Source organism: Heterobasidion irregulare, assembly GCF_000320585.1.
Source record: "Heterobasidion irregulare TC 32-1 unplaced genomic scaffold scaffold_09, whole genome shotgun sequence".
NCBI lineage: Eukaryota > Fungi > Basidiomycota > Agaricomycetes > Russulales > Bondarzewiaceae > Heterobasidion > Heterobasidion irregulare.
The window spans coordinates 1326425-1466076 of record NW_009258205.1 but is presented as its reverse complement, the minus strand read 5'-3'; the positions used below and the strand labels follow the sequence as shown (position 1 = coordinate 1466076).

Here is a 139652-nt window from a genome sequence, read left to right as displayed (position 1 = left end):
CAGGCTTTAAAATGACAACTCCAAGTTGAATATTCTTCATTGGTGCGCGAATGTGTGTCTGCGATCCCCACGTTGCCTTGGCCTTTGAATAGGATCAGGATGTCAACTTTCTTATGGTTCCTAATCTCTGACGCATCAGCGGAATCAACAGAAGCCCCTCCTTTTCTGTTCCGTCCAGGTGCAGTACCATTTTGGCGCTGAATCGAGCGCTAAGCGCTGAGCAGCCTTGGTAAAGTACATGCCGTAACACGCAGGAGGGGTGCTCTGGATGGCACTACTGAAAAACATCTAACCAGGTTCTATAATGCACGATGTTCGTCTTGATAGTGTCTCAGTGACACAAATATGTCCGTACGGATGTAATGGTGGGAGTCGAAGCCCGAATGTCTGTGAAACCTCTTCCTTGAACGGTATCCGCAGTCATTCGCACGTCAGGCGCGGGTTTCGTTGTCCAATCGATGCTCTGCATCAGAACTGGTCATACCGACAGAGCACAACTGGCAGCCTGAATCGCTGCTTCCATGTTGGCTGACGCGTTTCCGCATGGGAAATGATCGCGCGTGTGTCCATCGTTGTATATAAGCCTGGCAGCTTCAAGACACGTTTCAGCTTTCTTTTCCTGTTCCTTCGAGGTGGTGCTTACAGCCATACCGCCATTCACGTCGATTTACACACATGTCCAACTTTGTCCTGCCGCTCTCGCAAGTCGAGAAGGATGCAAGGAATCATGCACTGCTTTGCTCCATCGGGTTTTTGATTTTGCTTCCCCTCGGCAGCCTTACTGCACGATATTTGCGGACAGTCACGAATGGGTGAGTACGCCTACGATTGGAATTGTAGTATCTTCTAATCCGCCTCCACTCTCTGTGCCGCGTCTGCCCCGAAAGCTGGTGGTTTGGCCACTGGTTGACCAATTTCGTCGTCGCTGGCCCTGTGATCTTCGCGGGTTGGGCTCTAGGGTACAAGACGACGAATGAAGGGTTTACGGGGGGGCATTTCAATGATCCACACAAGGTGCGTCTTCAAGCTACGGTCTATTTGATTATTATATTCTGACTTGGATCGTGTGGTCGCAGAGAATTGGACTCACGCTCCTGATCTTGTATTGTATCCAGCTCCTCCTGGGCATGTTCATTCATTTCTTCCGCGTACCCTTCTTATTCGTGGGGCATCGACCCCCACAGAATTACTTCCACGCCATATTTGGCTTGATCATACTCGCTCTCGCGGCGTACCAGGTATATCCATCAACGTCATAGGGAGATGATGATGACGTATGCCGATTGCTCAGGTCCATTACGGTTTATATACGGAGTGGGTGTTCTCGACTGGGAACCTACATCCCGTTCCTGAATCCGCGAAGCATGCATGGCTAGCGCTCATAATTGTGCGTCACCATGATCTTATCAAAGTGTGGTCAGAACTGACTGTGATGATTTTCGTGTTCCATCTCACAGGTCTTCTGGTCACTTTATGCTCTGGGCTTGGCATTTCTACCGAGGCAGTATCAACAAGAAAGTGATGGACGATTGCTTCAACATGATAAGAGGGTATCAGAAGGAAGGAATTCGAGCGAGTGAGGGAGGCCACCGATCACAGTATCGGGGTGCCATAGAGTGAGCGTAAGAGGTGCGACGTCGGAGGCAGAGAACGGATTGTAATGATACATACACAGACGTGAAGGGACGGTCCTGGCTACACGGATGGCGTTGGTCCTGTATCTAGTATACGGACATGGACTTGTCTAGGTAACGATACAGTGAGATCAGAATAGAACGAAAGGATAGCGGAAACGAAATGCAAACTGCAAATTTAGAGATTGAAGGATATAAGAATGGGTATCAGTGGGTATCGGGGCCGTCCCTGGACGACAGTTTTATCACGCCGTAGTCGATCATCGAGGTCGCGGAGGAGTGTCGAGCGTGGTGGTCGCCCTAGTCGATGCGAATCCTGTGCAAGTAACAAGAACGCATCTGTTTTGTTTATTGTCTAACCGGTATAACCCGCCGCATTGTAGCAGGCCGAATAACCCGAACCATCCGGGTGTTTGGAAGTGGACCATGGCGAAGATGAAGACGAAGACGGAGACGAAGTGGCGTATGGCCATGTGGTCACCTGATCGGCGGGGCCTTGATATGAGTGGAGACGATGGGAAGTGGAAGGAAGGCCTGCGGAGTCTGAGGAGCCATACGTCGACGCCTCACCAGCTGGCTGGCCGTATGGGGATTGTCGATGCTGAGGGTGCTGGGGGTGTGAACGAGTGGGGGGTCCCTGTTGGGAGTAGGTGACAAAATCGGGAAAGTTTCCGGATAAAAAGAGAGCGCCCACAAGGAGCGAGCTTGATGACGGTGTGGGGTATATCATGACGCCCGCACCCGGAAGCCTGTCTGGGGCATTCCAGGGCGCAAAAGCGACCTGCCGAGCGAGGATGAGTAGAGGGTGAGTAGGTAGTCAGCCAACAATGATCGGGATGGGCGGATCTCACCATTTGGTTGTCGTACAAAAGCCGAGAGAATGTTGTGAACCTTGCCGAGTTGGCCAAGTTGGCTGCCGGGTCCGAAAGCCTGTCGGGCATGAAAGCGCAGACGGGTGGATTGTTTCGTCTAACCCAATCAGAGACGTCGTGTAGAGTGGCGCGGCGCTGGCTCAGGTAGACGTATAGGTGTGAGGGCCAAAGATCCATTCGGCTTCAATACGGATGTCAGTATTGACGATCGCAGGGTCTGATGCGTGGACTCACTTGTCGCCGTCAGTTTCGGCAGCAGTCACAAATACATCTTCGAAGGAGTTGCCCCGCGAAGTGGTGAGGTGGGTTAGGGTGAGAGAGCCCGACCACGACCTGGACTGGGGAACTTGTTCTGCCGGCGGGGGAATGAACGCCTCGAGATGTGTGGGTTGGCGGAATACCATCGCTTTGGAGGAGAGAATCGCAGGCATGCTAGGCACCTCTTTAACGGGATGAGGGATGGCTGGTGTACATAATACGTGGGGGTACTTATGCGTGGGCGATTATCTAGGGTATCAGGGATGTGCCGAGTCGATGCTGAAGCATCCAGATGCTCGGGCATGCTGGGGCGACCCATAATGGAGAAGCAAGCTATCAAAGTCAAATTTTGGGTCCGTGGGTAAGGAGGGGGGATCTGAAGATTTCGCTGTCCCATGTACGTCCCGCGCTGCACCGGACCAGGCGTCCATGCAATCTATGAAGAAATTCGAATCGATCAAGGCACTGACGCCTTGTATAAAGCGCCAGAGGGAGTGGCATAGACCAGGACTGGAGCCTGCAGCTTACTGCGGACGATGCGGTGAAGATTTGGATGTGGTAGGTATGAGAGAGTGAGCTGGTCAGAGACGATCTGGGCGTGCCTGACAGATCGAATCCGGTTGAATGTCGGGACGTGGGCGGTTGACCTCGACAACAGAGAAAAGAGAGGCGTGGGCCCCGTCTCCAGGACGCCCTACCCGAGTCTCCGCATAGATGTGCTGATGATTGCGTCAGTGATAGCGTACAGACAAGGAAGATGAATTACGGCAAGCGACCGTGAGCGCCGGCCACATAGAACATCGAAGACGCGCCCCACCGGAGTACTTTCTTATGGCCGCCTGCTACATCGTGGCGTGCAGTCCCCAGCGTAGCTCCCGCAGCGGTCGCTCACGGCTTGGACGAAGGGGTTGTTCACGTGCGCAAAAGCCGGGAAGTCCGTGACGCTCTGAGTCAAGATTGGGCACATCGGGCAGAACAAACGGCACTTTTCTCCCGAGCAGACGCCGATCCTGCTCGACATTGTCAGCGTCGTCACACTGTCCCTTTCAAGGCGAGCGCAGCGAGCATCGTCAAGACGATAGTTCCTATCCATGTGCCAAGCAACTTCAATCCCGCTTCACCCAACGTCCTCCTATTTACTTGTTCTCAAGCTCTCACTCCCTATTCCGTCTGCCTTCACGACCACTCGTCATGCTTGTCTACGCCGGAACTCCCGATCAACACCCCCTCCAGGATTGTACGATGGGGTTATATGTCTGTGTATAATAGAGCCATCTTCATATTTGTGGCCATTCACACGAGATTTCAGCACAAATTTCAATTCGCGGCGTCACTGACATGTTTTCTTTTATCCAAAAAACTTTACCTGACGAGCCCACGGATCAATACCCTTCTATCGGTGCGAGCGTCAATGAGAAGATGACATATCGTATCTGTCTCGACATAACCAGGTACACGCACATTCTTCTGACAGTGCTTTACTCCAAGGATTCGGGAGCCGTTAATTAAATCAATCAGTGGTTGCCGACTCGTAGGGCTGTCGGAGGCTGTCGGACGTCGCGAAGATGCGAGCAAACGCCTAGGGCCCACCGGAGCCGTACTGGCGAATGGGGGTTGCTACTTACGTTTCTCCTCGCAGTACAGGGGTCTCCTCGCCATCCAAAAGCTAGTGGGCAAGATCAGGGAGTTCCCCTTGTTCCTCAACGAGCAATTTGTAAAGCGCCATGAATCATGTGTGCAGACGCTTCTACATTGAATGAGCACATGCCACCCGTCTGCGAGGTAGGTGAAGTTATAAGAGGCGGGCAAGCTCAACACTATTCTAATATCCACTTTTTGGTCTGACCGACGTGGGCTCACTTTGTATAAAGGTGAGCAGTCTTATACAAGTACCCCTTTGACCCTTCGCGAAGGCATACTGTCGGTACCATGGGCGGCGTCACTGGGATGCTCGACTGACAGTGTGAGATCACTTAGGAAGGCATAGTGAAGGGCATCTCGGAACGAATGCTTCACGGCCCGTGCCGTCCCTCCTTGCTTCGGAAAGCACAAGAAGCTGGCTATATTTGCCTCATCTTTGCGACCAACATGGATATTACTGCTCGAAGAAGCTCTCACCCTGAAACCGACTATCTGTAGCTCGCCGTTCGTCCATGTCCAAGATACAGATCTGGAACTTTGCATTTGTAAGGTTCTGAGTATGTTAGCGATAATGATTCTTATTTCCAACACCCCATCTTTCTCAGCGCTGAGTTCGTTTTCGTCACCCGCAAACATGAAACTGCTCGCTTGCATTAATCAATAAGCTGATGGAAATCCTCTCGCTACGGGAAAGCTCAAGTGGTGTCAGTCACTTGTCAGTCCGAATGATATGCCCCAAGGTCTCACTGGACAATATAGCGTCTGGCACAAGTTGATCACCGTCATCAAAGTCGTTCCAGTCACTGTGGTGAATTACTGGGGCCCATAAGATTTTGATATCCGTGGCACAAAGCGGTCGTGTGGCCGTCTTCAGTGATTATGAGGGTGCCACAATTCGTCCAACATGACGATGGCATGTTATCCAGCTCAGATGATTTTCCTCCGGATCCCGACACCTATCCACACACAAGCGGTCCGACTCGGGCCTACGCCTCCCATAAAGAGCACTTGTCCATCTCTTTCGGCCGCCGCTGGTCCGCTAACGACTACCAGTCTGCCAAGATTGCGTTCAACGACTGCGGGCCAGAGGATATTAGAATACGACAAGTCCACACATAATGCCGTATTTACAAGGCATCTCTATTACGAGGGAGTCGAATCTGGGGCTGGCGCCTTCTGATTTGCCGTAAAAATAGTGGTCATACCGGCCTTCTCTCATTCTTGAGCATACGATGAGAGGGAGGCAGTCGTAATATGAAGTCCGAACTCCATATGCTGTTATTCACCTTTCCGGCGGTGACGAAACATCGCACTACGAGATTGGAGCCTCAAGCTTCGGACTTCAGGCGCTTCCGATTCTGGCGATCTATGAGATGTACCTTGCAACACTGGCATCGGGTTTTTCTGGGTAGCACGGAAGGACGGAAGGGGCCGATGAGCCTGAAACGCGGCTTTGATGCTTGAACTGCGGGCATGTGGGCCACCCGGATATTTGCCTGGATTTAGGAACAATGAACTCGAGGATGCGGGAAGCTGTAGAACGGCGAACCAGGTGCTGAGCTAACCGAGAGCGACCCTGTATGTTAGGAAACACTGAGCATACCATCATGGGTAAACAGTTAAAGAGTCTGAGGCACATTTATGAACTATGCGGAGAAGCCGTTGGGTGAACTAGCAGAACACTCGGGCACGCACACCTATTACTAGTCCCAAAACGCAAGAAGTCTTTTAAGATCGCGGCGATCCGTTTCTGTGGCATGGCAACAGTCGAGATAGTTTAACTCATATTGCATTGTGTGCGTCTGGCGGTCTTGGGTATTTGAAGACTTACTGAAGGTATGGGGGGCGCAGCCTTGGGGATGTGATACCGATGGAATGCGACTCGGAATATGAGGTCGTGTGCTCATCAAATTGGGCCACCGTTCTGAGGGTACCCGAGAAAGGCGAATAGGCCGAGAGCATGGTAGTGCTGGATGTATGAGATCAATTAGATCTATAGAGTGGTCAGAGACGGGTGGGCAAGTCGGGGTATCTGTTTGAGGGAAATCTCAACTCGTGCCACCATCAACGGTCTCGAAAGGTCATGAAGACAGCTCGTACGGCATTGGCTAATTAGGCAAGGCTTCAAACTGCTATCACAAGATTTGAGCTTGTGGTTCACGTTTTCACACCGTGATGTGGAATTTCAGGTCGTTAGAAAGACTCGAAGCCCTCTGAGTCTACTATTCGATGTGTCCGCTCGACAGGTCGATTGTTTTACAATATTTGAGATAAGGTCAAAAAGAAAGCAGGATCTTGCGGGTGCAATATGCTGGAAGAATTCCGCAAAAAATTGGGCTTACCAAATTGGGCGCTGTCAAGGTCAAAGAGGAAGCCCGTTCAAGATAGAACAATAAGCCGGGGTTGCACTTGACTACTGCCGATGGCGTACCTCATATATGTGATAGATTTGGTCTGGCTACACGCGTGGTTAGGGACAGAACCGAGAGGTTGTAGGTAAGGCTGCAGGGACTTTTGCAACCGTTGAGCAATGAAGGTCTTCGGGCGTCTGATAAGTTCGCTGGGAGGATGGTCAGTCCTGGATTTGGAAACGATTCGAAAAGGGAGCAGACAAACCAGCCCATGCAGATTGGAGAGGTGTTCAATCGACCCCTACCCGCTCCTACTCCTCAACCTCACAAGTGATTGTTGCATCTGTCCTGATTAGTTCTTGAGGAGAGCTTCCATTCAGGGCATACTTGTTGCATATCCAGACAACTTGTCAAAACGCGTGAACTTCATCGATTATAGGCGACTACAGATACGGTCACTGGAGCAACAAGATTGTCCTGAGAAATATGTTCGCCTTCATAATTTATAAATGTAAGGTACTCGAACGAGAAGGACGTACTCACCGCAAAGTAGAACCGAAGAAATAGCACCTGACAAGTGCGACGCCGAGTTTTGAGTTAAACTGATTCTCGAGCCAAAGGAGAGCCATGTAACAGTAAGTAACAGCAAGAAAATCAAAGCCGAGTTGTTTGGCAAGAGCACCCGAGAATGGCGGCTGCTTGATAGATACTCGCATAATGTCGAATAGCGTGCTGATGCCTCAAGTGCTTCTGGAGGTTGTCATACTAAGTAATACCCCGCAGTTAGCTTTTGTGAGCGCTTCTCCATGAGTTCACGAACATCGGTGGTTCAGTCGAGTTGAAGTAGCCTTATAGAGCATAGGGTCAGTGACGTCTGCATGTTCTGCAACGTACTACGAAGAGTTAGCCTGAGTTTAAACTTCAAACTTCCAAAATCGTCAGAGATGGAATATCCTACCTTGGCTGGATGCTGAGCAGAGCTTAGATGTGGGAGTTGGTCAGTCGATATCGATAGAGCTGACGTTGGTAGTAACACTCGGGCAACCTGGCACAGTGCAAGAAGGCTGCAAGTTTTCTTTCGAAAATATGTTCAACTTGAACGTTCTGAACTTCGAGTAAACCGTACGGATGATGTAATCAAGTTATCGTCTTCACTCTGTAGTCCGTCCTTCCTTTCTATCTCGTCACTGTCACTCTTCGCCCATCATGCGGTACTACGAAAACAAGTATCCTGAGGTCGACGAACTTCTCATGGTTCAAGTCCGTCAAATTGCGGAAATGGGGGCTTATGTCAAGCTAGTCAGTCGTCAATAGATCTGCATCACACACTGTCTGATTTTATTTGGCTGCACATAGTTGGAGTACGATAACATCGAGGGAATGATCCTACTTTCCGAGCTCTCCCGTCGTCGTATAAGGTCGATTCAGAAACTCATCCGCGTTGGCAGGAATGAAGTTGTGGTTGTTTTGCGTGTGGATAAGGAGAAGGGTACGTTCTGTGAATGATGTTTTGGTTTATCGCTCATCAGCGAAAACTCACAACAGGCTACATCGATTTGTCAAAGCGCCGCGTCTCACCAGAAGATATCATTAAATGTGAGGAGCGCTATATGAAGGCGAAGACCGTCGCGTCTATCATGCGGCACGTTGCATCGCGGCTACCATCTGTCGATGCGGACGAGGCCACAGAAGGGGCGGAGATCGCTACAAAAGAAGCACAGGATGCGGGGTCTGAGGTGGCGGTCTCTGCAGTTGGGTCAAGTGAAGAAGAGCGGTTAGAAAAGTTGTACGACCAGATTGCATGGCCGCTGGGACGCAAGTATGGTCATCCATATGAGGCATTCAAATTGGCTTTGACGTGAGTTCCTTTTACCTTTACATTCTCATAGTGCTGACAAGGTTACGATGTAGCGAACCAGAGACGGTGTTTGCGACTCTTGGTCAGACCATTCCTCCGCCCACCTACGCCCTCCTGATGCACACCATCGCCCGCCGATTGACACCCCAGCCTATCAAGCTGCGCGCGGATATCGAATTGACGTGCTACACTCCTGCTGGGATAGATGCAATCAAGAAAGCGCTGAGGGCAGGAGAGAAGGTGAGCACTGAGGCAGTGCCTATCAAAGCGAAGTTAGTCGCTCCGCCACTATATGTCCTGAGCACGAACGCAACGGACAAGGTGTGTCTCTCCCTGTTTGGGATTGTGCATGATCTAAGAGGTTCATAGTTCGGTGCCGTTGAGCGTCTGGAGCGCGCGATCGAGTCCATTCAAAATTCAATTGAAGAGGATGGCGGTGCACTCATTGTGAAGATGAAGGTTCGTGTCAGGGTTCTATGTGTCTATTGTCATTGAGACTTATTTTTTCTGCAGCCAAAAGCTGTCTCCGAAACTGAGGAGCAAGATCTCGCTCAGCTCATGGCCAAAGCCAGTCGCGAAAACGCAGAGGTCTCGGGAGACGAGGACGACGAAGAAGTGTAAGAAGTCACTGTTATTTAGCACAATATGTAGCTTTTTCCCGGTCGTGTTTCCACAGAGTCCATGTTGTATCGATTAATGGATGGGCCTAAGGTGCTTTTGATTGTTGATACAAGCGGTCTACGAGAATGTCCATAGAGATGCTATGGCGTCTGTCGCTGCAGCCGAGTCCAAACTGCCAAACGTATCTCCGCGCAATTCCAAAGCCATGGCTGGCTCTTTCTTTACACGACGTTTGGTTTCTGCTTCGAAAAGCTAAATACCTGGTAAGATTCGAGCACCAGGAATGAGGCGTGGGTGCCTACCGTGCTGTAAGTATGGTCTAGGAAGTCTTCGAGTGGGTAGTTGGGCTTGGTGAATGCTTCTTCGAAAATGCAGGCCAATGTCGACACTCCAGAGTGATAATGACGCTTGTGGGAGTAAAGCTCCCACAGAGACGAATCGAGGGCGTTGGTCAGGTTGGGATTGGATTCATCGGGTAAGAAAGGGTCTATACGAAGGGTCAATTGTTTTCTATGATTTTTTTTTGCAGATACAGCGAACCTTCTGTGGATTCGGAGCCCTCGTCCTCGTCACGGTGGATCATGACCATGAGAGCAGGATGGCGTTTCAGTACGTTGTAAGTGAAAGGGACCATCATGACGATGCTAGATGGTGGGGCGTTCAAGGAAAGGCGGGATAGGCGCTTGACAAACGAGGCTAAAAGTGTAGCAGGAAGATGTCTGAAAGAAATCCTAAGTTTGATTCGAGAGGATTTACATAAGGAGCTTACGATGAACTCAAGAAAAGGTCTGCCAATCGGAAGAAGCGGGCTCTGTGTTTGAGATGGAGGACATCACGATCCAAGAAGGCGTACAAGCGGGTGTAAAACGATGGATAATCCCTACGGAACCACGATGTTAAGTATAAGTCTTCGAAACTGCCCGAGCAGCACTCACAAATTATACTCCTGCATCAGAATGAACAAGGTATTCAAAGCAAGAAGACCGGCAACCCCTCCTGCGAACCGAGGTCTATTTCAGGCATATGGGGATGTTCGGATCACTCACCGTAATCCACACACGCGCCCACCCAGTCCATCAACATGATGGCTCGAGTAAGATGCGGCATGACTCCCCGGTGCATCGTGTTCAACGCTCTTATAGATAGCGTGCTCTCAGAGTCACCATCAGAGAGCTGGGGCAGCAGCGTGAGCCATAGACGGGTGAACACCGCACGATGCGAAGGAAGCGAATGGAGGGATTGGTGAACAGTGAGTTTGCTTAGGCGAACCGAAGGTATGGTCGATTTTGCAGAGGACTTGGAAGACGTGTCGGGCTCGTTGAAAAACGCGCGCCAGTCATCTGCATCAGGTTCTTCGTCAGACTCATCCTCGGCTGCTGTTGCGCCTATGGATTTTTGAGGTTTGGCACCGAGCTCGGTCACCCACCAGGCTTTGAGGTCCGATGGCTGGGTGGGGAAAGATTTAAGGTTTTCGAGGATGGTAAGTACGTTCTCGCGAACATGGGGATGTTTTTGAGGAGGGTTGGCCAAAAGGATAGGACTGAACGCCGAGAGGGAGAAGGTAAAAACAAGAAGAGGGGTAAGACGAGATGATCACATACTGAGCCTCTCGTAAGAAGAACCATCGCACGTCGTCATATACGTTAAACCATGTCCCCATGAGCAGGTCTCTGACTTGCGCGTCTAGGATCTTATTACTCGCATTGCTCGCATTGCTTCCCGTAGCCTTTGGCCGAGAGGATGACGGGCACAAGAGAAGGCCCTGTACGATTTTTTTGAAGAAAGGGACATGGAACTGGAGCTGGGCAGACGACTTGCTTAATGAGCTCGACAAGTGTTTCAGTAAGGCGAATAGGATTTGCAGTGACGATGTCTGTGGACATTATGAGAGGCGGCACAAAGTCTGGTGAAGGGATGAAACACACCCGCAACGTCATCTCCTCGTCCTTCAAAAGGCCGAACAGAAAGTCACTGAATTCCGACAGCTTGTCCGAGATCCACTCGCGCACGACCTTGGCCTCCTCATCGCTATGTGGTCCGAGCCTCCCGCTGTCGATCAGAATGACGAAGACGCGGTACATCGCGTAGATCCCTTTCAGGGTGAGCTGTGGATCCTCATAGCTGACAGTGAGCTCTAGAAGGTCGGCGAGGGGGTTTAAAGACGAGTTGGAGGACGCGGCATCGGTGACCTTGGTTTCCAGCGCGCGGAGAGCGGTCAGTGTGTCATCTTCTGATGTTTTTCGGCGTTTGGAGGGTTGAGAGAGGGAGGAGGGAGGAGGCATGGTTGCGTAGTGGTCGTTCAAGCACCGGCAGAGGACACAACGCCGGAAATTCACAAGTCCAGATCGAGAGCACACTTCAAAAGCTTCAAAGCTTCCGTTCACACGTGATTGCAAAAATAAGTAGATTGTAATTTTTGGAGTATGAAAGAAAATAAAATGAAGTGATGACGGGAGACAAAGCAAAATAGAAACCATAGGCGTAAAGAATCGTTGCTGGCTATGTACTATATACTGATACAGATGATTATACCAACAAAGAACAGCATCGTACGACGCACTACATGTACTCCATGCAAAGGTCGGAGGTAAGTGTGTATGGCAAACAGAACATCCCGCAACAGCGCAAACGGCCGGCTGGGTATTGTGATACAGTGCGATTCCCCGACGCTGACGTGAACGTAGGCGCGGAGGTCCACCCGCCCGACGACCCCATTAACACAACACCTGTCCATCAAACACCCATTTTCCCGGCTACTTACATCGACTGCGCCGGTCGCACCGAAGAAGCTTATGGTTCCCCGTCCATGCTGAACAGATCGTCGTCGTCTCCCGTGAGGACTGGTCTACTAAGCGGACTGAGAGGAGTACCAACGTGGGCCCATCCCCGGCCGCTCGGCGTGCGTGTCGTTGGGCCAGAAGGCGCAGCAGGCGTTGCGGGGGAACCCTGTGATAGCGGCGTCCGCGGCGGCATGGGGTTCGAATAGGGAATCCTCGGAAGCATTCCCTCGAGTCCAGGGGGAGGTCCTTGTTGACCACTGCTACGGAGGTGCTCCGAAATGTTGGAGTTCCCAGGGGACATACCAAGCCAATCGCTGAAGGCATTCCCGGTGCCTGGGATGCTGGTGCCTGGAGCGAAGGCGGCGGCCTGTGGAGAGGCGAAGGTGCCTGAGTTGGACGGGGAGGATATGAGTGGGGGTGGGGGCAAAGCGTGGATGCGCGAGTAGCCTGCAGCGAGGCCCTGTGGAAGACTCTGGCCTGGCGCGTGCGATTGAAGCGCGCGGGCGGACGGGGAGAGAGCCTTGCGCTCCGCGTTCTGCGCGAACTCGCTGCCTCCAGGTATGGGCCTGCCCAGCTGGAAAGGCTGTCCGCCGAACGACTCGGGCTGCGCGCCGTCAAACTGCTGGCGCTGCCCGCCAGTGTGGGACGAGAGGGGTTCGTTCAAACGCGCGAGTAGATTGGCAGCGTTCCCGCCCGCGGGCGCGTTCGTGGGCGTGTACGCGCCCGGGCGCAGGCTGCCCACGGACGGGCGCTGCAGTGAGCTCTTGGAGTTGAGGTAGTGGTGGTGCAGGCCGGGCAGGAACGCGGCAGACGCGTTGGAGGGGGAGAGGAAGCTGGAGATGTGGTCGTCTGCGAGAGAGCGGCCACCGAAGCCAGAGTTGGACTTGAATGAGCTGGGAGTTCCACTGCCCAGTCCGCCCCCGTTCACACTGAGGTCGGCGCCCCGCGGCGACCCGACCGGCACCTGGCCGTTGTCCGCCCAAATTGACTTGATGTCGCCGAGGAGGGAGGGAGCAGGGACAGAGCGCGAGTACCGGTGATGGTGCGTTTCAACGCTCGGACGCGCTCCGGCGCCCCAGCCATCTCTGTTTGGGGTCAAGCCTCCCGAAGCCACGGGGTTCGTCGCGTTCGTTCGGGAATACCTTCTCGACCGTTCCTCCGGCGTCAGCAGATCCGTCAGCGAGCCGGGAATGAAATCCTCCAGATCCTCATCTTCGACCACGATCTCTCCAGCTAGTGATTCTTGCCTATTACGGTTGCTGGGATGCATATGCCCGAGATCTGTCCGCCACGTACGCACGGCACCGAGAGACGCTGCCAAACCCGAGCGAGCTCTGAAGTCCTCAGAAGACTCGCCGCCAAAGAACAAAGTCTGTGTTCCAGGTGCGGAGAACGGAGAAGTGGAAAGATACGTAGGATTCTGTGCGGGAGATGTGCCAGGAGAGAGGCCTTCAAGCGGAGGGTGACTAAGGGACGACACAGAGCGTGAAGGGGAGCCGATGGGACCCAAATCGACGGAGTTGGATGGTCCGTGGTTTCGACGTGGTGCAGAAGGCATGCTGAAGGGCAAGGGCGAAGGTGATGATTTCGACGTGCTGCCAGATTCGTCTTCCAAGCCCTTTTCACCGTGAGGTGAGTCTTCGGCGGCAAGGGGAGGTTGCTTTTCGATGATGGGAGACTGAATAGTGGACTTGCGTGAGGCAGGAGCGGAGGGAAGTTTATTTGTTTCGTCAGGAAGGCCAAAGGAGGCGAAGTCCGTATCCTTGAGGGGAGGGGCGGGTGCAGAAGGGGAGACGGCCGATTTTAATGACATGGGAATGGGTGGACGGGCGGTGGAACCCTGGAGGATACGCGTCGGTGCGGTCGAGCCTGAGAGAAGGGAATTACGTTGGCCGTTAGCGCCGGGGGCGGTGGAAGTGCCGTTCTGGGAGAGTTTCTGAGGCTTTGTAGGTTTTGCACCTCCCTCGCGGGCGGCGGTACCTGACGAGTTAGCAGCCGCCTGGGCAGCCTTCTTGTTCTTACGATCCATGGCCATGCTCTGGCCGGGGAGGATATGAGCGAGAGCACATTTGTGGCCGAACTTGCAATTTCCCTTTACGAACCAGGCACAGACATCCTTCTGCTGCCCTGGCTCGAGGATGGAGTGCGAGAAGGGACAGGAAGAGCCGGCGGTGCAGGAGCCGACTCTGAAAAATTTGCACGGGACATGGGAGAGGTCCTTGGCTGGGAGGGCGGGTGTAGATCAACGACTAGGACGAGGAGAGAGTAGGATGGAAAGGGCGCACGCTTTGAGGAGCCCTTTGACTTGGGGCCCTTTTCGCGCTCTCTATCTCTGTCACGGTCATGTTCCCGTTCGGACAGGTCGTTGTCGGTGCTCTTATCTGCGACGGGCATGGCTGACGGCGAGGAAACAACACGAAAGGAAAAAAAGAGGGGAATTGAGACGGGGAGTGTGCTGGATGTGAGACAAGAAATGCGGCTTTGGGAGCTGTTTTTGAACGGTCGGGGCGGGAAGAGGAAGCCCGAAGAGGAGAGGGCTGGACGAGGTGGCTTGCGTCGCTTGGGCGCTTAGCTCTTCGTCCCGTGGCACACACGTGACCCCCGGCGCGTCCCAGATCGATCGGGCCGACGCCCGTCCGGGCGACGTTGGGGGCCGTCGTCGTCCTGCCCTCCGACGTCGCCATGGATCAACGCACCGCAAGCTTCGTCGTCGGCCACAACTACCAGCTCATCGACACAATTGGCGAGGGCGCGTATGGCGTCGTCTGGTCAGTCGCTCCAGCCTCCTCCTCCTCCTCCTTCTCTTACCCGTGCACATGCTTCCCTCCAGCTCCGCGCTCCACGTCCCCTCCCAGCGCAAGGTCGCCATAAAGCGAATCACCCCCTTCGACCACTCCATGTTCTGTCTCCGCACCCTCCGCGAGATCAAGCTTCTCCGCCACTTCCACCACGAGAACATCATCTCCATCCTCGACATCCTCCAGCCCCCGAGCCTCGCAGAGTTCAGGGAGGTCTATCTCGTCCAGGAGCTCATGGAGACCGACCTCCATCGCGTCATCCGCACACAGACACTCAGCGACGATCATTGTCAGTACTTCATCTATCAGGTTCGTCCCCTTCCCCCCTCGCTCTCCATCCGCTCCGGACGCTCGCTATCAACTGTGCCCTCTCCGATCTGCTCGCCCCCCAGACTCTGCGCGCACTCAAGGCCCTTCACTCGGCCGATGTCCTCCACCGCGATCTCAAACCCTCAAACCTCCTGCTCAACGCAAACTGCGACCTCAAGGTGAGCGTGACTTCGCTTCGTGAGGCTTCTATCTGATCTCTCCCGAGCTATGCGACTTTGGGCTCGCCCGATCGGCGCGTCCGCCCCCAGACGTCGACGACAGCAGCAACTTCCTTACGGAATACGTCGCGACGCGGTGCGTGTGCTGTGGTGCGGCGATGCTTGATCCTCCCCGCCTCATCCGTGATCTAGATGGTACCGTGCCCCAGAGGTCATGCTCACCTTCAAAGAATATACCCGCGCAATCGATATCTGGAGCGTCGGCTGCGTGCTTGCAGAGATGCTCAGCGGAAAGCCGCTCTTTCCGGGTCGAGATTGTGAGTTGCGGCTCGCGCACCACGTCTCTCGCTCGCCGTCTTGACGCGTGTTTTACGACACGAGATCACCATCAGCTGTCCATTATCCTCGATATCCTGGGCACACCCTCGATTGACGACTTCTACGCGATCACCTCGCAGCGATCGAGAGAATACCTCCGCGCCCTGCCCTTCCGCAAGCAGAAACCGTTCAGCCAGCTTTTCCCGGAAGCGAACCCCCTCGTGCGTCCAAGCTCGCTGTTTGTAGACTTGTTCCAAGCTCACGTGAACTCTACAGGCCATCGACTTGATGGAGAAATGCCTCACATTCAGTCCGAAGAAGCGCATCGACGTTTCAGAAGCCCTGAAGCATCCATACCTCGAAGTACGTTCACCGGCCTCTCCTCTACCCCTCACGCGCAACGACTGAACTACCTCCCACGAACGCCCTTGAACGCATTGGTATAGTCATACCATGACCCAGATGATGAGCCTATCGCAGACCCGCTTGACCCTTCCTTCTTCGACTTCGACAGTGCCGAACCTCTAGGGAAAGAAGAACTGAAAGGTAAGCACATGTCATGTTGTGTGAACATGTTGCTGTGTCTAGCAATTGATCCCACTGTTCTGTAGTCTTGATATACAAAGAAATCACACACTCTTGAGGGGAACTGAAACAATGAAAACTGCTAATTAATGTTATTGTCATATATTGTACACTGTTTGATGTATACCTGATCAGTATTTGTTCCTTGTCAGAGGAGCAAGTTTTTGAAAACTACTTGTGCAAGCAATGACAAGAGCCTGGAGTCTGGTATATTATATTAAGAGTGGGCTGTTTAAGAAATTCTGTTTTAATATATTAAAGCATATTAGATATAAGCTTCAACTGAGTTTTCCTGACCTCTTGAAGATACACAATTTTTTTCCTAACTTGTGTATAGCTTGGAAAGTTGGGATATACTAGGGAGCTGTTTAGTAATGAGCTGTTTAAAAGGGAATTTTAGGGGCCTTTCTTAGGACCACTAGGTCTAGGCTAATGTGCTATTAAAAGGCATACCAAACCTTTGCTCTAGTACCTTGTTCTTGCTTTTGTTCACCTTAGCGCGCTACTTCTCTAGTTAAAATATGCAAAGTAAGGCTTTAACCTTTTGGTTTACTTGTACTATCTCTCAGTAAGTAAAAAGTATGTGGTGTATAAAGAATAAGTAAAAGGTAAGTAACAGGATTAAATAGTTCAAATAATTAATAGAGTAAGGGACCAGGAGCCCTGCTTGTAGCCAGCACTTTGCAAGTATTAGCTGTGAAATAGTTGTAGTCTTCAAAGAAGAGTATGTGTTAGTAAAGCATGATACAACTTTAAAAACAGACATTTGACAAATACTGATGTTGCTAGGAGAGCACAAAAGTTATATATTATACAAGAAATAATAGGAAATGCTTTAGGATGATCTTTTCCACAAGCCATATAGAGATTAAAAAGATATAAATATACCTTTTAATATAAAAGAGAATTATCCTCCTTATTCTCACTACCCTTAATTTTTCTACTAATATTCTAACTTAGATATTGAAGGAGCAGGTATAGATATGTTCTTTATAAGTAGTATTGGCTAGGCTACATTTAACAAAAAACCATATACTTTGCCAACTTCTACTAATAGTTTGGGAGAGCTTGCACTTCTTATAGAGAGAGTCTTTTTCTCATGCTACTCATAAACATACTAAAATAATGTTTGGGCTTTGGATTTTCTTCTATGCCAAGATTGTTAAACTATTGTATACAAAGAAAGAAGTGATAGACTAGATTTAAGATCAATAAGTAGTTAGTAGCAGAGGCTCAGTGTTAAGAGCTGGCTTATTCCCTTGCTTGTCATTCCCTTGCTTGTCAAGGGTTATCATACCCTTGTAATTAAGCACCCAAACCAATAGAACAAACACCACATAACAAAGCTTGTCAAACTTGTTAAATTACACACACTTGAAAAAAAAACATTATTACAGCAACTTCTGAAATTATGTGGAATCACAAGTTTTCGCACGCGAGGTTGCCACAGGGTTCGGAATCAGCCGAGCAGGACCTCAGATACTCATCTTGTAGCACAGCTCAACCGAAGCCGAGCCACTTCACTTTAGTTGAGCAAAGTTGTTTTTACAGTAATAAGACTATATATATAAGAAAAATGAACTAAGAATATTTTTGAGTGAGTGGGGATGCAGCCTGAGCCTGGTTATGGTTATGAATAGTTGTTTGTAGGTTATCACGAAGCAGATCAAGGAACATAGGCAGACATAGGCAAGATGAAGGGTAGGCGGTAGGCCAAAGAGGAAGAAAAGTAAGGTACTCATAACAGCTCAAACATATCTGTTTCCTCATCTTCTCTGGCTTCCTCCTCTGCAACAAATCCCGCTGGTATTTTCATCATGCTCTCTGCCGCTTCACAATAGAAATAGTCCTCATAATCACAGGACACTTGCTCATTGAAGTCAGCTGCTTGGATCCAAGGACCATAGAACATTTTGCGACCATCATTCCATACACGCTCAAAGCGCACCTTCCTCTGTGTGTTACATTTAGCAGTGGCCTCTACTTCAACCTTGGGTCATTTGCATCAGGACTATTCCACTAGTCAGCCACACCGCACTTTAATCGAATAACATCACCATCACTGATCCTTAGCTCTCGAAGCTTGTCGTCTGGGATGTATTGTAGGATATCTGGACCATATCCCTTGCTGCTCATCTGTGACTGCAAGAGGACCGCATTTTTGACACCTAGGTTGTTCTCGGCATGGGCAAGGAACCATGGCAGCTTTGTGGGAGTTAAATGGATAAGAGAGCCCAAAGGAAGGGAGATTGTTTGGTGTGGTGGAGTACAAACTGGTGCGTGCTCTATGACATTGCTATTGCTGGACTGTACAAGGGCAGCTGATGGATGAGAGAAAGAGTTTGAAGATGAAGTGCTAGCAACAGGGATGTGAGCAAGGACAAGTGATAGGATATTAGAGATCTGAGCAAGGTCGGTACTTGTTTGTGAAGGTCCAGTATTATTGACAGTGGCCATGATAGCCTTGTGCTCAGGGTGGAGCAAAACCTCTCAAAATGCTGGATTGAATAGACCTGAGTTGTCATTGGGAGGTGCATCAATCGTGCATTTGCCATCGTACTGGTTCAGGTTAGGTACAAATTATTATCCTCATCACAAATTGTACTTACAAGACCATCAATCCATTGTGATATCTGTGCGGTACTCAAGCAATAAGGATTGCCTTGGAGATTGGATTTCGATGGAACAAAAACAAGCCCTCCATTCCCATCTGACCGCTTGCTATCTAGCCTATACAGGAAGAATGGTGCCATGCGCTCACGTTCAGATGCTCTGGCTAGAGCGTCTTCGTTGTCCTTCACAGGGTTTCATAGTCAGTAAGTAACCAATTTAACTATGGCTTGTACGAGAAGCACATACTGAGCATGCCTGGTCTACTTCTTGACCATCTGACCTACTCGCTTCATCTCCATCTTCTGTACGAGCCCACCCACCATGATGCTTTACTAGCTTGCAGACTTTCTTCACCACTTTCATGTCAACAAACACAATTATTTCACTGGGCTGATGCTCCTCAAGCCGCTTTACTACTTTATTCCATTCTTCTTCACTATCCACGTCCAAGGCATTTTTTGCACTAGCAAAATCATGCTGCCATCAACTGCAAGGCCAGACTTGACTAGAAATTGTAAGCATACCTTTAACTCTTTTCCGGTGGAGCCAGTATCTTCATGCTAAAAGGCTTTCTAGATGGAACCTCATACCTTGTTTTGCCATGGCATGCAAGAACTTGCTTTGCAAATTCAACCTAACTATCATGTCTTTGAGTCACCTCCAACTCAAAGTACTTCCTCTTCTGCCTATCCTTTACCTCTCTGCCTTTGCCCTTTCCAGAAGCAGAAGGAACATGCTTCCAGTATGTCATTTCAACAACAGCGGTGACATTGATGGGTTCTGGAGCAGAGGAATGAGCAGGGCTACTTGAATTTGATGTAGGATTGTCGACCATAATAAAGTGATAAATATAGGGGTTGTTTGGATAAAATTATCAAGGCAGTATGCACGAAGATGGTGGGGTGGTCTGATAAGCAATATCGGGAAGGAATAGATGCATCATCCAATAATTCAAAAGCTTATTAGCTGCATCACTCATCCACTCATACATATGAAAATCTTTGTATGATACCACACAATATCTAGCTATAATAACCACATATTCTAAACCACTCTAGTGCCTTCCACGGTCCGATGCTATCACATGCATCATGGATTGTCATTAGACAGCTATCCTCATAATGGCAGCAGAGATAGGCTTTGATAGCAGAGAAGGCGAGTTTGATAGGATTATAGTCGGGGGAATAGGATGGGAGGAAGATCATTTTGCACTCTGTAAGATATACAGTACATCAATAGGTGCGGCATATATTACTAGAGAGGAACATACCTGCTTCATCTTCAATAATTTTCCGAACCTCTTCTGAGTGGTGAATTGAACAATTATCAAGTACGATACAGCTGCGAGGACCAGGGTATGGATTTGTAAGTGGAATCTATAAGAAACAAGACCAGAATGGTTAGCAAAGGAAAACTGGATTAGAAAATGGAAGGTACATACAACATAATAGCGCAAAAAATCACAGAACTGCTTAGTGGTAACTAAACCATCAACAATCTCTCGAGCCACGATTCCATTGAGAGTGATGGCAGGCAGGATAGAGTACCACTTTCCATGGATAAAGCACCACCTCTGATAGACCCTTGTACCTCTCAACAACCACCCCTTCAACTGTCCAGGTGTTTTCTCATTCTTTGAGGCCTCATCGAGAAAGACCAACATATTTGGATCAGGTGCAATTTTCCCAATCACATACCAAAATACAGCACACTGAGAGTCATCACGCTCGAGAGCACACTTTGAAACATGTTTGTTGGTGTAATCAAGGGCTCGCACAACAGCAAGAAGAGTAGTAGTGGAGGTCTCAAGACCAAACTCCTTTTGGAGTGCATCCTGCATCTCATCAAGATAAGCACATGGGTTCTGCTAAAGAAAGGTATGGAGGAAGTTGAGATGCATATAGGACATGACACGATTGTAACTATGTCGACAGGCATAAGGATTCCATGGTACTCCATATTTTTGCTCCAACTTCAGTGGCTAATACACACAGCTCTTTTTGATGCCAAGGTGGTCACATATGTGCTGAACTGGCAGCTTGTATAGATGAAATAGGATTAGAATATGAGCTTTAAGAGAGTATGGTACGGAGTGTGGAGGCATAAGAGTAGTAGGACACCGTCGTAACAACTGGCGCAGAGCAGGTATCTAAGGTCCTGCTTGGCTGATTCCAAACCCTGTGGCAACCTTGTGCACGAAAACTTGCAATTCCGCATAATTTTGGAAGTCGCTATAAGTTGTCAATTGTCAAGTTGCATCATCACATGCAAGTCACTGTATTTCTCTTCCTCTATATGACTATAGTAGAAAATTCAAATGTTTGTATGTACTTAACTGTCTACAAATGTCCAACAATCTTGTTTCACAGCACTACATTATCCTTGTCAAGTTTGGCAAGCCTGTCATCCTCATTAATCAATGGGGCACTATAAGAGGCAAAAAAGGTCTTATCATCAAAATCATAAAGAAGGCGTATTGTCTTATGGCCAGAGCTCCTTGACAAGGCAACATATAAGTTGAAGAGGCTCAACTTCCCCAATGGTAGTAATACTATATCTACGATAATATACCAGATTGTCTAGCCTTGCAACTGGTAATCTGTAAAGGCATATGTAGCTGCCATTGGAAACTGATGGTGCCACATACAATGGGTAATGACCTTGCTACTAGCTGGCATTGATATCTTGATCTGAAATATTTGAGCAATAGGTTCAATAGGAATAACCAACTTGCCCAATCCTTTGGGTTGGGTTATCTGGGTCCTTTGCATTTTGACCAAGATGCAAGTTGGTAAGTGCTTAAGATAGACAGCATGATCAGATAATAAAAAGTCTAACAGCTTATTAGAGTACAGAATAATTCCAACTATCTCTCCCCTAGCCCCATTTGCTAGATTAGGGTCAGTCATGATATGTGTCATCACCATGACCTTCATTCCAATAGCTAACTCAACTTGTTCAGGCAGATCACTGCACTGCTCATGACATCTTCCCTAGCCATTGACATGATGGCTAGCAATGCCGTACTTTTTAGCAAGCATGAGTGGCTAATACAGTTGGTCCTTCAGTGTATCCTCTGCATAGCAGATAAATAACCTGCCCTTTGTTTTGGGGCAGTGTTTGTGAATTGCAGCATCATTCCACTACCTATAAATGGCATGCTGAGGGGCCACAAGTGCTATACCTTTCCAAGGGTCGGATAAGAAATTAGTTGGAGGGCATAATAGGTTTGAAATAATGAGTTGACATAGCATGTCAAGGTCCATCAGCTTGACACATCTATGCCAAAGGTTCCATAAAAACTGCCTCAAAACAGGACCAGTAACTTGCATCTGCTCTTTCAAGATCACAACATTCTGAAATTCATTATGGATTGTGCAGCCTACTTGTGCATCAATAGTGTCATAAGTAGGATTAGTGGGCTAGTACAGCACTTATGAAGGGCCTATAGCAATGGGTAGAAACTGATAGAAGTCACCACATAAGATCATGTTGATCCTTCTGAATGAATGAGTAGAATTTGACTAGCCAGGTTTATGCTTTCCAATGCTAATATGATAAGACAGTTGTGCTAAGAAACTTTTTGCCAGCATGGAACACTCATTGAGGATAAGATACTTATATGGTGCCCAAAACTGGCTGAGTTTTCCTTTTGTCTTATTACTGAGATCTGCATGACTAGATTGTGAGATTGTGTTTATGATGTGGGTTGTTTTATCATCAATCAAGGATGCTGCAACACCGGTAGAGGCTGCTTTCAATAGTTTTTGTCATACTCCATACTGGGCAAAGAACTCTGTTACTATTTGGATTACTTTTAACTTGCCCATTCCACCCTCATTATGAATCAGCAAATGTAAGGGCAGTACATTGTTCCTGGCTAGTGTTTATTCAAGGTGCCAGGTGATGATGCCATATGCTTGTTTCTAATCAGTTTTGAGTTTGAATGGAGCAATTAGCATAAGGACAATCTCTGAATGCTCTGAATCAAGAAGGACAGCTGGCAGTTGACTGACACTGATTATTAACTGAGAAATGCCAGGCTCAAGAGAATTTCCATTGATATTGTTGATCTGGGCTATTGGAGTGACAGTGAATGTATTTTGATAGCTAATATTGGCATCTATAAAGGACTTTCACAATAGAAGCTAACATATATTGTCTCCAGTCACAGGACAGATATTGTCTGGCTGCACAGTCCACAACTCTGAGTTGCTAAGCTCAAAGATACCTATTAGCCTTGCATGCTTAATTCCTATGTTTGTGTAATTTTCTTCTTATAGTGTGCCCTAAATTAACTACAGAGCTGCAAGACCTTCCTCAGTGAATAGCAAAGCCTCTGGCACAAGACAATCTTCTGGAAGTCTGAAGTTATCTTCATTGGCAGTATACTCATGTTGTGCTTGTGACAGAACAGCTTGCTGATGATTGCGAGCAGACATGCACTCATGACAATACTAAACACCATCAATGATTCACAGGGTCTTGTTTATTGCATTTGAGCATAGCTGGTCAAATACAGCCTCCCATATTTCATAAGAATCTTTGAGATTTATTTGCAGATTCCACCAAGGCTTCAAAAGCATCACCATGCAAGCACAATAGAGCATAGAGATTTCTAGATCATTGTTTCAAGGAAAGGGACATCTGAGAAAATTTAGCAGATTATTATATCCTATGCTGCATACAATACAAAAAACCTGCTCATGTTTAGGATGCTGATGTCAATAGTGTACATGCTGGTTAAGTAGTCAACCTAGATGCCACAGATCATTTGAAACTGGAGAGGCTTCAGCTCTCTTATGCAGAGTTACTGGACTATCATAGGTATTGACAAAAAATCAAATAAGATAAAAGTCTCCCAAATTGTCTCCACAGCACTAATAATCAACTACTTGACACTTTGTGTAGAGATGCCCAGTTAAATTGGTATCCAAGGTAATCACATTATTTCTATTTTGCATAAAAGAAAATTATCAGCTGAGAATGTTTGTATTAACATATCAAAAGACTTACCTCTGCATTATGTGATTTCTATATCTCCTTCTCTTTTAGAGGCCTCTCTGATTTTTCCAAGTCTTTATCTACACTGGATGTCACATCATAATATCTACAGTTATAATTATAAGATTTATATGGAAGGATTTGGTAGAATATATGTACTTATTATTTGATTCATTTATAATGCTATTGAATTGCCTAGAAGAGTCTGTCATTCTATCAAAGCAATGAGAACAATTAGACTAAGATGTTTGATATATACTCACCCCTGTATATCCTTGAGCTCTAGGAAAGCCTTAAACAATGCTCTGACAAATGATGACCAGAAAATATTGGTATAGAAATAAGCGTGGTAAATGTCACCCTAGCCCATGGGATACAATATTACCATTGGCTTAGCTGGCTTTTGTTTCCAGTTTACTAATGAGAAGATGCAAATTAGGAGCTTTTGGTGGTTATCTTGAAGACTATCTAGATAGCTTGACCACTCTAGATAAAAGGCATGGCCCTTTGCCATGAGTGCTAACATGTTGTGATTCTTGCTTTGCTTTTTTGTAGTATAGCCAGTTATATGGAATATGATATTCTTGGTGTCACTGCCATTTGTTAAGAGCTTTACATTGTTATTTCACCAAACACTTATGGCAACTGCTGGATTCCACACATTTATAAAGGCATAGAGATATTTTGGACCCCAGTTCCCTCCTCCATCAATGAATTCTTCTTTTGCCACCTAGAATGGTACTCCTTGCTTGCACCAGAAGCCACCCTTTCTATTAGGGATAAGGCAATAATGAACCTTGCAGGTATGTGCCTGCTTTGCTTGAGCAACACAGAGCTCAAATGTGGAGAGACGTTTGTTGTAGTTAGAAGATTTAGGCTGGAGAGGACGAGAGTAGCTGACTTTAATGTCATTTAGAGTATTCTTCACCTCAGTTGCCAACCCAAGGCCTTGTTATGATCGTGTTCAATCAGGCCTTAATGGCGGTCTATTCCGATATGATCATCATAAGCATCACGTGGCCTCACAGGTTGAGGCGTACAATAAGGTACAGATAATAACCTTGGTCATCCACTCCCAATGGATCACCTATTGTTGGTTGAGTAACACGAGCCATATTGCAGTGGGTATGGAATGCCGCCTTACAAACTACTTACACACCAGGCATAGAGCTCTTAGTCTTTCCTGGCTGGAAGGAGACAAACGGAGAAGCACAAGAGTAGTCGTTATTGAGAGAGACAACTTAGAGAATACCTATGGATACATATATGGTATTCTCACGCCCTATTTCCTAAAGTAGTATAAAGGCCCATAGAATAGGCTAAGGATCTTCAGTCTATTCTCCTTGTTCTAGTACTGTCTTCCTACAGTACTCCTTCGTTCTTAGACAGTCCTCACACTGTCTACCCTCGCTTCAATACTGGCTTCCTACAGTATCCTCACTTACTATACCACAATACATCTCTGGCTCTTATGCTACGCGTACAGTCGAGACTATTGTTCTACCCTTCTTCCACGAGTAACCTAGGGAAGAACCTCCTACTCTTGGGGTTACCAAACGAGCAGTTTGTAACACTAGAATAGACTCTTCTGCCCCTACCTTGCTCGCACTAGCTTGCTACCACACTCTCTCTCATAACCTTCCTTAGTGGGGATAATAGACCCTCATTAAGAAAGCATTACTACACACACTCTAGAGCAAGACCTAGGCCGAGACTATCCTCCCAGCACTAGACACATCGACAACCAACTCCATCATAACAATCGCCCTATCCGGCACAAGGGGATCCATTGGCTCTATAATGATACCAATCACATCACCCCACTGAACTACGATAACTGCTCATTCTGAAATAGGCATTACTTTTTCACATTTGACGACGGAACTAAGGAAGAAAGACTTTGGAACAAAGTAGAGAATTGTTGGGACCTACTGCCCCAATATAGGGAACCAGCACCGGTAATCCCCAAAGACTTGGAGCAAGAGGAATCAGCCTCACAGTCAGACTCCAACTCATCACTAGACCAAACACTGATCAACACCCAAAATGAACCACTCACCAAAATGTCGGGACAAGCTTCAACTTTCACAGACACCCCTCCCACGACAGTACAGTCTGGAAGAGGGAAGGTCAAACTCCCAGACAACTACACAGGCGACCATATTGAATCCCAGAAATTCATGCTTCAATGCCTCCTTCTTTTCACAGCAGAATCCGACCGGTACAAGACCGATCAGGACAAGATATCCCTTGTGCTTTCATGCATGAGATATGGCACGGCAGGAGCTTGGGTGGAGAACTTTCTCCTCAAATCGGTGGGAGTGGACCCTCCCACTGACCTAGGCACCTGGATGAACTTTTTAGCCAAGTTCAGACTACAGTTCAGGGAGACAGGCAAGACCAACAAAGCATGAAGCGCACTCATGGCCTTCTCCCAAGGAAGAATAATGGTTGATGAATACTCCAACCAGTTCATCCTCATCACCACCGATGCCAACATCTCTGACAAGGAACAGGTCCCCTACTTCCAACGTGGGTTCGACCCGCATATCATGGATAAAATATATGACAAGGAAGTCCAACCGAAGGACACTATTTAGGACTGGATTAATACAGCCTGCAAAATAGATGGATGGCTTAGAGCCAGAACGGCTCAAAAGGCCATCCTCGCCAACTCCACCTCCTTCCGCAGTGATTATCTGAATCGCTTTCACACCCAACCTGCTATTCGCTATAACTCCATAAGCACCCCTCACCGAATGAATAACCAAGTGGTCGATATGGACATCGACGCTACCAGGAAGTGTAACACCAAAAGTCAAAAAAGGAAATTTGGCGGCAAGCGACCCAAGTGTTATAACTGTGGACGATTAGGGCATTATAGCGCTGACTGCCGATCCCCACGCAGAGGCATTCTACCAGTTCGAGGAAACTCAAAGGGACACATGGGTACGACAGGGAGAAGAAACTGCACAGTTGATTTGGAAGGAGAAGATGACGCACCTGCTATGGGAGACCAAGCGGGAATATATCGAGGGGTGGGGACGGAGAACATTCTTCGCAATGACCAGCGGGTACCACAACCTGGTCCTTTGGTGGAACGTCCACACTCTGCCCCATCCGTATAACCCCAGACAAACCATCAGCGACACGTCATGTCGCCTGATGGACGACAGGGAAATGGAGGCGTCAGTCTTTCTGCTCGAATAAGAGCAGTGCTAGGAGAGTTAGGAGAGGATGAAGCAAGAGAAGTAATCTTGGGACACGCGGAGCGTTTTTCCTGACCTCTCCCTCACCAGCAAAGAAGAGAGGTTAAGGAAGACCCAAGTTTGACACCAACAAATGTATTCGTATTGAAGCAATGAATGACTGCATCATCACCCCCATATGCCTAGATGTAAAGGTATCAAACCGGGATCATTATGCTGGAGCAAAGGCAACCATTGACTCAGCCTATAAAGGGGTCATAATAAACAAGACTTGGGTCAGGAAACATCGCTTCCCCACCTACACGCTCAACAACCCCATTTGTGTCCGGAATATTGATAATACCATTAATAAAGCAGGTCTCATCCGATTTGCCTTGGATGTGAACCTCACAATTTGGGACATCCATGGACGAACACACATCGAGCGCGTCCAAATGTTTATCTCCAATCTAGGGAAGGACGACCTTATCCTAGAAACAGATTGGCTGAAATACCATGATCCCTCCATCAAGTGGAGGCAACGTGAAGTGCACTTTGATTGGTGCCCCCAAAAATGCCACCAACCACACAGGTTTACTAAGGAAAGGGAAGAACCACAAAACGATAGGCGGTTACGGAATGTGGAGCCATGGCATAAACCACGGATCAGTGAGTGCAAAAAACAGTGCCTAGAACATCTCCGAAGGATATTGGAAGATGTTGGACTCCGCGATCACAGCGGGACGTTTGGTGTCCAATTACGGGCCTACCTCAAGAGGAAATGGCTTTTATAGGACATAAATAAATATGCAGAAGAGAAATGAAGGGCTCAGATCAAGCCATCTCTTTCACCAAATGGGGGAGAACCTGACCTCCCAAATAAACCCTTAGGAAAACAGGCTACAGGGGAACCGGTCATTCGGAAACTGGCCCCTGAACCATCAGGATTTGCCAGCTTCGACCAAGACTTGGAAGACGAAATTATCATCACCAACCTAAAGGAAAGAGTCCCCAAGGCATACCACGAATTTTTGGACATCTTCAGCAAACGAAAGTCGCAGCGACTCCCGGAATATACGTATTGGGACCACGCCATTGATTTGAAACCGACCTTCAAACCTCAAGTACCTAAAATCTACGCCTTAAGTCCAGAAAAACACAATAAATTAGGAAAATTCATCAAGGAACATCTTACCAAAGGGACCATCCATCGATCCACTTTGCAGACAGCAGCCCCATTTTCTTCATAAGAAAGAAAGATGGAAAACTGCGCCCGGTACAGGACTACCACCATCTGAATTCGCACACCATTCCAAATGTGTGCCCTCTTCCACTAATCCAAGAACTATTGGACGTGATCAAAGGGGCCACCATCTTTAGCAAACTAGACATGTGATGGGGATATAACAATGTACTTATCAAAGAGGGAGATGAGTGGAAAGCAGCTTTCATCACCCCGTTGGGCTCCTATGAACCCACGGTGATGTTTTTTGGTTTAACAAACTCACCGGCCACTTTCCAAGCCATGATGAACATGATCTTTAGAGAACTTATCACGGCCCAGAAGATAACCGTATATATGGACAACATCCTCATCTTTTCCAAGTCCATGGCAGAACACATTCAAGTCCTAAACCAAGTTTTCCAAATCTTATGCGACAACGACCTCTACTTGAAACCAGAAAAATGTGAGTTTTACAAGGAAAAACTCCAGTACCTGGGATACACAATTTCAAAGGACCATGTCATTATGGAAGACTCTAAGGTGGATGCGATAAAAGATTGGCCAGTTCCACGCACAGTCCGAGACATCCATTCCTTCTTAGGTTTAGGAAATTTTTATAGGCGCTTCATCAACAAATTCTCACTAATCGCGTGCCTTTTATATGACCTCACCAAAAAGGACGAAAAATGGAACTGGACTCCAAAATGCCAAGAAGCTTTTGAATGATTAAAGAAAGCTTTTATCAGCAAACCCGTCCTGAATTACCCAGATCCCATGCATCCATACCGATTAGTGATAGACGCATCACTGATTGCTTATGGAGCCACCCTTCTGCAAGAAGGAAAAGATGGTGACTGGCACTTAGTTGCTTTCCTTTCTGGGTTATTCTCACCAGCAGAGTGGAATTACAACGTCCACGACTGGGAACTCTTGGCTATCATAAAAGCATTGGAACACTGGAACCACTACCTTGAAGGTGCACAACATCCCTTCGAGATCTGGACAGATCACAAGAACCTGGAACAGTTCCAAACAGCGCGAGATCTGTCCCGACAATATGCCCATTGGAGCCTTTATTTGAGCAGATTTAACTTTATGCTCAGCTATAAAGCAGGATCAACAAACCATTCTGATGCTCTGTCCAGGTGTTCAGACCTAAGTGAGGGGGTAGAATCTGACAACAAGGCTCAAATTTTGCTCCCGGCCAACCTTTTTAACAAATCTGACGAAACATTAGTGGAACCACCCCCAACAAGGCATATAAAGTCCATGGAAATTGCATCTTCAGACCTTATCTCCCTCATCCAACATTCAAAATTGGAACATGACGCCCTGACAAGGGTTGCCCTTGCCAAACTCTTGCGAGTAGGGCCACAAGGGATGAGAGGACTACTGGGACATTGGACACACAAAGACGGAATCACCAGGCATAACGGCCACATATGCATTCCAAAAGACAATGTCATCCGAAGGCTCATTGTCAAAACGCATCATGACACACCTGTGGTAGGACACCTGGGTAGAGCCAAAACTTTGGAAATGGTACAACGACACTACTGGTGGCAAAACATGACCAAATTTGTCCATGAATATGTGGACGGATGTGCCGTATGTCAATCCACAAAGAACTTAATGCACAGGACACACCCTCCTATATACCCTTTGGAAACCACCAACATCCCTTGGCAATTCATCTCAACAGACTTCATCATGGACCTACCCAAAAGCAAAGGCTTTGACTCAATCAACGTGGTAATGTACCAAGGGCTGTCCAAAGGCATAGTCATCACCCCATGCAAGAAAACGATCATGGCAGAAGAAACAACTATGCTGTTCCAGAATAATGTTTTCAATCGACATGGGCTGCCGACCAAAATAGTGTCCAATCACGGTCCTCAATTTGTGGCCAAATTTACCCGAGAACTCTGGAAATGGCTAGGAATCACCACCGCCCTCAGCATGGCTTATCATCCCCAAACAGATGGAGAAACGGAATGGGTAAACCAAGAAATCGAACAATTCCTGAGAACGTTCTGCAACTACCACCAAGATAACTGGGTAGACCTTCTGCCGTTTGCCAAGTTCTCGTATAACACTCAGAAGCACTTGACCATGGGAAAATCCCCTTTCGAAGTGCTATATAGGTTCAACCCCCCTTATTCAGCCGATACTGCACTAGAGACAAAGGTACCCACAGTAGCTAAATGCATTAAGATGATCACAGAAGTCCAATAAGAAGCCGCGGCCAGCCTATAAATAGCCAGCAATTATGCCAAAGACCGGGATCTTCACAGGAAACTTTCTCAATGGAAGGAAGGAGACCAAGTATGGCTAGAAGGAACCCATATCCGGACAACCCATCCTAAATTCAAACTTGCCCCTAGGAGATATGGCCCCTTCAAAATACTGGCAAAAATAGGAACCCTGGCATATAAAATTCAAATTCCCCAACACTGGAAAATCCACCCAGTATTCTATGCCACAATACTCACTAAATATAGGGAAACAGAGGCATATGGGGAAAACTTTGCGAGACCATTACTGGAGGTATTAAACGACGAAGAGCATTACAAAGTGGAGATCATGGACTCAAAAAGATAGGGACAGGGAACCAAGTATTTGGTCAAGTGGGTGGGATATCCCAAGGCAGACAACACCTGGGAACCCTACACTCTCCTAAAAGGAGCAGCAGAAGAAGCCATGAAAGAGTTTCATGACCAATACCCCAACAAACCCCATCTGGGAGTACCCTGAAAAGTGGAGGGAAAGTTATAAAAGAGCAACAAGAAGGGCTCTAACAAATCATATCCCCCACTTTCTCAAGTTCACTCCTCCACCCAAATGCTCCTCCACAACGACCACGATGCCTCATTTCCATCTAGAAACTCCTCCCCCGATATCGTCCTTATGGTCTTTAATCCAGATGTCGGACGAGTAGAGAGAAGAACAAGCCCTCACTGATCTGATGCTGGACGAGTTGACAGAGGAACCAGTCCTCACCGTCCAGAACCCACCATTGCCGTTCTTACCCCAAATCTCAACAACTTCTCGGATGACGATGCTGAGGATTATGCAAAGTTCAAGGAAAGAGAAAGAACCCGCCGACCGTTGCAAGGGGGAGCTCCTGGGATGCACCATGGCATGAGGACCCTGATGACAGAAACTCACCGGGCACTGACAAACTACCAGTGGGAGTTCCACTTCCTACTGGAGTCACAACAAATGTTGGAGCTGCGGGTCCCTTGGGATTATGAGCAAGAACTGCAACTCAACTTCCAAGCCATGAAGAAGTTGAACCAATATCGATTCTACCAGGAACTACACATCTGCCAGTACCAATTAGTGGACAGGTTCCCAGCTCCATGGGAGGACCTACCCCTTGTACAAATCCTCACTCCAGAAAATTGGAACAACACACAGACGCGCTTCTCCAGCGCAACACTATCTCCGTGGTAATACAAATGGCCACAGCCATGGCCCTCCAACGACTCACTAACTTTTTGGCAGGGCAACCTGGAAATAAAAATAGCGACGTACCTCGATGACTGGCTAGCGCCAGTCTCCAGATCAGAATGCTCGCCCTCCAGACCAACCCTGACACAGCCTCCTGGTACAAACATAATGACGGATGACCACAAGCTCTCCTCATCCACCCTGATGAGTTCTCTCAGTATGTCAACAGAGAGCTCCTTCCAGCTCTCCTCTTCATTGGAGAACTGGGGAATGTCCAACCAAGCAGAACCGACCCTTTCCGTATTGTCACTTGGAACGTACCATGTCCCGGAGAACATCCCGTTGATGAGCATGCACCCGCGCTAGGGTCAGAGGGAGGTATTCGGGAAGCTTTGGGGAGATACCGAACAGCGCTCGACAAGTACCGAAGACGCTGACTTTACCGAACACGGTCGGCCCCTACCCGACCGACGACAAGCCACCGAAGGACGTTCGGCAGCACTGGGGTCAGTTCGCCCACACTTCACGTACTCACCATGACCACATAGGAGTGTTACGATAAGTGTTTACGAGATCAAAGCCAGTAGTCTGAATCGGCCGATGTCCTCCGTGAGTCGGTCGGTCGTTATCGCTTATCTTCCCGACTTCCACATGGTCGGTCAAACGCGATCTTGCACCATTACTTGGCCACCCTGGTCGTACGATACCTCTCCTTTATTTTTCATTGGTTCTCCAATGCCTGTTCCGTCTACCTACGCTCGGGCGATGGATCCCGAACGTTCGGGATTTCGCCATCGCTGATTAACTTTTACCTTGTCACCTTCGGAGCCCATATGGACATCTCACCTACCTTCTTATCTTCTCTGATCGCTAAGGCTTGGCGCCCATTCGACATCTACTCTCATTTCTTGTTTAATATTTTACTTAGAGGCTCTGTTTACTATAAAAACCTACATACACCTCTGGAATAAACCAGCTTTCGCACCCCACAGTTCAGAGCTCATTCGCACTCGTCTCAACCATCGAAATCGTCTTCGTCGACTTCCGAAAACTTGTCATCCTTGTCGTTCGGCCTCATTCGCGTTCGTACTCGTCTCTTCGCTCGTACCCCCCGTCCTCCCTCGTATATTGTCAGAGTCCCGTGTGGCTCTTGAAGCACGTAGTTGTCGGTCGCGACACTACCTTCTCATTACCGACCGCATCGCCGACACGACCGACCAAACGTTCGGTCGGTGTTCGGCGCAGTCCCGAAACCGTTCGGGCGCTATAATCTCACACTCCCCGATTGCTTCTCAGTATGCCTTCAATTTCTAAAGTCATCACTTACAATTCCTTGTGTATCAGATACTAGCTCCAGCACCCCTGCATTAGAGGTTGTTTTAGTGTTGTGCTCGGCACTTAGAGCCACCTCTAGCGTATCATTTTGGAGCCCACCGCGAGGGGTTAGTATTCAAAATTACCTCAAGGAATCTACGTCGCTCGTCCCGACCAACAGCGGAGCGCGAAGAACGACAAACAGTTATCGACAGCTTCAATACGCAGGAAACCTCTGCCGACCGAAGTTTGTTCGGAGACGCCGATATAGTCCCAGACCATTTATCCCACCATCACTACCTTGATCTCGAATCCTCACCATCGCTCTCGCCGCCACCCGACTCCACTTTCTTCTTAACCCCACCTTCGTCGCCGAACCGATCGTTACTCCCACCAATTTCCCCCATCCTCGACCTTGCACTCTTAGAACAATCACCCCCGTCTCCTATACCATCTCTCCACGACTCCATCTCTCCGTTAATCCCACGCAGCCCCGTCTTCTGGACGCCGACCATACGACCGACTTCACTAGAACGCTCCTTCGAACCAGCGACTCCATCCCCAATCACCTTAGCAAACAATACCTTCTCCCCCACCTTTGACTTTATCACTATGGCAACCCCATCCATGCCCGCTCGTGGAGATCGAACGGCCCTGACCTTTGACCCCCATCAACCCCGCGAATTGAGATGATATTTTGCCAACCTAGACTTCCACTTCGGTCGGTCAGCGATAGAAGACGACCAGGAAAAGAAGAAACACACTTGCCGATTCCTGGACGTCGACACCTGCGAGCTTTGGGAATCGCTCACCACTTTCACCGACGCCACGAAGACATTCAAGGAGTTCTGCGAAGAAGTCTACAGACTGTACCCCGGATCGGAGGAAGAGCGCAAATGGTCGGTATCAGATATGGACAAGCTAGTCGGCGAAACGAGCAGGGTCGGTATCTTGTCTCTCAGCGAACTCGGCGACTATCATCGGCGATTCCTGGCGATCACGGTATTCCTCCTCAGCAAAGCACGAATCTCTGTCGCCGAACAAGGACGCGCCTTCGCTAGAGGATTCCAACCGGAGCTATGGGCAAGAATCTCTCAACGTCTACAACTCAAGTTCCCCGATCATTTCCCAGACGACCCATACAACCTCCAGGACATCCACGACGCGGCCCGATTCGTCTTGCACGGCACCACGTCCGCCTACAGCACGACCTCTACCGACATCTCTCGAGCAGCCCCCGCCGCACCGCCCACCAACGCAATCAAAGCCAAAGACCTGGCAACCATGTTCGAAAGACTCACCGACACCTTTGTCAAGGCCATCGCAGCTCAAGGGACGTCCAGGCCAGCCGATCGACCATCCCGACAACCAGGACAAGGCGGCGACAACTGCATGTTCTGCGGCAGTCCCGAACACTTCATGCGCGCCTGTCCCGAGGTCACCGAATACATTCGGATTGGCAAATGCAAGCGGAATATCGAGGGGAAGGTTGTATTGTCAAGTGGGGCATTCGTACCCAGAGAAATCACAGGTAGTAACCTGAAGGACCGAGTTGACGAATGGCATCGCAGGAATCCAGGACAGTTGGCGACTGGACAGATGATGTTCACGGTAAATGCGACGCCGACTCACCCGATGACGATAGCCTCCCGTCACAATTCACCCTCGCTGCTGGATGTCACCCCGACTTACCAACTCACCGACGTCCAGCGAATCGCAAGCCTCGAACGCGAACTATTCGCACTCCGAACGCGGGGCGCGAGGGCACGCGAAATGGCCCAGACAGGACGTTCGACACTTTCTCCTTCACCGGCTCCCGAACGAGCGAGGACTGAAACCCCCGAACCCGAACCCCGACCGACCACCCCGACTCAGCGACCGCCCCCGGTACCAGCCAAGGACGATGCTCCGATCCACCCATACGCCAAAGCCCAGGATGCCACCTATGCACCACCACACGAACGCAACATGGGGGCCCCGGCGAAGATACCATCGGCAAAGAAGGATGCTCCGGCCTACAAAACCACGGCGCCGATCTACGACGAGAAGGTAGCAGCTGAGGTCTACAACAGGGCAATGGCCACTCAGGTGACGCTTACCCAGCGCGAACTACTCTCCCTCTCTGCCGAAGTCCGTTCGCAGGTCAGAGAAGCCACGTCGGCACGCCGATCGCCTGCCAAAGACGCCAGCAATGTTAGGACCTTCTACCAAGATGCCGAGCTACCCTACGCCATCGACGATCTCGAACCACCGGCTCGACCAACCGTCTCCTCCTTCGTCAATGTCCTGCACCAACCGGAAACACCCCCGCCGGGCGCGATCATCATCCCCGACATGTACGAAACGTACCTGAAGAATCTACAGCCCGGTCAGGTTCCTCAGCCGTTGATAGTTGCTAAAGAATTGTCTGCCCTAAGGTCCATCGTTCCCCTCGTCGATCATCAGCAGGAAGTCGAATGTGTCATCAACCCGGGTTCACAAGTCATCGCCATGTCGGAAGGCATTTGCAACGAACTGGCGCTCATCTACGACCCCGAAATCGTCCTCAATATGCAGTCGGCGAATGGCGAAATCGACCGATCCTTGGGCCTCGCACGCAACGTCCCATTCCTCATCGGCGACATCACCCTGTACCTCCAAGTCCACATCATTTGGAACCCTGCCTACGACGTTCTCCTCGGTCGGCCCTTCGACATCCTCACCGAAAGTATCGTCAAGAATTATTCGAATGAAGACCAGACGATCACCATCAGCGACCCGAACACAGGATGACGAGCCACCATTCCGACGATCCGGCGAGGACCCCCTCGAGTTCTTCACCGGAGACAAGCGGGTTTTCGCGACTCGATGAATTGATCCGAGATCAAGGAGAAGTTGCACTGATCATTTCCACCGATCATGATACCCCCAATTTCCCACTTATCGAAGCGTCCTCAGATTTCCATTCTCTATCTCCCTCTCGTCGCGATCTTTGTCTCAAGTACATTCTGGCCGCCGATTTGGGGCCCGAAAATCATCTCAAAAACAATCTCGATACCGATATGTCGTCTTTATTTTCCTTAGTCGTCCCCGGTTCTTTCCATTCCACTAATATCGCCGACCCGGTCGCCATCTTCGCCGCCAAGCGCAAGTACAAACCGGTTGCACAGAAAACACGACCAGTCTTGGCCGACCTCCCCGAAAAGTTCCGAATCGTTCGGAACATCCTCGGTGACCCTCTCGCTACCCTTCCGACGCTGACGCCGAACCCCCCACCATTCACACCAACCGGTAGATATACAGCCGAACGACGCAACCTCATCGACAAAGTCCACTCGGACGACTTCCTTTGGCCGGCCGAACGACAGCTCATGCACCATTTCATGTGTCTACAAGAGATGGGATTTGCTTGGGATGATTCGGAATGCGGACGTTTCCGCGAGGACTTCTTCCCACCAGTCAATATGCCAGTAGTCGAACACAAGCCCTGGGTTCAGCACAACATCCCGATTCCACCAGGCATCTACGACGAAGTGTGCAGACTTATCAAAACCAAGATCGCCGCTGGAGTCTATGAGCCGTCGAATTCGTCCTACCGATCGCACTGGTTTACGGTCGTCAAGAAGACGAATAGCACCGCCACTGGCACCAAACTCCGAATCGTTCACAGCCTCGAACCCCTGAACGCAGTCACCATCCAGCATTCAGGTGTGCCCCCATATACCGATCAGATCGCTGAACAGTTTGCAGCTCGCGCTTGCGGCGGCATTCTGGATCTCTATGTCGGATACGACGAACGAGGGCTCGCCGAATCATCTCGCGACTTCACTACATTCCAGACCCCGTTCGGAGCCCACCGACTCGTCACCCTACCCATGGGATGGACGAATTCGGTCCCGATCTTCCACGACGACATCACCCACATCCTCCAGCCAGAGATCCCAGCCACCACCATTCCTTTCATCAACGACGTTCCGATTCGGGGCCCACCGACCCGATACGAACTTCCGAACGGAGGCTTCGAAACGCATCCCGACAACCCCGGCATACGACGATTTGTGTGGGAACACTTTCAAGGCCTCAATCGGGTGGTTCAGCGGATGAAGTATAGTGGAGGAACATTTTCGGGACACAAGGCGACACTCTGCGCAGCCGAAATCACAGTGGTCGGCCATCGCTGCACGTACGAAGGAAGGTTGCCCGATGAATCTAGGGTAGAATCAATTATGAAGTGGGGACCATGCAGGGATCTCTCCGATGTTCGGGCATTTTTGGGGACGATCGGTGTCGTTCGGATCTTCATTCGGAATTTTGCACACAGGGCACATGCACTGACTATGTTAACGCGCAAAGATTTTCCATTCGTGTTCGGTCCAGACCAGATAGCAGCCCAAGACGACCTCCGGTCGGCACTGCTCGAATCGCCAGCCCTCCGGCCGATCGACTATGGGTCGGCAGCCAACGTCATCCTCGCCGTCGATACCTCACAAATCGCGGTCGGCTTCCACCTCTGTCAATGCGCACTCGACAATCCGCGGGTTCGGTACTATGCTCGATTCGGCTCCATCACCCTTAACGACCGCGAATCGCGATTCTCCCAGCCGAAGCTCGAGCTCTACGGTCTCTTTCGCGCCCTCCGATCGCTCAAAATGTATCTCATCGGCGTTCGGAATCTGATAGTCAAAGTAGACGCACGCTATATCAAGGGCATGCTCACTAACCCGGATCTCGAACCCAGCGCCAGCATCAATCGGTGGATCGTCTCTATCCTTACCTTCCATTTCACACTTGTCCACGTCCCTGGCACCTCTCACGGCCCCGATGGACTCTCCCGACGACCACCGCAACCCACCGATCGACCCGAACCCGAAGACAACTTTGACGACTGGATCGACAATCTCTACGGCTTCCTCCATCAGATCAACAACACGTTCCCCACCTCCATCTCAACTTCGACCACCGCCATCTTCACCTCCTCACTCATAGGCGACCCCCCGACCAATACCGGCTCCGACGACGAAGGCCCGACTATCGACTATTCGGATATCCCAAGATCGCAAAAAGCGTTGGAAGCCGAAGAACGCCTTTGGTCGGTCCGTGACTGGCACCGAACATTGGTTCGGCCCCCCTCTCTCTCCGACTCCGAATATGCTACCTTCCTACAATATTGCACTGAGTTCTTTATCGCAGCCGACAAGCTATGGAGAAAAGACTCGCACGGTCAACACAAGATTGTTGCAGCCCCTTCTAGTCGGATCACAATTCTCACCGCCGCCCACGACGACGTTGCTCACAAGGGATTCTACGCCACGACCGCCTTGATCGCCGAACGCTTCTGGTGGCCGCACATGAGGCAAGATATTTCTTGGTTTGTTCGGACATGTCACCTTTGCCAGATTCGCCAGACTCGCAACGTCCTCATTCCCCCGACCATCGCCACGCCCGCACCACTCTTTGCGAAGATGTATATGGATACCATGCACATGCCGACCGCCGGCGGTTTCAAGTATCTCGTTCAAGGCCGCTGTTCGGTATCACACTACCCTGAATTCCGAATGCTGCGACGCGAAACAAGCTCAGCCCTCGCCGACTGGATCTTCGAGGATATCCTGTGCCGATGGGGGACATTGGTAGAGATCGTCTCCGACAACGGACCAGCGTTCGTCAAGGCACTCGACCAGTTAGCGAAAAAGTACCACGTTCGGCACATCCGTATTTCGGGCTACAATTCCCGCGCCAACGGCATCGCCGAACGACCTCACTTCGACGTTCGGCAGGCTCTGTTCAAAGCCGTCGATGGAGACCAGGCCAAGTGGAATCGTGCAGCTCATTTCATATTCTGGGCTGATCGCATTACTGTTCGGCGCCGAATGGGTTGCTCGCCATACTTCGCAGCGACCGGAACCCATCCCCTCCTGCCCCTCGACATCGCCGAAGCCACCTACCTCCTGCCACCGCCGACCACAACCCTCAGCACCACCGACCTCATTGCCCGACGAGCCATAGCCTTGCAGAAACGCCGATCAGACCTCGCCCACCTTCGCAGCTCAGTTGTCGACACCTGTGTCCAGGCCGCCATCCGATTCGAACAACAGCATTCGGCCACACTTCGCGACTTCAATTTCCACCGAGGCTCGCTTGTCCTGATGCGCAACACAGCCATAGAAAAGGTGCTCAATCGGAAGATGCGTCCACGGTATTTAGGGCCTCTGCTAGTAATTTCTAGGAATCGGGGAGGAGCATATATTCTGGCCGAACTCGACGGATCAGTCTTTGATCGGCCAATTGCAGCATTCCGTGTTATTCCTTATTTTGCTCGCAGGTCTCTGGAGCTCACCAATCTTGAAGCCCTCCTCGACATCTCGCAGGAACGCCTTCGGGCCATGGAAGATTCCCGATCGAGCGACAACGACGCCGAAAACGATAGTGCCGATGAAGACACCGACACCAGCTCAGTCCGATCGGCGGAAGACGACGACGCGGCTTCGGTGACCTCCGACTAGATCCCACCCTCCCACCCTTCGCTCTCTTCGGTCGGTGACTGGGGACAGTCACGATTTCAGTAGGGCAGAGGATTCACAGATATACCCATTCCTTATTTTCGTTTATTCGTCACAGACATGGACTGACACCCAATCATTTCCACATCTCTTAGTACTTTTTGCCGCCGAACGATCGCCGACCGAATAGTCGGCACTCTTTTTCCCCATCACTCCTTCAAGTACCAAGTCGCATTGAAGACTTCTTCCGATTTGCGCAAAACCATAGGGTTTTATGCCTGTGATGACATACTGAGGCTTCCCCTAATATTTCATTTATTTTCTTCATTTCTGCCGAACGCTTCACTTACAAGTACATATTCACACAGTCATTTCCCCGACCGATTTCCCCAATCATCGTGGCCCCGACTTCACCCAACAATCAATTTTCACACAAAACAAGTTTCCCTTTTATTTTATGCTACATTTTGATTTTATAAACAAAAAGGGACAAGACTCATTCAGCAGGTACAAAATCACTGGACACCGACATTCCGGAATCGCTCTCCTCTGACGAATCCCCAACCAGGACAACGTCCGAAGATGCCGATGGACCCACCCGGGCCTCGAGCGCCGCCAACTCATCCTGCCACATTGCGATTGAATGCGCCAGCGAGGCGCACGACCCCTCGGCCACAGCAATCCGGTACCAAAGTTCGGACGCAATACCCTGGGCGACGACCAGCGACAGACGAGAAGAGTCGGGCTGGACGGGGACAGCGGCCGAACGAGGACGAGAAGGACGAGAGGAAGCAGGAATGACCTTTGTTGTGGTCGGGAGCCGCTTGACCGGCTTCCTGTTGCGAACGGCTGTACCAACCGATGAGCTCTCACCCCAGCGATCACCGAACCATTACTTACCTTTCGTCTGTGCGATACTCTCCCCGACCGAACGCTCTGGGACGAGTACCTCCACCTTGCGCCGCTTTAGAGGGCGAGATGGCTCCTTCTCTTCCGACTTCTCCGCTGCTGGAACAGTCGACTTCCCCTTCCCCTTCGACTTCCCCTTCTCCTTCGGCGTCCACCAGGGCTGAAAACTGCACCCCTTTCGTTCGTCGGCACACTTGATGCATGAGATCTGGCCAGATCTCGTGTAGCAGCGAAACGCCCTAGTGGCGAAATCTTCGGTGCACCGATAACAGGCACACTCGGCCTAAGAAAAGAGGGTCAGTATCAGGACAGGGCGGCAAGAGGGAAGGGACGTACCAAAACATCACCAGGAAGCAGTCCAGGAGGGTTCTCGAGGACCTTCCCAGCGCCGTTCCTTTCCACCGGGGGACGAACCGTCGACATTTGGCCTGTGCCAGGACCCAGAGGAAGCACGACCCGTCCAGCAGTCGGCGTCCGTTGGCGCGCGAACTCTACGACAACGGCAGCGGCCGATTTCCTGCCCTTCGCGTCGGTCGGGGTGGCGGAGGCGACCGGATCCACGCCCATGCGGCTCATAGCGGCGGTTGCGGAGGCGAGTGCAGGATCGGCGATAATAGATCCCGGACGAGAGGGCGAGTTGGCGAAAGAAGGAGCGGGATGGGAAGCTTCGGCGACGGAGGCGGAAGGAGAGGGCGAGCGAAGAAAGAGGGGGAGGGGTATGACGGACTCTGCTTCTAGGATGGCCATTTGACGGTCCCCTTCTTCCGGTTCGATCGACCCACTGAACATCGCCTCCACCAAGGCCTCTCGACGCCGCTGACGATCTTCTTCGGCCAACCGACAGGCAGCGGCAGCCCGCATCGCCTCGGCTTCCTCAGCCTCACGTTCGGCGACTTCAACCCGCGCAGCCTCCTCTGCCAGGGCCTGTTCTTCGGCCGCTTGTTGCTGCACTGCAAAGCGCGCCGCACGCTGCGGCAAGATGCGCGAACCCCAGGCAAGCCAGTCGTCAGTGGCAATATGATCGAGGCCTCTCTCAGCCTCGGCGACCCAGGCTGCGAGTTCGGGCATGTCCTGCCCACGCGCCGAACGATTGAATACAGCCTGCAAGGACGTCAGCAGCCAGCAGAAGGCAAAAGGAAGGACCGACTTACCACTCGTTTGGCGAACCCCTGCGCCCAGGCCTCGTAATCTTCGTATTCGGCGGCGCCGTCGGGAAGGGCGAGCATGTACTCCCCGAGTTTGGTTTTGAGGACAGGGACAATGGAGGACATGGTGGGAAGGCCGAAAGGGTTCGGATGAGGAGACGAAGCGGCAGGAGGGTAGCGATGAAGGACTTAGTCGCGGGAGAATCAACAATCGGCAGGGGATCGTGGTCACCTGACAAAGCCCCGTGCCACTACGCTCGGCAGAGACCGCGATACGCGCCACCGCTCCTTGCCGACACGCTCTCACGCCAGCGTCTAGTTGGGACACGCTAGGCTTCAGCCACTTCCTCACCTAATCAGTTGCCATGCCACAGGACTTTGCCGACTCAGCCCCGGTCTCTCTTGCGCGCCGACCCGGTCCTTTCTACGACATCTCCTTGCCGATTAGTCACCTGTGCCACATCTCTCCCACGCACCCACACCTTTCCACGCCACCGCTCATAGCCGAACTCTTTCCCACATCCACACCACCACATTTTCCACACCATTTTTTTTCCGCTCCGACTCATAGCCGCCGACCACTGACTGAGGACAGTCAGGATTTCAGTAGGGAGGAGATGATGAGCATGCACCCGCGCTAGGGTCAGAGGGAGGTATTCGGGAAGCTTTGGGGAGATACCGAACAGCGCTCGACAAGTACCGAAGACGCCGACTTTACCGAACACGGTCGGCCCCTACCCGACCGACGACAAGCCACCGAAGGACGTTCGGCAGCACTGGGGTCAGTTCGCCCACACTTCACGTACTCACCATGACCACATAGGAGTGTTACGATAAGTGTTTACAAGATCAAAGCCAGTAGTCCGAATCGGCCGATGTCCTCCGTGAGTCGGTCGGTCGTTATCGCTTATCTTCCCAACTTCCACATGGTCGGTCAAACGCGATCTTGCACCATTACTTGGCCACCCTGGTCGTACGATACCTCTCCTTTATTTTTCATTGGTTCTCCAATGCCTGTTCCGTCTACCTACGCTCGGGCGATGGATCCCGAACGTTCGGGATTTCGCCATCGCTGATTAACTTTTACCTTGTCACCTTCGGAGCCCATATGGACATCTCACCTACCTTCTTATCTTCTCTGATCGCTAAGGCTTGGCGCCCATTCGACATCTACTCTCATTTCTTGTTTAATATTTTACTTAGAGGCTCTGTTTACTATAAAAACCTACATACACCTCTGGAATAAACCAGCTTTCGCACCCCACAGTTCAGAGCTCATTCGCACTCATCTCAACCATCGAAATCGTCTTCGTCGACTTCCGAAAACTTGTCATCCTTGTCGTTCGGCCTCATTCGCGTTCATACTCGTCTCTTCGCTCGTACCCCCCGTCCTCCCTCGTATATTGTCAGAGTCCCGTGTGGCTCTTGAAGCACGTAGTTGTCGGTCGCGACACTACCTTCTCATTACCGACCGCATCGCCGACACGACCGACCAAACGTTCGGTCGGTGTTCGGCGCAGTCCCGAAACCGTTCGGGCGCTATAATCTCACACTCCCCGATTGCTTCTCAGTATGCCTTCAATTTCTAAAGTCATCACTTACAATTCCTTGTGTATCAGATACTAGCTCCAGCACCCCTGCATTAGAGGTTGTTTTAGTGTTGTGCTCGGCACTTAGAGCCACCTCTAGCGTATCACCGTGCCTGTATCAAATCCAAGAAGGCCTCCGTACATGGTCATGGAACGCCCTCCTCCAAGACAACAAGAGGTTCATACAGTGCATAGCAATCCCACAACCTCCTCCTCTCACCAGGTACAAAACATTCCCATATCCCAGGGTGGTACTGACAAGGAGAAACCGCCCATCCATCGAAGAAGTAAAGGAAGGAGGAGTTGAGGAATCTAGACAACCCTCCGATGTGGAACAACTATTGGCAGGGGTTTTCGACACTGGCCTGGAACGCCTCCTACTAGTACTAGATTTCATACGGACGAGGGACAGGATAACCAAAGTAGCCGCAGAACTCACCGCATTGATTCGGAGGCTCAAAGAAATCACTTTTGGACTCGATCCGAGCTCGATGCATGGGATGCTCTAGATGACCTAGGGAACTATGATGACGCAGATCCCTATTACCGACCCAAAGAAGGAGGCGACGGCTACCAAGAACCCTACGATTACTCAAGGGACTCATAATGAGGAAAAAAAGGGGGTAAGGAAGTTAAGGAACTCCTTCCCGATAGGAGTTAAGGTCTGAAATGACCTAAAACTAGTTCGTCCGTAATGACATAAAACTATGTTCATCCCTCAAGACGTTAGACTGTATGACCTTGTCCAAAAAAGACATTAAACTACCCCACATCTGGGATGACATCTAAACTATTGGACCTGCATGTCTTCAAACTGTGAAAAGACAAGAAGGCAGGGGAAGTACCTGACCACCCGTCCTGGTTCAAATGATGGTAAGAATCAAAGGCACATAAGCGGGCATAATTCCATGTATGACCTATAGTGGGATCCTTCTACATCCTCGCTGTCAAGGGGTAATCTGACAGATGCACCAAGCATCCTATTTAGATCCTCAGTTTTACAGGGTTTTTTCCGCATTAGGGAACTCTCTACATGACAAACTCTACTCGTAGGTGTCGACAAGCCGGCTCTTCGTCTTGGTACAATGAAGGTGCCCGTACATAACTGGTTGCAAGTCCGAGGCCAAGAATTATGATGCATAACTTATTAAGTGAACCCTCATAGTCAAGGTGTGACTGGTGTTTTGGGACATCCCACTTTGGATCTCCCGTTTTACAGGATCGTTTCTGCATTAGGGGATCCTATAGCTGATGCATGAGATAAGTAGAGTCCGGGCTACCTCTGCTTAAAGTGCTTCCTCCAAGGAATGCGAGGCCATAAATCACATTTGGAACAATGTAAAACTACCAAGGGCTTGGTCCACAATGACTATAAACTACTAGGGTTCGCAATGACATTAAACTAGTCCTCGTCCGAGATGACGGAAAACTACCCTTGTCCGAGATGATATAAAACTACCATTGACCCGAGGAGTGTGGTTGTATTCTAGTGAAGCGCAGATTTTTGGGAGGATCCGCGTCGCAGAACCCTGCCTGTAAGCGGTCAAAGCGCTTCGATGTTCACTCGCTTTTCAGTAAAAGAACATTGGGTCGACTTGGTTCAAATCCAAGCAAGGGGTCTGGGGATGTAGAAGAACACACATTTCTTCATGGTGCACCCAGTCTAGTCCTGGAGTCGAAGTACAAGGAATTCCACTCCAAGACCTAGTCAGGAGGCAACTAGGACACGTGCCTCGAGTTGAAAATCTAGTTGGAAGGAACTAGATCACGCAACTTTCTTTGGCTCACATTGCGGAAAAACAACAAGAGCTGGCCACTCATCCACTCATCCGGAGAAGTCTATTCTGCCACCACATCCAAAACAACGTTAAACTACTGTCCCTTCATTCTAGGGATCATAGGATGTCATTTCAAGATTGAGATGGCATCACATCTGCAATGACGGTAAACTATTTGTCCCTTTTCACACAGGGATTGTAGATGATGTCTGTATAATAGACAGACACTGCCTGGTCCAAAATGACCTTAAACTACCTGTCCCTCCAAGCATAGGGACTGTGCGTGGCGATCTTGACAAGATACCATGCGTCTGCGATGACGTTAAACTAGCGCCCCCTTGGACTTAGGGGTTGTTATTGATGTCCACGCCCTCGGACACCAACATGTCTGAAATGACACTAAACTATTGTCCTCTCAAGAATAAGGATTGTAATGGACATCTCAATCAGATACCATTTCATCTGCAATGACATTAAATTACTTGCTCCTTACCGCATAGGAGTTGTAATTGGCCACCCTGGGTGCCGATCGTCCACAATGACACTAAACTACTCGTCCCTTCTGGTACAGGGATCATCAGTCGACATCATTTTTGATGAAGAAATGCCAACCAAATGTCCGAAATGATGGTACACTACCTTCGTCCTCAGAAGGAAAAGCCTATTGTGACTCGAGGGACACAGTCAGACGATAGCAGCCGCCTATGGCATGGCGTTAAACTGCAAGATTGCCTATGGCACGGCATTAAACTGAGCGGTCTCACAACATTGAGACATTACAAGTTATCCAGTTTGATATAGCATAAACCATTCCCATCATGCCTTAGTAGAATCTGGAGCGGGTAAAGTCTGGTCTAAGGCCCTATGCACATAACTAATAAATGGTCCGGCGTGCAGAAACATCTTTCCCCACAGATACTCCATGTTGATGATGAAGCAGGTCTGCAATAACCTAGAAAGCAAACTACTAGGAGGCATAAAGCGCCTTAATATTGTCCGCAACGACAATAAACTACAGACCGTCTGGCAAGACGTTTAAACTACCATCGTGGATATATCTCGCAAACCCGAACAATATATCAGCTGTGGTCTTAAGATCTATTCGTGCATGCAAACGGGCCAATTTGGAAAAGGAGTCAGACTCCTCCTTACACCTCATGGCGCCCTTCTAGTCTAATTCTCTTCACATCCTTGCCTCAAACCCAACACTACACGTGGTATTCCCCACCATAGGCCCACGTTTGTGACAAACAAACTCTGGATGCCATAAACTGCCTCACCAGAGATGAGTCTACTGTATGGGGACAATACTGCTTGGGATTTGATTGGGCACCCTTACCGGAGATGAGATCACTGTATGAGAGCGGTACTGCTTGGCCGTCGACTTATGCTTAAGCATGCTTTTAGGTAGTCTAGAGAAGTAGGCCTAAGCATTCGTAAAGCAATCAACCTACTTATCCGTGGACACCGCCAGTCGCCATTGAGGAAACAACAAATCATAAGGATAGACGACTATCCTGGAAACACTGAGGTTTGGCCCTTAGAGAAGGAAGAAGAAGAACCTGATGACACAAACTAGAACCCACACACTAGAGTTTCTACTCATCCACACACCACTCGTATTCATACGCCTTTCTTGATACTGTTCCAGAGGAGGCTGGAGTAAGACCGCAAGGAGGTTTACCTGCGGCAAAATAATCCTTACAGGTAAAGGAAGAACATCCTATTGATGAGGGGATTGGTACCCCCAATAGGCAACAAATAAACAGCTCAACGGAGATGGAAAACTCCTAGAGGATCAAACAATGTAAGTTGGTCTTCCTCCCAGAAAACAAAGTCATGTCCTGGAAGTCGCATCTGGAGACCCATTGTTGGATCAAGAAAGCAAATCATATATAGAGTGGCGATGAAGCGCAAAGCGCTGTCCTACTAGGCAAATAGGACATAGAAAGGGGGTATTGTTATGATTGCGTTCTATCGGGTCTTAACAGCGGTCTATTCCGATACGATTATCACAAGCATCACGCGGCCTCACAGGTTGAGGTGTACAACAAGGTACAAATAATAACCTTGGTCATCCACTCCCAACAGATCACCTATCATTGGTTGAGTAACACGAGCCATATTGCAGTGGGTATGGAATGCCGCCTTACAAACTACTTACACACCGGGCATAGAGCTCCTAGTCTTTCCTGGCCAGAAGGAGACAAACAGAGAAGCACAAGAGTAGTCGTTATTGAGAGAGACAACTTAGAGAATACCTATGGATACATATACGGTATTCTCACGCCCTATTTCCTAAAGTAGTATAAAGGTCCATAGAATAGGCTAAGGATCTTCAGTCTATTCTCCTCGTTTTAGTACTGTCTTCCTACAGTACTCCTTTATTCTTAGACAGTCCTCACACTGTCTACCCTTGCTTCAATACTGTTTTCCTACAGTATCCTCACTTACTATACCACAATAAATCTCTGGCTCCTGTGCTATGCATACAGTCAAGATCATCATTCCACTCTTCTTCCACGAGTAACCTAGTGAAGAACCTCCTACTCTTGGGGTTACTGAATGAGCAGTTCGTAACAGGCCTGAGAGGTAAGCCTGAATGTTTGCTTAAATAAACTCAAGGGCCTTCTAATGAAACTCTTTCATTTGAAGCAGCTTATGCATCTTTTTCAGCAAGGGTGACCCTTCTAACCAGAACAGCATGTAAAGATGAAGAGTCCTCCACCCTTGAATCTCAACTGTTCCAAAGTATGCTGATACTCTTCCAAAGGTCCCCATCCCACTTATAACATGCCTTCTACCCATAACAGTGACCTAGAATAGCATAGATAGAATTGTACAGATCATGAAGTGAAAAAACTTCACTGCCACATAAGACTCAAGTGTAATATTTTGTGTGCGCTTCTCTTTGCTTGGTCCCATTGTCAAAAAGAAATAATCTATATTAACCTTTTCTCTAGCAAATATTTGGGCAATTGGATTATGAAGATTGCAAGGATTGATTGTTACCCATAACATAATGATGCCAGCCTACGAACAATAGTTATTAACCAAATCTGGGTTCATAGAGCAAAGTGGGCTTGATCCAATCCCATGACCTGACCACCTGTTGCATGGATATGCTTGTGCAGTAAATGGACTGCAGAATCTAATATAGATTTGTGACTCTCCTCTTTGTGTATAGCCTGCTACAGTTTCTCCAATAGTGAGTTGCTTGGGATGCCATACATGTATATCAGCATAAAAGGCACACCTAGCATCATTTATAAACAGACTACTATAGATGTGTCACATATACCAACCAAAATAGTGTCAAATCTGAAAAGTGGCTTGATAATGGCAAGTTATACTACAATAGATGCCAATCATAGCTTGTGGCTACTTTGCACAGTGACTACAAGGTATGTCTTGGATCTATTCTGGCTATCCAAGCATAGTGTGCTGAGAGCCCTAGTGATCTGGCAGAAATATCTATGGCTTTTGTTAGAAGGAAAAGTTACCTCAAAGGATAAAGAAAGAGTTTGACATATACTGGAAAACTGTGTTAAAGGAGGAAAAAAAGGTGTGATTACTAGCCTATCAATGGCCAACAGTCATTCTAATGCATTTATTATCTGACCTACATTTACAGTACTGAGGTAAAGGCAATGGTGGGTCCTATCAGGCCTTATAATGTCATTGTCTTATATGATTGCATAACAGAAAGCTACAAGAAGTGTAGGGGGCAGTCTTTACATATTAAAGCACTAATTAGAGTATCATCATTTTGACCATGAGATAAGATTTTGTATGGTATTGGGCATTATATAATACTAGGTAGTAATATATATTACACACATTATAGCATACTCATTGCACATTGTGCTAGTGGTTAATAGGATCTCCAATCATAATTATAGCCTATACTATATAGTGATAGTAAATATAATGAATATAAACTACAATGGCTTTAGTAATCTAGCAGACAGTAGTAATACCACATATAGTGGATTTGTTCTGATGGCATATAATGGTAATAGAGACTGCTAGGAGGAGTGAGAAAAATATTCTAGTAAAGGGCCATTTTGCTATTATATCATAGTAGGTACTATCTTATATGTCTTTGTTATACATGATAGCTCCAATTAGTATGGGTTCTTACTAGGATCAGGTAGCCAAGCAATGGTGTAAGATTATATTAAGTACATAGGGTATGCATGAGCTAACCCAAGTGCTGATAAACATCCTTTGGTGGATTGTAGTCATTTAGATAAGGGCTGACCTCTTTAGTATGAGTTAGTATCTTTAGTACTTGTCTATATTTGTTCAGCCTCTTCCTAAAGCTTCTTGAATACCTCCCTTGGACCCCAGAGTAGGTATATGCTCATCACTGCATCCTAATTATGCTTTGTACATAACAAGGTAGGCTAGTCAGGTAATTTGAAGAGGACTTAATGCCAGACTCTTTATTATTTATATGCTAAAGCATAAATACTTATAATTACATATTCATATGCTCTGGCATAAATGCTTATAATTACATATTCATATGCTTTGGCATAAACATCTGAAGAAACCTCCTCTCTTAATTAGATTCAATTATTCAAAATGATAATCTGAGCTAATCAAAACACACTGTTTATAATCAACTTTATGATCAAATTTGAAATTAAGAAAACATGGTCTATACTACTACAGTCTTATTGAAATCTATAATCTAATTACAATTTTACACTTTCTAACTCCAAATTGTGTAAGTGCTACAATTTTATTTTGAGTGTGTTATTTATTTTCTATTGGTTTACTATATTATTATCTAGTGTCTAAATTCAAAGATCAAAAGCCTTGATTTTGGGGGTATTTATTGACCCATTTATATATAGAATAGATAAAAGATAAATGTGTAAAAAATCAGAAATATTGAGATTGCTTTATTTATACTGTTATATTTAGGTTACCAGGTTAATAACTTAGACCTTGTGGCTTAGTAGCTTAGAGCATTGGTCTTAAACATGTAGGCATGAGATTGTTGGTTCAACTCTACTAACAAGCAAGTTTATTACAAGGTATAACTTTATTTTGATTAGCGAGCTCTATAGATACTCAATGATCAAAGGTGTAGTGTAATAGTAAAGGAATTATAGGACTGATTTGGTTGCTATTTTTCCGAAAATCCATATAATAAATTAGCTCTAATTAGTTTTAATTAGACCTTATAATTTTAGGATTAGAGAGGGGTAAGCTAAAAATCCTGAATGGTAATTGGCAAAATCTAGCTAGATTTATGCTTAACTATGGTTGATTCAATGTGGAACTTTTCCCTGATAAAGATCCCTAAACAACAGGTCATTTAGTAACCTTTAATTTCATTATCAGCTTGTGCTGACTCTACACATCTTCCAGTGAACAATTGACATTAGAATGCCCATCTGTAGTAACAATCATATATTTTTGTGCTAGAGCAGACACAATCCCTGCACAAACAAGAGTGTCAATTATTCCCTAAATACAAAGTGTTTGAGTATCTTGCTTGTTAATAGTATTTGAGTTTTGGGAATTTTTGGACTCTAAATTACCTTATACTAAGTATGTTGATATGCTAGCAATGCTTCTAAGTATGAAACACACCTAAGAAAAACTCCTATAAGCACAGGTAGGCAGGAGCTAGTTCTAGTATGCAAGGAACTATCAGTTGTGCAACAACCAATAAGAAAGCATACTGAAAGTGTTTGTAATATAGCTATGATCAAAGTAATGCTAACACAATTGGCAGGGAGTAGGGCTGTTTGAATGCAATGTAGATCAAACAAACAGCTCCAAAATCAAAATATTTGGTTAGTTGGTCAGTTGGTCAGTCAGTCAGTTAGTTGGTTAGGATTTGATTGGGATTTGATTGGGACACAAAGAGAAGACTTTGAGCCATTGCTTTCTGATCCTTGTTTATATTTTTCCCCTTTATTTGTGTTGTTGCATTCAATTGCAGCCTTCTATCAGAGCCCTTATTGTCTTGCTCTCTTCTTCTCACCCAGTTTGTCATTTTCTGCCAGTGTCCAGTATGGTCTCACACTCATTCTCTTATAAGCTCAAGCACATAGATGAAATCAGAACAAGAGAGGAGCCAAAGCTAATGTATTGCAAGGCCATAGGTGCTATTTTATAGTAAGTCCAAATAGATACAAGATAGGGAAATTAACAGAGGCATAGAGCAATTAGAAATGTGTGTTAAGAGCTGTCAAAGGTAAAGAAGATAAGAGAGTGATATTGCAAATACTACAAGATAAGAAGCAATAACTTTAAAGTCTAAATAAGTAGAGAGATTGCCAAGGTGAGTACATATGGATCTAGAAATAAGAACCATATGCCATATGGGTAAACCATTTGGAAACTTGAGAGCTCTAAAGATAACAAATGATAGGTCAACAGAAGGCATAAGGATGATAAAAGATAGAAAGACAGATCCATTCTGAGTCAACAAAGTATTTGGCTGCCTCTGGTTTAAGACACTAAAGCTGACCAAATATGCTAACAATGTAAAGCATACCGAACCAATCAGTGATTGGCTGTGATAGTCTGTGGGGAGCCCCTAATGCTAAGAGTGCTAATAGATGCATAGGATGACTGTGAACAGCTCTGAATGACTATGTGGAGGTCTAAATACAATATGTTGAAGTCCTAGTTGTTTTCCAAAGTGTGCTCCAATATTTTTAATAATAATGTATTTATTCTAGTCTTGGATAGTAGTCCTTCTAAAAGTGATACAGTTGCATAACTGCCTTGATAGGCATTGTTATACCTGTCTCTAGCATTGCAATATTTATTTTCAATCCTAATATTGTTAATGATCTGTTAGAGGTGACTGGGAAAGGAATATACCCACAATTATTATGTCTGTGTTTGGCTTGGTAAAGAATTAGGGCATAGTATAGTAGGCTCTCATTCGTCCAATTACAATATTCTCTATTTGTGTTTTCTAAATATGATAGTAAATAATTGTCTATGGGACCTTGCAGCCTTTAAAAACCATATAATTATTGTTGCTAACAAGCAACTGTATAATGCAATTAACCTATAGAAAATTAGAACAGTGTCTGCAAAATTGAGTTAGCTACTTTTTTTATATGTTGCTATGGACAGATATTATCAAGCACTATTATAAAGGAATTTACAGAGAGTAGCTTGGTAATTAAGCTCAAGTTATACAAAAGACTTTCTTAGAAGTCCACTCCTGTTTGTGGGCATAAAGATAATAATTATTGAAAATCTAGACATAACTCATGGCATTACAAACAGAACTTCTGATAAATATGAGATATAAACCAAATGATAAAGGGAAACATATAGTTATATGCACATATATATATGTTTTGGAATATGCAATCCATGCATCTGAATTACAATCAGATATTATGCCTGTTTTTTCTATTAAGAAATAGTTTGTATACATATTGCTAATAAGAGACAAGTACAGTATCACTTAAAAACTATTCCCCATTATTCCTGTATATTACATATACAGGCTATAAAAGTCAAGGTCATTCTTTAGACCATGTAATCATGGACCTTGTAGGTTGTAAAAGTTTGCAAAAAATATATGTAATGCTCTTATAAATGAAAAAGCTTAGCAGTCTTATTATATTGTAATAGTTCCCTTTTATGAAAATTAGCCAACCCTTGTTCCACAAGTTTTGCTCTAAATTCACTTATCTTGAGAAGGCTTAAAATAATATGCATAGACAATTGTGTGGACAGTCACTAGGAAATTTTGGCATAAAATACTACAATGTCATTGGATGCTAGTATACAAGAACAACCACATTCAATCAGTACAAATAGGTTTTTTGAATGAGGTACAGGTTGTTATTAAGGTTGCTATCTCTATTTCTACAATACACCCTTCTAATATATCTTCTATATCCAGATTCTCTTACAAGAGTCCCATTGTCTGTATTTTGTCTATGTTAGTATATGACATTCTATTATTTATACAGAGTAGATAGACATGCCTTCAGAACATAATCCACAAGACACAATCTAATTAGTATATTAAACAAAAAATGCACCTTTGCCATAGGAATCCCCTACTGTTCTCTAAATATTAACATATTGACAAAAGCAATAATGTTTATAAAATCACTATCTTCCAACATGTCCATAAAAGTATATAATAGTCTTCTATATCTTACTTGGTATGCAGATCTTAGTTTATTTATCACATGCCACATATTTTTTATCTTAAACTTCTTGAATTTTGTATCTTCTTCCATGTTCAATACTAATGGAGAGACATTTGTGGAGTTTGCACCTTTGACCTAAAATAGCAGTGGTTATCATTTGAATTTGAACTGCCTATGCTACATACCATAGTGAATACCCTTCATTTAAAATAGATTGTTTTAGCTTTAGTGTTCACTGATTTAGCACTTATTTTAATGGCTTTATAGACTATGCATAGGATGTTATTTAAGCAATCTTGCTAGGTCTGAAACTATAACAGAAATTGGCCAAACAAAAAGACTATACTATATGGCCTATAGTTGATGCAGAACTATCAGCCAAGCACTATTAGAAACTGTTTGTATATAGAAAATGATATACTAATGCCTATTCTAATCTCTAAACATTTGTAGGTTACAATGAAAGATAAAACTCTAAATCTAAATCCTTACTCAATGTTAGTTGTTGTTCATCTCATGTCTAACCATATACTTATATACAAAGGTGAATTATTAAGAAAGGTCAGTCATTATCATGTTCATGGACATTGCTACTTACTTTTAGATGCTCTTTTTATCTCTTAGTACTATTAGCTCTCATCTATATGCATAAAAACTAATTATATCCTTTCTCAAAACAGTAACTTGTCTAGGCCATGTGTTTTATATGGCATAGCCCTGCTTGTACCTAACCATGGTTATAAGTCCCTGCTTCTCAGATAATAAGACAATTCTACAATATACTTTGAATAAAGGCCATAATTGTTCAGTTTTGTGTACTTATGTGACTATGCCACATGATAGATAGAAGGCAGGGGGGATATGGTATCATAAACACATTTTTGTTTTGGACCAGAGTTCCTTGTACTATCCTCTACCCCTTTCCCTTTCCTTTCTGTTCAGAGAGTATATGCTTGTATATTAGCTAATACTTGTAAACAGACTGGGTAAAAAATATAGTGCTATCAAACTCACTGAGGTTTCCAGCTAATTATAGATATATGATATACCAGAAACCCATGTCTTGTACATCAACCCTCATATACTTTAACTACCTATCATCAATACCATAGATAGATACCAAATTGTATGCTGATCTTATTCTATATATAATTACCTATTCATAATCTTAGTGTCTACTTTCTGTCATGAAATCATTTCTTTCAAGGAGTCTATACTGTTCTATGTAGATTTGAGCTCTATTAAAAGTACAATATCAAAATATATCAAGTTTGTGTATTGGTCATATATTATCTAGAAAATCACTCTCTTGTATTATGCTCTAATTAGTTCTATTTATGCACAATTAAGAATGATTAGGATTAGAGATTATTCACTTACCCTCCCCCCCTAAACCTGTTCTAATTAGACATAATTTTTCTAAATTAAGAATTATTAGGATTGGTTATAACTTGAGATTTTGGAAAAATAATAATGAATTAAGCATCACAGTTCTTATAGACTTCTTATAGAGTCATGTTTATTAAAGTACTAGTTGAATACCTAAACACAGAATACACCTTATTCCAAACTTACCTTTTGCCAGAGTTGAACCAGCAACCTTATATATACAAGCACCCAGAATAGATGCTCTAAGCCACTAAGCCATAAGGTCTAATGTATTGACTTGGTAATCTAAATAAGTAGACATAATATAGGCAATCTCGATATCTCTAATTTTATTTAATATTCATCTTTTCTCTATCTTATAAATAAACAGGTCAATAAATACCCAAAAAGTTAGGTCTTTCAGGATTTAGTTTCAACACCAGCTAAGAAGATAATAAACCAATGGAAAATAAACAATACATTTTATTTATGGTAAAAACAATTTATAGCACTTATACAATTTGGATTTAGAATATATAAAACTATGGCTAAATTTAATATTTAATGGGACTCTACTAGTATTGACAATGCTACCTTAATTTGCAAATTTGATCAGAAACATAATTATGAATAATTAGCCATAATTAGCTCAAATTAGTATTATCAGTGATTATCAATAATTCAGATCCAATAAGAGAAAGGGGTTTTCCAAATGGCTACTAGTGAGGTGGAGGGTGGGGACAAGAGTATATGTATGGCATGCCTATGTAAAGATAAGCACAAGATTGTTGGAGATAATCTTAATATGTTTGGTGCATATATTTTCTGCATGGCAGGCAAATATATCATTCTGGCACTACATACTAACATAACTGTCTTTTTTTACAACCCAATAGCTAGAGAAAAACATCAAGTTTGAGCATTTTTTGTATAACAAGGCAATGAACAATGTGGATGGTGCTAAAAAATGTAATATCAATGGCAATAATGATTGTGTGCTGCACAAGACAGTATTGACCACTGTACCATTAGACAAGGTCTGTGAGGCTACATATAGCATGTCTCTAAGCCTAATCTGCATGTTATGTCTTATATTGACTAGTAGCAGGCATTAGCTAATAATGACAACTTCAATAATCTTGTGTGCAAGGCCAAGGTACCAAGGTCTTTTATAAAGGTAGCTGGAAAGTCAGCAAAAGAGCTATAAGATGATGGTACAAGCATATATAAAAGAGAGTAATATGCTGAAACAGCATAAAATATGCCACATCTTTACCTTCTCACTGATAGAACAGTAGTACTTACTATTTCCTACTGCTAATTAAAGACTTCTTGGTATGGAATTAGTGCTAATATCATAAAATTAAAAACTATCTTTTTAGCCATAAAAAGAGGTAGTTCCCAATTTGGAAGTCCAATCCAATGCTTACAATGTGTTGCTTCCAATTAGGAAATTAGACACTTTTAGATGCTATTAACACTCTTAGATACTTTTAGACACTATTAGATTAGGTATAGGTTGTCTGGCAATACTATCTTATATTTGTTCCTCTACCCTTATTCTCAAAGGAGTCTATCTCTACTTATGATCCTCTTACTCTTAATTGCTATTCATACTTATAATGGGAAATCTGAAACAAAAGTTAGAGGAGATCCTTGCTACTAGGAAGGCTAGACTTTTAAAGCAACAGGCATATATTGTATTCATCTGTTTATGTTTTCCTATTTATAATAGTTTTAATTTTACAAAATGAAAATTACAATACATTGTACAGAGGCCAATAAGAGCGGGGAAAAGGTGATCACTTTTAAGTGAATCTATGACATCTATTTATGACTACAAGATTTTCTAACATTTGCCCATCTATATACAGTATGGCAGAGGAGTTGTCTATGACTGCATAATTGGATAACCCTGCCCGCCCTCACACTAGCCAACAACTTGTTAGATATGTTATCATCTGGAAAACCACCCCCTTGTATTAGCTCTGGATTATATTTAATAGTGTCTAAAAGTATCTAAAAGTGTTAATAGCATCTAAAAGTGTCTAATTTCCTAATTAGGAGCAACATATTATGAACATTGGATTAGTTTCTAATTTTATAATATTAGCACTAATTCCATACCAAGAAGTCTTTAATTAGCAGTAGGAAATAGTAAGTACTACTGCTCTATCAGTGAGAAGGTAAAGATATAGCACATTCTCTACTATTTTAGCATATTACTCTTCTTCATATATGCCTGCACCATTATCTTGTAGCTCTTTCGCCGACTTTCCAGCTGCCTTTATAAGGGACATAGAAAGAGAGAAATATGCATTGATGCCCCAGCCACTTTGTTGCAGCTTAGCAGCTGCCACAAGAGACTATGAAGACCTCAGTACCTTGGCCTTGTACACAAGATCATTGAAGTTGTCATTGTTAGCCAATGCCTGCTACTGGTCATTACAAGACACAACATGCAGGTTGGGCTTAGGAATGTGCTACATGCAGCCTTGTAGACCTTGTCCATTAGTGCAGTGGTTAATACTGTCTTGTGCAGCACATAATTATCCCTACTATTGATATTACAATTCTCAGTGCCATCTACACTGTCTATTGCCTTGTTATACAGAAGATGCTCAAACTGAGTGTTTTTCTCTAGCTATTGGGCTATGGAAAAGACAGTCATGTTGGTATGTAATGCCAGAATAATATATTTGCCTGCCATATAGGAAATATGTGCACTAAGCATATTAAGATCATCTCTAACAATCTTGTGCTTATTTATACATAAGCATGCCATATATATACCCTTGTCCCCACCCTCTACCTTACTAGTAGCTATTTGGAAAACCTCTCTCTCTTATTGGGTCTTAATTATTTATAATCATGTTTTTAATCAAATTTGCAAATTAAGGTAGCATTGTCTATACTAGTAGAGTCCTATTGAATATTACACTTAATCATAGTTTTACACATTCTAAATCCACATTGTGTAAGTGCCACAATTTGTTTTTACCTTATATAAAGTGTATTATCAATCTTCCATTGGTTTATTATCTTCTTAGCTGGTGTTTAAACTAAATCCTGAAAGACCTGACTTTTTAGGTATTTATTGACCTATTTATTTATAAGATAGAGGAGAGATGAATGTTGAATAAAATCAGAGATGTTGAGGTTGCCTATATTATGTCTACTTATTTAGATTGCCAAGTTCATATATTAGACCTTGTGGCTTAGTGGCTTAGAGCATCTGTCCTGGGTGCTTGCATACATGAGGTTGTTGGTTCAACTCTGGCAGAAGGCAAGTTTGTTATAAGGTATATTCTGTGTTTAGGTATTGAACTAGTGCTCTAATAGACATGACTCTATAAGAAGGCTATGAGAACTGTGATGCTTGATTTATTATTATTTTTCTGAAATTTCAAGTTATAATGAATCCTAATAATTCCTAATTTAGAAAAATTATGTCTAATTTAAACAGGTTTAAGGGGGGTAAGCTAAAAATGTCTAATCCTAATCTTTCATAATTTAGTATGATAAAGCATGAATTATAGCTGATTAGAGCTTAATACAAGAGGGTGGTTTTCCCGATGTAGAGTGCCCTCATAACTTTCTCCTAAGGAAATATGACTGTGGATGAATACTCTAACTAATTCCTCCTCATTGCCACCAATGCTAATATTACTAAAAGAACAAGTATTCTACTTCTAAAGAGGGTTAGACTATTGTATTATGGACAAAATTGATGATAGAAAAAACATCATTGAAGATAACATCCAAATCTGGATCAATACTACTTGCAAAGTGGACACATGCATAAAAGCCAACAAAGCCCAGAAGGCTATTCTTGTCCATTCTACTTTTTATAAAAGTGAATTCCTAAATTGCTTCAATCTTCAACCCACTCTCTATTATAACTCTATTAACACTCCTTTTAGAATCATTAATTAGGTTGTGGACATAAATATTAATGCTACTTGCAAGCACACTAGTAAATGTCAAAAATATCTCTATAATAGCAAGCCATCTGGTTTTTGTTATAGCTGTGGAAAAAAGAGACATTGGAGTTCTGACTGTCTCTCTCCATAAAGAAACCATGTGACTATACACAGAGGTACACTTAGACTAGTGGGTAAAGGAGGATGAAAAAGCCATGTGGTGGATATTGGAAATGAAAATAATAAAGGACCCACTTTAGACAACTAAGTGGGAGTATATCAAGGAATGGCAATGGCAAATCCTAATCATGACCACTAGTGGTTATTACAACCTAGTGATCTATTAGAATATGCAGATCCTTCCTTCACCTGAAAACCTTTAGCAAATAATCGATAATGCTATATACTGCCTAATTGATAACAAGGGAATAGAGGAGTCAGTAGTACTGCTAAAGTCAGAGTGGTCTTTAAAGGTTTAGAATTAGAAGAAAGGCATAATTTATTAGTAGAAATAGCAAAGAATTTTACCTAACCTCTTTCTCACCAGTAGAAAAAGAAGGTCAAATTGAGCTTGACATGCCATCCTATATTCAAGTGGGAAGTATCAATAGCCACATTATTACCCCCATTTATCTAGAAGTATAATTGTTAACTCAAAAAAAATATGCCAGAGCTAAGGCAACTATCAACTTGGCATGCAAAAGGATTTTAGTAAATAAGGCATGGATAAAAAGATATTATTTCCCCATTTACCCACTCAACTGACCTATTCATGTCTGAAACATCAACAACACTATTAACAAAGCAGGGCTTATATGATCTAGTTCAGGATTAATATAGGAGGATGCATATAGAACATGTCCAAATATTTATTACCAATCTAGGGAAGAATAATATCCTTCTCAGAAAAGATTGGTTAAAGTACCATAATACCTTTATAAAATAGAAAAATCACGAAGTTTATTCTGATTAGTGCCTCTAAGAATGCCTATGGCCATATGGGCTCACAAAAGCGAGAGAAGAGCCATCCATAAGGGATCAGTTGTGGAAACAATAAGATGAAAGCATCTAACAAAAGCATAAACCTTAACTCATATCTCACACACCTGTAAATCTCTAGAAGATGGCCAAAGAAGACTAGGAAAACCTTTTTGGGAATAAACTTCGTACTTGAATTATTAGTAGATGCATCAAAGAAACTATCCTAGATAACCAAGCCTAGCTCTGCATAAAAGAGAGGTATAAAGCATACAAATTTGAAAGGGAGAGGAATCAGTATACTCAGAAAAAGATAACCAAATCCCCTACTCTATTAAAAGACACTATAAAGATACATGATACATCCAACTTCTCTAACACAGTTGTTGAAAAAGAACCAGTTATTTAGAAACTTGTCCCTAAACTATCAGGATTTGCCAGCTTTAACCAAGACCTGGAAGAAGAAATTGGCTCTATAAACTTAAAAGAGAGAGTTCCCAAAGCCTAACATAACTATCTCACTATTTTCAGCAAACAATAATCACAGCGGCTCCCTAAACATTTGTTCTAGGACCATGCAATCAATTTAAAACTGTCTTTCAAACCTCAAATACCTAAAATTTATATGTTAAGTCTAGAAAAATATAACAAACTAGGAAAATGCATTAAGAAACATCTTTCTCCAAAAACTATCTAATCGTCTACCTCTTATAGCATAGCACTCTTTTTCTTTATAGGAAAGAAAAATGGAAAACTATGCCTGCTACAAGATTATCACCATCTCAATAAACATACTATTTGGAATATGTGCCCTCTTCCACTAATTCATGAATTATTGAATACCGTAAAAGGGGCTATCATCTTTTCTAAATTAAATATAAGATGAAGATATAATAACATACATATCAAGGAAGGGAATAAATAGAAGGCCTCTTTTATAACACCACTAGGACTTTTCAAACCCATCATAATATTCCTTGCCCTTACCAACTCTCTAGCCACCTTTTAGGCTGTGATAAACATAATTTTTAGGAAACTCATCATAGCATAGAAGATAATAGTATATATGGATAACATTTTGATCTTTTCCAAAACCATGCAGGAACTAATCAGGTCCTCCAAATTTTTTGATAGTGTTGACCTTGGAATCCTCTATAGCAACATAGTCTATTGAGACTGTGTACCTAAGGTAGTTCAATTTCTCCTTATAGAATTCATATTTCTTGAGTTTGAGACAGAGGTCATTATTACAAGGATTAGCCTATTCTCCATACAATTTGTGATATCTATTTTTTCTTTGACAATTTTTATAAGCACTCATTAATAGGTTTTTGCTCATTATGCACCCATTGCATAACCTAACCAAGAAAGACAAAAAATAGAATTGGACTGTACAATGTCAACAGGCTTTTGATTAGTTAAAAAAAGCCTTTATTAATTACCTTGTTTTAATTTACCTAGACTTAATATGTCTCTACTAGCTAGTGACAGATGCTTCACTTATAACATATGGCATCACATTACTACAAAAAGGACCTAACAATAGCTGGCACCCTGTTGTATATCTCTCTGGCTCATTCAGCCTAGTAGAGCAGAATTATGACATCTACAATTGCAAATTACTCACTATTATCAAAGTACTAGAGCACTGGAATTACTATCCTAAAGGCCCAAGATATCCCTTTACTGAAGGCACAAGATATCCCTTTAAGATTTAAATGGACCACAAAAACCTAGAATATTTCCAAATGGCGTAAGATTTATCTTGATAATATACCTATTAGAGTCTTTATTTGAGCAAATTCAACTTTACTTTAATTTATAAAGCTGGGTCCACAAACCATTCTGATATTCTATTCAGGCATTTAGATCTTAGTAAGAGGGCAGAATCTAATAACAAATCCTAGGTTTTACTTCTAGCTAGACTTCTCAACAATTCCAACAAAATACTAGTGGACCCAAAACAGAATATATACATCAAAGCAACAGAGTTGGTATTATTAAACTTCTTTTCCCTTATTTGACATTCTTGTTCAAAATATGACTTCTTAGTGGATGTAGCTTTTACTAAGTTGCTTACACATGGCTCTCAAACAATGTGAGAAGACCTAGGGAAATGAATACACAAAGATAGTATTACTTGCCAAAATAGCTATATATATGTCCCAAAAAATAACCTTTTTCAAAGGACCATTGTCAAAACATACTATAATACACTAGCTGTAGGACATTCTGGGAGAGCCAAAATGTTTGAATTAGCACAATAGTATTATTAGTGGACAAATATGATAAAACATGTCCATAAATACATAGATGGCTATGTTATATGCCAGTCCACAAAAAATTTACCCCATAAGATATATCTACTTATTCATTCTCTAGAAACCACCAATGTTCCCTAGCATTTCATCTCTATAGACTCCATCACTAACTTATCCAAGAGTCAAGAATATGACTCTATTGATATAGTAGTTGACCAAGAATTATCTAAGAGAATTATCATTGCCCTTTACAGGAAAACAATTATAGTGGAAGAGACCATATTGCTCTTCCAAAATCATATGTTCAAATGCCATGGCTTTTCAACCAAAATAATCTCAGACTGTGGGCTCCATTTCACTGCCAAGTTTATATAAGAATTATGGAAAAACCTAAGTGTCACCATTCCCCTTAGTATAGCATACCATTTCCAAATGGATAGAGAAATAGAGCAGGTGAATTAGAAGATAGAACAGTTTCTATAAATATTCTGCAATTACCATCAAGACAATTGTATAGACCTTCTCTTATTTATCAAATTCTCCTACAACATATTGAAAACACTTTGCCACAAGGAAATCTCTGTTTGAGATGTTATATAGTTTCAACCCTTTTTATTCAGCAAATGCAGCTCTGAAAACCAAGATACCTATAGTAGCAAAACAAATATGGTCAATAGTAGAAGCATAAGAAGAAGCTGCGGCTAGTCTACAAATAGCAGCTTAATATGCCAAGCACTGGAACTCTGGCCAAATATCTTTTCTATCAAAAGCAGAAACTCAAGTTTGGTTATAGTGCTGGACAAGCAAAGTTGATAATTTTAGTCAACTAATTTACCTACCCTCCAAAACTACCAGAATTGATACACATTTAGTAGATGAGCATTTTGAGCTCCTTATAAACAAAATCCCATGAGCTAATCTCTTGTAAATTATATTTTAGTGATTTTAACCTTTAAAGAATTGGCCAACCCCAAAATTAAATGGTAGGATCTCAGAAATAGCATCAATCAACTTCATTTATCTATCTGAGTTCAATAGCAGTCTTAATTAGTCTTGAAAAAAATTACCAAGGCAGCAATGGCAGTATATTTCCAAATCACTGAGCTCCCAGCTTATGCAGCATTTAAAGCATCCCAAAAGTATCCTCTAAGAAAAAAATATGTATAAATGTTCAGCATCTTAGAAAAAAATCAATTCACTTGAGAAACTCACCTAAATTTGAGTTAGAGAGTGAAGAAGACATAGGTGATATCATAAGATGAGATCCTCATGCAGGTTTGAAGCTATTATAATTAGATAGTGCTACATCAGAGCAGAAATTGAAAGCTCAAGGTTATATCTGTATCTTGTTGAGGGCAGTGACAATAAAGCAAGTGGCACAGAGAGTGTGCCAAAATATAGCTCTATAATAACAGGACTGTGGTCTAGAGGGTAAGAGTCTGAATAAATACAAAAAACAGAAGGGAGCACTGATACACTAGCGATGGTCTGTGGAGAGCCCTTACTGCTGAGAGTAATGATAGATGGATCAGATGACTGTGAACAGCTCCGAACGACTGTGCAGAGGTCTAAATGGAAAGTCGGCACCTGACAAATGGCTGAGATCGCCAAATAGATTGGGATCGTTCAATCCTAAGTGTGCCAAATGGTCAAAGAATACTGAAAAGCTGTGAAAAGTGGGGTATTGGTGCCTAGAGCATACCCATGCTCATTAGCGCACCTGTGGTCCAGAGGGTAAGAGTCTGAGGAAAGAATTGCTCTCGGACCACAGGTATTTAAGCTATACAGAACAATAAGAAACAAAAAAGGAAGGTATAACATCAATGGGTCACTACAGATGGTCCACTTTACAAAGCAGTCAAAAGCTCCGCCTGTAGGTCAATCTGGAGTGTCAATGACATTATACAGGACCACCTAAGTTAGCCAATCCAGTGAAACAATGAAAACAAAGTAAGATAAGTTCAAATAGAGAAAGAAAGCAATATACCCACTCTGGGAGTGGCTATAGAGCCGCTCCCAGCTGTAAAGGTGAGTCATCAATGAGTCCACATTGTGGCATGTATGTGGCACACATTCCACATCAACTAGAATGGCCACAAACAACATATCTTTCTTCTGAAGTTCAATTCTGAGCTTAATCCCATTGAGATGGTCAGTTTCTTCAGTCTTTTTTGTTATGTTCTGCTTATGTTATCTCTAAATAGACGGCAACAGTAGGGGTCCAGTGGCAACTAGCCATTGGCTAATCCCACGTGATAACCCACATTATACCACTGCCTCATAGGCTTTGGGAGGTAAAACGGAGTGTGTCAGAGTTTGAAACAGAGTTAGTTAGCATATGCCCAGGGCTACTGCGAGCCTTGCGATACCCAATCTCTGTCATCAACCATCATCATATCTATCCTGGACCCTCATCTGTGCTTTCCTTTGCTTTATTCCTTACTGGCTTTTCTCTCAAACTCTACTCTGCTCTACTGGGTGTCTCTGAGCACAGATTCTGCTTAGAAAAAGCCTATAGTGTTATTTGTGGCCATTCTAATAGATGTGGCATGGATGCCACATGTGTGCCACCTTATGGAATCATTGATTACTTGCCTTTACAGCTAGGAGTGGCTCTACAGCCACTCCTAGAGTGAGTATATTGCTTTCCTTCTCCATTTGGACTGTCTCACTTTGTTTTTATTGTTTCACTGGGTTGGCTGACTCAGGTGGTTCTGTGTGATATCATTGATGCTCCAGACTGAGCTACAGGTGGAGCATTTGACCGTTTTGTAAAGTGGACCACCTCTAATGACCCATTAATGTCATATCTTCCTATTTCATTTCTTATTGTTCTGTGTAGCTTAAATACCCGTAGTCTGAGGACAATTCTTTCCTCAGACTTTTACCCTCTGGACCATAAGTGTGCTCTCTTCTGTTTTTTGTATTTAGCTTAGACTCTTACCCTCTGGACCACAGTCCTGTTGTTATAGAGCTATCTTTTGGGCACTCTCTTTGTGCCACTCACTTCATTGTCACTGCGCTCAACAGGTTATGGGCCCTGCACTCTAGTGACTTTGCTCTACATTGTTTTATCAACACTTTTGGGTCTCACATCTACTCTGCCACACCTTTCTGGCCACTCTCTTTTTACTGCCACATCTTCCCCATCGCTTTTCCTCCCTTTTCTATTATCTCACATCCTTCCCTTTCCCTGCTTCTGCCACTTATCCCACACCAGGTCCAAGCCACAGCAGGCCCACTTGGTTCATGCCCCTAAAGCCTCTAGTCCCATGCAGTTTGTAGGCAATGCAATTTTTCATTCCCCTGCTCCATCTCCTTTGTCCACAGCCCCCTCATTCATCATTGACCTCCATTGGAATGCCAACATAGGTGCGACCTCTTATATGACACCTTATCGCCACTGGATTTGCAACTATCGTCCCTTTGTTGTCCCCATTCGTCTTGCAGACTCATCTGTCATCTACTCTGCTGGTGTTGGGACTGTGGTGTTCAATCCGGTCGTTGGAGGCAAGAGGATACAGTTGGTGGAGTTCTCAAATGTCCTGCATGTCCCTAATCTTGGCTGTAATCTCCTATCTGTGCTGTATTTGACTCAGCACAAGCACTTCTCTGTGCTAATAGAAGGATCTTCCATGCATTTCTCCTAGGACTAGCTTCTCACCTATTGCGTTGCGATGGCGCAACCATGCTTAATCTGAGTTTTTGTTGCAGTGCTTAGTCTGAGGTTGTGTAACAGTGCTTAATCTATGTTTGTATTATAGTGCTTAGTTTGTGATTGGGTTTTAGTCAAGCAGCCAAGTTAGAGTAGCAGTTTTATTTCAAGCATACATATAAAAAGTTAGAGTGGGGATTGAGAGTCAAAGTGTAAGAAATTTCTATATATGTTTTATACTACAGTCTTTGTTCAAGTCCTATTATAATTGTTAGCCATGTTACAATAATTATGATCTAAGACATATTATTGATTATCCAAAATGCCTTGCAATACCTCAGGATACACTATTTTGGTGGTTTTGGTGTTTTGTGAGTCTGGTGGGAATAACACCTTGATTCCATCTCCTGATGTGCAGTAAAAGCGCTTTCCTGCTGAGGGATGAACATAGTACATTCTGCCAATAGTTGAGTGTTGAATATGTGGTGTCCATGCTCTATTTTTTTGATTCCAGACATAAAAGGGAGGAAAGTCCTGATAAGTGTAAGCATGGGTAGTAGGATACTTTTGGTTGGAAATGAACCATTCAGTCAACTCTGTCTTTTGGGACTTGTTACTATTGAGAAGTTCTTCAGGATTGTCATCAGAATCAAAATAGACCTGCTGCTGATTAGGAAGATAAACAGGAAGACAATAAACTTGAAGGAAACTCCAAATGCCTTGGGAATTCAAAGATGTTCCAGCAAGCCTCCATAAGTCCAATATAGTGAGCATCCACATAGTCCTTAATCTCATCAATATCTCCAATTTCACTAGTGGCACGATCAGGACCTTTATGGATATACTTGTGAATGTATATGATGGCCTTGATAGAAGCGTAGACCTCTACATTGATGTGGCAGTTATATTTGGCAAGAAAATAGGGATTATGAGGAACAACATCACAATTGTCAAACTGCATAGTGCCTCAAGTGAAAGTGCACCCATTATTTGGTCTAGCATATGTAGGATAGCCATCTTCATCATAAAGGGTGTGCTTGTTGAGCGCAGTGACAATGAAGCAACTGGCACAGAGAAAGTGCCAAAAAGAAGCTCTATAACAACAGGACTGTGGTCCAGAGGGTAAGAGTCTAAGTAGATACAAAGAACAGAAGGGAGTGCACCTGTAGTTCAGAGGGTAAGAGTCTGAGGAAAGAATCGCCCTCAGACCACGGGTATTTAAGCTACACAGAACAATAAGAAACAAAATAGGAAGGTATGACATCAACGGGTCATTACAGATGGTCCACCTTACAAAGCAGTCAAAAGCTCCACCTGGAGCTCGGTCCGGAGTGTCAATAACATCACACAGGACTGCCTTAGCTGGCTAACCTGGTGAAACAACTGAAACAAGGTGAGACAAGGTGAAAATAAAGTGAGACAGTCCAAAAGGAGAAAGAAAGCAATATACTTGCTCTGGGAATGGCTGTAGGGCTGCTCCCGGCTGTAGAGGCGAGTAATCAATGAGTCCTAAAGGTGGCACACATGTGGCATCCATGCCACATCAACCAGAATGGCAACAAACAACAGGGCGTGAACGCTGGCAATCTGTTATGATCACATTCTGCCAGGCCTTAACGGCGGTCTATTCCAACATGATCATCACAAATATCAAGCGGCCTCACAAATTGAGGCGTACAACAAGGTACAGATAATAACCTTGGTCATCTACTCCCAACGGATCACCTTATCGTTGGTCAAGTATCACGAGCCATATTGCGATGGGCATAGAATGCCGCCTTACAAACTACTCACATACCGGGCATAAAGCTCCTAGTCTTTCCTGGCCAGAAGGAGACGAACAGAGAAGCACAAGAGTAGTCGTTATCGAGAAAGACAACTTAGAGAATACCTACAGATACATATACGGTTTTCTCACACCCTATTTCCTAAAGTAGTATAAAAGGCCCATAGAGTAGGCTGAGGATCTTTAGTCTATTCTCTTCGTTTGCTGTAGTCTTCCTACTACAGCCCTTCGTTCTTAGGCAGTTCTCGCACTGTCTACTTCATTCTAGTACTGTCTTCCTACAGTACTCCTCATTGCCATATCGCAATACATCTCTGGCTCCTGTGCTATATGTACAGTCGAGACCATCGATCCACCCTCTCTCTACAAGCAACCTAGGGAAGCACCTCCTACTCTTGGGGTTACCAAACGAGCAGTTCGTAACACTAGAATAGACTCTTCTGCCCCTACCTTGCTCGCACTAGCTTGCTGCCACACTCTCTCTCATAACCTTCCTTGGTAGGGATAATAGACTCCCATAAAGAAAGCATTACTACACACACCCTGAAGCAAGACCTAGGCTAGGAATATCCACCCGGCACTAAACGTATAAATAACCAACTCCATCACAACAACCGCCCTATCCGGCGCGAAGGGGACTTTTGGGTCTACGAAGACAATAACAGATTCGCCCCTCCGAATCACGATAACTGCTCATACCGAAATGGGTGTTATTACTTCATCCTCGAAGATAGAACAGAAGAAGAGGACATTTGGAACAAAATAGAGAGCCAGTGGGAACTAGCACCCCAATACAGGGAACCGGCGCCGGTAATCCCTGAAGACTCAGAGCAAGAAGAAACAACCTCACAATCAGACTCTGACTTATCACCAAACCAAACACCGATCAACACCCGAAACGAACCGCTCGCTGAAATGTCGGGACAAGCTTCGACTTCTACGGACCCCCCTTCCGCGACAGTACAACCCGGGAGAGGAAAAGTCAAACTCCCAGACAATTATACAGGCAACCACATTGAATCCCAGAAATTCATGCTCCAATGCCTCCTTCTTTTCGCAGCAGAATCTGACCGGTACAAGACCGATCAAGACAAGATATCCCTGGTGCTCTCATGCATGAGATATGGCACGGCAAGAGCTTGGGCTGAGAACTTCCTCCTCAAATCAGTAGGAGTGGACCCTCCCACTGATCTAGGTACCTGGATGAACTTTTTAGCCAAGTTCAAACTCCAATTCAGGGAGACGGGCAAGACCGACAAAGCGCAAAGTGCACTCATGGCCTTCTCCCAAGGACAAATGACGGTTGATGAATACTCCAACCAATTCATCCTCATTGCCGCCGATGCCAACATCTTTGACAAGGAGCAAGTCCCTTACTTCCAATATGGGTTAGACCTGTGCGTCATGGACAAAATATATGACAAGGAAGTTCAACCAAAGGACACAATCCAGGACTGGATCAACACCGCCTGTGAAATAGATGGACGGCTTAGAGCCAGAACTGCTCAAAAAGCCATCCTTGCCAACTCCACCTCCTTCCGCAATGACTACCTAAACTGTTTTCACACCCAACCCGCCATCCGCTATAACTCCACAAATGCTCCTCGGAAAATGAATAACCAGGTGGTTGACATGGACATCGACGCTACTAGAAAGTATAACACCGAAAGTCAAAAGAGAAAGTTTGACGGCAAGCGAACCACCTCTTGTTCTAACTGTGGAAAGCTAGGACACTCCAGTGCTAATTGCTGGTCGGCCCGAAGAGGTGTTCAACCAGTTTGAGGAAACTCGAAGAGACGCATGGGTACGACAGGGAGAAGAAACCATGCAGTTGATTTGGAAGGAGAAGGCGACGCACCCGCTATGGGAGACCAAGCGGGAATATATCGAGGAGTGGAGACGGAGGATGCTCATCGCAACGACCAGCGGATACCACAACCTGGTCCTTCGATGGAACATCCGTACTCTGCCCCATCCGGACGACCCCAAATGGACCATCAGCAACACGTTATGTCGCCTAACGGACGATGGGGAAACGGAGGCATCAGTCATTCTGCTTGAATCGGAGCAATGCTAGGAGAACTAGGAGAGGATGAAGCAAGAAAAGTAATCTTGGGACATGCGGAGTGTTTTTCCTAACCTCTCCTTCACCAGCAAAGGAGAGAGGTCAAGGAAGGCCCAAGTTTGACGCAGACAAATGTATTTGTATCGAAGCAATGAATGACCGCATCATTACCCCCATATGCTTAAACGTGAAGGTGTCAAACAGGTACCAATACGCTGGAGCAAAGGCAACCATCAACTCGGCATGTGAAGGGGTCATAGTAAACGAGACATGGGTCAGGAAACATCGTTTCCCCACCTACACACTCAATAACCCCATCCGCATCCGGAACGTCAATGACACTATTAATAAAGCAGGTCTCATCCAGTCCCCCTTGGATGTGAACCTCACTATTCGGGAGATCCGTGGACGAATGCACACTGAGCACGTCCAGATCTTTATCTCCAATCTAGGAAAGGACAACCTTATCCTGGGAACAGATTGGCTGAAATACTAGGATCCCTCCATCGAGTGGAGGCGATGTGAAGTGCACTTTGATTGGTGTCCCCAAAAATGCCACCAACCACATGGGTTTACTAGGGCAAGGGAAGAACCGCAAAACAATAGGCGGTTATCAGACGTGGAGCCATGGCACAAACCACGCATCAGTGAGTGCAAAAAACAGCGCTTAGAATATCTCCAAAGACTATCAGAAGATGTTGGACTCTGCGATCATAGCGGGACATTTGGTGTCCAACTACGAGCATACCTCAAAAGGAAATAGCTCTTACAGGACATAAGGAAATACGTAGAAGAGAAACAAAAGGCTCAAGTCAAGCCATCTCTTTCACCAAACGAGGGAAAACCTGATCTCCCAGATAAACCCTCAGAAAAACAGGCCATAGAGGAACCAGTTATTTGGAAACTAGCTCCCGAACCATCAGGATTTGCCAGCTTCGACTAGGATTTGGAGGACAAAATCGTCGTTACCAATCTAAAAGAAAGAGTCCCTAAGGCGCATCACGAATTTTTGGACATCTTCAGCGAATGAAAGTCGCAGTGACTCCTAGAACATACTTATTGGGACCACGCCATAGATCTGAAACTAACCTTCAAACCTCAAGTACCAAAAATCTACGCCTTGAGCCCAGAGAAACATGATGAACTAGGAAAATTCATCAAGGAACATCTCACTCGAGGGACCATCCATCGATCCACCTCGCAAACAGCAGCCCCATTTTTCTTTATAGGAAAGAAAGATGGAAAACTGCGCCCGGTACAGGACTACCGCCATTTGAACTCGTACACCATCCCAAATGTGTGCCCCCTTCCACTAATCCAAGAATTGCTGGACGTGATCAAAGGGGCCACCATTTTCAGTAAACTGGATATACGATGGGGATATAACAATATACGAATCAAAAAAGGAGACGAGTGGAAGGCAGCTTTCATCACTCCATTGGGTTCCTACAAACCCACGGCGATGTTCTTCAGCCTCACCAACTCACCCGCCACCTTCCAAGCCATGATGAACATGATATTTAGAGAACTCATCACAGCCCGGAAAATAACTGTATATATGGACGACATCCTCATTTTTTCCAAAACCATGGCGGAACATATTCAGATCCTGAACCAAGTCTTCCAGATCTTACACGACAATGATCTCTATCTGAAGCCAGAAAAATGCGAGTTTTATAAAGAAAAACTCCAATATCTGGGATACACAATTTCAAAAGACTATGTCACTATGGAAGACTCTAAGGTGGATGCGATACAAGATTGGCCAATTCCATGCACAGTCTGAGACATTTGTTCCTTTTTGGGTCTAGGAAATTTTTACAGGCGCTTCATCGACAAGTTCTCACTGATCGTGCGCCCTCTACATGACCTCACCAAAAAAGATGCAAAATAGAACTGGACTTCAAAGTGCCAAGAAGCTTTTGAACGATTAAAAAGGGCATTTATCAGTAAACCCGTTCTAAATTAACCAGACCCCATGCATCCATATCGACTTGTGACGGATGCATCACTAATCGCCTATGGAGCTACCCTCCTGCAAGAAGGAAAAGATGGTGACTGGCACCCAGTTGCATTCCTTTCTGGGTCATTTTCACCAGCAGAACGGAATTACAACGTCCACGATCGCGAGCTCTTGGCCATTATAAAAGCATTGGAACACTGGAACCATTACCTCAAAGGCACATGACACCCATTCGAGATCTGGACAGATCACAAGAACCTGGAACATTTCCAAACAGCGCGAGACCTATCATAGCGACACGCCCATTGGAGCCTCTATTTGAGCAGATTTGACTTCACACTCAGCTATAAAGCAGGATCAACGAATCATTCTGATGCTCTGTCCAGGCGTCCAGATCTAAGTGAGGGGGTGGAATCTGATAACAAAGCTCAAATTTTGCTCCCGGCCAAACTTTTTAACAGACGCAACAAAACATTGGTGGAACCGTCTCCGACACGGCATATTAAGTTCATGGAAATCGCATCCTCAGACCTCATCTCCCTCATCCAACTCTCAAAATTAGAACATGATGCCCTGACAAGGGTAGCCCTCGCCAAACTCTTGCGAGTGGGATCACAAGGAATGAGGGGACTACTAGGACATTGGACACACGAAGACGGAATTACCAGACGAAACGGCCATATATGCGTCCCAAAGGACGATGCCATCCGAAGACTTATTGTCAAAACGCATCACAACGCACCTACGGTAGGACATCCAGGTAGAGCCAAAACATTGGAAATGGTACAACGACACTATTGGTGGCAAAACATGACAAAATTCGTTCATGAATACGTGGGCAGATGTGCTGTATGTCAATCTACAAAGAACCTAACACACAAGACACATCCTCCTATCCACCCTTTGGAAACCGCCAACATCCCTTGGCGGTTTATCTCAACAGATTTTGTCATGGACCTACCCGAAAGCAAAGGGTTTGACTCGATCAATGTGGTAGTGGACCAAGGTCTGTCCAAAGGCATAATCATCACCCCATGCAAGAAAACAATCACGGCAGAAGAAACAACCGTGCTTTTCCAGAATAACGTTTTCAATCGACATAGGCTGCCGACCAAAATAGTGTCTGATCGGGGCCCTCAATTTGCGGCCAAGTTCACCCGAGAACTCTGGAAACGGCTAGGAATCACCGCTGCTCTCAGCACAGCTTATCACCCCCAGACGGATGGAGAAACAAAACGGGTAAACCAGGAGATCAAACAATTCCTAAGAATGTTCTGCAGCTACCACCAAGATAACTGGGTGGACCTTCTGCTGTTTGCCGAATTCTCGCATAACACGTGGAAACATTTGACCATGGGAAAATCCCCTTTTGAAGTGCTATACGGGTTCAATCCTCCTTATTCAGCTGACACCACGCTAGAAACAAAGGTACCCGTGGTAGCTGAATGCATTAAGGTAATCACAGAAGTCCAGGAAGAAGCCGCAGCCAGTCTACAAATAGCTAGCAATTACACCAAAGACCGGGATCTTCACAGAAAACTTCCCCAGTGGAAGGAAGGAGACCAAGTATGGCTAGAAGGAACCTATATCCGGACGACCCATCCAAAATTCAAACTTGCCCCTAGGAGATATGGACCCTTCAAAATACTGGCAAAAGTAGGAAACCTAGCATATAAACTTCAAATTCCTCAACATTGGAGGATCCACCCGGTGTTCCATGTCGCAACACTCACAAAATATAGGGAAACCAAGGCACATGGGGAAAAATTCACAAGACCACTACTGGAGGTATTGAACGATGAAGAGCATTACGAAGTGGAAATGATTGTGGACTCAAAAAGACAAGGACGGGGAACCAAGTATTTGGTCAAGTGGGTGGGATATTCCAAGGCAGACAATACCTAGGAACCCTACACTCTCCTAAAAGGAACAGCAGAGGAAGCCATGAAGGAGTTTCATGACCAATACCCTGACAAACCTCATCCAGGAGTATCCTGAAAAGCAGAGGGAAGTCTATAAAAGAGTGACAAGAAAGTTTCAACAGATCATCTTTCCCACTTTTCTTGAGTTCATTCTTTTTTTTCACTCAAATGCTCTTCCACGAAGACCACGATGCTTCATCTCCATCAAGAAACTCCTCCCCCAATGTCATCCTTATGGTGTCCAATCCAGATGTCGGACGAGTAAACAGAGGAACTAGTCCTCACCGAGCCGATGCTGGACAAATTTGTTGTTTGTGGCCGTTCTGGTTGATGTGGCATGGATGCCACATGGGTGCCACCTTTGGGACTCATTGATTACTCGCCTCTACAGCCGGGAGCGGCCCTACAGCCATTCCCAGAGCGGGTATATTGCTTTCTTTCTCCATTTGGACTGTCTCACCTTGTTTTTGCCTTGTCTCACCTTGTTTTAGTTGTTTCACCAGGTTAGCCGGCTGAGGCGGTCCTGTGTGATGTCATTGACACTCCGGACTGAGCTCCAGGTGGAGCTTTTGACTGCTTTGTAAGATGTTTCACCTGTAATAACCCGTTGATGTCATACCTTCCTTTTTTGTTTCTTATTGTTCTGTGTAGCTTAAATACCCGTGGTCTGAGGGCGATTCTTTCCTCAGACTCTTACCCTCTGGACCACAGTCCTGTCATTATAGAGCTTCTTTTTGGCACTCTCTCTGTGCCAGTCACTTCTTTGTCACTGTGCTCAACAGGTTATGGGCCCTGCACTCTAGCAACCTTGCTCTACATTGTTTTATCGACACTTTCTGGTCTCCTCTCTGCTGTGCCACACCTTTCTAGCCACACCTCTTTGCTGCCACATCTTCCCCATTGCTTTCCCTGCCCTTCCCATCGTCCAACATTGCTTCCAACACCATTCCCTCCTTGTGCCACTCGTGCCACACCATGTCTGACCCCTCATTCGCTCTCCCTTCTGTCTCCCCTCTCAATAATCGCAACTATCCTTCCTGGTCTAAGGAAATCAAGGCCTGGCTTCGTCTCAAAGGCCTGTGGCTTCTGGTCTATGGTGACGAGACAGCCCCTGTTGGCACAAAGGAGAAGCCTGCTGACCCAAGGGAGGTGGCAGAGTGGAAGAGGAATGCTCAGAAGGCTGCTGGTGCGCTCTTACTTTCTGTTGAGGACCAGTTCAGAGGCATTTTGGATGGCATTGAGGACAACCCCATCGCTATTTGGACCACACTGGAGGAGCAGTTCAACAAGAAGTCTGCTGGATCGCGTTTCAATGCGATGGAGGACCTCTTTTCAATCAAGAAGCGTAATAATGAGTCCCTCCAGTCCCTCATTCATCGTGTCGATGAGTCTATGCACGTCCTGAGGAACCTCCGTGACTCTGACTTCGATCTCAAGAAGCAGGACAAGGAGCTCCCTTGCATGGCCCTCTTGTGGTCTCTCCCCTCCGAGTTTGACACCTTCCACCCTTCCCTCAGTCTCATGGACGTCTTATCTCACTCCAAGCTCAAGGACACGTTCAGGTGCAAGGATTTGAACCGTGCACGTCGTTCTGATTCCACAGACTCTGCACAGGCCCTTGTGGCATCCTTTCCTTCGTCCTCCACCTCTTCCTCCACCTCCTACAGACATTCCAGGCCACCCAGGAAGCAGTACAAGTGCAACTTCTGTGGTGCCACTGGCCACACTGATGACAGGTGCTTCAAGAGGATTAATGAGGAGCTGAAGAAGTCCAAGCCACAGCAGGCCCACTCGGTTCAGGCTCCTGAAGCCTCTGGTCCCATGCAGTTTGCAGGCAATGCAAGTCCTCGTTCCCCTGCTCCATCCCCTTCATCCACAGCCCCCTCACTCGTCACTGACCTTGATTGGAATGCGGACACAGGTGCAACCTCTCATATGACGCCCCATCGCCACTGGCTTCGCCACTATCATCCCTTTGTCGTCCCCATTCGTCTTGCAGACTCGTCTGTCATCTATTCTGCTGGTGTTGGGACTGTGGTGTTCAATCCGGTTGTTGGAGGCAAGAGGGCGCAGTCTGTGGAGTTCTCAAACGTCCTGCATGTCCTTGATCTTGGCAGGCTCCTACCCATCGCCATATCGAGGGCAAGGGTCTATTACTACTATGAGGAAATAAAAAAAAACATATGAGAAAACATATGACAAATATATGACGTAATGAAGCAACATTTTGAACCTTATTCCTCGAGCAATCCCAAGCCCTCTCCATCAGTGGCTGGCACAAAACATATATAAACACGCGCCACCCAGAAGTTTCACCGGTGTCAGCCACAAGTCCTCGCCGGGTAGAGCGGTCATCTGATCTCGTTTATTGCGGCGCATCGCGTAGACAGGATTTACAGAATTCCAGCCCTGCTGAAGCCATCTCAATGGCCGACTCACAACACCCCACTATCCCCCTTCTTTCAGAGATCCGCAAGAAGGCCACCAAATTTTTTGGTCGCCGCCCATGTATTTGGCAGCTGAAAGCAATACAGGCAATTATTAGACAGGACCAAGATGTTGTTTGCATCGCAGGGACTGGTTTGGGAAAGACCATGACTTTCTGGATGCCTCTCTTATTCCGTAAAGATGGTATTCAAATTGTGGTTACTCCATTGAATATTCTAGGTCAGCATAATGTTGACCAGTTGGCAGCAATTGGAGTGAGTGCGATAGCCATGAATGCAGAACAGGCAACACCACGAAACTTTCAGGTATAGATCATCCTTACTAAGTTGATATTCAATTCTCACATTGAGTTGTACTAGGATATTGCAGAGGGAAAGTACAGGGCTATTATGGTGATTCCGGAAGTCCTCATGAAAGATGGTGGGGGCTTCGAAAAGCTATGGAAAAATGAAGCTTTTGTGTCGCACGTTGTCAGTCTCAGCTGGGATGAAGGCCACTGTATTAGCAGTTGGGGAGACTTTCGCCCTAAATAAAAACAAGTAGGGCGCCTTCGGTATCTTATTCCCCGACACATTCCATTTTATGTGGTGTCCGCCACACTGCCCACACTTGTTCTTACCGATGTCATACAGATTCTACAAATAGATCGCAGCAAGGCAGCTATCATTTGGCGGAGCAACGATCGACCAAATGTGCACCTCATGGTTCGAAAAATACAGCACACCTTAAGTACCTATGAAGACCTCGCATTCATCATTTAAAGGGACTGGAAGCCCGGGGATCCTCCCCCTCCAAAGTTTCTCATTTTCTTCGACAGCATTTCAGATTCTGTGGCAGCAGCAAAGTCCCTGCGCAAGCAACTACCGAAGAGTCATGGGAACAAGATTAAATGGTTCAATGCCAACATGTCCTCACAATTTTGCAAGGAAGAGGTAGCGGCATTTCGAGATGGCGATACATGGGGGCTATGTTGTACGGACTCCTTCGGAACGGTCTGTTTGAATTGGCTACAGCTGTCTTATGAGTATTCTGACTTTATAAATAGGGGATTGATATACCTCATATTGCACTCATTGTGCAATGGTGTGCCAAGTGCAGACTCTGCTCTCTCTGGCAGCGCTTTGGACGTGGTGCTCGACAAATGGACCTCAAGGCAATGGCAATCCTGTTTGTCGAAGCAAAGTACTTTGATGAGGATAAGTTAAAAGCGGCAAACGCTAAGGCTTTGCGGGCTGAGAAGAAGGGAAAACGGAAGGCCGTCGAGAGTGCTGGACAAGCGATTTCAGAAAAGGTGGTTGTGTGAGGGTCTGGAGTAGGGATATGTCAAGCCAAACAAGTCAGCGTGATGCAGAAAAGTAGAGTCGAAATTGACGACACACCAGCACAAGGTCCTGTTTCAAATGCCGTCTCAAAGTGCCAATCTTGTCGCGAGAGGTATGAGCAGTCAAGTGGGGCCTTTGAGTCTGTCAATGAGAAGAAGGGATAGGGTAAGAAACAGGTCAGAGTTGAGCTAGAACCCATGGTGGACGACATCGTGAATGCCACTACTCGCGAGTGGTGATGCTATTGCGTGCCGGCCACAGTTTACTTTGCCAATGACAAACTGGATGGTGAGTCCGCAAGTTGTGTATCTTTGTATACTTGTTGATTGATTTTTACATAATGAGGCTCCGAAAACATCATATGCAACACAGACTCTCTCACAGGCTGCCGTTGTTGTGGACTATCTACAACGACACCCGTTTGTTGCTCACTCTACACGCCCAAAGCCTTTGAGCACCTCCAGTTCACCAATCGTGCGGCCGCTCGGACGCGGAGACCTCAATTCCCTGCGCTGCCTCGAGCACGCCATCTTGATACCAAGTATATCGTGACACCCATTGATATGGAGCTGCATGATGTGCTCCACCAGTATTGGAAGGAGCGCATGGCGGCAAAGTATGGCCCCGCGTTGCTCAAGGACTTGGGGCCCGGATTGATCATGTCAAATCAGATCATCCAACGTATCATTGACGCAGTGCACGCCGGTCGAATTGCCTTGCTGGGGGATCTCAAACACGAGGTCAAATGGAGTAGAGCAGACAAGTTGGGCAAGGACGTTGTGCGTATCATACTAGCCCATCCTACACCCATACCTGTTGCTCCTCCCATTCACACTCCTGCACGCGCAAGGGTGAAAGAGCCCTCTCATCCATTATTTGCATCCACGCCAGCTCCCCATCGCACAGCAACATCAGTTACTCTCTCAACGACGGTCGACAGACATGCAGGCACTGAGCCCGGGCCACTTTCGACTGCCTCCAGAGTTAAGCACGTATACACCTGCGGGACCTGCGGCATTCAGGGACATACAGGTACGGCCTTATTCCATGGTTTTGTGCGGAGTCTCAATGTTGGCGGCTATTCAGCGCGAAGCAAGAACTGCCCATCGTTGTGGTCAAGGGCTGGGGCCCCTCCGATACAGAATGAAAACACACCGCCGCATGGAGCGGAACGTTTCATGACCGCACCCGCCCATTTTGTGCTGTCATCGGGCACAATGTGCTCGTCCACCTCAGTTGTGCAGGTGTTAACTACCCCTCAGACGATGGGAAATGACTCAACAGTCCGTTCGCACGGTGTACCAAACGATGTGACGTCCTCTGCTGTGCTAGCACCCACCCCGGCAGGCCTCCAGGCCTCGACTGAATCAAGCATTACTGGCTTCATTCACGGTCATGCAGTCAACACCTCATCCCTAGTGCCAGGAATAGCACCCTCTCCTCCTTCTGTCGCATTCCTTCCGGACTCAGTGACATGTTCAAGCCGCGGTCACTCGTCCGCAGGCAAGTCACAGCCCTTGCCGGGCACCTTTGTGTGCTTGATGGGTTGGCCATCCCTCCGCGCGGGAAGCTCGTTACTTTCGGAGGTGATCCCTCCGAGCCATTTTTATGGATGGCAGGGATCACGCTTGACCTCGTCACATATTGCGCGTGTACCTCATCCGTGAGCATGCAACCATTGAGCCATACACTCTATACTAACCTCTCTGCTTACAGGCCATCATCCGAAAACATTCCATGATCTTGAAGCTCCACCCTCAAATCTTCTTCGTCCATCTCAATGTCAACCATCTCATGTTCCCTATCCTCATTCTCTCGCTCTTGTCCACCTGGAGTTTCTCGATATGAATCTGATCCCACCTTATATTCATTTTCTTCTATCAGGCCAAGCCCTTTTTCTATCATGTCCAGGATGTAGTAACGCGCCTGTCGACCAGCCTTGGACACGTTTGGTTCGCTATCCAACGTATATTTGAGGAGTTTATTGAATGTCCGTTTCATATCTTTGTGGCCCTTGCACGTCGTCAGACCAGGTATCTGAAAGTTCTCTTCAACATTCTTGTGACAGTTTTGGAAGACCCCGATCAAACAGGACTCCTTGATGACATTGTCCTTTGTAAAATTTGATCCTGACCCTCCGTAGATATGCTGGGGACCTTTGTTCAGTCCGAATCTCGTGCTTATATGGTAAATGTTACTCACCTTGGTAAACAGGTTGTTTAACTCAATAACCCAATCCACACCACGAAACTTCCCCGGTTGTCCTGTAGGATTAACTAGTACATTGTAGCGGACGACGCAGCGCAGCCCCTCAGGGTACACAAAGTGTACATCCAACAAGAATTGGGTTATAGCACTGGCATACTTATGCTTGCCGCAAGCCTTCAAGATTGCAATCCATGGAGCGAAGATGGTTTCGAGGTGCCCGACGTCCCCAACATTCATTGCGTGCATCAATTCCTCATAAAGCAGCATGTACTGATGCATAAGTAGAATGTTCTCGCGCTGTTGATCACGCGTGGCTCTGTCATGGCGCAGAACGGAAAGATCCACATGATCGCTCCCCAGTCCGGCAACATAGTCACGAGCCAAAGTGTGAGACAAGTCCATAATTTCCTCCATTGAAGGCTTATTCTCTGCCCATTCCTCCAAAGTACTGCACAACACAAGCTGTTTGTTCACCTCGACATGCCATGCATCCAGATGGAGGCAAATGCTGGTATGTCCAATTACCTCATGCATTCGACAAAAGCCAGGATCAGAGGTGATCTTGCCTGTTTCCTTGGGCTTCAACTGACCCACCAGTTTGAGCAATGAATTAGGATCCTGACGAGCATCAGGTGGATTGATGAAGATTCGCCAAATTGCATCAGCACAGGCCATCTTGAGGTGGAAGAGCCCCATGATGAAGACGATAAACTGGTATCGATGCCACGGTGACTTTTTAATTGTCTGCTCCTCTAACAAGGAGTTCACTCTCTCCCAGGTCCCTAGATCACCGAAAAACAACACCACCATTTCGAATATGTTGACGACCTCCGCCATGCCATGTTTTTCAGATCTACTCGTATCACAATCCCCTATGCCTGCCTGTGCCAAGATGTTTTCTATCGCTTTTAGATTCCCGGACACCTTTGACTGATTGATATCCATGGCAGTCAACGGTGCGTGCTCCAATTTCTGAATGGGTATCTGTTCAATAATTTCGGGGTCATGATGCTGAACTAGGAATCTCCGAAAATGACTGGGTCCGTGCCAGAACAAAGTGTCCCGAAAGAAGAAGGCGTTAAAGCGGCCCCTTCGTGTGAGTCCTGAAGGATCAATATCGGGCTCAGGATGTAGGGTGAGAATATCGAGGAAGGTTTATTGTGGTCCTGAGTGATCATCCTTGCAGTTGTTAAAAGGGGACTTTTGCCAGAGCTGCTCCGAACACCTCAAGTCCTCCAGTAAGCATTCTTGCAGCCAAAATGCATCTGCCGAAGTCATGTGTGCCAAGGTATCCACAGACTTCTCCACCGTTGAAATTAAAGTTGGGAAGTTGACATCAAAGTTGTCGTGTATGTAGCCAATAGTAAGTAATTGTCCCATTTCTCGTACTCGTTGCTTGGCATCTATTGATAGCGCGCTGATGGCATTGTTGACAGATTGCATAGAGATCGACACACCCATGCGTGCCAGTGTCTTGATCACCTTTTCGGGTGCATTGCAAGAGTGCAAGAAAATTCCAATCACGCTGGCGAGAGCATTGCATTGTTGGGACATGCTCTGTATCATAATGCTTATCACAACAGTTTGTTTCTAACAAAGTTTTCAATATCTAGGTGTTGTTTTTGGCCGTTCTGGTTGATGTGGCATGGATGCCACATGGGTGCCCCCTTTGGGACTCATTGATTACTCGCCTCTACAGCCGGGAGCGGCCCTACAGCCGTTCCCAGAGCGGGTATATTGCTTTCTTTCTCCATTTGGACTGTCTCACCTTGTTTTCACCTTGTCTCACCTTGTTTCAGTTGTTTCACCGGGTTAGCCGGCTGAGGCGGTCCGGTGTGATGTCATTGACACTCCGGACCGAGCTCCAGGTGGAGCTTTTGACCGCTTTGTAAGATGTTTCACATGTAATGACCCGTTGATGTCATACCTTCCTATTTCGTTTCTTATTGTTCTGTGTAGCTTAAATACCCGTGGTCCGAGGGCGATTCTTTCCTCAGACTCTTACCCTCTGGACCACAGGTGCGCTCCCCTCTGTTCTTTGTATCTACTCAGACTCTTACCCTCTGGACCACAGTCCTGTCGTTATAGAGCTTCTTCTTGGCACTCTCTCTGTGCCAGTCGCTTCATTGTCACTGCGCTCAACAGGTTATGGGCCCTGCGCTCTAGCGACTTTGCTCTACATCGTTTTATCCACACTTTCTGGTCTCCCATCTGCTGTGCCACACCTTTCTGGCCACACCTCTTTGCTGCCACATCTTCCTCATTGCTTTCCCTGCCTTTCCCATCGTCACACATTGCTTCCAACACCTTTCCCTCCTTGTGCCACTCGTGCCACACCATGTCTGACCCCTCATTCGCTCTCCCTTCTGTCTCCCCTCTCAATAATCGCAACTATCCTTCCTGGTCCAAGGAGATCAAGGCCTGGCTTCGTCTCAAAGGCCTGTGGCTTCTAGTCTCTGGTGATGAGACAGCCCCTGTTGGCACGAAGGAGAAGCCTGCTGAGGCAAGGGAGGTGGCAGAGTGGAAGAGGAATACTCAGAAGGCTGCTGGTGCGCTCTTACTTTCAGTTGAGGAGCAGTTCAGAGGCGTTTTGGATGGCATTGAGGACGACCCCATTGCCATTTGGACCAAACTGGAGGAGCAGTTCAATAAGAAGTCTGCTGGATCACGTTTCAACGCGATGGAGGACCTCTTTTCGATCAAGAAGCGCAACGATGAGTCCCTCCAGTCCCTCATTCATCGTGTCGACGAGTCTATGCGCGTCTTGAAGAACCTCCGCGACTCTGGCTTCGATCTCAAGAAGCAGGACGAGGAGCTCACTTGCATGGCCCTCTTGTGGTCTCTCCCCTCCGAGTTTGACACTTTCCGCTCCTCCCTCAGTCTCATGGACGTCTTGTCTCGCTCCAAGCTCGAGGACGCGTTCAGGCGCGAGGATTTGAATCGTGCGCGTCGTTCTGATCCCACAGACTCTGCACAGGCCCTTGTGGCATCCTTTCCTTCGTCCTCCACCTCTTCCTCCACCTCCTACAGACGTTCTAGGCCACCCAGGAAGCAGTACAAGTGCGACTTCTGTGGTGCCACTGGCCATACTGATGACAGGTGCTTCAAGAGGATCAATGAGGAGCTAAAGAAGTCCAAGCCACAGCAGGCCCACTCGGTTCAGGCCCCTGAAGCCTCTGGTCCCATGCAGTTTGCAGGCAATGCAAGTTTTCGTTCCCCTGCTCCATCCCCTTCATCCACAGCCCCCTCACTCGTCACTGACCTCGATTGGAATGCGGACACAGGTGCGACCTCTCATATGACGCCCCATCGCCACTGGCTTCGCAACTATCGTCCCTTTGTTGTCCCCATTCGTCTTGCAGACTCGTCTGTCATCTATTCTGCTGGTGTTGGGACTGTGGTGTTCAATCCGGTCGTTGGAGGCAAGAGGGCGCAGTCTGTGGAGTTCTCAAACGTCCTGCATGTCCCTGATCTCGGTTGTAATCTCCTGTCTGTGCTGTATTTGACTCAGCACAAGCACTTCTCTGTGCTAATAGAAGGATCTTCGATGCATTTCTCCCGGGATGGTGCAGTGTGGTTCATGGCAGTTGTTCCTGATGGTTCCAACAACGCATATCTTCAAGGGACCACATCCACCGTTGTTTTGCAGTCTGCTGGTGCCGCTTCTACTCTCCCTCTTGACTTGTCCCTGTGGCATCGTCGTCTCTGCCATCACCACTATGCTGGAGTGCAGAGGATGGTGAAGGAACGTCTCGTTACTGGTCTACAGCTCGATTCGGACGTGCAGCCTGACCCTGTGTGCGAGCCCTGTCTCTCTGGCAAGATGCACGCTCACCCCTTCCCCTCCACTGGCTCTGTGACCTCCAAACCGCTTGAACTCGTCCACTCTGATCTCCATGGTCCTCTCCCTGTTGCAACTCACTCTGGAATGCGCTACTGGATCACCTTCATTGATGAGTTCACCAAGCTCAAGGTGGTCTATGTCCTGCGCTTGAAGAGCGACGCGTTTGAGGCTTTCAAGCGCTACAAGGCCTATGTGGAAAACCTGACTGGACAGCGCATTTTGGCTCTGCAGGATGACAAGGGAGGAGAGTACATGTCCAATGCCTGGGACTCGTTTTGTTTGGAGCATGGGATCGCTAGGAGGCACACGGCGCGCAATCGGCCACAGCAGAACGGCGTGGCAGAGCGTGCCAATCGCACTATCATGGAGGCCCTCACTGCTATGCTCTCTGAATCGCATTTGCCGCTTGTTTTCTGGGGCGAGGCTCTGGCCGCTTATGTGCACGTCTGGAATCGACTCTGGACATCTACCCTGAAGGGCAAGACACCATTTGAGATGGTCCATGGGAAGAAGCCGGACGTTTCGCACTTGCGGGTCTGGGGCTGCCTGGCTTATGTGCATATGCAGAGAGACAAAAGAGATGGATTTGGATCGCATATGGAGAAGTGCGTGTTTATTGGGTATCCTGAGGGCTACAAGGCGTGGAAGTTCTACAATCCTGCGACTCGGAAGGTCATTATTTCGGAAAGGGCAGACTTTGATGAGCGATTCTTTCCTGGCACTCGCCACTTTGATGCTAACACCCAGTCTGCCACCCCTCCTCCTTCGTCTCTGTTCAGTCTTTGGGATGCAGATGTGGATCCGGTGCCGGTTCTGGGGGGGGAAGCAGATGCTCCTCCTCCTGCTGGTCATCTCGAAGATGCTTCCATCGATCAGGATCATCCTGTGGCAGACCCAGCACCTCCTCCACCTCTTGCTCCTGCCATTGTCCCTCCTGATGCTCCCCCTCCTGTCATTCCAGCGCCACCTCCTGCTCTTAGAACGCGCTCCAGGAATCGCTCTGCTACCCCTGAACCAGGCCCATCTGTTACTCGACGCTCCACTCGTACTCGTCGCGCTCCTGGGGAATGGTGGAAGGTTAGGACACTGTCTGCAGACAATGATGCTCATTCGGACACTGCCGAGGACGCCCCTGATGCTTCTGGAGAGGCAGAGATGGAACCCATTGTTGAGGACGCATTTCTGGCTGAAGTCGAGCGTGCCCTATTTACCTCTGGTGCCGAAAAGGCTGAGCCCTCGACGTATCGTCAGGCAATGAAGCGCCCTGATGCAGATGAGTGGCAGAAGGCGGCAGAGGAAGAGATGGAGGCTCATGCTCGGAATCGCACCTGGGACATTGTTCCACTCCCTGAGGGCTGCAAGGCAATTGGCTCTCGTTGGGTTTTCAAGGTGAAGCACAACACGGATGGCTCTGTCGAGCGCTACAAGGCTCGTCTCGTCGCCAAGGGCTTCAGTCAGCGCCCTGGGTTTGATTACTTCGAGACATTCGCCCCCACAGCCAAGTTTGCAGCCATTCGCGCCATCCTTGCTCTCTCTGCCCTCGAGGACTTTCACCTGCGCTCTGTGGACATCTCTCATGCGTTCATCAATGGCGATCTGGACACTGTGGTCTACATGGAGCAGCCTGAAGGATTTGAGCGGGGAGGACCTGAGATGGTGTGCCGCTTGATGAAGGGCTTGTATGGGTTGAAGCAGGCGAGTCGGCTGTGGTACAAGAAGCTCAAGGCGGTATTGGAGCGCATGGGATTCAAGGCGATCTACTCTGACAACAGCATCTATGTCTACACCAAGGATCAGGTCAAGGTCATTCTGCCTGTCTTTGTGGATGACTGCACTTTTGCGTCGAATTCCTTGTCCCTGCTCGATGATCTTGTCGTTGAGCTCTCTAGGTCGTTCAAGCTTCGCGATTTGGGGCCCACTACCGCTCTTCTTGGGATAGAGATTGCCAGGGATCGCCCTAATCGTCGCCTGATGCTCTCCCAGCGCCAGTACATCCTAGACATGCTGGAGCGTTATGGACAGGCCGACTCAACCCCTGTGAAGACCCCCATGGTCCCTGGCACCAATCTCTCTGTCTCCATGGCTCCTATATCGACTGAGGACAAGGAGTATATGAAGAAGGTTCCCTACATCTCTGCTGTCGGTTCCCTGCTGTTCCTTGCACTCGCCACTCGTCCTGACATCGCCCACACGGTCTCTGTCCTATGCCGTTTCAACTCGAATCCTGGAATTGCGCACTGGAAGGCTGTGAAGCATGTGTTTCGCTATCTGAGAGGCACCCTGGATTATCGACTCGTCTATGGTCCCACCGACTCCAAGGAGCTCTTTACCTCGTTCTGTGATGCTGATCATGCAGGCAACCCAGACAACGGACGGTCCACGAGTGGATATGTGTTGCGCATTGGCTCTGGAGCAATCAGCTGGAGCTCCAAGCTTCAGGGACTGGTTGCACAGTCGACCACAGAGGCGGAATTCATTGCTGCCGTTGATGCGGGCCGGGAGATCGTCTGGATGCGCAATTTGCTCACTGAACTTGGCTACTCCCTGTCTGAGGCATCGATTCTCCGTGTCGATAACCAGTCGGCTGTTGCAGTTAGCAAGAATCCAGAGCACCATGGGCGGATGAAGCATCTCGATCTTCGATTCTTTTGGCTCAGGGACCAGGTAGAGTCTGGTGTGATTGCGCCAGCCTACGTTCCTGCTGCAGACATCCTGACGAAGGCTGTTCCACCTGAGAAGGTGAAGATTTGCTGCGGCCTGATGGGACTAGAGGATGTGGCGCATTAGGAGGGTGTTTTGGACGCTGTAGAGGTGTGCAATCAGGAGGGTGTGTTGTTTTTGGCCGTTGTGGTTGATGTGGCATGGATGCCACATGGGTGCCACCTTTGGGACTCATTGATTACTCGCCTCTACAGCCGGGAGCGGCCCTACAGCCGTTCCCAGAGCGGGTATATTGCTTTCTTTCTCCATTTGGACTGTCTCACCTTGTTTTCACCTTGTCTCACCTTGTTTCAGTTGTTTCACCGGGTTAGCCGGCTGAGGCGGTCCGATGTGATGTCATTGACACTCCGGACCGACCTCCAGGTGGAGCTTTTGACCGCTTTGTAAGATGTTTCACATGTAATGACCCGTTGATGTCATACCTTCCTATTTCGTTTCTTATTGTTCTGTGTAGCTTAAATACCCGTGGTCCGAGGGCGATTCTTTCCTCAGACTCTTACCCTCTGGACCACAGGTGCGCTCCCCTCTGTTCTTTGTATCTACTCAGACTCTTACCCTCTGGACCACAGTCCTGTCGTTATAGAGCTTCTTCTTGGCACTCTCTCTGTGCCAGTCGCTTCATTGTCACTGCGCTCAACACTAGGCATCCACAATAATGACAGATGTTTTGACACCCACAATCTGTAGAAGCATTGCGCGCCGGTGCGGTTCCTTATTTTCTGGCCGTCTCTTTCTTGTGGTGGCTCTGGTAACAGTTGCAGGGGCCACGCGGTTGGCTCCTAACATGGCTCCGAGAAGGTTCCATGTCTCCAGTGAGAGCCTTTCTAGATCTTTGGCCATTTGCTCAATTTTAAAGTTTTCTAGCTGTTCTATGGTGGCATTTACTGCACCAAAGTGCCATCCATGCTCGGGGTCTGAAAGAGCAAGAATTTCAGAAGAGTGGTATTGCTTGGCAGTGTCGAGAGCCCATTGTATAATAATCCCAGATGATGTCCTGTTTTTGTAAAATACAGTACAGAGGTCTCCGCTCCGAGCTATGAGATTGATAAGGACAGGGTGGTCCTGATAATAAGGGTTTCCTAACAATGAGATTAAAAAATCAGCTAAATTGATTTCCTGAGCTGCTAGTGCTGCTAAGACTGCTTCAGTCGGACGTGTGGCCATCTTTTATGCCATTTATCGGTTATTTATTTCTTCATAGCCTACAAGCTTACTAATTGTGTTCTGATCAAATTCCGGCGAGGACTTGTGGCTGACACCGGTGAAACTTCTGGGTGGCACGCGTTTGTATATGTTTTGTGCCAGCCGCTGATGGAGAGGGCTTGGGATTGCTCGAGGAATAAGGTTCAAAATGTTGCTTCATTACATCATATATTTGTCATATGTTTTCTCATATGTTTTTTTTTATTTCCTCATAGTAGTAATAGACTCTTGCCCTCGACATGGCGATGGGTAGGAGCCTGTGATCTTGGCTGTAATCTTCTGTCTGTGCTGTATTTCACTCAGCACAAGCACTTCTCTGTGCTAATAGAAGGAGTTTCGATGCATTTCTCTCGGGACGGTGCAGTGTGGTTCATGGCAATCGTTCCTGATGGTTTTAACAATGCTTATCTTCAAGGGACCACCTCCACCGTTGTTTTGCAGTCTGCTGGTGCTGCTTTTACTCTCCCTCTTGACTTGTCTTTGTGGCATCGTCATCTCTGCCACCACCACCATGCTGGAGTGCAGAGGATGGTGAAGGAACAACTCGTTACTGGCCTACAGCTCGATTCGGACGTGCAGCCTGACCCTGTGTGCAAGCCCTGTCTCTCTGGCAAGATGCACACTCACCCCTTCCCCTCCACTGGCTCTGTGACCTCCAAGCCGCTTGAACTCGTCCACTCTGATCTCCATGGTCCTCTCCCTGTTGCCACTCACTCTGGAATGCGCTACTGGATCACCTTCATTGATGAGTTCACCAAGCTCAAGGTGGTCTATGTCCTGTGCTTGGAGAGCGACATGTTTGAGGCTTTCAAGCGCTACAAGGCCTATGCGGAGAACCTAACTGGACAGTGCATTTTGGCTTTGCAGATGACAAGGGAAGAGAGTACATGTCCAATGCCTGGGACTGTTGAGCGCAGTGACAATGAAGCGACTGGCACAGAGAGAGTGCCAAAAAGAAGCTCTATAACGACAGGACTGTGGTCCAGAGGGTAAGAGTCTGAGTAGATACAAAGAACAGAGGGGAGCGCACCTGTGGTCCAGAGGGTAAGAGTCTGAGGAAAGAATCGCCCTCGGACCACGGGTATTTAAGCTACACAGAACAATAAGAAACGAAATAGGAAGGTATGACATCAACGGGTCATTACATGTGAAACATCTTACAAAGCGGTCAAAAGCTCCACCTGGAGCTCGGTCCGGAGTGTCAATGACATCACACCGGACCGCCTCATCCGGCTAACCCGGTGAAACAACTGAAACAAGGTGAGACCAAGTGAAAACAAAGTGAGACAGTCCAAATGGAGAAAGAAAGCAATATACCCGCTCTGGGAACGGCTGTAGGGCCGCTCCCGGCTGTAGAGGCGAGTAATCAATGAGTCCCAAAGGGGGCACCCATGTGGCATCCATGCCACATCAACCAGAACGGCCAAAAAACAACACACCCTCCTGATTGCATGCCTCTACAGCGTCCAAAACACCCTCCTAATGCGGCAGATCCTCTAGTCCCATCAGGCCGCAGCAAATCTTCACCTTCTCAGGTGGAACAGCCTTCGTCAGGATGTCTGCAGCGTTGTCCGCAGTAGGAACGTAGGCTGGCGCAATCACACCAGCCTCTACCTGGTCCCTGAGCCAAAAGAATCGAAGATCGAGATGCTTCATCCGCCCATGGTGCTCTGGATTCTTGCTAACTGCAACAGCCGACTGGTTATCGACACGGAGAATCGATGCCTCAGACAGGGAGTAGCCAAGTTCAGTGAGCAAATTGCGCATCCAGACGATCTCCCGGCCCGCATCAACGGCAGCAATGAATTCCGCCTCTGTGGTCGACTGTGCAACCAGTCCCTGAAGCTTGGAGCTCCAGCTGATCGCTCCAGAGCCAATGCGCAACACATATCCACTCGTGGACCGTCCGTTGTCTGGGTTGCCTGCATGATCAGCATCACAGAACGAGGTAAAGAGCTCCTTGGAGTCGGTGGGACCATAGACGAGTCGATAATCCAGGGTGCCTCTCAGATAGCGAAACAGATGCTTCACAGCCTTCCAGTGCGCAATTCCAGGATTCGAGTTGAAACGGCATAGGACAGAGACCGTGTGGGCGATGTCAGGACGAGTGGCGAGTGCAAGGAACAGCAGGGAACCGACAGCAGAGATGTAGGGAACCTTCTTCATATACTCCTTGTCCTCAGTCGATATAGGAGCCATGGAGACAGAGAGATTGGTGCCAGGGACCATGGGGGTCTTCACAGGGGTCGACTCGGCCTGTCCATAGCGCTCCAGCATGTCTAGGATGTACTGGCGCTGGGAGAGCATCAGGCGACGATTAGGGCGATCCCTGGCAATCTCTATCCCAAGAAGAGCGGTAGTGGGCCCCAAATCGCGAAGCTTGAACGACCTGGAGAGCTCAACGACAAGATCATCGAGCAGGGACAAGGAATTCGACGCAAAAGTGCAGTCATCCACAAAGACTGGCAGAATGACCTTGACCTGATCCTTGGTGTAGACATAGATGCTGTTGTCAGAGTAGATCGCCTTGAATCCCATGCGCTCCAATACCGCCTTGAGCTTCTTGTACCACAGCCGACTCGCCTGCTTCAACCCATACAAGCCCTTCATCAAGCGGCACACCATCTCAGGTCCTCCCTGCTCAAATCCTTCAGGCTGCTCCATGTACACCACAGTGTCCAGATCACCATTGATGAACGCATGAGAGATGTCCACAGAGCGCAGGTGAAAGTCCTCGAGGGCAGAGAGAGCAAGGATGGCGCGAATGGCTGCAAACTTGGCTGTGGGGGCGAATGTCTCGAAGTAATCAAACCCAGGGCGCTGACTGAAGCCCTTGGCGACGAGACGAGCCTTGTAGCGCTCGACAGAGCCATCCGTGTTGTGCTTCACCTTGAAAACCCAACGAGAACCAATTGCCTTGCAGCCCTCAGGAAGTGGAACAATGTCCCAGGTGCGATTCCGAGCATGAGCCTCCATCTCTTCCTCTGCCGCCTTCTGCCACTCATCTGCATCAGGGCGCTTCATTGCCTGACGATACGTCGAGGGCTCAGCCTTTTCAGCACCAGAGGTGAATAGGGCACGCTCGACTTCAGCCAGAAATGCGTCCTCAACAATGGGTTCCATCTCTGCCTCTCCAGAAGCATCAGGGGCGTCCTCAGGAGTGTCCGAATGAGCATCATTGTCTGCAGACAGTGTCCTAACCTTCCACCATTCCCCAGGAGCGCGACGAGTACGAGTGGAGCGTCGAGTAACAGATGGGCCTGGTTCAGGGGTAGCAGAGCGATTCCTGGAGCGCGTTCTAAGAGCAGGAGGTGGCGCTGGAATGACAGGAGGGGGAGCATCAGGAGGGACAATGGCAGGAGCAAGAGGTGGAGGAGGTGCTGGGTCTGCCACAGGATGATCCTGATCGATGGGAGCATCTTCTAGATGACCAGCAGGAGGAGGAGCATCTGCTTCCCCCCCCAGAACCGGCACCGGATCCACATCTGCATCCCAAAGACTGAACAGAGACGAAGGAGGAGGGGTGGCAGACTGGGTGTTAGCATCAAAGTTGCGAGTGCCAGGAAAGAATCGCTCATCAAAGTCTGCCCTTTCCGAAATGATGACCTTCCGAGACACAGGATTGTAGAACTTCCACGCCTTGTAGCCCTCAGGATACCCAATAAACACGCACTTCTCCATATGAGATCCAAATCCATCCCTTTTGTCCCTCTGCACATGCACATAAGCTAAGCAGCCCCAGACCCGCAAGTGCGAAACGTCCGGCTTCTTCCCATGGACCATCTCAAATGGTGTCTTGCCCTTCAGGGTAGATGTCCAGAGTCGATTCCAGACGTGCACATAAGCGGCCAGAGCCTCGCCCCAGAAGACAAGCGGCAAATGCGATTCAGAGAGCATAGCAGTGAGGGCCTCCATGATAGTGCGATTGGCACGCTCTGCCACGCCGTTCTGCTGTGGCCGATTGCGCGCCGTGTGCCTCCTAGCGATCCCATGCTCCAAACAAAACGAGTCCCAGGCATTGGACATGTACTCTCCTCCCTTGTCATCCTGCAAAGCCAAAATGCGCTGTCCAGTCAGGTTCTCCACATAGGCCTTGTAGCGCTTGAAAGCCTCAAACGCGTCGCTCTTCAAGCGCAGGACATAGACCACCTTGAGCTTGGTGAACTCATCAATGAAGGTGATCCAGTAGCGCATTCCAGAGTGAGTTGCAACAGGGAGAGGACCGTGGAGATCAGAATGGACGAGTTCAAGCGGTTTGGAGGTCACAGAGCGAGTGGAGGGGAAGGGGTGAGCGTGCATCTTGCCAGAGAGACAGGGTTCGCACACAGGGTCAGGCTGCACATCCGAATCGAGCTGTAGACCAGTAACGAGTTGTTCCTTCACCATCTTCTGCACTCCAGCATGGTGGTGGTGGCAGAGACGACGATGCCACAGGGACAAGTCAAGAGGGAGAGTAGAAGCGGCACCAGCAGACTGCAAAACAACGGTGGATGTGGTCCCTTGAAGATATGCGTTGTTGGAACCATCAGGAACGATTGCCATGAACCACACTGCACCATCCCGGGAGAAATGCATCGAAGATCCTTCTATTAGCACAGAGAAGTGCTTGTGCTGAGTCAAATACAGCACAGACAGGAGATTACAACCGAGATCAGGGACATGCAGGACGTTTGAGAACTCCACAGACTGCGCCCTCTTGCCTCCAATGACTGGATTGAACACCACAGTCCCAACACCAGCAGAATAGATGACAGACGAGTCTGCAAGACGAATGGGGATGACAAAGGGACGATAGTGGCGAAGCCAGTGGCGATGGGGCGTCATATGAGAGGTCGCACCTGTGTCCGCATTCCAATCGAGGTCAGTGACGAGTGAGGGGACTGTGGACGAAGGGGATGGAGCAGGGGAACGAAAACTTGCATTGCCTGCAAACTGCATGGGACCAGAGGCTTCAGGGGCCTGAACCGAGTGGGCCTGCTGTGGCTTGGACTTCTTTAGCTCCTCATTGATCCTCTTGAAGCACCTGTCATCAGTATGGCCAGTGGCACCACAGAAGTCGCACTTGTACTGCTTCCTGGGTGGCCTAGAACGTCTGTAGGAGGTGGAGGAAGAGGTGGAGGACGAAGGAAAGGATGCCACAAGGGCCTGTGCAGAGTCTGTGGGATCAGAACGACGCGCACGGTTCAAATCCTCGCGCCTGAACGCGTCCTCGAGCTTGGAGCGAGACAAGACGTCCATGAGACTGAGGGAGGAGCGGAAAGTGTCAAACTCAGAGGGGAGAGACCACAAGAGGGCCATGCAAGTGAGCTCCTCGTCCTGCTTCTTGAGATCGAAGCCAGAGTCGCGGAGGTTCTTCAAGACGCGCATAGACTCGTCGACACGATGAATGAGGGACTGGAGGGACTCATCGTTGCGCTTCTTGATCGAAAAGAGGTCCTCCATCGCGTTGAAACGCGATCCAGCAGACTTCTTATTGAACTGCTCCTCCAGTTTGGTCCAAATGGCAATGGGGTCGTCCTCAATGCCATCCAAAACGCCTCTGAACTGCTCCTCAACTGAAAGTAAGAGCGCACCAGCAGCCTTCTGAGCATTCCTCTTCCACTCTGCCACCTCCCTTGCCTCAGCAGGCTTCTCCTTCGTGCCAACAGGGGCTGTCTCATCACCAGAGACTAGAAGCCACAGGCCTTTGAGACGAAGCCAGGCCTTGATCTCCTTGGACCAGGAAGGGTAGTTGCGATTATTGAGAGGGGAGACAGAAGGGAGAGCGAATGAGGGGTCAGACATGGTGTGGCACGAGTGGCACAAGGAGGGAAAGGTGTTGGAAGCGATGTGTGACGATGGGAAAGGCAGGGAAAGCAATGGGGAAGATGTGGCAGCAATGGGGTGTGGCCAGAAAGGAGTGGCACAGCAGATGGGAGACCAGAAAGTGTGGATAAAACGATGTAGAGCAAAGTCGCTAGAGCGCAGGGCCCATAACCTGTTGAGCGCAGTGACAATGAAGCGACTGGCACAGAGAGAGTGCCAAAAAGAAGCTCTATAACGACAGGACTGTGGTCCAGAGGGTAAGAGTCTGAGTAGATACAAAGAACAGAGGGGAGCGCACCTGTGGTCCAGAGGGTAAGAGTCTGAGGAAAGAATCGCCCTCGGACCACGGGTATTTAAGCTACACAGAACAATAAGAAACGAAATAGGAAGGTATGACATCAACGGGTCATTACATGTGAAACATCTTACAAAGCGGTCAAAAGCTCCACCTGGAGCTCGGTCCGGAGTGTCAATGACATCACACCGGACCGCCTCATCCGGCTAACCCGGTGAAACAACTGAAACAAGGTGAGACCAAGTGAAAACAAAGTGAGACAGTCCAAATGGAGAAAGAAAGCAATATACCCGCTCTGGGAACGGCTGTAGGGCCGCTCCCGGCTGTAGAGGCGAGTAATCAATGAGTCCCAAAGGGGGCACCCATGTGGCATCCATGCCACATCAACCAGAACGGCCAAAAAACAACAGGGACTCGTTTTGTTTGGAGCATGGGATCGCTAGGAGGCACACGGCACACAATCGGCCACAGCAGAACGGCGTGGCAGAGCGTGCCAATCGCACTATCATGGAGGCCCTCACTACCATGCTTTCTGAATCGCATTTGCCGCTTGTTTTCTGGGGCGAGGCTCTGGCCACTTATGTGCACGTCTGGAATTGACTCTGGACGTCTACCCTGAAGGGCAAGACGCCATTTGAGATGGTCCATGGGAAAAAGCCGGACGTTTCGCACTTGCGGGTCTGGGGCTGCCTAGCCTATGTGCATGTGCAGAGGGACAAAAGGGATGGATTTGGATCTCATATGGAGAAGTGCGTGTTTATTGGGTACCCTGATAGCTACAAGGCGTGGAAGTTCTACAATCCTGCGACTCGGAAGGTCATCATTTCGGAAAGGGCAGACTTTGATGAGCGATTCTTTCCTGGCACTCGCCACTTTGATGCTAACACCCAGTCTGCCACTCCTCCTCCTTCGTCTCTGTTCAGTCTTTGGGATGCAGATGTGGATCCGGTGCCGGTCCTGGGGGGGGGGGAAGCAGATGCTCCTCCTCCTGCTGGTCACCTCGAAGACGCTCCCACCGACCAGGATCATCCTGTGGCAGACCTAGCATCTCCTCCACCTCTTGCTCCTATCATTGTCCCTCCTGATGCTCTCCCTCCTGTCATTCCAGCACCACCTCCTGCTCTCTAAACACGCTCTAGGAATGACTCTGCCACTCCTGAACCAGGTCCATCTGCTACTCAACGCTCCACTCGCACTCGTCGTGCTCCTGGGGAATGGTGGAAGGTTAGGACGCTGCCTGCAGACAATGATGCTCATTCTGACATTGCTGAGGACGTCCCTGATGCTCCTGGAGAGGCAGAGATGGAACCCATTGTTGAGGACGCATTTCTGGCTGAAGTCGAGCGTGCCCTGTTCACCTCTGGTGCTGAAAAGGCTGAGCCCTCGATGTATCGTCAGGCAATGAAGCGCCCTGATGCAGATGAGTGGCAGAAGGCGGCAGAGGAAGAGATGGAGGCTCATGCTCGGAATCGCACCTAGGACATTGTTCCACTCCCTGAGGGCTGCAAGGCGATCGGTTCTCGTTGGGTTTTCAAGGTGAAGCACAACATGGATGGCTCTGTCGAGCGCTACAAGGCTCGACTCGTCGCCAAGGGCTTCAGTCAGCGCCCTGGGTTTGATTACTTCGAGACATTCGCCCCCACAGCCAAGTTTGCAGCCATTCGCGCCATCCTTGCTCTCTCTGCCCTCGAGGACTTTCACCTGCGCTCTGTCGACATCTCCCATGCGTTCATCAATGGCGATCTGGACACTGTGGTCTACATGGAGCAGCCTGAAGGATTTGAGCAGGGAGGACCTGAGATGGTCTGTCGCTTGATGAAGGGCTTGTATGGGCTGAAGCAGGCGAGTCGGCTGTGGTACAAGAAGCTCAAGGCGGTACTGGAGCGCATGGGATTCAAGGCGATCTACTCTGACAATAGCATCTATGTCTATGCCAAGGATCAGGTCAAGGTCATTCTGCCTGTCTTTGTAGATGACTGCACTTTTGTGTCGAATTCCTTGTCCCTGCTCGATGATCTTGTCGTTGAGCTCTCTAGGTCGTTCAAGCTTCGCGATTTGGGGCCCACTACCGCTCTTCTTGGGATAGAGATTGCCAGGGATCGCCCTAATCGTCGCCTGATGCTCTCCCAGCGCCAGTACATCCTAGACATGCTGGAGCGTTATGGACAGGCCGACTCGACCCCTGTGAAGACCCCCATGGTCCCTGGCACCAATCTCTCTGTCTCCATGGCTCCTGTATCGACTGAGGACAAGGAGTATATGAAGAAGGTTCCCTACATCTCTGCTGTCGGTTCCCTGCTGTTCCTTGCACTCGCCACTCGTCCTGACATCGCCCACACGGTCTCTGTCCTATGCCGTTTCAACTCGAATCCTGGGATTGCGCACTGGAAGGCTGTGAAGCATGTGTTTCGCTATCTGAGAGGCACCCTGGATTATCGACTCGTCTATGGTCCCACCGACTCCAAGGAGCTCTTTACCTCGTTCTGTGATGCTGATCATGCAGGCAACCTAGACAACGGACGGTCCACGAGTGGATATGTGTTGCGCATTGGCTCTGGAGCGATCAGCTGGAGCTCCGAGCTTCAGGGACTCGTTGCACAGTCGACCACAGAGGCGGAATTCATTGCTGCCGTTGATGCGGGCCGGGAGATCGTCTGGATGCGGAATTTGCTGACTGAACTTGGCTACTCCCTGTCTGAGGCATCGATTCTCCGTGTCGATAACCAGTCGGCTGTTGCAGTTAGCAAGAATCCAGAGCACCATGGGCGGATGAAGCATCTCGATCTTCGATTCTTTTGGCTCAGGGACCAGGTAGAGGCTGGTGTGATTGCGCCAGCCTACGTTCCTACTGCGGACAACGCTGCAGACATCCTGACGAAGGCTGTTCCACCTGAGAAGGTGAAGATTTGCTGCGGCCTGATGGGACTAGAGGATCTGCCGCATTAGGAGGGTGTTTTGGACGCTGTAGAGGTGTGCAATCAGGAGGGTGTGTTGTTTTTGGCCGTTGTGGTTGATGTGGCATGGATGCCACATGGGTGCCCCCTTTGGGACTCATTGATTACTCGCCTCTACAGCCGGGAGCCGCCCTACAGCCGGTCCCAGAGCGGGTATATTGCTTTCTTTCTCCATATGGACTGTCTCACCTTGTTTTCACCTTGTCTCACCTTGTTTCAGTTGTTTCACCAGGTTAGCCGGCTGAGGCGGTCCGGTGTGATGTCATTGACACTCCGGACCGACCTCCAGGTGGAGCTTTTGACCGCTTTGTAAGATGTTTCACATGTAATGACCCATTGATGTCATACCTTCCTATTTCGTTTCTTATTGTTCTGTGTAGCTTAAATACCCGTGGTCCGAGGGCGATTCTTTCCTCAGACTCTTACCCTCTGGACCACAGGTGCGCTCCCCTCTGTTCTTTGTATCTACTCAGACTCTTACCCTCTGGACCACAGTCCTGTCGTTATAGAGCTTCTTTTTGGCACTCTCTCTGTGCCAGTCGCTTCATTGTCACTGCGCTCAACACTGAGTAGATACAAAGAACAGAAGGGAGCGCACCTGTGGTCCAGAGGGTAAGAGTCTGAGGAAAGAATCGCCCTCGGACCACGGGTATTTAAGCTACAGAGAACAATAAGAAACGAAATAGGAAGGTATGACATCAACGGGTCATTACAGGTGAAACATCTTACAAAGCGGTCAAAAGCTCTACCTGGAGCTTGGTCCGGAGTGTCAATGACATCACACAGGACCGCCTCAGCCGGCTAACCCGGTGAAACAACTGAAACAAGGTAAGACAAGGCAAAAACAAGGTGAGACAGTCCAAATGGAGAAAGAAAGTAATATACCCGCTCTGGAAACAGCTGTAGGGCCGCTCCCAGCTGTAGAGGCGAGTAAATCCATGAGTCCCAAAGGTGGCACCTATGTGGTATGGATGCCCACATCAACCAGAATGGCCACAAACAACACACCCTCCTGATTGCACGCCTCTACAGCGTCCAAAACACCCTCCTAATGCGGCAGATCCTCTAGTCCCATCAGGCTGCAGCAAATCTTCACCTTCTCAGGTGGAACAGCCTTCGTCAGGATGTCTGCAGCGTTGTCCGCAGTAGGAACGTAGGCTGGCGCAATCACACCAGCCTCTACCTGGTCCCTGAGCCAAAAGAATCGAAGATCGAGATGCTTCATGCGCCCATGGTGCTCTGGATTCTTGCTAACTGCAACAGCCGACTGGTTATCGACACGGAGAATTGATGGCTCAGACAGGGAGTAGCCAAGTTCAGTCAGCAAATTCCGCATCCAGACGATCTCCCGGCCCGCATCAATGGCAGCAATGAATTCCGCCTCTGTGGTCGACTGTGCAACGAGTCTCTGAAGCTTGGAGCTCCAGCTGATCGCTCCAGAGCCAATGCGCAACACATATCCACTAGTGGACCGTCCGTTGTCTAGGTTGCCTGCATGATCAGCATCACAGAACAAGGTAAAGAGCTCCTTGGAGTCCGTTGGGCCATAGACAAGTTGATAATCAATCTAGGGTGCCTCTCAGATAGCGAAACAAATGCTTCACAGCCTTCTAGTGCGCAATCCCAGGATCCAGGATTTGAGTTAAAACGGCATAGGACAGAGACCGTGTGGGCAATGTCAGGACGAGTGGCGAGTGCAAGGAACAGTAGGGAACCGACAGCAGAGATGTAGGGAACCTTCTTCATGTACTCCTTATCCTCAGTCGATATAGGAGCCATGGAGACAGAGAGATTGGTGCCAGGGACCATGGGGGTCTTCACAGGGGTCGACTCGGCCTGTCCGTAACGCTCCAGCATGTCTAGGATGTACTGGCGCTGGGAGAGCATCAGGCGACGATGGGCACGATCCCTCGCAATCTCTATTCCAAGAAGAGCGGTGGTGGGCCCCAAATCGTGAAGCTTGAACGACCTGGAGAGCTCAACGACAAGATCATCGAGCAGGGACAAGGAATTCGACACAAAAGTGCAGTCATCTACAAAGACAGGCAGAATGACCTTGACCTGATCCTTGGCATAGACATAGATGCTATTGTCAGAGTAGATCGCCTTGAATCCCATGCGCTCCAGTACCGCCTTGAGCTTCTTGTACCACAGCCGACTCGCCTGCTTCAGCCCATACAAGCCCTTCATCAAGCGACAGACCATCTCAGGTCCTCCCTGCTCAAATCCTTCAGGCTGCTCCATGTAGACCACAGTGTCCAGATCGCCATTGATGAACGCATGGGAGATGTCGACAGAGCGCAGGTGAAAGTCCTCGAGGGCAGAGAGAGCAAGGATGGCGCGAATGGCTGCAAACTTGGCTGTGGGGGCGAATGTCTCGAAGTAATCAAACCCAGGGCGCTGACTGAAGCCCTTGGCGACGAGTCGAGCCTTGTAGCGCTCGACAGAGCCATCCATGTTGTGCTTCACCTTGAAAACCCAACGAGAACCGATCGCCTTGCAGCCCTCAGGGAGTGGAACAATGTCCTAGGTGCGATTCCGAGCATGAGCCTCCATCTCTTCCTCTGCCGCCTTCTGCCACTCATCTGCATCAGGGCGCTTCATTGCCTGACGATACATCGAGGGCTCAGCCTTTTCAGCACCAGAGGTGAACAGGGCACGCTCGACTTCAGCCAGAAATGCGTCCTCAACAATGGGTTCCATCTCTGCCTCTCCAGGAGCATCAGGGACGTCCTCAGCAATGTCAGAATGAGCATCATTGTCTGCAGGCAGCGTCCTAACCTTCCACCATTCCCCAGGAGCACGACGAGTGCGAGTGGAGCGTTGAGTAGCAGATGGACCTGGTTCAGGAGTGGCAGAGTCATTCCTAGAGCGTGTTTAGAGAGCAGGAGGTGGTGCTGGAATGACAGGAGGGAGAGCATCAGGAGGGACAATGATAGGAGCAAGAGGTGGAGGAGATGCTAGGTCTGCCACAGGATGATCCTGGTCGGTGGGAGCGTCTTCGAGGTGACCAGCAGGAGGAGGAGCATCTGCTTCCCCCCCCCCAGGACCGGCACCGGATCCACATCTGCATCCCAAAGACTGAACAGAGACGAAGGAGGAGGAGTGGCAGACTGGGTGTTAGCATCAAAGTGGCGAGTGCCAGGAAAGAATCGCTCATCAAAGTCTGCCCTTTCCGAAATGATGACCTTCCGAGTCGCAGGATTGTAGAACTTCCACGCCTTGTAGCTATCAGGGTACCCAATAAACACGCACTTCTCCATATGAGATCCAAATCCATCCCTTTTGTCCCTCTGCACATGCACATAGGCTAGGCAGCCCCAGACCCGCAAGTGCGAAACGTCCGGCTTTTTCCCATGGACCATCTCAAATGGCGTCTTGCCCTTCAGGGTAGACGTCCAGAGTCAATTCCAGACGTGCACATAAGTGGCCAGAGCCTCGCCCCAGAAAACAAGCGGCAAATGCGATTCAGAAAGCATGGTAGTGAGGGCCTCCATGATAGTGCGATTGGCACGCTCTGCCACGCCGTTCTGCTGTGGCCGATTGTGTGCCGTGTGCCTCCTAGCGATCCCATGCTCCAAACAAAACGAGTCCCAGGCATTGGACATGTACTCTCCTCCCTTGTCATCCTGCAAAGCCAAAATGCGCTGTCCAGTCAGGTTCTCCACATAGGCCTTGTAGCGCTTGAAAGCCTCAAATGCGTCGCTCTTCAAGCGCAGGACATAGACCACCTTGAGCTTGGTGAACTCATCAATGAAGGTGATCCAGTAGCGCATTCCAGAGTGAGTGGCAACAGGGAGAGGACCATGGAGATCAGAGTGGACGAGTTCAAGCGGTTTGGAGGTCACAGAGCCAGTGGAGGGGAAGGGGTGAGCGTGCATCTTGCCAGAGAGACAGGGCTCGCACACAGGGTCAGGCTGCACATCCGAATCGAGCTGTAGACCAGTAACGAGTTGTTCCTTCACCATCTTCTGCACTCCAGCATGGTGGTGGTGGCAGAGACGACGATGCCACAGGGACAAGTCAAGAGGGAGAGTAGAAGCGGCACCAGCAGACTGCAAAACAACGGTGGATGTGGTCCCTTGAAGATATGCGTTGTTGGAACCATCAGGAACGATTGCCATGAACCACACTGCACCGTCCCGGGAGAAATGCATCGAAGATCCTTCTATTAGCACAGAGAAGTGCTTGTGCTGAGTCAAATACAGCACAGACAGGAGATTACAACCGAGATCAGGGACATGCAGGACGTTTGAGAACTCCACAGACTGCGCCCTCTTGCCTCCAACGACCGGATTGAACACCACAGTCCCAACACCAGCAGAATAGATGACAGACGAGTCTGCAAGACGAATGGGGACAACAAAGGGACGATAGTTGCGAAGCCAGTGGCGATGGGGTGTCATATGAGAGGTCGCACCTGTGTCCGCATTCCAATCGAGGTCAGTGACGAGTGAGGGGGCTGTGGATGAAGGGGATGGAGCAGGGGAACGAAAACTTGCATTGCCTGCAAACTGCATGGGACCAGAGGCTTCAGGGGCCTGAACCGAGTGGGCCTGCTGTGGCTTGGACTTCTTCAGCTCCTCATTGATCCTCTTGAAGCACCTGTCATCAGTATGGCCAGTGGCACCGCAGAAGTCGCACTTGTACTGCTTCCTGGGTGGCCTAGAACGTCTGTAGGAGGTGGAGGAAGAGGTGGAGGACGAAGGAAAGGATGCCACAAGGGCCTGTGCAGAGTCTGTGGGATCAGAATGACGCGCACGATTCAAATCCTCGCGCCTGAACGCGTCCTCGAGCTTGGAGCGAGACAAGACGTCCATGAGACTGAGGGAGGAGCGGAAGGTGTCAAACTCGGAGGGAAGAGACCACAAGAGGGCCATGCAAGTGAGCTCCTCGTCCTGCTTCTTGAGATCGAAGCCAGAGTCGCGGAGGTTCTTCAAGACGCGCATAGACTCGTCGACACGATGAATGAGGGACTGGAGGGACTCATCGTTGCGCTTCTTGATCGAAAAGAGGTCCTCCATCGCGTTGAAACGCGATCCAGCAGACTTCTTATTGAACTGCTCCTCTAGTTTGGTCCAAATGGCAATGGGGTCGTCCTCAATGCCATCCAAGACGCCTCTGAACTGCTCCTCAACTGATAGTAAGAGCGCACCAGCAGCCTTCTGAGCATTCCTCTTCCACTCTGCCACCTCCCTTGGGTCAGCAGGCTTCTCCGTTGTGCCAACAGGAGCTGTCTCATCACCAGAGACTAGAAGCCACAGGCCTTTGAGACGAAGCCAGGCCTTGATCTCCTTGGACCAGGAAGGATAGTTGCGATTATTGAGAGGGGAGACAGAAGGGAGAGCGAATGAGGGGTCAGACATGGTGTGGCACGAGCGGCACAAGGAGGGAAAGGTGTTGGAAGCGATATGGGACGATGGGAAAGGCAGGGAAAGCAATGGGGAAGATGTGGCAGCAATGGGGTGTGGCCAGAAAGGAGTGGCACAGCAGAGAAGAGACCAGAAAGTGTCGATAAAGCAATGTAGAGCAAAGTCGCTAGAGGGCAGGGCCCATAACCTGTTGAGCGCAGTGACAATGAAGCGACTGGCACAGAGAGAGTGCCAAAAAGAAGCTCTATAACGACAGGACTGTGGTCCAGAGGGTAAGAGTCTGAGTAGATACAAAGAACAGAGGGGAGCGCACCTGTGGTCCAGAGGGTAAGAGTCTGAGGAAAGAATCGCCCTCGGACCACGGGTATTTAAGCTACACAGAACAATAAGAAACGAAATAGGAAGGTATGACATCAATGGGTCATTACATGTGAAACATCTTACAAAGCGGTCAAAAGCTCCACCTGGAGGTCGGTCCGGAGTGTCAATGACATCACATCGGACCGCCTCAGCCGGCTAACCCGGTGAAACAACTGAAACAAGGTGAGACAAGGTGAAAACAAGGTGAGACAGTCCATATGGAGAAAGAAAGCAATATACCCGCTCTGGGAACGGCTGTAGGGCCGCTCCCGGCTGTAGAGGCGAGTAATCAATGAGTCCCAAAGGGGGCACCCATGTGGCATCCATGCCACATCAACCAGAACGGCCAAAAACAACACTCAGACTCTTACCCTCTGGACCACAGTCCTGTCGTTATAGAGCTTATAATTTGCTTTTGGCATAGATTCTAGAGCCTAGGGTCTATAACAGAAAGGGCTAGATTATGGCAAGACAATAAGGAATGAAAAGAGAGCAATGGAATTTGGTTGAATAAAGAGGAATTTTAGTAGAAGGATAGAGAATGTTTAGGAAAGGGGCAAGGTCTAGGCCATTCTAAGCTGAAAGGAGGGGAAGGTTCTGAGCAATTCTGAAGGAAGCTAAAGGAGCATTCTACCACATTCTGAGCTTTTCTTTTGCTTTCCTTTTTGTTCCTCTGCTTTCCTCCCTATTCTTTTTATTTCTACAGCATTCCTTGTGATTCACAATGACTCTACTTAGCCTATATATACTAGAAAGAAGATTTCCACTTGAAATAGTATATAAGGAGGCTGATTGTCCTGCTTCAGGCAGAGACCATCTCTCCCTCTTACTTTTACTTAGTCAGTCAGTACTAATCAATAAGTTTTTTGAGTGGTTTCAGTTGGAGATAAGCTTCCAGACTTGTAGGGATACTAGACAAACTAGTAGCTCGCCTGTAATCTGTGTAGCACCTCAGCAACTTGTATCACAAAGTTCTTAAGCCTCTCTTCATTATTCTCAACATTTACGGAGTATTATCCTTGTTAGTAGTCCAGCACCACTTCAGAAATTTGCTAAATGGCTTAGGATATTTTCATCGTTGCCTATAACTGTGACCAACATTTGTGTACAGTGCCAATACTAGAGGGTACCATCTAGAACAGCAATCAAACTAACACTAGGTACATCTGGAAAAATAGGAAACCCTGATCATATCTAGAAGTAAAACCATTCCACACCATGACATTGGTTGGAGGCAAACAAAATTGAAGAAAGGGGTTTATATAGATGGGCATGAGTGGCCAGATGTGGTGAAATATTGTTAGAAGGTCTTTCCTTCCTACAATGGCTCAGTATGAATACTATTTAGTAAAATTTGTTGGTCCTAAGCTCACTTAAATGGAGCCAGACCTTGCACTAGGAGAAAAAGCAATCATGACTTTGATATAGAATAAGAGTTGTATGCATGCAGGTGATTTTAAGTCAAATCTCTGGTTAGTAAACCTTAACACAGTATTTGTTGTTTATGTTCATAGGCTACCTGCTGATATGCCATTTGAACCAGGATCAAAAAAGATGAAGTCAAATTAATGAAGAAAAGGGATGCCTGATCCATATTTCTGAGTTTATTGAAGAGGAAAATGGTCAACTTGCTATACAGAATAAGCATAGAAACATTATTTGTGAGTCTCGCAAGATTATCTATCCTGGTGGTTCAAGCAATACTGCCTACTGGGACCACGATTAGCTCCTTGAACAAGTGGAGGATACTCTTGATGTTCTTGTTAAGGCTTATCCAACCTGCACTAGTCTCTTTATTTTTAATCAGTTATTTGCTTATGCCACCCTTAGTTCTAATGCTATCTGGCCATTTCCAATAAATAAAACAAATAGTGGCAAGCAGCCCTTTCAGTACAACACCATCATTCTAGATACTAACCCTGTTGAGGCAAAGCATGGTCAACTTCAGTCTATAAAGACTACTTCTGGAGAATAGAAGGGATTGAAGAATACACTCAAGGAGCATGGATTTGATGTCTTTGGCATACATACCAAATATGTGCCTGTCTGTCCAGTTGAGAATAAGTGCTATTACATAGTGTATCTTCTCAGTAACTAGGCCAATATTAAGAATCAGGTTTCATTACTCAAACAGATGATTGTTACTCATGGTTATTTCTATATCTTCCTCCTGAAGTTTTATTGTGAGCTAAACCTAATTGAGATGGTCAGTTGAATTTTCTTTCATAGCTGTTTCATATTCTTAGTCTTATTGATAATCTATTCAGTATTAGAGACGGGCTAAGTACAGGTTCCATGGAGTTCACAAGGGAAAGTTTGAGGATATAAAAATTCATGCAAAAGAATGTCTCAATGCGTATCCCATGGAGGTCATTCAGTGGTTCTTTAATCATTCATGGAGGTTTATGGATGTGTACAGAAAGGGTTTAACTGGAAAGGCCATAGAGTAGGCCATTTAGAAATAGAAGAGTCACCATACCATTTCGTAGCATGCAATGATGAACTGGGAGTCTATATTGAACTAACTGGGCTTGCACTTCTCAATGTACTTACGCCTATGACTTATAGCACTACATCACCACACAAAAGTTTTGAAAATTCTGCTAAAAAAGTTGGCCAAACCAAAAAGTCACGGGAAAAATCCCAAAAAAGTGGTAATCAACTCCTTCTTGCAACCTGGTTTTTTTGACAAAAAATCTTGGGAAAATCACAAGCTAATCTCCCAGAGCAATGTTGGTCATAAAGATAAAAATGACTAGTAATAAGTATACTATCTTTTTAAGCATCAAGATCTATTTCTTACAAATCTACAAGCACTTTAGCAATAATCTTATAAAAAACCTTAAAGAATACTAGATGATTTTATAAACTAGAGTGATATTTTCTAATATCTATTACAAGCTTAATATCTTAACATTGGGCCAACATGGTTTTTCTCAAGTCTCATGATTAGCCTTATACTATTTTGCCTACTTCCCATATATATTATATAATGACCTTTAGGCCTATAATATTATCTATAGCACTATCAAGCTTATACTATATGTATCTCAAGCATTGACCATATAGATAGCCATAAATAACTCTATAGCATACTACAGTAAGCTTTATTATATGTGCCTATTAGATAGTATAGGTCCTATAATACACTTTTTTTTATCCCTTACAGAGTTTACCTTGTCTTGCTATTATACTCTTTACTAAATATTGCTTTATTTCTTGACCATGGCACAATAAAACCTATGGTTCATAAGCATCTCTATATATGGGTTTTTCTATCTCTTAATATCCCAGCCCTAGCATAATATTGATTTTGCTTGATCTTATGATCTTATGTTTATTCTACTTACTTTGATTTACTATAAATACCTATTTGCAACATTATAATAAACCAGTCTTAAATATTCCTTTAGTTAAAGCTCAACTTTACAAGAAGATCCTACTTGTATCATATTATATTAATATTGCTCTTATTTTACTTAATTAGGCTTATATCCCTCATTGTCTTTATTATTAGAGTATTAGGACCATGTCCTAATATATGCTTTATATATGAATTGGGAGAAAGGTTAGGGGATCTATACAAGATTTAGATGCTAATAACTAGGACCATAGCCTTATATATACCTTGCATATGACTTGAGAAAGTAATTATGAGATACACATATAACTTAGACATAGATAATAAACTTGGATTAATTACCATATACATACTGATGCATAAACACTTACAATATATGACTCATTAATATACTTATATCTATGTAGCTTACTAATATTAATTGTGATTGATTTCTAAATTTATAATAATATAGACAGACATTCATTACAGTTACTATATATGGATATATTGCAGACTATGGATTACTAGTCAGGATTGAGAACTTGATCTTCTAGAAGTCCTAACACCTGTCAAGTAGATTAGCATTTAGAAGCATGGACCAGATCTTAATCCTGTCCTAAATAGCTTATATATACTTATAGCTGAGATAAGCTTTTTAGAAGCTTAGCTTTTTTACTTTGTATACAACTTAATTTTTACACTGCATCTAGCATCTAGCTACCTTTCTAGCTCATGCATTGTAAACTCTGCCAGATCCAAAGTATTATATCTAGTCTGATAAAGCGCTGGATTTGTCTCAAAGTCTTATTCACTCCTATATCACTATTATATACTAAGGACTCACTGCCTATTGAGTCATCTCTTAGAACCCATCAGAAGTCAACTATCAGATTGGAGAAGATAGCCTTGTTTCCAATAAACACTGTGCCAATATTGAGAATCATCTTCTCTACCTTTTTGAAGATAAGGTTGATAGTGACCTGTACTTTCTTACATAAGCCCAAGGACAAGCAATAGTCTTTATTTGATAGACTGTTGCAATCCAAATAGCCTAGGGAATCCTTCTTAGTGCTTATAGCACATGATAAGCCTATTAGCTTAATACTTAAACAAGCTTTCTTATTCCCTATCCTATCTTTATCCTGGAATACCAACTAATATAATCTCTTGCCAAGATTGTTTAATAGATATTGGAAGAAAGAAGCCACAGATCTATTTAAGTGGCATGAAGCCACAAAACTCAAAGACAAGAAGCCACTACTCTAGTTATTAGCCAAGAAATTCCTGAGGAAAGGATTACTATATCCAGGCACTCAGTAATATGACTAACATATGCCAGAGTAGCCATATTCTAGCTACAAGCACATTATAAATGTTTCTTTGATCTGGTTAATAGACTCAGATTTCCCTTTCCCAGGCTTTGTTTTATCAATAACCCAAAAACCCCTAGTCTTCATAGTTGGACACTTAGGACTTAACCTTATCTAAACCAAAAATACCATTAATCTTAATAATGGAAGACCCAGTTACTTTCCAAGTGCACATATCATGGATTTTCAAAGGCATATCATTAGAAATATTGATTTAGAAGGAATCAGAAGAAAACTCATTGAAAAAAGTGACCAAAGAAACCAATATGCCATTTTTATCTTCTAGACCTATACTATCCCAAACTAGGACACACTAGAGGCTACTAGATACTCACTCTATCAAATCAAAATTGACAAAACTGTATTAGTTATCTAAAGAAGAGAGTTTGACCACAAAACTTATTATCACCAAAGTTTTATCATAGGGTCCACCTCCAGCAAAATCCTCACACTTCTCAACCAAATCAATCACATAGTCAGGATGTTAACAAAGACAATGTTTATTGTGACAAAAAACATAAACACTTCTACTATAATGGAATTCTCTAGGGATTCCATGCTATGCCAAACTTATAAACAACTAAACTTGTCAATCTCATTGAAAGGCTCAGATTCCTTAAGTCTAAATTACTCACAAATTGGAATTATAACTTACTGAAACCACATATATATAACCTATCCAGAGAAAAAGCCAGTAGAGTAGACTCTCTCGAAAACATACTCCTGTTTTATCCCTAGTACAAGAAACCTCTTTCCAAGTGAGTTTCAGAATCCTTATACCAATTAAAATCCCCTAATAAGAGTATACTTGAGAATAAGATTTAAGTTGAGGGTCTTTAGATAATTTATGGCCCCCAGCCAATAAAATGTCAACAAATCCTGGAAATCCTAAATCCAAAGGACTGGCTATGGCAAAACCCACCCCCTTTGATGAAAACAGAAAATAAATAAAGCAATTCCTCTATAAAATTGACCTAGTAATCCTTGCTCACAAAAAGGGTTTTCTAGATGAATTCACCAAAATCATGTATGCTCTGATTTACATAAAGGAAAGATCAGCTAGCATATGGTCAAAAAACTTTACTAAAGCTAGAAATAAAAACAATAATTGGGACAAATACATATGGAAAGAAGCAATAGAAAAAACCTTAGTCTATAAGAAAATCTCTACAGACTTTGAATTTAATAAGCAACCAGACACTAGAGACAAGCTGGCTAGAATAAATCAAGATAAAGAATCATTCAATGTGTATCTTTAGCTCTTCAAGCAAATTGACAAACTAGCTAAAGTAAACCTAGAAACTGGGGGGATGCACTTCTTAGGAGGCCTTAAATGGGAATTAGCAAGAAGGATCTACCAAGACCTTATGGAAATCAATAATAAACTAATGGAAAATAAATAATATACTTTATATAGGGTAAAAACAAATTATGGCACTTACACAATTTGGATTTAGAATGTGTAAAACTATGATTAAGTGTAATATTCAATAGGACTCTACTAGTATAGACAATGCTACTTTAATTTGCAAATTTGATCGAAAACATAATTATGAATAATTAGCCATGATCAGCTCAAATTAGTATTATCAATGATTATCAATAATTCAGATCCAACAAGAGAGAGGGATTTTCCAAATGGCCACTAGTAAGGTAGAGGATGGGGACAAGGGTATATGTATGGCATGCCTATATATAAATAAGCACAAGATTGTTGGAGGTGATCTTAATATGCTTAATGCATATATTTCCTATATGGCAGGCAGATATATCATTCTAGCATCACATACCAACATGACTGTCTTTTCCACAGCCTAATAGCTACAGAAAAACACCAAGTTTGAGCATCTTCTATATAACAAGGCAATAAACAATGTGGATAGTGCTAAAAATTATAATATCAATGGTAATAATAATTGTGTGCTACACAAGATAGTATTGACCACTGCACTAATAGACAAGGTCTACAAGGCTGCATGGAGCACATCCCTAAGCCCAACCTGCATGTTGTGTCCTGTAATGACCAGTAGCAGGCATTAGCTGACAATAACAACTTCAATGATCTTGTATGCAAGGCTAAGGTACTAAGGTCTTCATAGTCTCTTGTGGCAGCTTCTAAGCTGCCAACAAAGTGGCTGGGGCATCAATGCATATTTCTCTCTTTCTATGTCCTTTGTAAAGGCAGCTAGAAAGTCAGCAAAAGAGCTACAAGATAATGATGTAGGCATATATAAAGGAGAGTAATATGCTAAAATAGTAGAGAATGTGCCACATCTTTACCTTCTCATTGATAGAGCAGTAGTACTTACTATTTCCTACTACTAATTAAAGACTTCTTGGTATAGAATTAGTGCTAATATTATAAAATTAGAAACCAATCTAGTGCTCACAATATGTTGCTCCTAATTAGGAAATTAGACACTTTTAGATGCTATTAATACTTTTAGATACTTTTAGACACTATTAGATATAATTTGGAGCTAATACAAGGGGATAATTTTCCAGATGCATGTTTTTTTTCTTTTTTTTCTAAAGGTCAAACCTTAGTATTTCTAGGATAGCTCTTCTATCCTTATGATTGCTGCGCTAAAGGGGTCCCTGAACAAGTAGGTTGATTGCTTTTATAAGGCTTAGGCCTACTTCTTCATTCCAGTTGGGTTCTATAACTGGTTCTGGGATTGGTAAGGTTTCTTTAACAATTCCAAGTAGTATTGCTCCTATATGGTGAGCTCAATTCTAGTGAGGTTGAGTTTGTGTCTAGAGTTTGTTTGTCACAAATATGGGCCTATAGTAAGGAATACTATGTATAGTATTGGATTCAAGGCAAGGATGTGAAGAATAATAGACTTGAATGTTGGTACTCTTGTCAAGCTATATCATTCCTATATAGTGAGCTTATCTCTAACTAAGATTAGATTTGGAGTAAAAAGGGAGCCTGGCCTCTTGCTTGTTGACTAATACTAATTTTGGGTATGTGAGTAGACTTTATGACCACAGATAACTAATTAGTTAGGGTCACATAAGGTCAATCCATAATGGTAGTTTAAACATTGTTCTGGATGTTCCATTAGTTTAATGTCTTTATAGACATCATGATTGTAGTTTTCTCTTATCATGCAGAGATAAATATATATATAGTTTTGTCTCATCATATAGAGACAGTAGTGTGTGGGACAGCTTTTAGCATTTGGGTGCTGCCCCTAGTTTAAGAGAAAGGTCATTGTGGACCTTTATCATCATTATTATAGAGTACCTATAAAGGAAAACTTTTTTGCACACCAGATCATTTATTAGTGATATGTATAGGGCCCTAGACCAGGTTTTGTCTTAATAGGGTTCTACTAGGATACAATGGAAACAGTTTATACTATATCAAACTAGATAACTTAGACCTAAGTTAAGGTCAACTTAGTTTAACACCATGAGCTAGGTGATTTCTATTGTCTAACTTATTCCTTTAAGTTACAATAGATTTTGCCCATTGGAAATAGGGGTAGTTTACTGTCATTTCAGACTTGATAAATAGATTGTCATCAACAATGCCATTGATCAATAATCCCTATGCTTGAAGGAACGGGTAGCTTAGGGTCATTATGGACATGGATAGTTTAGCATCATTATAGATGTGTCTGATTGCAAATATTATAGTAGAACAATGGTTATTTTAATATCATTTTAGACATTAGGGCAGAATAGACTAGACTTGTGGGATGGCCATTCCTATATCATACTTCTGTAATATATGGCTGAGGGAGTCTTGTGATCTAGTCAGCCATAACTAAATTCTTGACTTGAGGCACATATTCTAGTTGCTTTCTGACTAGGTCTTGAAGCAGAATTTCTTGTCTTCAACTTTAAGATTAGACTGGACACTCTGCAAGGAAATGCTAGCTCCTTCACATCCCTAGACACCTCATCTGAAATTGAACTAGAATGACCCCATATTCTTTTACCAAAAAGTGAAGGAATATAGAAGCACTTTGATTACTTATAGGCAGGGTTTCATAACACAGAGGTTGGTTCTGTGCTTCATCAAAATACAACCACATTCCATGGATTAGTGGTAGTTTAGTTATTACTCTGGATATGTATAGTTTTATATTATTGTAGACAATGGTAGTTTGATGTTATTTCAGACAGAGGTAGTTTTGTAGATGGAAACTAGTTTATAGTTATTATGGACCAAGCCTTTGGTAGTTTTACATTGTTCTGGATATTATTTTTCTCTACTTTATTGAAATAGCTATTGTTTAATAGAGTGCAGCTCCTATCAATTTGTGTGTCAGCATTTAGGGCCCCTTAATATGGAAACAACCCTATAAAACTAGAGATCCAAAGTAGGATGTCTAAGGCACCTATCACACCTTGATAGTGAGGATTCACCTTACTAAGGTTATACATTATAAATAACCTTGTTCTAGGACTTTTGCACCAGTCATGTTATACCCTTCTTTTTGTACCAAGAAAAGAGAGGGGTGGCTCATTGATACCATAGTATATTGACCTTCAAGGGCTCCCTAATATGGAAAAAGCCCTGTAAAACTAGGGATCCAAATGGAACACCCAATTCATCTGTCAGATTGACCCTTGTTGTTTGTAGCCATTCTAGTTGATGTAGCATATGTGCCACATACATGCCACAATATAGACTCATTAATGACTTGCCCCTACAGCTGGGAGCAGCTCTACAGCCACTCCTAGAGTAGGCATATTCCTTTCCTTCTCCATTTGGACTGTCTCACTTTGTTTTCATTGTTTTACTAGATTGGCTAACTTAGGTGGTCCTGTGTGATGTCATTGATGCTCCAGACTGACCTATAGGTGGAGCTTTTGACCATATTGTAAGGTGGACTATCTGTAATAACCCATTGATGTCATACCTTCCTTTTTTGTTTCTTATTGTTTTGTGTAGCTTAAATACCTGTGGTCTAAGGGTAATTCTTTCCTCAGACTCTTACCCTCTAGATCATAGGTGTACTCCCTTCATCTGGAAAATCACTCCTTTGTATTAAGCTCTAATTAGTTCTATTTATGCATAATTAAGAATGATTAGGATTAGACATTTTTAGCTTACCCCCCTCTAAACCTGTTCTAATTAGACATAATTTTCCTAAATTAGGAATTATTAGGATTCATTATAACTTGAAATTTCGGAAAAATCATAATAAATCAAGCATCACAGTTCTCATAGCCTTCTTATAAAGTCATGTCTATTAGAGCACTAGTTAAATACCTAAACACAGAACATACTTTATAACAAACTTGCCTTCTGCCAGAGTTGAACCAACAACCTCATGTATACAAGCACCTGGGACAGATGCTCTAAGCCACTAAGCCACAAGGTCTAAGATATGAACTTGGTAATCAAAATAAGTAGACATAATATAGGCAACCTCAACATCTCTGATTATATTCAACATTTATCTTTCCTCTATCTTATAAATAAACAGGTCAATAAATACCTAAAAAGTCAGGTCTTTCAGGATTTAGTTTAAACACCAGCTAAGAAGATAATAAACCAATGGAAAATCAATAATACACTTTATATAGGATAAAAATAAATTATGGCACTTATACAATTTAGACTGAGAATATGTAAAACTATGATTCAGTGTAATATTCAATGGGACTCTACTAGTATAGACAATGCTACCTGAATTTGCAAATTTGATCAAAAACATGATTATGAATAATCAAGATTCAATAAGAGAGAAGGGTTTTCCAAATAGCCACTAGTGAGTGTATGTATAGCATGCCTATATATAAATAAGCACAATATTGTTGGAGGTGATCTTAATATGCTTAATGCATATATTTCCTATATGGTAGGCAAATATATCATTCTGGCACCACATACCAATATGACTGTCTTTTCCACAGCCTAATAGCTAGAGGAAAACACCAAGTTTGAACATCTTCTGTATAACAAGGCAATGAACAATATAAATAGTGCTAAAAATTGTAATATCAATAATGATGATGATTGTGTGCTGCACAAGACAGTATTAGCCACTGTACTAATAGATAAGGTCTACAAGGCTACATATAGCATATCCCTAAGTCCAACCCATATGTTGTGTCCTATAATGACCAGTAGCAGGCATTGGCTAACAATGACAACTTTAATGATCTTGTGTGCAAGGCCAAGGTACCAAGGTCTTCATAGCCTCTTGTGGCAGCTGCCAAGCTGCCAACAAAGTAGCTGGGGGCATCAATGCACATTTCTCTCTTTCTATATCCCTTGTAAAAGCAGCTGGAAAGTCAGCAAAAGAGCTACAAGATAATGGTATAGGCATATATGAAGGAGAGTAATATGCTGAAATAGTATAGAATGTGCCACATCTTTACCTTCTCACTGATAGAGCAGTAGTTGTTACGAAACACCTTGCTTATGCTTACCTACTTTTCTCACCTTCTTGATAAGGACTCATAGGACCTTTCTCCCAACCACACCTCGCATTCCTGCTCTATTAATACTTGGTCCGTGCTCCTGTTTGTACATATTTATAGATACTGTGGCGCAGGGTGGAAGCCTTAGGCTATCCACTTCTGTCCAATCTAAGGACTGCTGTTCATACAGTCTCCTCTGATTCTAAGGCATTAGTCTGATCAGTCCTTGACCCCTCTTAACCCCTTTTGGTATTATTTGTGGCTTAGGATTCCCTCGTCTCAAATAGCCGTTCGTGACATCTGGATAGCCTCTCCTTCACAATCCTACCCCACACCTGTCTTTATCCTCTTTTTGCAGCAGAACACTGGCTAGTTACACACGGCGCTAGGCAGTCCCAAAAGACAGGCGTCCGTCGACCGTAATAGTTACTATACACTTCGAGCGAACGGTTGGACGATTCCACTTCAGTGTGGGTCGTTTCAGGTTGTAGAATACTTCTATCTGGTAATCAACCCAGTGGAGGTACGACCAAAACAATTGCACTTGACGTTACGTACGGTATTATACCAGAAGCAGAAATACTATACCCGGCTAGAAAGAGCTGCTGTTGCCTTGACCCTTAAACCTTGATCAGGGTGAGACTAGCGTGGGCTCTTTGATCTAACAAAACGACTTCCCAAGGCTTAGGAAGACACATAGGGCGAGTTCCACATGGAACCAACTACTTGCAGCACTCAAACACATACGTCCACTTTGGACAAACCATCAAAAGAACTTCCAAAGGAAATTGGATTTACGTAGGAAGATAGGATAGCGGAAAAACAGTTGACGCCCCACTAGTAGCCTGGGAAGACAGGAAGGCACCCCTCAGAACTGTCACTACCCCGACCCAAACAAAACCAGTCCTACCACCAATCAACATCCTGAAAGGAGATATCGAAGAAACCCCAATCCCTGCAGGAGTATTAACTCCAGTTGATGAAGAAGACCCGGAACCTGTAGCAGGACCAAGTCAACTGGACCCAAACCCAAATCCACAACCAAACCCCGCACCTAGTGCAATAACAATCGACAACAAAGACGAAATATTAGACAAAGGAAACAAGCTGAGGGACTTCGATGGAACAAGGTCAAAATACAGAGAATGGATCTACGAATGCCATATGTACATTCTAGCCAACCCGACCAAGTACGACACGGACATGAACAAAACACTTATGGTCCTGTCATATATGAGGGAAGGAACAGCTTCACTGTTCGCACAGAAATACTACTTCGACAGAGAACTCTGGGAGTACAAAGCAACGGAAACCAAAAAAACATGGGGAACGTTCAAAGACTTCCTGAAAGAATTAGCCGCCACATTTAAGGATGAAAGTCTCGAATAGAAGGCGAGACAGAAATTATTCACCATGAGAATGGGAAAGCGATCAGCTGACGAATTCATTACAGACTTCCTCATGACAGCAGGAGAAAGTGGATTTGATCTCAAATCCACTGTCGACTATTTCTGCCGAGCCATATACCTGGAAATTCTCAAACAAATTTACAGACTCCCTGACATGCCGACAACCATAGACAATTGGGTAAAATACACCTGCAGGTTCGATAACCAATAGAGGGAGCTGCAGAGCATAAAAAGCTCTGTGCCCTCTACCGTTGTTTGACCAAACAATCCCTTCCGCTACAACTCCTCTAACGCTCCATCATCCATGAATAACTCTGTCGTCCCCATGGCCGTAGATACGGTCCGAACGATCCTTACAGACGAAGAGCGCAACCGCTTAAGGATGGAGAGCAGGTGCTTTTACTGCCATCAGAAAGGACACATGGCAAATCAATGCCCTGCCAGGGGTTTGTCTAGGGTATATGAAGGGTCAACTAGACATGTTCAACAGGGTAGTAGAATGGTGGGGAACCGCTCGGCTCAGGCCAGCAGCAGGATGGGAGGTGGAGGAAGCAGCTATGGCCGAGCGCTCTCGGCAGGAGCTCCAGGCAGTGCTCAGGGAGGCACTACGGCGCAAGGTAGAAGCATGGCGACGACTAACCCATTCCAGGCCAGACTCGCAGCTCACTAGGCCTATGCACCCGGACCGGATGCGCCTGTACATAAGGAGGAGCCTGAGATTAGCCGAGAAGAGATCCAAAGGGTTATAGGAAAGATGAGATGGGACAAACAGGAAGTGCTCCTTCAGGAATTGAGCGAAGGAAGCAAGCAAAAAGAATTGGGTTTTTAAATATGCCTACGGCTCTGGTGTACCGTAGACCCACTCCAGAATCTCCTGTAAAAACAATTGTACGGCTCACTAAATCCAATCAAAAATCGTCCATGAGGATAAATATGCAGCTGAAATACAAAGGAGGAACCACCAAAGCCAGGGTATTAATTGACTCAGGAGCAGAAGGACTTCTCATCGACAGGCAATTCTGCTTAAACAAGAAAATACCAATGCAAAAAATCGACAAACCTATTCCTGTATTCAACGTAGACGGAACAGCCAACGAAGGAGGACAAATCACCAACAAAGCTTGCCTGCTCATGAGAATGACGAACGAGGAAGACAACTACCACGATGAACGATGTGAATTGCTAGTCGCTAACCTAGGAGGAGAAAATATAATCTTAGGGACAGATTGGCTACACGAGCATAACCCACAAATCAATTGGGTAAAAAATAGTCTCATGTTTTCAATATGCACTATCACGTGTCTAGTCAGCCGACCTAGATTCATTATCTAAGCGCTGGCATCTGCACAGCGAAGAAGAAGCAGAGCAGTGGGATACTCCAAGATAGAAGACGAAATTGATGACACCTTCTTTTCCGAATTCTATGAAGAATGGTATTACCAAGATCCACTCGAGATGCTTCCCTTTGAAGTGATTCACGTAAGTTCCATTGGAAACAAGTCACAACAACTGGCAGAAAAAGCAAACAAAACAAAAACAGAACAACCCATTGAGGAAATAGTTCCAGCATACATGCTCAAGCAATTCGCCAAAATCTTCAGCCAAGAAGCTTTGCAACGACTTCCAGAACATTCACAATGGGACCATAAGATCGATATGAAACCAGGATGGGAACCAACGGGATGTAAACTGTATCCCTTGACAGAAGAAGAAGAAGACTAGCTACACGAAATGCTTCAAGAACATTTAAAGCGGGGAATCATTAGAATATCCAAATCCCCACAAGCATTGCCCTTTTTCTTCATAAAAAAGAAGGACGGAAGCTTACAACCGGTTCAAGATTATCAGAGACTAAACGAATGGACAATAAAAAACAAATACCCACTACCCCTAATTGACGACGTAATAAAAACCATTGCAAAACCAAAAGCAAAGATCTTTTCCAAATTTGATGTCAAGTGGGGATATAATAACATCCGCATAGCAGAAGGCGATGAATGGAAGACAGCCTTCATGACCAAATTTGGCCTGTTTGAATTCCTTGTCATGTTCTTTGGTCTTTGCAACTCACCTGCCACTTTCCAAATGATGATGAACATCATCTTCCACAACCTCATTGTTGTGCAAGTCCTTGCGGTTTACATGGATGACATCTTGGTGTTTACAAAGACTATTGAAGAACATCGGCGCATGACGACCCAAGTCATGCAAATACTTTTGGACAACGATTTATTCCTGAAACCCTCTAAATGTACTTTTGAGACGAACACGGTTGAATACCTTGGATTCATCATTTCCGCGGATCATATATCCATGGACCTGGTTAAGGTAGATGGCATTGCCGCCTGGCCAACTCTGAAGAACTTAAAGGAGGTACAATCTTTCCTCGGTTTTGGAAACTTCTATTGAAGATTTATCAGCAACTTCGCTACCACGGCTCGACCCCTTAACAATCTCACAAAGAAGGACGTGTCATTTGAGTGGACCAGTGAACAAGATGCCGCCTTCGAAACCCTAAAGAAATGCTTTACCTCCACCCCTGTCCTCATTTACCCCAACGGCAACAAACTGTTCTGTCTTGAAACTGATGCGTCCGACTTTGCCTCTGGCGCCATCCTATCACAAGAAACCCCCAACGACGGATGGCACCCTGTGGCTTACCTGTCCAAATCTTTCAATATGGCGGAGCGCAATTACGATATCTTTGACAAAGAATTGCTTGCTATGATACATGCCCTCGATCACTGGCACGTGTACCTTGAAGGCGCATGACACCCATTCGAGATTTGGTCTGATCACAAGAACCTTCTATACTTCTCTACCGCAAGAACTCTTTCCCGTCGACAAGCACGTTGGTCACTTTTTCTTTCCCAATTCGACTTCATCCTCGTGCACAAGCCTGGTGTCACCCACCGACCCAATGCTCTGTCCAGGCATCCAGATCTAAAAGAGGGGGTAAAATCTGACAACAAAGATTGGGTGATACTACAACCCTAGATATTCATTAAAAGTGCAACAGGATGAGGAACAGTTGAAATGCTTGATAGCCAGCTGAGACAAAAGCTAAAAGACATCACAGCTAGAGACAAAGAAGTAATGGAAGCAATGGAGCTTATCAAAGCATTAGGACCTAGAGCACTCTCAAAAGGATTACAAGAGTGGAATTACGAAGACAACCTCATCTGGCGTAGAGGAAAAATATATGTTCCTCCAGATGATGAACTTAAAAGACGAATCACAAAAATGTATCATGATTCACCCGCAACGGGACACCTAGGAAGATGGAAAACCTATGTCTTAGTATCAGACAATTTCTGGTGGCCAGGAATATCCACGTTTGTAAAAGAATACGTAACAGGATGCGCAACATGTCAAAACACAAAAAACATCATGCACCCCACACGCACCCTGCTTATCCCAAATGAAATACCGGAAAGACCTTGGCAAACAGTCACAATGGACTTTATTACTGATCTTTCCCAAGTTGGACCGTATAATGCTATTCACGTAACCGTGGATAGAAGCACCAAGGGCGTTGTCTACACCTCATGCGATAAAACCATAGATGCCGAAAGAACTGCTGATCTCTATATGAAAAATATCTGGAAACAATACGGGCTTCTAAGGAAGATTGTATCCGACAGAGGTCCACAGTTCGCGGCTAGATTCACAAAAGAACTATGGAAAAAGCTAGGAGTAACAACAGCACTATCAACCGCTTACCATCCAGAAACAGATGGAGAAACGGAAAGAGTCAATCAGGAGCTCGAATAATACCTACGAGCATTCTGCAACTATGAGCAAACGAATTGGCCTGAATTATTGCCATATGCAGAATTTGCACACAACGTCAGGGAACATTCAGCAACTCACCAATTGCCATTTAAACTCATGTATGGCTATAATCCAACCTTTGTACCTCCGATCACGCCGAGATCCGATATCCCAGGCGTAGAACAAAGGTTGGAAAGGCTAGAACAATTACGGCAAGAAACGAAGGCCAGCCTGGAAGTTGCAGCTGAACTAATGAAAGGGAAAACAGCCGAAAACAAAGTCAAATTAGAAGCAGGACAGAAGGTTTGGCTATCGGGAAAAAATATCACCACCACGCATCCGAAAGACAAACTAGCCCTGAAACTGCATGGACCATTTGAAATAGAAAGCAAACTAGGACCAGTGACATACAAATTAAAGCTTCCGCCGACGTGGAGAATATACCCCATATTCCATGCCTCGTTAATCGTACCTTATCAAGAAACAGCTGTACACGGCCCCAATTTCGAACAACCACCACCTGACCTCATAGACGGACAGGAGGAGTATGAAGTCGAAGAAATTCTTGACAAGAGGAAACGAGGATGCGGGTATCAATACCTAGTACACTGGAAAGGATACCCGAACTCCGCAGATGAATGGGTCACAAGGGCGAACCTAGGGAATGCCAAAGAACTTTTGGAAGCATACGATGCGCGACATCATAACTTACCACTATGAGCAGCTTTCGCAAACGTCGAACAAACAAAATCTAAAATGTATAAAAACCTGAACTCAATCATTGCAATCCCCTCATCCCTTCAATCATTCATCCACTCCCACAGCAAACATGTCTTCCAGCAAATCCATCTACCTTTCCTTTGAAGACACTCTTGTCGAATAACCTTACGAAAAAACACCCTCCACTGAACCCTCTATCCTCTCGACCCCCAAGATGTCTATAGTAGAAGAATGATCCATACCATAGGACACAGATGAAGAACAAGCAGCGTGGGAAGCAGAAGAAGGATTCGATGAGTATCTTGGGAGATTGGACAAAAACGAACGATGAGAAGACAAGATGATCAGATGACTCACAGAGGACTTTGATAGACCTTCACCTTCCCGTTCCCCCTCTCCACCACCCCTCATCCGCACACAAGGCAATGGGATCATATTTCCTGACAGAGAGACATACCTAATGACCCCCGTCGCCTACATGATGAGACTCATTGAAGGTACACCAAACACTGAGTTTGTGTCAGGACCCACGCGACCGGAGATACAAAGGGCGTTGGAGATTTTGGAAGAAGAAAGAAGCTTTGTCCGACATGTGTAGAGGGCTTTGCAGATTCGGGAAGGAACACTCATCGCCCGTATCAATGCGGGCGAGAGAAGACTTACGGGCTTGAATCGAACTACACACCTTCAAGACTCCTTTCATCCCGCTGACGACATCACCCCCGTCACTGAATATCACATGCCTACTACGGCTGTGGTATCTCGTGCCTCGTCTTCAGCCTCAAATGGAGCACCGCTTTGCCCAATGCCAGGGGCTTATCCCATAGAACGTGGTAGGGGAAGGGATATCTATAGATTCACACAGATTTTGCCCCGCTACCACGTCATACCTGCGCAACTGGGAGTAATCCCCTCCTCTACCCAAACTTGACCTCCCCTCCCCTTCGTCGAATATGACTCCAGCGGACCCGTTGTCCTCTGCCCTCGAGGTGCTTGAAGAACGAGATGCTGACGTCCGGTACGACGTAAAACTGCCAGGGCAAATGATGGTTTGAATCCGTTGGGCTGGTACTCACTGCTATGATGAGACCAGGGACTCGGTTCTAGAACACAGTCCCCGCATGGTTGGTAATGAGGTAGGGTATCATGACGTCCGTACTCAAGGGCTATCACATCATGACTCGACTGTAGGCAGCGAGAATCTGTGTCCTAAGTATTATTTTGTATAACTCTGTTTGCGCGCATTGCTTATGTTTTTCCTGGACTATTACTTACTATCTCTGGCACTGATGGCCTAGAGGGGGGGGTAATGTTACGAAATGCCTTGCTTATGCTTACCTACTTTTCTCACCTTTTTGATAAGGACTCGTAGGACCTTTCTCCCAACCACACCTCGTGTTCCCACTCCATTGATACTTGGTCCATGCTCCTGTTTGTACATATTTATAGATACTGCGGCGCAGAGTAGAAGCCTTAGGCTATCCACTTCTGTCCAATCTAAGGACTGCTGTTCATACAGTCTCCTCTGATTCTAAGGCATTAGTCTGATCAGTCCCTTGACCCCTCTTAACCCCTTTTGGTATTGTTTGTGGCTTAGAATTCCCTCGTCTCGAACAGCTGTTCGTGACAGTAGTACTTACTATTTCCTACTAATAATTAAAGACTTCTTAGTATAGAATTAGTGCTAATATCATGAAATTAGAAACCAATCCAATGCTTACAATGTGTTGCTCCCAATTAGGAAATTAGACACTTTTAAAAGCTATTAACACTTTTAGATACTTTTAGACACTATTAGATATAATCCGGAGCTAATACAAGGGGGTGTTTTTCCAGATGTTCTGCTCTTTGTATCTACTCAGACTCTTACCCTCTGGACCATAGTCCTGTTATTATAGAGCTATCTTTTGGCACTCTTTCTGTGCCACTTGCTTTATTGCCACTGTGCTCAACAACCCCTTGACAATAAGGGTATAAAAACTGCCCTATTACATGTATACCATTATAGAACAAGATCCACTATGTGTATAGCAAATGCATCGTGAGTATGGTTGGGTACCTTTCCCACCTTTTTGTTTTTTTTACAGTTTTAAGACATATAGGTCTGATAGTTTTGATATTATCCTGGACAAAGATAGTTTAATGTCATTTTTGGACAAGAGTTATATAGTTTAACATAGTGAGAAATGAGGTCAACAACAATAATAATAATGATAATGACTAGTTTAGGGTCATTACAGACCAATAGAGTAGTATCCTGTGCATAAAACTATTGACTAGAATATAGGAGGTCCTTTCCTTTTAAATATCCAATAATAGGTAAGGAGTTCCTCAACTTCCTTACCCCTTTTCTTTGCCTTATGCTCTGCCCTCTAGTCAATGAATGTCATTAGTAGTTGTTATCCTGATAGTTGTCACTATCTTTATTAGGTCTGTAATAAGGGTCCACATCATCATAATTTCCTGGATTGTCCAATGCATCCCAAGCATCTAATTCACTCTGAGTCCAGTAGTGATTTCATTGAGTCTTTGAGTCAATATGCTGAGTTTATTGATTACTTCAAGAATTCAGGCCCTCATTTATGTGAAGTTGAGGAGTAGGAGTAGACACTCCATTTTATTGTCATAGGCTTCTGCCAGTTGGTGTTCCATGATGGTGGGGCATCTAAGTTCCTTGATTTTGACAGCTCTTGTTTCATTGATAGATGGGTGGTTCCTCCTCATTAGTATTCCAAATGCTGTAATCAGTATTTTAAACTCCATAATTGGGGTTTGAGGGGCCCCTGCCTCTTGGAGAGCTTATGTGTTCTTTTAGAGGAGTTTGAGTAGTGGTGGATAATGTTGATGGAGTTTGGGTATATGATATTGGGATTCTAGCCTCTGTTAAAGAGGGCTAGGTAATGACACAAAAAGAATGAACTCACTGTAATGTGATGGGTCTGAGTTCTCCTAGGAAGAAGAGTGCTGGTAAGAGTTCTCAATTAATATATAGGGTGAACTCTTCTAAATGGATAAGGAAAGTGCATGGTCATTCCTCTTCTGATTCCTCCCATGTAGCAATATTGGAATATGTCCAAAGTGAGTCTCTAGATCTGTTGGCTTACACTAGCCAATTGTCAGGGTACATCATTCTGTTTATTTCTTAGTTGTCCTACTGAGAAATTAGCAAGTTGCTATAATGCCATGGCAGTGGCCATTTATATTATTGCAAAGATAGTGTTTCACTGTAGAAGAGCATCTGTGTGTTGTTCCAATTCTCCAGAGTAAGAATTTGTACTATCAGCAGGTCCTCCCAAGGCCACAAGAGTTGCTCCACTAGTTGGTACTATATCTAGTAAAGCTCCTGGTAGAATTAAAACTATGCTAGCTACTCCATGGCTTGATTGTTGATCTTCACCTCCTAAATATAGTCCTATGTGACTTTTATTTCCAGTATCCATCATGACTCCAGTAGGATGTGGAACTCAAATTGTAGATCTACTGGGACCACTAGTGTTTCTGTCATTAGTACCCTTATTCCATGATGGGTTTCTAGTGCTTTTCCATAATGGTCAATTGGCACTTCCCTTTCCTTTCTATTCCTCATTGTCATGAGTTCCGACCTATTGCTTTGTGACTTTCACACAGTGCTTAATCATATTTCTTAAGGTTAGGGTTGGATCTGAGTTTTGTAGTTTAGTTTTAAATGGCTATGAAGATGAAATATTCTATGTTAGTTGCAGACTATGCATTGATTGTAGGCTACCTACAGTCTGAGTGTGGCCTGTGTATAGTCTGTGTGTAATCTATTATCAGCTATATACTTGTGACTTGATTACCTATTACATGTGCTCTCATTTTGTATGCTTTTATTGTATATGCTCTTATTGTGTTTGCTTCTGTCATATGTGCTCCCATTGTGTGTGCTTGAATTAGGTATGCTCATATTGGGTATGCTACTATTGTATGTGCTTTTATTAGATGTGCTCTTGTTGGATGTGCTCTTATTGGATGTGCTCTCATTAAGTATGCTCTTATTGAGTGTGCTCTCATTGGGTATGCTCTTATTGGATATGCTCTTATTGGGTATGCTCTTATTGGGTGTGCTCTTATTGGGTATGCTCTTATTGAATGTGCTTTTATTGTATGTGATATGCTTTTGTTAGATATGCTCTAGTTAGATGTACTTCCATCATGTATGCTCCCATTTTATGTACCCACATCATATGTGTTTTTATCAGATATGCTCTAGTTAGGTGTGCTCCTATTATATGTGCTCCCATTACATATAGTGTGCTCCCATTATGTGTGCTTCCATTGTGTATACTCCCATTGTGTATATACCTATCACATGTGCTTCTATTAGATATGCTTTGGTTGGGTGTGCTTCTATTATGTGTGGTATGCTCCTATTAGATGTGCTCTAGTTGTGTGTGCTTTGATTATATATGCCCCTATTGCATATGCTCCTATTGCATATGCTCCTATTGCATATGCTCCTATTGCATATGCTCCTATTGCTTGTACTCTTGTTGCATGTGCTCCCATTGCATATGCTCCTATTGTGTGTGCTTTTATTGTGTATGCTTCTATTGTGTATGCTCCCATACTCTTATCATGTGTGCTCTTATTGTATGTGCTCTTGTTGTATGTGCTCTTGTTGTGTGTGCTCCTATTACATATGCTCCCATTGTATATATTCTCATTGTGTGTGCTTCCATTGTATGTGCTCCTGTTGTATGTGCTCCTATTAGTTTCATTGCACTTCTTTTATAGGTTATTGGACATTTTAATCTAACTTGAATAATGTTCTTAGAGTTTTCCACTACTATAAAAGACATATACACAGAATGCATAGATTTAGCAGGTATTGAGTTAGAAATATAAGGTACATTGATAGTTAGAGTCAGAATATTTCACCTCATGCTTTATGAATTTTGTCATATTTTGTCAGGTTCTCTTTTTGGATTTTTGGTGCAGAAAATGCTTTGATCAAGAGAAGAGAAATTAATAATTTGGGTTCTCATGTGGTTTTCATGTATTGCCATGCGAGATACTGCCCTTGCATTTTTTTTAGATTGTCCTTATTTACAGTTGAGAGAATAGTAGTATTTAGGATAATAATGGGTTGTTTGAGTATGGTTGAGGGTCCTCTCTTATCAAATTGTCCGGTGTCTAGGTTAGTGATGGCCAGGATAATATCAGAAAAGGAGTTTTGGAATGAAGATGAGACTGTTGAGTTGTCATAAAGGAGCACAATTATAAGGGTTAAGAGAGGCAGTGGAGGTTTGACTCTTAGCTATAAGGGGGCTTGAGTATCCCTTTTTATATACTCATAGTTTGATTTCTATGGGACAAGGTTTATAAGGGTATGCCTTGTGGAAATCTTATAATGCTTTTCTAATAGTCCTTTTGGAAGGGTATAAGGTTTCCCTGTGTTGTCAGCTTCTAGGTACCCTTTCCACTTCACAAGGTATCTGATCATCTGGAAAACACCCCCTTATATTAGCTCCGGATTATATCTAATAGTGTCTAAAAGTATCTAAAAGTGTTAATAGCATCTAAAAGTGTCTAATTTCCTAATTGGGAGCAACATACTGTGAGCATTGGATTGGTTTCTAATTTCATGATATTAGCACTAATTCTATACTAAGAAGTCTTCAATTATTAGTAGGAAATAGTAAGTACTACTGCTCTATCAGTGAGAAGGTAAAGATGTGGCATATTCTATATTATTTTAGCATATTACTCTCCTTTATATATGCCTGCACTATTATCTTGTAGCTCTTTTGCTGACTATCTAGCTACTTTTAAAAGGGACATAGGAAGAGAGAAATATACATTGATGCCCCTAGAAACTTTGTTGGCAGCTTGGCAGCTGCCACAAGAGGCTATGAAGACCTAGGTACCTTGGCCTTGCACATAATATCATTAAAGTTGTCATTGTTAGCCAATGCCTGCTACTGGTCATTATAGGACACAACATATGGGTTGGGCTTAGGGATATGCTATATGCAGCCTTGTAGACCTTGTCTATTAGTACAGTGGTCAATACTATCTTGTGCAGCACACAATCATCATCACTATTGATATTACAATTTTTAGCACTATTTATATTGTTCATTGCCTTGTTATACAAAAGATGCTCAAACTTGGTGTTTTCCTATAGCTATTAGGCTGTGGAAAAGACAGTCATATTGGTATGTGGTGCCAAAATGATAGGAAATATATGCATTAAGCATATTAAGATCACCTCCAACAATCTTGTGCTTATTTATATATAGGCATGCCATACATACACTCTTGTCCCCACCCTCTACCTCACTAGTGGCTATTTGGAAAACCCCTCTCTCTTATTGGATCTTGATTATTCATAATCATGTTTTTGATCAAATTTGCAAATTCAGGTAGCATTGTCTATACTAGTAGAGTCCCATTGAATATTACACTCAATCATAGTTTTACATATTCTCAGTCCAAATTGTATAAGTGCCATAATTTATTTTTATCCTATATCAAGTGTATTATTGATTTTCCATTGGTTTATTATCTTCTTAGCTGGTGTTTAAACTAAATCCTGAAAGACCTGACTTTTTAGGTATTTATTGACCTGTTTATTTATAAGATAGAGGAAAGATAAATGTTGAATATAATCAGAGATGTTGAGGTTGCCTATATTATGTCTACTTATTTTGATTACCAAGTTCATATCTTAGACCTTGTGGCTTAGTGGCTTAGAGCATCTGTCCCAGGTGCTTGTATACATGAGGTTGTTGGTTCAACTCTGGCAGAAGGCAAGTTTGTTATAAAGTATGTTCTGTGTTTAGGTATTTAACTAGTGCTCTAATAGACATGACTCTATAAGAAGGCTATGAGAACCGTGATGCTTGATTTATTATGATTTTTTCGAAATTTCAAGTTATAATGAATCCTAATAATTCTTAATTTAGGAAAATTATGTCTAATTAGAACAGGTTTAGAGGGGGGTAAGCTAAAAATGTCTAATCCTAATCTTTCATAATTATGCATAAATAGAACTAATTAGAGCTTAATACAAGGGAGTGGTTTTCCAAATGATTCCTTGCCCTTGATATTTTGAGTCTAAAATAGCCTCCACCTTGTAATGTTCTTCATCATTGAATATCTTTAGTAGAGGTTTGATGAAGTTGGCCCCATGGGCTTCTGTTTCCTTGTATTCAGTTAGCATGGCTGCATGGAATACAGGGTGGACTTTCCAGTGATCAGAGATTTTCAACTTATATGCCAGGGATCTAACCTTTCCTATGATTTTGAAGGGACCATATTGCCTCAGTGCTAACTTGAATTTGGGGTGCATGGTCTAAATATGGGTTTCTTCTAACCAAACTTGGATTTCTTCTTCCTATTAAGGAAGTTTCTGGCTAAAGTATCAATCCTTGGCTTATTGTGCTGCCATTTATAAGCTAGCTATGGCTTCTTTCTATACTTCTATAATTGTCCATATTTGTTCTGTCACTATAGATACCTTGGTCTCTAGCACTGAGTTGGCTAAATAAAAAGGGTTGGAGCCATATAGAACTTTGAATAGTGGTTTCCCAGTAATAGAATATCTCTGTGTATTATGAGAGAATTTTGTGAATGGGAGAAGATCCACCCAATTATCTTGGTGATAGTTACAGAATGTTTGGAGAAATTATTCAATTTTCTGATTGACCCATTCTATTTCCCTATCTATTTAGGGATGGTATGCCATGCTAAGAGCAGCAGTACAGAAGAAGAGTGTCTCTGGAACGAAGTAGAAACTGTTGGGACCTACCACTCTAATACAGGGAACCGGCGCTGGTAATCCCTGAAGATTCAGAACAAGAGGAACTAACCTCACAATCAGACTCCAACTTATCATTAAACCAAACACCGATCAACACCCGAAATGAACCACTCGCTGAAATGTCGGGACAAGCTTCGACTTCTACAAATGCCCCTCCCACGACAGTACAACCCAGGAGAGGAAAGGCCAAACTCCCAGACAACTATACAGGCGACCACATTGAATCCCAGAAATTCATGCTCCAATGCCTTCTTCTTTTCACAGCAGAATCTGACCGGTACAAGACTGATCAGGACAACATATCCCTTGTGCTCTCATGCATGAGATATAGTACAGCAAGAGCTTGGGTAGAGAACTTCCTCCTCAAATCAGTAGGGGCAGACCCCCCCACTGACCTAGGCACCTGGGCAAACTTTTTAGCAAAGTTCAAACTACAATTTAGGGAGACAGGCAAGACTGATAAAGTGCAAAGCGCACTTATGGCTTTCTCCCAAGGACAAATGATGGTTGACAGATACTCCAACCAATTCATCCTTATTGCCACTGACACCAACATCTCCAACAAGGAACAAGTCCCTTACTTCCAACGTGAGCTAGACCCACGCGTCATGGACAAAATATATGACAAGGAAGTGCAACCAAAGGACACCATTCAGGATTGGATTAACACGGTGTTACGCTAGAGGTGGCTCTAAGTGCCGAGCACAACACCAAAACAACCTCTAATGCAGGGGTGCTAGAGCTAGTATCTGATACACAAGGAATCATTAGTGAGGACTTTAGAAATAGATGGTGCACTTAAGACGCAGCAAGGAGTATGAGGTTATAGCGCCCAATGGCTTCAGGACTGCACCAAACACCGACCAAACATTCGGTCAGTCATGTCGGCGATTCAGTCGGTAACGAGGAGGTAGTGTCGCAACTGACAACTATGTGCTTCAAGAGCCACACGGGACTCTGACAATATACAAGGGAGGATGAGGGGTACGAGTGAAGAGATGAGTACAAATGCAAACAAGGCCAGACAACAAAGATGACAAGTTTTCAGAAGTCGATGAAGATGATTTCGATGGTTGAGATGAGTGCAAATGAGCTCTAAACTGTGGGGTGCAAAAGCTGGTTTATTCCAGAGTTGTATGTAGGTTTTTATAGTAAACAGAGCCCCTAAGTAAAATATTAAATAAGAAATGAGAGTAGATGTCGAATGGGCGCCAAGCCTTAGCAATTAGAGAAGATAAGACAGTAGGTGAGATGTCCATATGGGTTCCAAAGGTGACAAGGTAAAAGTTAATCAGTGATGACGAAATCTCGAACGTTCGGGATCCATCACCTGAGCGTAGGAACAAGTCCTCACCAACCCAATGCTGAACGAGTTGACAGAGGAACCAGTCCTCACTGCCCAGAACCCACCATTGCTGTTCTTACCCTAAATCTCAACAATTTCTCGGATGACAATGCTAAGGATTATGCCAAGTTCAAAGAAAGGGAAAGGACCCACCAACTATCGCCAAGGTGGAATTTTTAAGATACACCACGGCATGAAGGCTCTGATGACCGAAACTCACCGAGCATTAGCGAACCACCAGCTAGAGTTCCACCTCCTGCTGGAGTTGCGCCAAATGCTGGAGTTGCAGGTCCCTCGGGACTATGAGCAAGAACTGTAACTCAACTTCCAAGCCATGGAGCAACTGAATCAGTATCAGTTCTACCAGGAACTCCACACTCACCAGTACCAGCTGGTAGACAGATTCCCAGCTCTATGGGAAGACCTACCCCTCATGCAAATCCTCACTCCAGAGAATTGGAATGACATGCAGATGCACTTCTCCAGTGCAACACCATCTCCGTGGTAATACAAATGGCCACAGCCATGGCCCTCCAACGACTCACTAACTTTTCAGCAGGGCAACCCGGAAATGAAAATAGCGATGTACCTCGATGACTGGCTAGTGCCAGTCTCCAGATCAGAATGCTCGCCCTCCAGACCAACCCTGACACAGCCTCCTGGTACAAACATAATGATAGATGACCACAAGCTCTCCTCATCCACCCTGATGAGTTCTCTCAGTATGTCAACAGAGAGCTCCTTCCAGCTCTCCTCTTCACTGGAGAACTGGGGAATGTCCAACTAAGCAGAACTGACCCTTTCCACATTGTCACTTGGAACATACCATGTCCCGGAGAATATCCCGTGCCTGTATCAAATCCAAGAAGGCCTCTGTACATGGTCGTGGAACGCCCTTGTCCAAGATAACGAGAGGTTCATACAGTGCATAGCAATTCCACGACCTCCTCCTCTCACCGGGTACAAAACATTCCCATATCCCAGGGTGGTACCGACAAGGAGGAACTGCCCATCTATCAAAGAAATGAAGGAAGAAGAAGTCGGGGAAGCCAGGCAACCCTCCAATGTGGAACAACTGTTGGCAGGGGTATTCAACACTGGCCTGGAACACCTCCTACTAGTGCTCGATTTTGCATGGACGAGGGACAGAATAACCAAAGTAGCCACAGAACTTGCTGCGCTGACTTGGAGACTCAAAGAAATCGCTCTTGGACTCAATCCGAGCTTGATGCATGGGATGCTTTAAATGATCCGGGAAACTATAATGACACAGATCCCTATTATCGACCCGACAAAGGAGGCGATGGGTATCAAGGACCTTACAATTACTAAGAAAGACTAATAACAAGGCAAGAAAGGGGGTAAGGAAGCTAAGGAACTCCTTCCCGATAGGAGTTAAGGTCTGAAATGACCTAAAAATAGTTTGTCTGCAACAACATAAAACTAGGTTTGTCTCTCAAGATGTTAGACTGTATGACCTTGTCCAAAAAAGACATTAAACTACCCCACGTCTGGGATGATGTCTAAACTATTGGACCTGCATGTCTTCAAACTGTAAAAAGACAAGAAGGCAGGGGAAGTACCTGACCACCCATCCTAGTTCAAATGATGGTAAGAATCAAGGGCACATAAGCAGGCATAATTCCATGTACAACCTATGGTGGAATCCTTCTACATCCTTGCTGTCAAGGGGTAATCTGACAGATGCACCAAGCATCCCATTTAGATCCTCAGTTTTACAGGGTTTTTTCTGCATTAGGGAACTCTCTACATGACAAACTCTACTCGTAGGTGTCAACAAGCCAGCTCTTCATCTTGGTACAATGAAGGTGCCCGTACATAACTGGTTGCAAGTCCGAGGCCAAGAATTATGATGCATAACTTGTTAAGTGAACCCTCATAGTCAAGGTCTGCCTGGTGTTTTGGACGTCCCACTTTGGATCTCCAGTTTTACAGGATCATTTCCACATTAGGGGATCCTAACTGCTAATGCATGAGATAAGTAGAGTCCGGGCTACCTCTACTTAACGTGCTTCCTCCAAGGAATGTGAGGCCACAAAATTATATCCAGAACAATGTAAAACTACCAAAGGCTTGGTCCACAATGACTATAAACTACTAGGGTCCACAATGATGTTAAACTAGTCCTCATCCAAAATAATGGAAAACTACCCCTCATCCAAGATAATGTTAAACTACCATCAACCCAAGGAGTGTGGTTGTATTCTAGTGAAGTGTGGATTTTTGGGAGGATCTGTGTCGCAGAACCCTGCCTGTAAGTGGTCAAAGTGCTTCAATGTTCACTTGCTTTTCGGTAAAAGAACATCGGGTCATCTTGGTTCAAATCCAAGCGAAGGGTCTGGGGATGTAGAAGAGCACACATCTCTTCACGGCACACCCAGTCTAGTCCTGGAGTCAAAGTACAAGAAATTCCACTCCAAGACCTAGTCAGGAGGCAACTAGGACAGGTGCCTCGAGTTAGGAATCTAGTTAGACGGGCTAGATCACATGACTCTCTTTAGCTCACATCATGGAAGAACGACAAGAGCAGGCCACTCATCTTGAAAAAGGGTCTATTCTACCACCGCATCCAAAAAGACATTAAACTACTGTCCCTTTATTCTAGGGATCATAGGATGTCATCTCAAGATTGAGATAGCATCACGTTCGCAATGATGGAAAACTATTTGTCCCTTTTTGCATAGGGATTGTGTGGTGGTGTCTTTATTACCAAGACATCACCATGTCCGGAATGACACTAAACTACCATCCTTTCAAGAAAAAGGATTGTGTAGCGACATCTTAATCACGAAGGTGCACCGTGTTCACAATGATATTAAACTACCTGCTCCTTACTGCATGAGAGTTGTGATTGGCAACCCTGGGTCCTAATCGTCCACAACAACAGAAAACTATTCGTCCCTTTCCCGATAAGGATCGTAAGATAGCATCTTAATCACAAGAAGATGTTATCAATGTCCAGAATGACATTAAACTACTGTCCTTTCAAGCGTAGGGACCATGCGTGGCAATCTTCACAAAGATACCGTGCATTCACGACGACGTTAAACTAGTGCCCCTCAGAGCTTAGGGGTTGTTATTGATGTCCATGCCATTGGACACCAATACGTCTGCAAAGATGTTAAACTACTTGTCCCTTTCTGGTACAGGGATTATTGGTCAACATCATTTTGACGAAAATATGTCAACAGTCATCCACAATGACGATAAACTATTTGCCCCTTTTAGCATAGGGATCATCATCAACGTTGTTCTTGATGAGAATGACGCTGATAACGTCCGAAATGACAGTAAACTATCTTCATCCTCAGAAGGCTAAGTCTATCGTGACTTGAGGGACATAGTCAGACGATAGCACCCACCTATGGCATGGCGTTAAACTGCAAGCTCGCCTATAGCATGACATTAAACCACTGACTTGCCTACCTCACGGCATTAAACTGAGCAGTCTCACAACATTGAGACGTTACAAGTTATCCAGTTTGATATAGCATAAACCGTTCCCCATCATGCCTCAGTGGAATCTGGAGCAGGTAAAATCTGGTCTAGGGCCCTATGCACATAACCAGCAAATGATCCGGCATGCAGAAGCATCTTTCCCCACAGATACTCCATGTTAATGATAAAACAGGTCCGCAACGACCTTGAAAGTAAACTACTAGGAGGTGCAGAGCGCCTTAATATCGTCCGTAATGACGATAAACTACGGACCATCCAGAATGATATTTAAACTACTATTATGGATATATCTCGCAACCTGACAAATATATCAGCTGTGGTCTTGATATCTATTTGTGCATGTGAACGGGCAGACTTGGAGAAGAAGTCAGACTCCTCCTTACTCCTCACTGCACCCTTCAAGTCTAATTCTCTTCACATACTTGCCTCGAACCCAACACTACATGTGGTATTCCCCACTATAGGCCCACATTTGTGACAAACAAACTCTGGATGCCGTAAACTGCCTTACCGGAGATGAGTCCACTGTATGGGGACAATACTGCTTGGGATTTAGCTAGTAACCTCACCGGAGATGAGCTCACCGGATGGGAGCAATACTGCTTAGGACGACGATAGGGTAGCCTGGAGAAGTAGGCCTAAGCCTTCGTAAAGTGATCAACCTACTTGTCCGTGGGCACGCTTCATCGTCAAGAGGAACTAACAAGTCATGAGGATAGACAACTATTCTGGAAACACTGAGGTTTGGCCCTTGAAGAAGGAAGAAGAAGATAATGATGACACAAATCAGAACCCACAAGCTAGAGTTTCTACTCATCCACACACCACTTGCATTCATATGCCTTTCTTGATGCTGATCCAGGGAGGCTGGAGTAAGACCATGACGGGTATACCCATGGCAAAATAATCCTCATGGGTGAAGGAAGAAAATCCTACAGATGAGGGATTGGAACCCCAACAAGCAACAAACAAATAGCTCAACGGAGATGGAAAACTCCTAGAGGATCAAACAATGTAAGCCAGTCTTCCTCCCAGAAAATGAAGTCATGTCCCAGAAGTCGCATCCGGAGACCTATTGTTGGATCAAGAAAGCAAATTGTATATGGAGTGGCGATGACATGCAAAGCGCGGTCCTACTAAGCAAATAGGATGTAGAAAGGGGGTATTGTTATGATCACAACTTATTGGGCCTTAACGGCGGTTTATTCCGATATGATCATCATAAATACTAGACAGCCTCACAGGTTGAGGCATACATCAAGGTACAGGTAATAACCTTGGTCATCCATTCCCAACGGATCACCCATTGTTGGTCGAGTATCACAAGCCTTTATTGCAGCGGGCATTCTTTCCCACCTTACAAACTACTCACACGCAGGGCATGAAGCTCCTAGTCTTTCCTGGCTGGAAGGAGACAATCAGAAAAGCACAAGAGTAGTCATCCTGAGAGAGACGACTTAGGAGAATACCTACAGATACATATTTGGTATTCTCATGCCCTATTTCATAAAGTAGTATATAAGGCCCATAGAGTAGGCTGGTGGATCTCCAGTCTATTTTCCTTGTTCTAGTACTGTCTTCCTACAGTACTCCTTCACGCCATGCAATCTTCCTACTGCACCTCTGCAAATCTATATTGGCTCCTGTGCTATACGTACAGTCAAGACCATTGTTCCACCCTTCCTCTACGAGTGACCTAGGGAAGAACCTCCTACTCTTGGGGTTATCGAATAAACAGTTCATAACACTGAGTTATTATAAATGTGGACAGATATTTGATATAGTTGCTACATATGGCTAAAGTGTTTACTGTGGATGACAGATCACAATCAATCAGCTTACTTAGTATTTAGAAGCACAGACCAGATCTCTATCTGGCCCTAAATAGACTATATGTATTATTAGCCAAGCTAAGCTTCTTAGAAGATTAGCTCATTTACTTTATATACATCTTGATCTCTGCACTACACCTGGTGTCTGGCTCCCTTCAGCCCATGCATCGCAAACTCTGTCAGATCATTGTAAATATACCTAGTCTGACAAAGCACTAGATTTGTCTTATAGTTCTAACTATCCTCCCTTCTCTACAACTTATCAAGGACTTACTGCTTACCAAGTCATCTATTGGAATCTCTCAGAAGTTATCTGTTGTATTGGAGAAGACTTACCAGTTCCTGATGAATACTGTCCTATTATCAATCAGTACCTCCTCCACCTCTTTGAGGATAATGCTCAAAGCTCCATTTCCTCACTCTCTATCAAAGAGATCCTTAGCCATGTCTACAGAACTCAACTCACAAGGGAGGAGCAGAAATCCAAGTTGAATCTTGTAGAGGCCATTCTATTAAAGGCAAAACAGGCTAACATTGACATTCTTTGCAGCCTGGCAGTGGACAAGGGATGCAATCAATCAGCACTAAGCAAACAAAATCATAGCAATAATAGCAAGAGTCATGTCTTTGCCCTCTCAACAGGAGTTGCTTGCATGCTACTAGCAGTTTTACAAGGCAATGTTAAATGATGCCATTGCATTTCAGATTTGCATAGTCTATGTACAAGAAAGGAAGGTTGGAAATAATGGCCTAGTTTCTATGGAGTTAAAAAACATACCAAACAGATCTTGTCTTGTCCCAACAGCATAGCTCTTGTATGCAAAGCATGATCTCATTGATAGGATATTGTTAGAGGACAGCAAAGTCAACCACACCAATGATAGCACTCCACATTCAATTTTGATCTGCAAACAGTGTCTCAGGGTGCTTCAGGTTATAAATATAGCCACACATCTAAAATATTCCCTAGCAAATAATCTTTGGGTAGGGAATGTACCTTGGCAGCTCTGCTTTCTCACTTTCCTGAGTAGCTCTTAGTTGCTCTACTCTATACCTACATCTATGTCTTTAAGCTTATCCCTAAGCTAAGTTATGGCTAGATAGATATCTTGACTCTATAGTCTGGCATGTGAGAAAATGTCATAATATATAAGCAGGATATTGATAGAGTTGTAGCAATAATGCAAGGCAGACTGATGCCTCAACCACCTTATATTCTTGCATTTCTTATCTTAGTAACTTTTGTTGGCTTGTGTTTACTTCCAAAATAGTGGCTTCAATCAACTTTCTAAGTTAGACAACGGCATGTTCTAGATACCCTTTAGTGGCTAAAAGAGAACAACCCTAAATACTACAGGGATATTGAGATCAGTGACACACAGATCAGGGAACTTCTAGAAGATGATGTACCTGATAAGCTCATTACTAATGTTTATCAGTCAACAGATGTTAGAATTCTCAACCAAAAACATGATGGCTATGTTCCCCAGAAAAATGACACTGAGTATGTCAATGGAGCATCAATAGAGCCAGTAAAAAGTGGGAACAGCATAGCTACAGAAGGTCAATACTATATTAGATTGTGAAAATTGACATATGCTAACAACCTGAAAACAAATGATATTGAGCCTGATATGATCCCTCTTCAGGTTTTAGACATGGCTGACACAGATCTAAGCAACATCACTGCTAGTGAACTTATGCTTTATAGATTGGCAAATTTGTGGCAGACAGGTAGAGAAGATAGTTATGTAGTGCACTATGGAAAAAAGCCTGTCAGCAATTTTGGATGACCAAAGAAAGGGGAAACATGTCCATATGATCCTTACTATTCAAACTTCTTTGAAAGGGCATTCCCAATCCTATTTTCCTATAGATATGATGGTATTAAAGCTGATTAGCCAGTTTAGGTCTCATTTATGGAGCATATACATTGGTTGCTAACATACTATGATTGGTGGTTCTGCATACATAAGACATTTTCCTTCATGGCCTTTGGGATCAAATAGCATCACCAGGGTCTTAATTCTGCACACATATAGATGCGACATCATAACTTTAAAGTAAATGCCTAGATTCTGTCCACAATAATAGTGATGTTATTAGCAATGCTCTCAGTCAGGGTATTGGGATGAGCTATAATACTGGTACGATTAGTTGCCATATAGGACACACTAAGGTTAGTAGAGATGACATTGACATGAGCATTTTTTATGGACTCTCCAATACCCCTGGTTCTATCTTATAGCAAGTTAAAATGTTTCTTCTAATGTTGAAAAGATGAAAAACTTACCTCACTTCTAGCTGTATTAGGTTGTGTAGAGGAGTTGAGACTGCTCTCTATGTTACTTGAAATTACTAATCCATCTGGCTGAATGCCCTAGGCAGTTATTAGAGCTATATCATTTATTGTTGCTGGCCTTACTACCTCATGTGTGGCATTTGCATAGAGTGGGGTTGTTAAGAAAATATCAGACCTGTATAATAAAACAGGTAAGACTTTATTGATTTATTTCTAAGATATAGGATAAGTGCAATGGATCATGGATGTCCAGCATGCCTTGTGTGGTTAAATTGGTACCATGGCCTCATTATTGTTATTTTGCTATGATCATGGTTGATGATCTAGTGTCATGGTTGTAGGCTAATTGCTGTACAGAAGCAAAAGGCAAGATGTCAGAAATAAGGACCATTTATGAGTGTTATAGTCTTCTTGCTCCTCTCTACCTAACAGACTACTTTGCTTAACTGGACAGGAAATAAATGGCCTAAGAAAGTGATCTGTCTTCTTATGTGAAAAACCTTAGATAAAAGCAGGGTAATCATTGGTGGCTATGTGCCTTGCTTTCTAGTGAGCTGGGGATCTGCCACAAAATCTCAATTAAGGGAAGTGATAGGACATTTCCTAGGAATAGAAATTGGCAGCTGCAAGACTTATATAGGACTACTTTGAAGGTGCAAGACCATGCAGCAAGAGTTTATACCAAATCTGGGAGGCACCCTCCTAAATTTTAGATGCATAGTACCCATTGATGATTTGGCCATTTTGATCTTAAATATACCTCATTGTTATATTGTGGCTAAGGTATACATTGCTTTTACCTTTCTTCTTTGGAACTTGGTTGGAATCTGTGACATTATCATATTTTGAGGCCACTGCCTAGTCCTACATTGTCCAAATAGTGACAAAGAGGACATCTGACCAGAATACTGGCAGCAATGCATCATGGATGTGCAGGGGTCCATTAGTCACTACATGGGCTAGCACATGTGACTGCTTTTTATAAGGGCCTAGATCTGGCACAGTAAAGTTGTCTGGTAGCTTAGCATTGCTTATTACAAGGAGATTAGGCATGTCCTTTATTGCAAGGCTATGGGAGCCATAAGTAAATCAGTCTGTTGTGGTACAAATGTGAGGACTAGTTGTAAGACTATTACTTCTATTTGCAGTATGACCACATTGGCACTTAAGGAACATTGACCAAGTGAGTTTTTATCCTAGTACTGGCTCTAGTGAATGTCAGATTGAGGCATTGGTATGTCAGAACTATAATAATAGATACTGCCTTGTTTTATTGAAGACTATGATCCCTATAAATAATATTCCATGGCAGTTCTGTACTAGATCAATAATTTTATTGAGAAAGCTTACCAGTACTATGGGCAAGTGGCTTGACCCCTACACTATTGTTAAGCCAACTATAGGTCTATGACTAGTATGATCAATGCTTCCTAGGCCTTTGGTAGATAACTCAAGAGGAGTACCCTCTCAGCTACTAAGGAAGTCATAGCCATAGTTAAGTAGAATGGAAAATGGTAATTTAGTACAATAGTCTTGGGCACCAAAGAATGGTCTAACCACATCCAACCATCCAACTATAGGATTGAATGGATAGTCTGAGGTAGTCAAACTTCTGGTCAAGGTTATTGGTGGTGACATGGCCATGTGGTAAATTATGTTAACAAGAATAGAGCTAATAAAGAGGTATTGCATATAGAAGTAAGAATCTCCAAAAAAAAAAATCAATCCAAATAGAGTTTGGATAATCAGATAGCAGCAAATAGCATACCCTACCATGAGTCATCCAATGGCAATCATTATACCAGAGTTGTTATACAACACTATGTCATTCAGCAATTATGAGCCTTTTCAAGAGCCTAGGGAGCTTCCTAGTCTACCTTAGATATGACCCAAACCAGCTATAGCCCAAGATACTATCAAAAGGTAAGCAAATCATGTCTGTTTACAAAGTGATTGTAATTCTACTCACCATGCCTCTGAATAAAGAGTCCTTGCTCCTGAAGGATATCTTGACATCCAAACTATAGACACTCAGTATTTTGAGTGTCTTGAGTCTGATAAAGGAGATGAGCAAAGTACATACAAGAAAACTGTCAAGATCAAGGATGAGACAAGTAAGGAGATAGGTCAGCCTCATTTTAGAGGATCCTACTTAGACCACAAAGTGACTAGGGGGCACACTTGCTTAGATAAGTCTGATGTGTCTTTGGCATTCCCACAATAATGGCTAATATTGTGGTTCCAATTAGTAGGCCTGAAAGCCAAAGTGATGCATATAGATCTATGTTCAGGTTGTATACAACTCTCATTGCTTTATGCATATATAACACAACTTGAGCTTAAGTACACATATGCCACTTAGAGGCTATTTGAGCTGAAAGTGTGGATGGAAATGGTTCATGATGAGCTCTATCAAGTCACCAGGACCTGACCAGATGGTATTCCAACCTGCCATGAGATCCAACAAATGCCACCAAATTCCTATATTACTATGTTGTACATACCATTTTAGGATAATGAAGAAGTTAGCAAAGAGTCTAAGATTGCATATGAAGCATACATGTATTGATATAATAAGGAAGCAATTTTAAACATGAAGATAGAGCTCCTAGTGTAAATTACTAGATTCATAGCATATAGTGTCCTACATTACTCATCTATAATGTCCTCCACAATTCTATCCATGTATGTTACATTGAGACCCAGTTTCTCTACAACAAAGTACCTGGTATGTGTTAGAGCCCTCAGCAGGGTATATGAAATCATTGCAATGCTGGCAAGGATAAATTTGACACTAATAACTGCAATTTTGGTGTTACCTTGATGCTCACACAACTACAGTGTATGGAAGGACTCTTGCATAAGTATGGGACTAGGGTGGCTGTACAAGCTAATTATAGCAAGGACATGTTTGGCCCTACTGATTCACATGGTAAAATAATACCTTATTTTGGAAAAGTAAGTAAGTCCACAATATTGAATCTATACAGACATAAGAGGTGGAAGAAGATAGTATCTAAAGGTTATCATACCTTCACATTCCTTGGATTTCATTGATTCTCCCACTATGCAGTGTCATCACAATTCCCTTGCACTCCATTATAGACACCTCCAGAATTTCGGAAAAATTCCTTGATTTTGGCAGCCTCATAAGAAGGTACCATCTGTTTGCATGTGTCTTGTGCCTATATAAGGACAAACCCATCCCCAAAATCCTAGGACCCCTGTGGAAGATGCAAAATATTATTGCCAAGATCGGGAACTGTAGCCTTGAGGGCATTTACTTGAGTGTAATGGACCCTATGCTAGGGGATATTGATATAAAGGTTAAGATGTTGTTTTACCTTGCCATCTAGATCACTCATTATTGGTTCCATTGTGAACTGTGTTGTGTATCCTGGTGGCCTGCAACAAGTAACCTGGATTGCAAAGAGCATGTATACTTTGCTGGCAGAAATATAGATGACTGGTGTGGTGCTAGTAGTATAATGGCTCAAACTCCTCCAAGAATTCAACCAGGAGCTAATGAGCTTTTCAGAGTTCTGTTTGAGAGATCCACTGCTGGTGCATCAGACAAACACTCATCTGGAAAACCACCCTTTTGTATTAAGCTCTAATTAGTTCTATTTATGCATAATTATTAACAATTAGGATTAGACATTTTTAGCTTACCCCCCCTCTAAACCTGTTCTAATTAGACATAATTTTCCTAAATTAAGAATTATTAGGATTCATTATAACTTGAAATTTCGGAAAAATCATAATAAATCAAGCATCACAGTTCTCATAGCCTTCTAATAGAGTCATGTCTATTAGAGCACTAGTTCAATACCTAAACACAGAATATACCTTATAACAAACTTGCCTTCTGCCAGAGTTGAACCAACAACCTCGTGTATACAAGCACCCGGGACAGATGCTTTAAGCCACTAAGCCACAAGATCTAAGATATGAACTTGGTAATCTAAATAAGTAGACATAATATAGGCAACCTCAACATCTCTGATTTTATTTAACATTTATCTTTCCTCTCTCTTATAAATAAATAGGTCAGTAAATACCTAAAAAGTCGGGTCTTTCAGGATTTAGTTTAAACATCAGCTAAGAAGATAATAAACCAATGGAAAATCAATAATACACTTTATATAGGATAAAAATAAATTATGGCACTTACACAATTTAGACTAAGAATATGTAAAACTATGATTGAGTGTAATATTCAATGGGACTCTACTAGTATAGACAATGCTACCTTAATCTGCAAATTTGATCAAAAACATGATTATAAATAATTAAGATTCAATAAGAGAGAAGGGTTTTCCAAATAGCTACTAGTGAGGTAGAGGGTGGGGACAAGAGTATATGTATAGCATGCCTATATATAAATAAGC

The 139652-nt window shown here is 45.3% G+C and overlaps 32 protein-coding genes across 32 annotated transcripts in view; 17 read left to right on the top strand and 15 right to left on the bottom strand.

The window, feature by feature from the left end:
* The window catches only part of HETIRDRAFT_157483 (uncharacterized protein), a 3469-nt gene extending 3434 nt beyond the window's left edge, over positions 1 to 35 (top strand). The window contains exon 16 of the mRNA XM_009551918.1: positions 4 to 35. The gene's annotated coding sequence lies outside the window, so the exon portion shown is untranslated. The remainder of the gene's footprint in view (positions 1 to 3) is intronic.
* A 640-nt stretch (positions 36 to 675) lies between these two features.
* On the top strand, positions 676 to 1522 carry HETIRDRAFT_326066 (uncharacterized protein; the record flags this gene model as incomplete). Its single annotated transcript, XM_009551917.1, has 4 exons — positions 676 to 812; positions 888 to 1014; positions 1077 to 1238; positions 1292 to 1522. 4 exons carry the CDS (start codon positions 676 to 678, stop codon positions 1520 to 1522), a joined length of 657 nt encoding a protein of 218 aa, XP_009550212.1.
* A 695-nt stretch (positions 1523 to 2217) lies between these two features.
* Positions 2218 to 2907, bottom strand: HETIRDRAFT_242372 (uncharacterized protein; the record flags this gene model as incomplete). The annotated part of the gene is made up of 3 exons (XM_009551916.1): positions 2218 to 2415; positions 2486 to 2687; positions 2741 to 2907. Coding segments are annotated over 3 exons (567 nt in total), but the record flags the coding sequence as incomplete, so codon positions are not given.
* Positions 2908 to 7189: 4282 nt separating this feature from the next.
* HETIRDRAFT_164197 (uncharacterized protein) lies at positions 7190 to 7472 on the bottom strand (the record flags this gene model as incomplete). Its single annotated transcript, XM_009551915.1, has 2 exons — positions 7190 to 7250; positions 7300 to 7472. 2 exons carry the CDS (start codon positions 7470 to 7472, stop codon positions 7190 to 7192), a joined length of 234 nt encoding a protein of 77 aa, XP_009550210.1.
* Positions 7473 to 7961: 489 nt separating this feature from the next.
* On the top strand, positions 7962 to 10569 carry HETIRDRAFT_479408 (uncharacterized protein; the record flags this gene model as incomplete). The annotated part of the gene is made up of 11 exons (XM_009551914.1): positions 7962 to 8055; positions 8113 to 8245; positions 8302 to 8614; positions 8668 to 8935; positions 8984 to 9073; positions 9128 to 9487; positions 9538 to 9722; positions 9776 to 9954; positions 10005 to 10115; positions 10171 to 10217; positions 10328 to 10569. Coding segments are annotated over 6 exons (1006 nt in total), but the record flags the coding sequence as incomplete, so codon positions are not given.
* On the bottom strand, positions 9313 to 11517 carry HETIRDRAFT_388307 (uncharacterized protein; the record flags this gene model as incomplete). Its single annotated transcript, XM_009551913.1, has 8 exons — positions 9313 to 9487; positions 9538 to 9722; positions 9776 to 9954; positions 10005 to 10115; positions 10171 to 10231; positions 10282 to 10775; positions 10837 to 11108; positions 11161 to 11517. 8 exons carry the CDS (start codon positions 11515 to 11517, stop codon positions 9353 to 9355), a joined length of 1794 nt encoding a protein of 597 aa, XP_009550208.1. The 3' UTR covers positions 9313 to 9352.
* A 508-nt stretch (positions 11518 to 12025) lies between these two features.
* HETIRDRAFT_420985 (uncharacterized protein) lies at positions 12026 to 14409 on the bottom strand (the record flags this gene model as incomplete). Its single annotated transcript, XM_009551912.1, has 2 exons — positions 12026 to 14238; positions 14301 to 14409. The coding sequence occupies 2 exons, from the start codon at positions 14407 to 14409 to the stop codon at positions 12026 to 12028; spliced, it is 2322 nt and encodes a 773-aa protein (XP_009550207.1).
* A 288-nt stretch (positions 14410 to 14697) lies between these two features.
* Positions 14698 to 16262, top strand: HETIRDRAFT_67530 (mitogen-activated protein kinase-like protein; the record flags this gene model as incomplete). Its single annotated transcript, XM_009551390.1, has 9 exons — positions 14698 to 14783; positions 14846 to 15122; positions 15206 to 15301; positions 15349 to 15437; positions 15494 to 15618; positions 15683 to 15840; positions 15896 to 15982; positions 16066 to 16165; positions 16231 to 16262. 9 exons carry the CDS (start codon positions 14698 to 14700, stop codon positions 16260 to 16262), a joined length of 1050 nt encoding a protein of 349 aa, XP_009549685.1.
* A 3577-nt stretch (positions 16263 to 19839) lies between these two features.
* On the bottom strand, positions 19840 to 20678 carry HETIRDRAFT_326088 (uncharacterized protein; the record flags this gene model as incomplete). The annotated part of the gene is made up of 3 exons (XM_009551911.1): positions 19840 to 20030; positions 20088 to 20193; positions 20259 to 20678. Coding segments are annotated over 3 exons (717 nt in total), but the record flags the coding sequence as incomplete, so codon positions are not given.
* A 3235-nt stretch (positions 20679 to 23913) lies between these two features.
* Positions 23914 to 24335, bottom strand: HETIRDRAFT_164191 (uncharacterized protein; the record flags this gene model as incomplete). Its single annotated transcript, XM_009551910.1, has 3 exons — positions 23914 to 24034; positions 24085 to 24113; positions 24207 to 24335. The coding sequence occupies 3 exons, from the start codon at positions 24333 to 24335 to the stop codon at positions 23914 to 23916; spliced, it is 279 nt and encodes a 92-aa protein (XP_009550205.1).
* A 1549-nt stretch (positions 24336 to 25884) lies between these two features.
* On the top strand, positions 25885 to 26235 carry HETIRDRAFT_454230 (uncharacterized protein; the record flags this gene model as incomplete). Its single annotated transcript, XM_009551909.1, has 1 exon — positions 25885 to 26235. The coding sequence occupies one exon, from the start codon at positions 25885 to 25887 to the stop codon at positions 26233 to 26235; it is 351 nt and encodes a 116-aa protein (XP_009550204.1).
* A 33-nt stretch (positions 26236 to 26268) lies between these two features.
* On the top strand, positions 26269 to 27031 carry HETIRDRAFT_454229 (uncharacterized protein; the record flags this gene model as incomplete). Its single annotated transcript, XM_009551908.1, has 2 exons — positions 26269 to 26353; positions 26730 to 27031. The coding sequence occupies 2 exons, from the start codon at positions 26269 to 26271 to the stop codon at positions 27029 to 27031; spliced, it is 387 nt and encodes a 128-aa protein (XP_009550203.1).
* Positions 27032 to 27182: 151 nt separating this feature from the next.
* HETIRDRAFT_454228 (uncharacterized protein) lies at positions 27183 to 28405 on the top strand (the record flags this gene model as incomplete). Its single annotated transcript, XM_009551907.1, has 3 exons — positions 27183 to 27678; positions 27901 to 28155; positions 28236 to 28405. The coding sequence occupies 3 exons, from the start codon at positions 27183 to 27185 to the stop codon at positions 28403 to 28405; spliced, it is 921 nt and encodes a 306-aa protein (XP_009550202.1).
* A 717-nt stretch (positions 28406 to 29122) lies between these two features.
* On the bottom strand, positions 29123 to 29299 carry HETIRDRAFT_324865 (uncharacterized protein; the record flags this gene model as incomplete). The annotated part of the gene is made up of 1 exon (XM_009551906.1): positions 29123 to 29299. The coding sequence occupies one exon, from the start codon at positions 29297 to 29299 to the stop codon at positions 29123 to 29125; it is 177 nt and encodes a 58-aa protein (XP_009550201.1).
* A 1931-nt stretch (positions 29300 to 31230) lies between these two features.
* Positions 31231 to 32225, bottom strand: HETIRDRAFT_429265 (uncharacterized protein; the record flags this gene model as incomplete). The annotated part of the gene is made up of 6 exons (XM_009551905.1): positions 31231 to 31295; positions 31403 to 31495; positions 31653 to 31747; positions 31772 to 31950; positions 32009 to 32146; positions 32223 to 32225. The coding sequence occupies 6 exons, from the start codon at positions 32223 to 32225 to the stop codon at positions 31231 to 31233; spliced, it is 573 nt and encodes a 190-aa protein (XP_009550200.1).
* Positions 32226 to 33297: 1072 nt separating this feature from the next.
* HETIRDRAFT_420982 (uncharacterized protein) lies at positions 33298 to 33630 on the bottom strand (the record flags this gene model as incomplete). The annotated part of the gene is made up of 1 exon (XM_009551904.1): positions 33298 to 33630. One exon carries the CDS (start codon positions 33628 to 33630, stop codon positions 33298 to 33300), a length of 333 nt encoding a protein of 110 aa, XP_009550199.1.
* A 283-nt stretch (positions 33631 to 33913) lies between these two features.
* HETIRDRAFT_420981 (uncharacterized protein) lies at positions 33914 to 35773 on the top strand (the record flags this gene model as incomplete). Its single annotated transcript, XM_009551903.1, has 1 exon — positions 33914 to 35773. One exon carries the CDS (start codon positions 33914 to 33916, stop codon positions 35771 to 35773), a length of 1860 nt encoding a protein of 619 aa, XP_009550198.1.
* Positions 35774 to 37317: 1544 nt separating this feature from the next.
* On the top strand, positions 37318 to 38811 carry HETIRDRAFT_326421 (uncharacterized protein; the record flags this gene model as incomplete). The annotated part of the gene is made up of 1 exon (XM_009551902.1): positions 37318 to 38811. A coding segment is annotated over one exon (1494 nt), but the record flags the coding sequence as incomplete, so codon positions are not given.
* Positions 38812 to 39976: 1165 nt separating this feature from the next.
* Positions 39977 to 41660, bottom strand: HETIRDRAFT_429263 (uncharacterized protein; the record flags this gene model as incomplete). Its single annotated transcript, XM_009551901.1, has 4 exons — positions 39977 to 40329; positions 40381 to 40672; positions 40726 to 41490; positions 41541 to 41660. The coding sequence occupies 4 exons, from the start codon at positions 41658 to 41660 to the stop codon at positions 39977 to 39979; spliced, it is 1530 nt and encodes a 509-aa protein (XP_009550196.1).
* Positions 41661 to 67943: 26283 nt separating this feature from the next.
* Positions 67944 to 68810, top strand: HETIRDRAFT_164183 (uncharacterized protein; the record flags this gene model as incomplete). Its single annotated transcript, XM_009551900.1, has 1 exon — positions 67944 to 68810. The coding sequence occupies one exon, from the start codon at positions 67944 to 67946 to the stop codon at positions 68808 to 68810; it is 867 nt and encodes a 288-aa protein (XP_009550195.1).
* A 515-nt stretch (positions 68811 to 69325) lies between these two features.
* On the top strand, positions 69326 to 69583 carry HETIRDRAFT_27976 (uncharacterized protein; the record flags this gene model as incomplete). Its single annotated transcript, XM_009551336.1, has 1 exon — positions 69326 to 69583. A coding segment is annotated over one exon (258 nt), but the record flags the coding sequence as incomplete, so codon positions are not given.
* A 4370-nt stretch (positions 69584 to 73953) lies between these two features.
* On the top strand, positions 73954 to 74505 carry HETIRDRAFT_55839 (uncharacterized protein; the record flags this gene model as incomplete). The annotated part of the gene is made up of 1 exon (XM_009551359.1): positions 73954 to 74505. A coding segment is annotated over one exon (552 nt), but the record flags the coding sequence as incomplete, so codon positions are not given.
* Positions 74506 to 75404: 899 nt separating this feature from the next.
* HETIRDRAFT_429262 (uncharacterized protein) lies at positions 75405 to 77895 on the top strand (the record flags this gene model as incomplete). The annotated part of the gene is made up of 10 exons (XM_009551899.1): positions 75405 to 75680; positions 75786 to 75896; positions 76059 to 76155; positions 76252 to 76418; positions 76472 to 76717; positions 76809 to 76860; positions 77010 to 77036; positions 77196 to 77527; positions 77640 to 77780; positions 77812 to 77895. The coding sequence occupies 10 exons, from the start codon at positions 75405 to 75407 to the stop codon at positions 77893 to 77895; spliced, it is 1533 nt and encodes a 510-aa protein (XP_009550194.1).
* A 563-nt stretch (positions 77896 to 78458) lies between these two features.
* On the bottom strand, positions 78459 to 79766 carry HETIRDRAFT_325386 (uncharacterized protein; the record flags this gene model as incomplete). The annotated part of the gene is made up of 2 exons (XM_009551898.1): positions 78459 to 78896; positions 78951 to 79766. The coding sequence occupies 2 exons, from the start codon at positions 79764 to 79766 to the stop codon at positions 78459 to 78461; spliced, it is 1254 nt and encodes a 417-aa protein (XP_009550193.1).
* Positions 79767 to 80111: 345 nt separating this feature from the next.
* HETIRDRAFT_326030 (uncharacterized protein) lies at positions 80112 to 86685 on the bottom strand (the record flags this gene model as incomplete). Its single annotated transcript, XM_009551897.1, has 4 exons — positions 80112 to 80546; positions 83002 to 83095; positions 86089 to 86202; positions 86306 to 86685. 4 exons carry the CDS (start codon positions 86683 to 86685, stop codon positions 80112 to 80114), a joined length of 1023 nt encoding a protein of 340 aa, XP_009550192.1.
* A 6514-nt stretch (positions 86686 to 93199) lies between these two features.
* Positions 93200 to 94303, top strand: HETIRDRAFT_454217 (uncharacterized protein; the record flags this gene model as incomplete). The annotated part of the gene is made up of 3 exons (XM_009551896.1): positions 93200 to 93406; positions 93446 to 93922; positions 94097 to 94303. 3 exons carry the CDS (start codon positions 93200 to 93202, stop codon positions 94301 to 94303), a joined length of 891 nt encoding a protein of 296 aa, XP_009550191.1.
* A 4001-nt stretch (positions 94304 to 98304) lies between these two features.
* HETIRDRAFT_454214 (uncharacterized protein) lies at positions 98305 to 99041 on the bottom strand (the record flags this gene model as incomplete). Its single annotated transcript, XM_009551895.1, has 2 exons — positions 98305 to 98644; positions 98752 to 99041. The coding sequence occupies 2 exons, from the start codon at positions 99039 to 99041 to the stop codon at positions 98305 to 98307; spliced, it is 630 nt and encodes a 209-aa protein (XP_009550190.1).
* An 11619-nt stretch (positions 99042 to 110660) lies between these two features.
* HETIRDRAFT_107788 (uncharacterized protein) lies at positions 110661 to 114002 on the top strand (the record flags this gene model as incomplete). Its single annotated transcript, XM_009551894.1, has 2 exons — positions 110661 to 110679; positions 113458 to 114002. The coding sequence occupies 2 exons, from the start codon at positions 110661 to 110663 to the stop codon at positions 114000 to 114002; spliced, it is 564 nt and encodes a 187-aa protein (XP_009550189.1).
* Positions 114003 to 118604: 4602 nt separating this feature from the next.
* HETIRDRAFT_164166 (uncharacterized protein) lies at positions 118605 to 118927 on the bottom strand (the record flags this gene model as incomplete). Its single annotated transcript, XM_009551893.1, has 2 exons — positions 118605 to 118817; positions 118874 to 118927. 2 exons carry the CDS (start codon positions 118925 to 118927, stop codon positions 118605 to 118607), a joined length of 267 nt encoding a protein of 88 aa, XP_009550188.1.
* A 2169-nt stretch (positions 118928 to 121096) lies between these two features.
* HETIRDRAFT_420975 (uncharacterized protein) lies at positions 121097 to 121279 on the bottom strand (the record flags this gene model as incomplete). Its single annotated transcript, XM_009551892.1, has 1 exon — positions 121097 to 121279. One exon carries the CDS (start codon positions 121277 to 121279, stop codon positions 121097 to 121099), a length of 183 nt encoding a protein of 60 aa, XP_009550187.1.
* A 5142-nt stretch (positions 121280 to 126421) lies between these two features.
* HETIRDRAFT_325047 (uncharacterized protein) lies at positions 126422 to 126985 on the top strand (the record flags this gene model as incomplete). Its single annotated transcript, XM_009551891.1, has 1 exon — positions 126422 to 126985. The coding sequence occupies one exon, from the start codon at positions 126422 to 126424 to the stop codon at positions 126983 to 126985; it is 564 nt and encodes a 187-aa protein (XP_009550186.1).
* Positions 126986 to 127981: 996 nt separating this feature from the next.
* HETIRDRAFT_454210 (uncharacterized protein) lies at positions 127982 to 128434 on the top strand (the record flags this gene model as incomplete). The annotated part of the gene is made up of 3 exons (XM_009551890.1): positions 127982 to 128041; positions 128134 to 128151; positions 128207 to 128434. The coding sequence occupies 3 exons, from the start codon at positions 127982 to 127984 to the stop codon at positions 128432 to 128434; spliced, it is 306 nt and encodes a 101-aa protein (XP_009550185.1).
* Between the last annotated feature and the right edge of the window lie 11218 nt (positions 128435 to 139652).